The sequence below is a fragment of the Haliotis rufescens genome, unplaced genomic scaffold (assembly GCF_023055435.1).
Source record: "Haliotis rufescens isolate VD_foot unplaced genomic scaffold, xgHalRufe1.0.p SCAF_55, whole genome shotgun sequence".
NCBI classification, from domain to species: Eukaryota; Metazoa; Mollusca; class Gastropoda; order Lepetellida; family Haliotidae; genus Haliotis; species Haliotis rufescens.
The window spans coordinates 2,346,724-2,473,073 of NW_025964279.1; the positions used below are offsets into that span (position 1 = coordinate 2,346,724).

Below are 126,350 nucleotides of genomic sequence, written 5' to 3' on the forward strand. Positions count from 1 at the left end.
AGAGAAATCAGGTCATGCGGTCGTTTCATAACAATATAACAATTGTTTGCCAATCCTAGCTTGTTTAAATGTCAAACGAAGATAAATCAGTGGCACAAACAAATACGATATTCTGTTGTAGCAGTGTCATTAGCTAAAAGATTATTGGCCGAATGTAGCCTGTTTTTCAATATTTTCTTTTTAAAAGGACATCTGTTTATATGTGCAACGGTCTAAGCAACGTATTTGGGTTTAGGTAGAAGGTTAGCTTTCGCGTAATATTGGGTGGTGTGTTGAAACAAGGATTTGCCGTATCCACCTTCTGTTAACTCACCTAGGTTAAGAAATATTTTACTTCCACCTTTTGATAATTTACCTAGGGTTCAAAAGTTTACACCGTCATTGACTCATGGGATGCGACAGGTCCAATGTTCTGGAATTAGCTGTGCTGTGGATGTCTTAAAGCATATGTACCACAAACATGTGATGAGTCAGCAATTTTTCCAGAATTTAACACAAAAGCCAATTAATGCCCAAATGTCAAGACCGCCTCCGTGGTCTAGTGGTAGAGCGTCCGCCGGGAGAGCGGAAGGTCCGAGGTTCGATCCCCGGCCGCGTCATACCAAAAGACGTTTAAAGGTGGTACTTGTTGTTCCCCTGTCTGGCGTTCGGCATTAAGGGGTTAAAACAAGAACTGGTCGGCTCGGAGCCAGTATACTGTGCGGATGGCCCAGTCGTCTAAAGCGCCGCGATTCGCTGTGCAGAGTTGCGTTCCTTGGGCACGCCAGAAACCTATGATTGTTAGTTCGAATCCCGGTTCGCCCCGATTATGTTTCTAGGTTTGTCAGCACCATACCGAAGTGGTAAACGTCTGAGACCTGCATCACTTCGGACTTTTCTCCCACATTAAGCTGACACGCCGCGATATAACTGAAAAAATTTAAAAGCGGCGTTAAATCCAACTCACTCACTCACTCACTCACTCACTCACTCACTCTATCTTCGACTAAATACAGGTATCAACTCGAACCGGGAAGTGGCATTTCATGATGTCCGTAAAAAGATGGAATCCCAAACTACGATGTTTTCAGTGATTGTCAGTATTGACGTTTCCCTATGAAAGAATCTAATGAAAGAGACTAGAGTGAATAAATTCGTGATGTGACTGTGGCATTTCAAAGTGAACGACATTTTTTTTCATCCCGTCAATCCAAATTGGTCATTTTTTTATATTTTTTGAGTTTCCTACTAAAACATTTCTGAATAATCTGTGTTATTAGGTCCTTCAAACTATCCCTGACACGTTGGTTCAACTTCCATGAACAATGAAATCTGATTGAAGAATGCTGTACAACTGCTGTCAAAACGTGGATGTTTTTCCTCTCTTCAAGCCAGACTCATGAGCAGTTTTGAAATATCATCAATACGTTTAAAGCTCCAAACTTCAAGCAGTTAATGTTATTGCGGCACTCAATTCGAGGCAACAATGCTCGTTTTTTGGATCATTAAATGAAGATGTTATCTTAAATTACAACCCCAGTCAATTGAAAAAAAACGGTGTCTGGTTTAATGCTTCTACTCACGTCCTCAACATGAATAGAGCGTTGCGTTTTGACGTTTAAAAAGTATAAGAAGCGTCGCGATGTGAGGACCAATTTGTCTCTTGGCACACAAAACATTCGATTGACTCCGGGAGTCGTGTATCGTTAAAACCAGTAACGTAAAATTTGTCAAAATTGTCTCTCATGTTTGATTTTATGTTTCAACACAAACGTTGATTCCAATGGGGTTTTTCCCCCTTCCGAAAGGTTTAAACGTTGCAAGCGCCTAATGGTATTGTTTGGTTGTTGTTTTTTGTAGGGACTGGATTTTTACCAGCGATTTTTAACTTCCTACGCGAATTGGAAACTATAACGTTATCTAACTACTTCGTGTTGCCGACAAATCAAATTCTGAGAATATTGGATAAGGAAAGATGTGTCGTTCTCGTTCTCAAAATCATTTTTATCGCTTTTTATCTTAAGTGTCTGCATAAAGAGGCCTAAGATGTCAACGCATATGCACATGCATTTTCTATGGTAGACGTTGGAGTGCACACGAAATCCGACAGCGCAATTTGGGAGATTTATTTCTACAGGTCTGCACGTGACCCTGAGTGTTAAACCGACTCCGTGGTGGAGCGGATCAAGCATCTGTCTGTACAAGCAGACAGACACACGCACGCACGTACGCACGCAAGCACGCACGTACGCACGCACGCATGCTTACATACACACTACACACCACGCACGCACTACACATGCACTTCACACGAGGACATACACGAACCACACACGCTGCACACACAGCAGAGAGAGACACACTCACACACGCACGTGCATTTACGTCGCAATTTCAGTGAAATTTACTTGAACGCAAAGGTAAACACCATATTTGAAATATGAAGAACATATGATAATAAACGATGAACGAGTAGGGAATACTTCATTTAGAACATAAGCATGAGTATGTTGGACCATTTCACATCGCATCAATGATGACCGATAACGGATTGCAACGCTCTCGTGTCGCCAGGTGGACTAAAGCTATTCCAGGCATTGTTCAGATCGTGCTGTATCAATGACAGGTGTAGGATTGCAACGTTCTTGTGTCGACCAAGTGGACTAATTCTATTCTAAGCATTGTTTAGATTTGGGGATACTTGCTGAATGAACACGAAAGCTTACAAACTACCTTGCTCAATCAACCATGACATGACGAGGTGAGGTGAAAATGATTTTAGCGTGTCGTCCAAGATTATTGAACTTATATAGCGACGTGCATGCACGTGTATGTGTGTGTGGCTGCTTGTACTAGTCCGGACTGATGTCGATTTATAGTGCTAGCTCACTGAGATACCATGCCGCAGTTTCACATGAATACCCCACTCAGACACAGTATACTGACTCCGAGCCGACCAGTCCTTGTTTTAGCCCTTTAATGCTGGGCGCCAGACAGGGTAACAACAAGTACCATCTTTTAACGTCTTTTGGTATGATGCGGCTGGGGATCAAATCCCGGACCTTCCGCTCTCCGGGCGGACCCTCTACAACTAGACCACGGAGGCGGTCACAAAGAGATGTGACTGTATCTGACATATATTTTGTAGACGGTATCTTGATACTTGTTACGGAGAGTGGATGTATGGGTGTATACTGCTTTGAACAGTGCGTCAGTTATATCAATTCTAGGAAGTTTGATGTGGGTGTGAGTGAGTTTCCGTGATCCATTCGTATAATTTGCGTCATTGTTTTTCCTTTTGCGTCCAATGAATGCTTTTGCTTCGTGGATGGCTTTTCTGTTAAGCATATTTTGAAAGTACTTAATCATTGCAAGTTTGTTCATATTTCAAAGGTCAGTTCATACACCAATATGATATGATGTAATGTCCACAATAAAATATGTCACTTTGAGTTGGTCGAAGTGATGCAGGTCTAAGACGTTTACCACTTTGGCGAAACCCACGAGAACGGATGTGGTGCTGACGAACCTAGAAACATAATCAGTGTTAATTTGGCATTCAAACCAACTATAGGGGAAAGACAACTCTTTACGATGCGTTGGGGCATCTTTGACCACTGGGCAACTGGTGACCCGAGATTGTATTCAACAACCTGTAATTGACTGATGAGGTTAATCCAGCTAAGGCACTATTCAGTAAGCCTAGCGTGTGTTGGTGGTTTTGTAGAACAAAGTAAATATTTTCACAATATTTCAAAACGTTTTTGTCTTTTTTTAACTCTGAGCTGATTTTTGTCTACTTTCGACATGACCCTTTGAGACCTCGTACACGAATTGGTCGTTAGTGCACCCTGCTTCTAAAAAAGGTCAACTCATTGGAATAGGGTGCGATCTAGCTGATTGTGTGTCTCAACGATATGGAGCGTGGCTCATGCGGTCGAGCAGAGGCTGATCTTGTCCAATTTAGAGTGAGTGAGTGAGTTGGGTTTAACGCCGCTTTTAACAGTATTCCAGTTATATCGTGGCGTGTCAGCTTAATGTTGGAGGAAAGCCCGAAGTGATGCAGGTCTCAGACGTTTACCAGTTCGGCGAAACCCACGAGCACGGGTATGGGGCTGACAAACCTAGAAACATAATCGGGCGAACCGGGATTCGAACCCACAATCATAGGTTTCCGGCGTGCCCAAGGGACGTAACTCTGCACAGCAAATCCCGGCGCCTTAGACGACTGGGCCACCCGTGCCCCCGGTCCAATTTAGAGGCCGGTAATTAAGATACAGCTAGAATATTGACTCTGGGGTAAAACAACAATCATTCACTCGTTAGTACTATGATTTATTACCTACGAGGGCATTCATAAAAATCAAATGTGACCTCGGGTCATTTCACGTCACGAGACAACAGTGTATTGTTTCCGTCATCCGGACGGCATTCAAATCTTATTGTGACGTGAGGATGAAATGACGTCACACTAGAAACGACGTCATAGCTGAAGATTGTTGACGTAATTCGACAAATTGTGGTTCCGCTGCTGTTGCGACTTGCTGTCCTTACAGGTCAACACAACAATTCGTCTCTGTATGTAGACATCTTATTCGCTAATAAATAGAACATTATAGTCGTGTTCATGTCATACAATGTTTACGAAACGAGTGCCTATTTCATGTATTTCCCTCGCTTTCACTCGGGAAATACCGGAATTTAGACACTCGTGTCGTAAATATATACTGAACCGCAAAAGAAACGTCACCATGGATAGATATATGAGAAACCTTATTTGTCCAAACAGTGTAGACATACTTTGAGACATATTAAAACGATGAAATTTGGCAAAACTGATCATCAAGGTTGAAATTAAAGTGTCAAAGGTGTTCTTAAAGTGAAACACAACACTAGTCTCTGAGAAAATGGCATCACAAGTCAGTATCTCGTGTGTCCGCATGTGCATTTCAATTTGCACGGGACTCACGTGCATCGGGTTACCATGGCCGTTGCCGTGATGCGTTTGGGCGATCGGTTTTTTTGTAATCTACTTTTTTATCTTCAAATTTCATTTTTCCGGACAAGGTAATGTTAAATTTTAGAAAATTTGACAAAAATTACCCAGATATTTAAATGACAACTTTTCATGCAAAGTTACTTGGGGTGACGTTTCTTTTGCGGTTCAGTATAGTATGACATGAACATATCTATAATATCCTCTATCTTCTGTTTCTTGTTTCTTTCTTGTTCTTTAAATGTAAAATTTGCTCTAATCGCTTTACTGCTGTAATAGTTGTGACACACACTCCTTCACCCCAGAACTGTCTCACTCTTTCATCCCAGATTGTACAGGAGGCACGTTTGAATCATTAATTCCATTCTGATGAGCAATTCAGCCATGAATGATTCGTAACGCTAGACATGTTTGCAGTGATTAACTTGGTGGAGACTTTCACGATCAATGATGTCATATGAAGGAATGTGTCCGTGAATATGAAATCCGGTGGCAAAGCTGGGAATAATTTTTTTCTGTTCTGATTAATTTGTGTCCGTAACGCAAATATTAAGTCAAACATTTTTTTAAACAAGGTCCACCCCTTCCACATCCTGAAATTAAATGTAAACTGTCAAAATTAATGGTGAGTCTGATAAAGTCATAATTGAAGTTTAAAGGTTTGTTTGGGGGGATGATGGGGCGTGATTGGTCGGTACACAGTGAAACATCTTGAACCTGAGGTGAGGTGAGGCGAAATGGAGTTTAACGTCGGGTTCAAGATTATTTCACTTTTACTACACATTGGGTGTGTCTTGACCGAATCACCGGTAGATTCCAAGAAAACGTGTGCACAGCTGATTGCTGTTTCCGGCTTAGTTTATGAGAAAATACACAGGGTAATCTTAATCCCTGGATGTAAAACAATGCCTAGCAGGACAAAAAATACAATTTAAACGGCAAATCAACATGTCTGGTGACTTTTTATCTCAAATTTCGAATTTGTACTGACCAAGTTTCTCATCACCCGTTCGTTTACCGGACTTCGCTGAAGGGGTAGATCTGCGGTTTAATTTTTTCCTGTGCTTGATATTCGATTTTTTTGTCTGCAAAATACTGAATCCGCTAGAGGAGGGTGCGCATTATACATGGGTGCGCACTATACTCATGAAAATACGGTATGTCGGTTTTATAGTGTTAATCCGCTGTGGAACCATACCGCGGGTTAACATGTAAACCCCACTCAGACACAGTATACTGACTCCGAGCCGACCAGTCCCTTATGGACCCGTGAAGATCCGGGGTAGAATAGGTCTTCAGCAACCCATGCTTGCCGCAAAAGGCGACTTTGCTTGTCGTGAGAGTCGACTAACGGGATCGGGTGGTCAGGCTCGCTGACTTGGTTGATGCATGTCATCGATCCCAATTGCATGGATCGATGCTCATGATATTAATCACTGAATTGTCTGGTCCTGACTCGATTATTTACAGACCGCCGTCATATAGCTGGAATATTGCTGAGTGCGGCGTTAAACAACAAACCAATCAACCAACAGTCCCTTCTGGAGGCCGCCAGGTAGGGTCACAACAAGTTCACTCAGCTGTATTCCAGCTATATGACGGCGGTCCCAAGTCTGGACCAGACTGTCCAGTGACTGACATTATGAACATCAATCTACACAATTGAGATACGATGACATGCATCAACAAAGTCGGAGACTGACAACCCGATCCCTCTAGGCACCTCTTACGACAATCATGGGCAGCTGAAGACCAATTATGATTTATAAACTGGATCTTCACGAGTCTCTTTCAACGTCTTTTGGTATGACGCGGCCGGGGATCGAACCCCGACCATTATCCGCAGTTCGAGTGCTAATATTGTGTCGATAAGGATTCTACCGGAACCGTCAAATAATCATTGTTGAAATTAAAGCCACATATCGAGTTAAATAAGTTCGAGTTAACGAGGCTTCGTTGTATACATATGTCATATTTTCTTGATATTGGTGGTTATGTCGCACTTACATCAAAGGATGAAATGAAAAAGAATAACAACTTGTTTTTCGATCTGTCGATTTTCGATCTTACTCACATGTCCCGTTAAATAGTTTATATCAACCTCAGCAGTGCCAAGCTAACTGTATATCATTCGGCCCGTGAAGATCCGGGGTAGAATAGGTCTCCAGCAACCCATACTTGCCGTAAAAGGCGACAATGCTTGCCATAAGAGGCGACAAACGGGATCGGGTGGTCAGGCTCGCTGCCTTGGTTGATGCATGTCATCGATCCCAATTGCGTGGATCTATGCTCATGATGTAAATCACTGGATTGCCTGGTCCTGACTCGATTATTTGCAGACCGCCGTCAAAAAGCTGGAATATTGCTGAGTGTGGCATTAAATAACACCAAGCAAGCATATTATTCAGACATATCAACGCAACTGCAGCCTTAGTAGTACCGAACTCAGTGTACCACTCAACAATATCAACGTCCAATGTAAAATATCAACCTTGGCAAAACTAACCTGATTATGACGGCACCATCCTTCACATCACGCCATGATCGGCCTCTGAAATAATGTGAAACATTTATCACACCAGTTGTCAAAACAGACAGCTTGTGAAATATTCTGATTAAATAAAACACCAATTCAGTAAGAGTCGTTCAGGCTGCCTCCCATATTGGATTTGAGTCAGCAGCTTAGATAATTGATGGATAGTTTCTCATTCGGTCAAATTGTGTCTGGTGTTTAGATCTGATTTGTGCGATGTCGTTATTATGCCGTTCAGTGAGAGAGCTGTTTGGGGCAACTCATCGAGCTGTTGTGGCTGAGGTTGGACTCCTGCTGTGGCTGGACTCCTGCTGTGGCTGGACTTCTGCTGTGGTTGGACTCCTGCTGTGGTTGGACTCCTGCTGTGGTTGGACTCCTGTTGTGGTTGGACTCCTGCTGTGGCTGGACTTCTGTTGTGGTTGGACTCCTGCTGCGGTTGGACTCCTGCTGTGGCTCGACTCCTGCTGTGGCTGGACTCCTGCTGTGCTTGGACTCGAGCTGTGGCTGGACTCCTGCTGTGGCGGGACTCCTGCTGTGGCGGGACTCCTGCTGTTGCTGGACTCCTGCTGTACTTGGACTCGAGCTTTGGCTCGACTCCTGCTGTGTCTGGACTCCTGCTGTGGTTGGACTTCTGTTGTGGCTGGACTCCTGCTGTGTCTGGGCTCCTGCTGTGGTTGGACTTCTGCTGTTTCGGGACTCCCGCTGTGTCGGGACTCCTGCTGCGTCTGGCCTCATGTTGTGGTTGGACTCCTGATGTGGCTGGACTCCTGCTGTGGTTTGACTCGAGCTGTGTCTGGACTCCTGTTGTGTCTTGACTCCTGCTGTTGCTGGACTCCTGCTGTGGCTAGACTCCTGCTGAGGCTTGACTCCTGCTGTGGCTGGACTCCTGCTGTGGCGGGATTCCTGCTGTGGCTTGTCTCCTGCTGTGGTTAGACTCGAGCTGTGTCTGGACTCCTGTTGTGGTTGTACTCCTGCTGTGGTTGGACTCCTGTTGTGGTTGGACTCCTGCTGTGGTTGGACTCCTGCTGTGGCTGGACTCCTGCTGTGGCGGGATACCTGCTGAGGCTTGACTCCTGCTGTGGTTGGACTCCTGCTGTGGCTGGACTCCTGCTGTGGCGGGATTCCTGCTGTGGCTTGTCTCCTGCTGTGGTTAGACTCGAGCTGTGTCTGGACTCCTGTTGTGGTTGGACTCCTGCTGTGGTTGGACTCCTGTTGTGGTTGGACTCCTGCTGTGGTTGGACTCCTGCTGTGGCTTGACTCCTGCTGTGGTTGGACTTGAGCTGTGGCTGGACTCCTGCCGTGGTTGGACTTCTGCTGTGTCAGGACTTCTGCTGTGGCTGGACTCCTGCTGTGTCGGGACTCCTGCTGTGTCGGGACTCCTGCTGTGTCTGGACTCCTGCTGTGGCTGGACTCCTGATGTGTCTGGACTCCTGTTGTGGTTGGACTCCTGTTGTGGTTGGACTCCTGCTGTGGCTAGACTCCTGCTGTGGTTGGACTCCTGCTGTGGCTGGACTCCTGCTGTGGTTGGACCCGAGCTGTGGCTGGACTCCTCCTGTGGTTCGACTTCTACTGTGTCCGGGCTCCTGCTGTGGCTGGACTCCTGATGTGTCTGGACTCCTGTTGTGGTTTGACTCCTGCTGTGGCTGGACTCCTGCTGTGGCTGGACTCCTGCTGTGGCGGGACTCCTGCTGCTGCTGGACTCCTGCTGTGGCGGGACTCCTGCTGTGGCGGGACTCCTGCTGTGGCGGGACTCCTGCTGTTGCTGAACTCCTGCTTTGGCTGGACTCCTGCTTTGGCGGGACTCCTGCTGTGGCGGGACTCCTGCTGTTGCTGGACTCCTGCTGTGCCTCGACTCCTGCTGTGGCGGGACTCCTGCCGTGGCGGGACTCCTGCTGTGGCGGGACTCATGCTGTTGGTGGACTCCGTCTGTGGCGGGACTCCTGCTGTGGCGGGACTCCTGCTGTGGCGGGACTCCTGCCGTGGCGGGACTCCTGCTGTGGCGGGACTCCTGCTGTGGCGGGACTCCTGCTGTGGCGGGACTCCTGCTGTGCGGATTCAGGCAACAAACACTTACTTTTTATGCAGATTGTGTCAGTGATGGGTATTACCGGTGAGCCAGGACTTCCTTTCCCTTTTTCGCGGACTCCTGGTGTCATCATTGATTTTCAGTGACACATTCAGATATTTTTCACCACTGTCACTGTCACTGAACATTTTACGCCCAATGGAATGTGTTTCGCAGATAACCGAGACAGATTACTCTCTGGCGTTGACGTTTTATAGTATGGTGCCTCGCCGTTTTATATTGTGGCGACACAGGGTTTCCTTGAGATGCATACATCAAGACAAATGAACGGGATAGTTAGATATCTGATGACTTATTTCTTCCTGTTTTATCAAAAGTTCTGATGGCAAGTACGAAAGCGTGTATAAGTGAGTGATTGATCAAAAGTTTTATGTCGTAGTGGCCTTGTTTCAGTCACATAGCGTTTGGTCTAGATCTAACAACGCTTATAACAGTAACCACAGTCACTGGATTCTGGCATGCCCAAGGGAGGTAACTCTATATGGCGAATAACGGCGCCTCAGAAGACCAGGCCACCCGTGCCCCCATATAGCGACGAGAACACGTTTTGGACATCAAAACGCTTGTTATAGCATGTATATATATGCATGTAGATATAAGCATGAAATGTCAACGCCAGAGACTAATCAGATTCTAGTGGGCGTAGAAGGTAAAAGAGGTGACAGTCATATGAATAGGTCACTGACAATCAGTCATTAAAATCAGTGATGACACCAGGTGTTCACGAAAAGAATCAAAGTATCTTGTACACTTGATAGTTACTACGGCGATGTATTATCGACTAATAAGTTTAAATGGTAAACACCGAACAGTACAAAGACGTGATGAAGTGGGAATCTGGTGCTCGCTTTGTGACTTGGCTCATTGCGTACCATGCTACACCGATGGCTTGTGGCCTTATTAATTATTTCAGTCACTTGTTTGTCTGGCCCAGACGCGATTATGCACAGGCCACTGATACATGTATTCACTTGCAAACTGTTTTTGAAACGAGAAACGCCAGTTGCACTCGTGTGATCAGAATGCAAGAAAGTTTTTTTATAAAAATATTTATGTTAAAGTATTTTTTTCATTTGAAACACTTTTTTATCAATTCAGTTCTGTAACAAGTTTGGTTGAGGTCATATGGTATCTGATTTGACAAAGAAACACGTATTTTCATGATCGAAATATGGTCGTAAGTTGAAATTTCTCAAGATCAATACCGAGCGCTCTGCGTGAAGAGAGAGGTACCAAAATCGGAAAAAATCTTATTTTTATTACATTGGGTTCACAAACAGACAATCAAATGCTTTTTGTTCACATTGTGCAAATAGTAAACATCATTACGTCGTATGTTTACCAAATCATATGATTTTTACGGGTGTATAAGTCTTTAATATTACCCCTGTGATATTGAGTTTATGCATCGGCAATATTTCATCCACAAAGCGACCATGCGGTGTTATTACTACGTGTTCACAGCTACGTCACGTGTTCGTCAGTGGAAACTATAAATGATCCAACTTCCAACCAAACAAATAAGTCTCATACGGATGGCAAAGTGCCGTCGTGCCCTGTCTGTGCAGATCGTTTATATTGGCGATAACCTCTGGTTTCCCCGACACAGACTCGGGTATTTACAGGTTAGAAAATAGTTGTTATATTGCGGACATGGACGTGCACCATCTTGACTCCCAAACTGGAGGGAGAATGCTGAACATGGCTAAGGGGAGGTAACTCTTTCTGTGTTGCAAGTAGAGAAGCGAACAATCTTGGTAAAATCACCACTTTATATCTACAAAAGTCAAATCTCTCTGTAAAAGTAACAGAGATGAGTTTGGGTGCATTTTCAAATATAATTAACTCTCGGGGCAAATGCTGATGTGGCTACAAATAAACAATGGCGGTGTCCTTTAAATTTCCCAGATCAGAAAAGCAGGAACTTAGCATTTTCTTCTCTCAGAATTATTGTCCCACAGTTATGGTTAGGAAGCCACATTATCCCAAGATGACAATCCACAGCACCTAACAATTTAATAAATATACCAAATGCCTGTGTGGTGAGTGAGGGAGTTGAGTTTCAACAGCATTCCAGTTTTATCACGGCGTGTCAGCTTAATGTGTTAGGAAATCCCGAAGTGATGCAGGTCTCAGACGGTTACAACTTTGGTGAAACCCACGAGAACGGGAATGGTGCTGACAAACCTAGCAACGTCATCATGGGGAACCGGGATTTGAACCCAGGATCATAGGTTTCAGGCGTGCCCACGGGACAGCTAATTGCAGTGAGTTTTTTTACGAGTGAGCCACCCGTCCCCCCGTCTGTGAGGTGAACATGTATGCATGGATGCTTGGGTAATGTGGTACTAAGTCGTTCAGCATGGAAGGGGCGGTCGAGTAGCCTAGTAGTTAAAGCGTTCGCTCGTCACGCCGAAGACCCGGGTACATGGGTACAATGAGTGAAGCCCATTTCTGGTGTTCCCCGCAGTGATATTGCTGGAATGTTGCTAAAAGCAGCGTAAAACCATACTCACTCACTCACTCACTCACTCACTCACTCGTTCAGCATGGAGGGATAATGGCAGAGTCTCTTGAGAGTGTGTTAATGTTGTTTTATGCAGCAGTCAGCAAAATCCCATCCAGTTCATGGTGACCTAAACATAATCAAATCACTTGAATGTAACCGTGACCTTGTCAAGGTAGCGAGTTATTGTTACAGTAAAGTACGGTTATAACGAACTCAAAGGGACTACTAATTTTAGTTCGTTATAGCCGTAGTTCGTTATAAGCATATATACAGTATAACAACAGCAAATAGTCGGGACCACAAAAGTTCGTTATATCCGTCAGTTCGTTATAAGCATGTTCGTTATAACCGTAGTTTACTGTATTTGTTTGAAACCCGTAATAAACAACCAACCTTGTACCCATATCATATATGCAGCAGTTCTTCTGTAGTGTTCATATTAGTGACAAGACTTCAAATAGTGTTCATATATACAGCAGGAATTATGTAGTGTTCATATAAGTAGCAGGTCATCTTCTGTAGTGTTCATATATGCAGCAGTTCTTCTGTAGTGTTCATATTAGTGACAAGACTTCAAATAGTGTTCATATATACAGCAGGAATTATGTAGTGTTCATATAAGCAGCAGGTCATTTTCTGTAGTGTTTATATATGCAGCAGTTCTTCTGTAGTGTTCATATTAGTGACAAGACTTCAAATAGTGTTCATATATACAGCAGGAATTATGTAGTGTTCATATAAGTAGCAGGTCATCTTCTGTAGTGTTCATATATGCAGCAGTTCTTCTGTAGTGTTCATATTAGTGACAAGACTTCAAATAGTGTTCATATATACAGCAGGAATTATGTAGTGTTCATATAAGCAGCAGGTAATCTTCTGTAGTGTTTATATATGCAGCAAGTCTTCTTCTGTAGTGTTCATATAAGCAGCGAGTCTTCTGTTCATAATCATTTGAAAGGACCATTCGGGAACTGGACAACCCGAACCCACGGAGAACCATACCCAAGTGTTATTGTCGGTCTCGTACCCAAACAAATATTGGATAACCCGCACCCACTCGTACCTACTAATCTGGATGACTCGACCCAAATGTTGGATAACCCGCACCCACTCGTACCTAATCGACTGGATGACTCGACCCAAATGTTGGATAACCCGTACCCACTCGTACCTACTCAACTGGATGACTCGACCCAAATGTTGGATAACCCGTACCCACTCGTACCTACTCAACTGGATGACTCGACCCAAATGTTGGATAACCCGTACCCACTCGTACCTACTCAACTGGATGACTCGACCCAAATGTTGGATAACCCGCACCCACTCGTACCTACTCAACTTGATGACTCGACCCAAATGTTGCATAACCCGCACCCACTCGTACCTACTCAACTGGATGACTCGACCCAAATGTTGCATAACCCGCATCCACTCGTACCTACTCAACTGGATGACTCGACCCAAATGTTGCATAACCCGCACCCACTCGTACCTACTCAACTGGATGACTCGACCCAAATGTTGCATAACCCGCACCAACTCGTACCTACTCAACTGGATGACTCGACCCAAATGTTGGATAACCCGTACCCACTCGTACCTACTCAACTGGATGACTCGACCCAAATGTTGGATAACCCGTACCCACTCGAACCTACTCAACTGGATGACTCGACCCAAATGTTGGATAACCCGTACCCACTCGTACCTACTCAACTGGATGACTCGACCCAAATGTTGCAAAACCCGTACCCACTCGTACCTACTCAACTGGATGACTCGACCCAAATGTTGGATAACCCGTACCCACTCGTACCTACTCAACTGGATGACTCGACCCAAATGTTGGATAACCCGCACCCACTCGTACCTACTCAACTGGATGACTCGACCCAAATGTTGAATAACCCGTAACAGAGAGAGATGTCAGCTTACAGATTACAGCTATATGCTCTCTTGTGACGAGGCCACTTGAGTGAGTGAGTGAGTATGGTTTTACGCCGCTTTTAGCAATATTCCAGCAAATATCACAGCGGGGGACACCAGAAATGGGCTTCACACAGTGTACCCATATCGGGAATCGAACCCGGGTCTTCGGCGTGAAGAGCGAACGCTTTAACCACTAGGCTACCCGACCGCCCCTGAGGCCACTTGAGGACAAATCACAGACATTGATTGAGTGAAAAGGCTAATTGTTCATTCACCAATGAATGAAACTTATGAATGTTTGAAATGTAACATGAGAATTCTAGAACGGGTTTGCCATTTTCGTCGGATACGAATCTCCGTGGGTACGGATTGTCTAGTTTCCGGTCCATTCCTAGTGGGCTTGTTCAGTGATAATTTACACACAGATCAACGTTCAGCAAAAATAATTATGACAAACCAATAATATTTTCTTGTTTCGTTGGGGATCCAGAATTTAAGATGTCACATTAACATACTTCTTCCCTAGTAACCAGTGAAGATATATATATTTATAGAAATGTTTATCAGATGTTTTTCACATTTCCGGTCAATAATGAGAGTCTCTGCTTCACTGAACGTATTTATCATCAACCAATTTAATTAAATAAATGTATATATATATAAAACATCATCTGAATATGTGGCACAAAATAAGCACGGACAATTCTTCTATTTTCTATGGTTGGGGACAATTTAAAATATTTTGCAATGTTATTTAGCGGCAAGTCAGTATGTTCCAGAGTTATGCCCCTTACTTCCGTAATGGCTTTGTTCAGGCGCGAGGACAAGTTGCACAATTTTTGAAGTTTTCAGTGCTGCTGACATTACAATAGAAAGGTAGACTTCATTTAGTACAGGGATGGACTCATTTTATACTTTCAAACAAGTAACATAGGCTTGGTGTAGTTGACAGTTGGGCTAGAACGTAGTAAACATGACATAAGGATCTAGTATTGTGGCACAAGTCAACATAGAGAGCAAACAAGAAGAAACCTGTAAAGACGAGCTATTGAAAACGTATGAAATGTACGTCTCCGTACTTCATTTACACACATCAGGTTTCAGAGTTACCCTTGGGAGCCACCTGTCTGTTACTGTTATTATTCTGTTAGCCAAGGTAGGTTTGTGTAAATCCTACATTAACAAGCATGATTTTACAAGTAGCCTAGATCATGTTATGATGTAGGTGTAGCAGGGCGTGGAGTTATCCCACAGATGACGTCCTTCCCTTGTCAGCTTGCTGATGGGGTTAACCTCGGACAAGGCATGTGGACAAGGCGTCCGACCTCTGATCAGAAGGTCCATGGTTCGAATCCCATCACAGGACTCGGAAATTTTATGACCGCAACATAGGCTTGTATGAAATTGTGTTTCATTGGTACTGGTGCATGGGTTCCAGTAGTTTCTTTACTCTCAGGTTATTTCCTTACACGGATCATATAGATCTATATTTGTCAGTTTATCAGTTTTAGAGATATATAGTTACAAAAACATTGCATGAAATCATTAAGATTGGAGGTCACTTCCACATTGGCACGTTAGGTACTGGTCCCATTTTTGCTTATGGGTAATGCTACTAATATGTGTATCACATGGTATACTCTACTAAAAATGTAATTTATTGTCAGGTGCAAACAGAAATTCCGATCCTGTCCTTGAACTTGGTGAAAGCCTGGTTATGACAGAACCAAAGGGATAAAAAACTACCCGGTTGTGAAAGGGATACGAAAATACTGGGTCACGAATCTACCATGATACAAAAAGACCCATCATCAGTGAAGTAACATTATGACAGTCAAGACTTTGAGCATGTTGAGGCATATCATTTTATAGGGCCTAAGGCAACAAGGCAAATATGTTTTGAAGGGTCTGTTTTTAAATGATTGTAGTCATTAAGTTTTCTTTGGACAAAACATAGGCAGCTACTTCATTCGATCAGGCAATGCTCTACTTAAAGGACAGCAGTATACATATCTTCAGTTGACAATGTCATAACTTTGCTTCAGGATGCTTGGAATATAGGTATCATTGCTCCAACTGAGTCACTTGTTCATACAGGGCTTGATTTGATGCAGGTTTCATCATACCGAGTCGACATGGTGATTTAGTATATCCACCAAGGGCTACGTCATGTCGTCAAGAGGGCGCACCCGAGGTCGGCCTAGAAGGGGAGGTAACTCTTCAGAGTCTACGTCAGGAAGTGCCATGAGAAAACTGACACATGAGGGAGACGGTTTTGAAGCCTGGGTGAGGATACAGTACCCCTAGGGGCCTGTTGCACAATGTTATTGCCATGACTACACTGTGGGGATTCTGGGACAGAAGAGATGTGGTGCCGATTGAGGCGAACCTGGGATTAGAATCCATGATTTGTAGACCCTGGCAGGTCACAACTCTTTGTAGACAATTGGTGGATGTTGACCTCTTGGCCTCACGGCTTATAAAGTTTTCATCTTACTGAGCTCCAGATAACCTTTTGGTGTTGTGGGTATTTTACCCATGCATTTTAAAATCATTGGGTATCAGTAATTCTATCTGGGTATTCAAATTTCTGTTAGCCACTAGTTTTTACACATGTGGGTATTTAAGTCAAATATTTAACAACACTATTCATCTAGGCCCTGAAAACTGGTGTTGTGTGGGTTCGAAAGCTTTACAGGACTCAAAAATACCATGGTACTTCCACAAGAAAGTGTGATGGCAAATGATCATGATGTAACTGTCATCGTGGTGTTTGGCAAGGTTGATGGAATGCCCATTTATAATTTCAAAATAAGTTGCTGATTTGCTAATCGAATATGCAGGGTTACTTCACAATATTTTGATGATACGCACAAGTTTTATTTTTGTAGCGTATCTGTAATGTTTGTTGCGCATTTGATACGCTTGGATTATATTTTACTGCATGTTTCTGCATTTCTGATGCATATTTTACCATATACGCAGCTAATCTGGAGCTCTGATCTTAGGCTGTTAGCACAGTGTTGAGCCAGCCCGCTTCCGGAGGTATTACGTCCTCTGACCGAAGGTGGACTCTTTGATCCCAGCTGGAACTACATCCAGCCCAAGCTCTATACACACGGGGGCATAGGTGGCCCAGTCGTCTAAGGTGCCGCGATTCACTGTGCAGAGTTGTTTCCCTTGGGCACGCCAGAAACCTATGATTGTGGGTTCGAATCCCGGTTCGCCCCGATTATGTTTCTAGGTTTGTCAGCACCATACCCGTGCTCATGGGTTTCACCGAAGTGGTAAACGTCTGAGACCTGCATCACTTCGGGCTTTCCTCCCACATTAAGCTGACACGCCGTGATATAACTGGAATACTGTTAAAAGCGGTATCCAGTATCCCTTGGAACACAAATAGTATAAAAGGAGCTCTACCTACTTACAGTGTGATGAGAGCCCTCCAGCTTGAAACTAGTCACCAATACTTGACATTACTCATGGATCTTTGCCAAAACCCTATCCTTATCTATTATTCATAACTTAGTTTAGAATCTGCTGAGCCAAAAAGTCAGATTGAATTTAGATTTTGAATGTGTAACTGATTTTCAGTAATGAGAAGTCATTTTTAATGAGATCAGTATGGTAAAGAAAGCACCCCCTCTCATGGCTGTGCACACAAAACACAATAAAATACAGTAACCCTTGATCTTTAAAACTATATCAAATAAACAAACCCTTCTGATGATTTTTTAGGAGCTCATCTGAAAAAAACGTTTATAATTTGTTTGTTTTTTTGGACCTCTTACAAAGTAAAATTATATCTTGTAAACCAAGTGTTTAATGAGAGGGTCACTGTGTACAGAATTATACTGAATTAGCCCATGGCAAATGTTTGTTGTAGGGCGGCTACATGCAGGCCAAGATGCAAAAGCTTAATGACCAGTTCAACATGGCAGGGGGAACATCTGGCTCGGACATCTTTACTGGAATTCATGTCTATGTCAATGGTTATACAAGTAAGTTACACATACACTTGCATTAGGGCTGGGTCGGGTCACTCGGGTAGGGTCGGGTAATAGGGGTGTGGGTCCCCGGTTTAAAAGTGGACTCGACCCAGCCCTAACTTGCATCATACCAGATAACCGTCGGCCATGTTTATTTGATGCTTGTGTAGCAGGGCGTGGAGTCATCCCACAGATCCTGACCTTGTGAGCTTGCTGACGGGGTAAACCTTTTTGGTCTTGTGGACAAGGCGTCCGACCTCGGATCAGAAGGTCCGTGGTTTGAATCCCATCATGGGACTCGGAAACATAAAACATACTCTACAAACATAAGGAGACTGAATGGATTTTGTGGTCAGGCTAAGTGACTTGATTGACAGATTGTCATTGTATCCTGGGACATTGCTCATAATATCAATCTCTGGTTTGTCTGGGCAAAACTTACTTACAGTCCGCCGTAGTACAGCGGTAATATATTTTAGTGTAGCAAACAAATTTATGGCAAAAGTAAATTTGTCCTGTGAGAGAAATGCAAAGAGTGACAGGTGAAAAACTTTTGGTGCTGAATCTATGACCAGTCAGTTTGTATATAATGAAGCCTTGATTGATCAATGCAAAGAATTTGTTACTATGGTTAACTGTTGCTTTTGACATCTTGTGACAGAGCCACGTCTTGCTGATATTTATGTGCTTCTGTGACAGAGCCATCCTCCGATGAGCTGCGCCGTCTGCTGACCAGCCATGGAGGGACGTTCGAGCAGTACCTGTACCGGACGCGGGTCACTCACATCGTGGCCACCAACCTCCCAGACAGCAAGGTCAAGGAGCTGAAGGGGATGAAGGTCGTACGGCCTGAGTGGATCACTGAGAGGTAGGAAGCAGGGTTAAAGTGGTCCGACAGATGGAGTTGTGGAGGTGATGTGGATCACTGAGAGGTAGGGAGCAGGACTAAAGTGGTCAGACAGATGGAGTTGTGGAGGTGATGTGGAAGAGTGGATCACTGAGAGGTAGGAAGCAGGGTTAAAGTGGTCAGACAGGTGGAGTTGCGGAGGTGATGTGGATGAGTGGATCACTGAGAGGTAGGGATCAGGGTTAAAGTGGTCCGACAGATGGAGTTGTGGAGGTGATGTGGATCACTGAGAGGTAGGGAGCAGGGTTAAAGTGGTCAGACAGATGGAGTTGTGGAGGTGATGTGGAAGAGTGGATCACAGAGAGGTAGGGAGCAGGGTTAAAGTGGTCCGACAGATGGAGTTGTGGAGGTGATGTGGATGAGTGGATCACTGAGAGGTAGGGAGCAGGGTTAAAGTGGTCAGACAGATGGAGTTGTGGAGGTGGTGTGGATCACTGAGAGGTAGGGACCAGGGTTAAAGTGGTCAGACAGGTGGAGTTGTGGAGGTGATGTAGATGAGTGGATCACTGAGAGGTAGGAAGCAGGGTTAAAGTGGTCAGACAGATGGAGTTGTGGATCACTGAGAGGTAGGGAGCAGGGTTAAAGTGGTCAGACAGGTGGAGTTGTGGAGGTGATGTGGAAGAGTGGATCACTGAGAGGTAGGAAGCAGGGTTAAAGTGGTCAGACAGATGGAGTTGTGGAGGTGATGTGGATGAGTGGATCACTGAGAGGTAGGGAGCAGGGTTAAAGTGGTCAGACAGATGGAGTTGTGGAGGTGATGTGGATGAGTGGATCACTGAGAGGTAGGGAGCAGGGTTAAAGTGGTCAGACAGATGGAGTTGTGGAGGTGATGTGGATGAGTGGATCACTGAGAGGTAGGGAGCAGGGTTAAAGTGGTCAGACAGATGGAGTTGTGGAGGTGATGTGGATGAGTGGATCACTGAGAGGTAGGGAGCAGGGTTAAAGTGGTCAGACAGATGGGGTTGTGGAGGTGATGTGGATGAGTGGATCACTGAGAGGTAGGGAGCAGGACTAAAGTGGTCAGACAGATGGAGGTGATGTGGATGAGTGGATCACTGAGAGGTAGGGAGCAGGACTAAAGTGGTCAGACAGATGGAGTTGCGGAGGTGATGTGGATGAGTGGATCACTGAGAGGTAGGGAGCAGGACTAAATTGGTCAGACAGATGGAGTTGCGGAGGTGATGTGGATGAGTGGATCACTGAGAGGTAGGGAGCAGGACTAAATTGGTCAGACAGATGGAGTTGCGGAGGTGATGTGGATGAGTGGATCACTGAGAGGTAGGGAGCAGGACTAAAGTGGTCAGACAGATGGGGTTGTGGAGGTGATGTGGATGAGTGGATCACTGAGAGGTAGGGAGCAGGACTAAAGTGGTCAGACAGATGGGGTTGTGGAGGTGATGTGGATGAGTGGATCACAGAGAGGTAGGGAGCAGGACTAAAGTGGTCAGACAGGTGGGGTTGTGGAGGTGATGTGGATGAGCGGAAATAAAGTTTAAAGACAGAAAGTGAGTGAGTTGTGTTGCTGCTTTGAGTAGTATTCAGTTATATCACAGCATGTGCCCTGAGTGTGGGAACTGGACTTTTATAGTCAGTTAACTTTCTTGTCTTGGGAAAATGAGATGTGCTGACAGACTGTACTATTCAATTTAACTTCGAAATTTTACTGCATCTGCCATCTTGTTTTTTTTACTTATTGACTTTTGCCATTGACTTATTACATTTCTTGGTGTGAATAATGTCCAAACTGCACGAAATTGCTTAAAATGCAATCAAATGTTTAAAAAATTTCTGGGGGGGGCATGCCCCCAGACCCCCCTAGACGTTTCCTCTTTTTTCAGGAAAACCTGCTCACATCCCTGATTCATACATGTTTACTGACAATACTGGAACAAGTGACTAGTCATGTATTATTGAGTGGAGTGGGGGAGATTAAAGAGGGTCATGAAACAAAATGACCCAGTAAAAGGGGGTGGGGGTCGCCAAAATTTATTACAACTACATAAAATGGGGTCGGCAAAATATGTTATGGTTCTAAGACCAATTCCCCACCTTTAATAAACAGCCAGTCCCTTATGGAAACTTATTGCAGGGATAGAAATTATACAGAAAATAAGGATATCCTTTGAGATCAAAATTTAAAAGGTTTGAATTCTACTAACTGGACTAGCCTGGGGATGCCTTTCACTTCAGTCTAATAATTTAAGCCAAATTGTCTCCGAATAGAACATATTTCTTTCTGTCACTTTCATGGACTTCATTACAGTAAGGTCAGAGTGAACCAAAAGTGGTTTGGAATGGTGTGAGGTTGAGCGTAACAGCATGGGTATTGTTGAGGAAGATATAATCCTGCTCACTCTTTGATTCTTGTTATACTCAATCTCATTAAAATCAGATCTTAGTTCTCACTACCGCTAAACAAAGATCTGAGGACATCCCATTACGGGTCACGTCAAGCCTACCTTGCGCGAACTTTGGAATGACCAATCAGAAGGCAGCTTTCTCGTGCTTTAAGGCACAAATTTGAAATTGGCGACTACGCTTCGAAACATATTTTGACAAATTCTTGATTACAAATTTGAAACATGAACAAAACAAACATTCTGGAATGGCTAATAGATGGTCTAGATTGTAAGGATTCAGTCGTTAAACCAGTAACTATCGTTCGGAATACCCCATGTTAAAGTTTTCGAGATTGCATGATTAGAAATCACATTCCGACTGTCACTTTCATAATCTGGTAAGCGACACACTGATTGGTCAGATGAAAGGTCGTTCTGACGTGACCCCTTATGGGATGTCTTCAGATCTTTGTTCAGCGGTAGCGAGAACTAAGGTCTGATTTTAATGAGATTGTGTTATACTCAATTCCAGCGTGACAGCTGGCAAACTGCTTCCGTACACCAACTACCAGCTGTACACGGCACAGAGCAGATCACAACACGGCCTCACGTCCTTCACCAAGACCTCCATTCTCAGCCGATCATCAAGTGTATCCTCCACAGCCTCAGCAGCATCTATTGGCTGCACCAAGTTCAGTAACCATGGCAATATGTTAAATAAGCATGACCTTGACCCAATGTCGGATGAAGACAGTTCAGACGAAGATTTGGCCAACCTTCGAACGAAGGACATAGAAAATATGCATGACACCAGCAACGAGAATAGTCTGGACAATATTGATGAAGAAATATCCGGGAACAAGACGCACACTTCAGCAGGAAAATTAACAGGGTCTTATCATGACAAATTCACACACACGAAAATGGCCCGTGCAGGAGAATCTAATTTTCTGTCGGAATTTTATACTCATTCACGATTGCATCATATATCCACGTGGGGAGCTGAGTACCGCGCCTATGTGAACGAGCTGCAGAAACAGAGTGATGGGTCGTTTCCAGGGCGACAGAGGTTGCAGCAGTTTCACCAGGACAGTGTGTCCAGAACAGGGGGTGGTGACTTCACATCCGGCTCCTGCAGTGGGAAGCCACAGAAGATCATCATGCACGTGGACATGGACTGCTTCTTTGTGTCGGTCGGGCTCCTTGACAAGCCTGAACTCAGAGGTAAGGGTTTCATTTAAGAATTGCCTTCAGTATTTTTGTATTTATAGCAGGGGGCCCAGGTGGCCCAGTCGTCAGAGTTGCGTCCCTTGGTCATGTCAAAATGTCAGTCTAGTCGATCTCCATGTCAGCCCAGGAGGGGTTAATTTGTGTCAGATAAGCAATTTGCCATTTTGTCTGGAGTACTTTTCTCTGGCGAGTACTTTTTCTCTCCGTGGTCTAGGTAGAGTGTCTGCCCGGAGAGCGGAAGGTCCGGGGTTCGATCCCCGGCCGCGTCATACCAAAAGACATTAAAAGATGGTACTTGTTGTTACCCTGTCTGGCACTCGGCAGTAAGGGGTTAAAACAAGGACTGGTCAGCTCAGAGTCAGTATACTGTGTCTGAGTGGGTTATTCATGTTAAACTGCAGCATGGTATCTCAGTGAGCTAGCACTATCAATCGGCATCAGTCCGGACTAGTACAAGCAGCCACACACACACACACGTGCATGCACGTCGCTATATAAGTGCAATAATCTTGGACACGACGTTAAACCCAATTTCACCACACCTCACCTCACCTTTTCTCTGGCAAGTGTCTGCTTTGCTATCATTATATGTATGTGTATGTTATCCCCAGGTCTCCCAGTTGCCGTGACCCACTCCCGGGGGAAGGGGACAGCCAAGGAAACCCCAGGGTCAGACTTTGGCTTCGAGAAGAAGCAGTGGGAGCTGAAACGTCAACAAGGAGGGAAGAAAGGTCGAAGGTCCAATCATATCAGCAATGCAGGTGAATTTGCCGACTCGAGGTTGGACGAGGAAGAAGAAGAAGAAGAAGGGGACGACAATGATGGGAAGATGAGGGAAATTGACTTTCTCGTACCAAAGGGATCGACGGGGAAAGAGACGTTTCATTCTCTTGCTGAAATTGCTTCCTGTAGTTATGAAGCGAGAAGGGTGAGTTAGCTGTATTTGGTGTCACAGGGTTCCAATAATTCCTACATTTGTTATTTATTTTCGCTTACACTTGTGATTTGTCCAGATAATACTATATTTTGGCCTACCTTTTTGTAAATATCATCTTTTTTAATGTCAGATCTTTCCTGGAGTCTGTTCTTTAAAGGGCCATATGCATCATAATTGGATGCATGATAAAATATGGAAATATGCAAATGTCTATGAAAAAAGTAATGACTTTTTGACAAAACCGATGTTTTTCTTTGTTCATATTTAGTCTCAGAACTGAGCATTAATTAAATTTATGAGGGAGAGGTTATATTTTATTCCTCATTTGGTGTATCTAATTCTCTTTACCATTAGATTATGCATTGGTGGAGGTTGTTTTAATATACGTTAAGTAAACAAATTTTTATCCCCCCAGGATATTATGGGGGGGGGGAGTCATCACTGTCGGTCCATCCATCCTGTTTTTGTAACTTGAAAACCATGAAGGATTTTTCATCCAAACTGGTACATGTATTAACCAGGGCCTGAAGTGGTGCCTTTTGCTATTTGGGGGGCGGGGGCATTTATCGTCTTCTGATGACTCTTGTTTTTCTTTAACGCCACTTTGAATAGTACCACTGTTGTTTGATGTGCTGTCAACTTTATGTGGGAGGAGAGTTACTCAAAAGTGACTCAGGTTGTAGATGTTTACCACATTGTAGTGGATAGAACAAGAATCAGGAAGAATTAGTGGATCCTGACATAGCAAGGGAGGCTACTCTGCTTCCCATGCCCCAGATATACATAAAAGCTGTTGCTACATATGACTAATATTAGTAATAATAACCTTGTTCACTTTTTCTGTGAGGGGCGGTCGGGTAGCCTAGTGGTTAAAGCGTCCGCTCGTCACGCCGAAGACCCGGGTTCGATTCCCGACATGGGTACAATGTGTGAAGCCCATTTCTGGTGTCCCCCGCCGTGATATTGCTGGAATATTGCTAAAAGCGGCGTAAAACCATACTCACTCACTTTCTCTGTTACCATGGTTACAGGCTGGTGTGAAGAACGGGATGTTTATGGGGCCAGCCAAACAGTTGTGTCCCGATCTTGTGACAATCCCCTACAACTTCGACAAATACCAGGAGGTGTCTCGAGCTCTGTATGACACAGTAGCTAGGTAAGGCTCACATCATTGCAGCCTAATTTCATAGTCGTATGTGGCCAGTGGCACATTTTAGTTTATAAGGGGATGATCAGAGTATGTTCCAGTTGTCTGTAGATGCTATGGGGCGGTCGGGTAGCCTTGTGGTTAAAGATTTCGCTCGTAATGCCAAAGACCCAGGTTCGATTCGTGACATGGGTACAATGTGTGAAGCCCATTTCCTGTGTCCCCCGCCATGATACTGTAAATCGTGAAATTAATGCGTCTCCAAAAAAATGCGACCACTCGACCCTAGCCAAAAATGCGACTCAATATGAATGCGACACCCCCTCCTCTCAAGCATCAGTGGATTTCTATCTAAAGATGTCCTCAGTCAGGTTTAGAATCATCACCTTAATTCAACCATACATTAATCCAATAACACCAAATAGCACCACTTATTAGCGCTGAGTAAAGTACTTCCGCAAAAACAATACATGCGCGCTGGCTGACAGTATTGCTGGAATATTGCTAAAAGCAGCGTAAAACCATACTCACTCACTGTGGATGCTGAAGGGTTCCTTTAACAATGAGTCCATGTGACCCAACAGGCGATAGGGACCTTGTGGATGCTGGGAAACAGTTGTTCTCTGATGTCATTAAGAAATACATCTGATGTCAACTCACTTCCGTTAAAATGAACAATTTGGACAGACTGTAAAATAAATAATCTTATTTTTCTCTCACTAGTTTGTCTTGTAATAAAAACAATACTTCAAAACATCTCTACCTTTCATTCATCAGACATTGTATCTAAAAACTGCAATAATTATCTGAACAGTTATTATATCAAGTCTGACCATGGGACTTTTCAGAAAATGTGCCCAAATATTTTATTTGTGCATTTTGTATAACCGTGTTATGGGTTTTCTGACGCTTAAGAAACATTTGTAGTTTTCTCTCTAATCAACTGAACGACTGTAAGACATCTCATGCACTTATAAAGGTCAATTTTCTCCTAAAAACAAGCCATCCTCTGAGTATTTACAATGTCTGCGTGATGCTACAAACCTTTGTTATAGTACAGGCACTCGCAAAAAACATGGCCATCCCAAAAAGTATGACATCTGAAAATGTAGGATCCGACGATAATACAACATGGTTGTCAACTCCCACTCCAATTTAGTAAACTGTTACTGTCAAAATCATTTATTTCCATTCACAAACTGCCCCCAGTTTCACACACGACATTGAAGCTGTGAGCTGTGACGAGATGTTGGTGGACTGTACCGACCTCCTGGCCGTCACGGGCGGCACACCGGAGGAGTTTGCAACATTGCTGCGGAAGGAGATCTATGACAGGACAGGGTGTACTGCGTCGGCAGGCTTTAGTAAGGGTTTTACTGTTTATATCTTACCTCAGACCACAATTAGTTTCCGTCTTTGCTATCGACAGTGACATGACGGCCCACAACAGGCATGGGCTGTTCCCCTGTTGCATGCTGGCTAACCTGCCACTTGTCACTAAAAAAGCAAAATGTCAGCCTGGATACACTATCTGGATGTCATAGTAACCGCTGTCAACTAGGGCTGGGACAGGTAACTCGGGTACCCGGGTCGGGTGGGTACTGAGTAGGACCCTGGTACCCACCGGACTACCCGGACCCGTGGTTAATCACGTGATATATTGTTTAATGACAAAAATTATCTAGAACTCTATGGTTACACTACAAGTCACTAATGTTCGCATTTCTTTCTGACTATGCACCCATTCCTTCTAATTTTTCACATGGTTGAATAAAGATATAACTTAATTCAACTTCAGTGTCTAAATGACCAGATTGTTTAATACATGTATCCAAATGCGTTTTGCCAGGGCTATGCTAAAACTTTCCCAATCGGACATTTTGAGACATCTCCTGAGACCTACAGTGGGTACACGGGTAGGGTCGGGTAATAGAGGGGTGGGTACCTGGGTAGCAAATTTGGACTCATCCCAGCCCTACTGTCAACCATGGTCACCTGAAGCATCGAGCCAAAACACACATCAGCCTTGAATCTGGGCTCAACTCAAGGGAAGTCAAAACCATGTTCAGATTGTGTATCCAAAATATTTGCAACAAGTACAATGTCTAATCTGTCGTGTAAGCTATCACAAGTCACTCCAAAAAATTTGACACAGACCGGACAGCCCATTTAAACACAACCTCATTAAAATCAGATCTTAGTTAATCAGATCGCTACTGCTAAACAAAGATCTGAGGACATCCCATTAGGGGTCACGTCAAAACGACCTTTTATCCGACCAATCAAAGTGTTTCTTACCAGATCATAAAAGTGACAGTCAGAATGTGATTTCTAATCATGCAACCTCAAAATTTTTAACACGGGGTATTCTGAACGATAGTTACAGGCTTAACGATTCAATCCATACAATCTAGATCTATTAGCTATACCAGAATGTTCTTTTGTTCAGGTTTCAAATTTTTAATCGAGAATTTGTCAAAATATGTTTCGACGTGTAGTCGCCAATTTGAAATTAGTGCCGTAAAGCACGAGAAAGCTGCCTTCTGATTGGCTAATGTCGACTTCTTGTCAGTCATTCCATTGGTCGGTTAAAGATCGCGAAAAGGTCGGTGTGACGTGACACATAATGGGGTGTCTTCAGATCTTTGTTTAGCGGTAACGAGAACTAAGGTCTGATCTGAATGAGATTGATTTAAACAGGGCTATATATTCTCCTCATCTCCTTCCGGGGCATGATGAAACTTGGGGGGAACTGTGGTCTGAGGCCATCGGTGTCTGATGCTGGCATGGAAGTCGTATCTCTCAATGAACTTTTAATACACATTTGACTTTTTCTCCGCAACAAATGTAACATGGTTGTCAAAGTATTTGTCTTTGTGTTCTCAGGGGGGGACCCGTGAAGATCCGGGGTAGAAAAGGTCTTCAGCAACTCATGCATGCCGTAAAAGGCGACTATGCTTGTCGTAAAAGGCGACTAACACTTAGTTTTACATTACCAGTGCTACTTTGATTGCAGCATTAAAATACTTCTGAAATTGGACCTCTTAAAAAATCCAATTTTGGGGGGACAAAAAAAGACTTCTTGTCCTGTTTACTTGTCCTGTTTGGAATCCTGGATGTTGGTCAGCATGTTTGGATTGGGGACTGTGACATTGCTAAAAGCAGCGTAAAACCATACTCCCTCTCACTCATTATGACACCTTAAAAAGGAAGGATATAACTCTTACATATTTTTTATTCCAGGCAGGAATATTCTGCTGGCTCGTCTTGCCACGAGGTCAGCCAAACCAAATGGTCAGTTTTATTTGACCACAGATGCTGTTCCAGAATTCATCACTAAACAATCCATCCGAGACCTACCAGGTGTGTATGGTAACAGTAGCTGTGTAAACAATCAACAGAGTTTTGTAATAGAAGTTCAGAATGAACTTGATTGATAGGCATTATTTAGAAGTTGTCGGGTGACAAGGTAGACACAATGCTATGAATAACAACTTCATCAACACCAGAATGAAAGAGCACAAAACCCCCACCATTAAATCCATCTCGGACCATATCAGCAACTGTCCTAATCACAATATCAATTGGGACAACGTCCAAATCCTCTCCAACAATCTCCATGATTTCACTAAAAGAAAACTAACAGAAGCAGTCCACATTCGCCGCCACAAGCCATCAATCAACAGAGATCAAGGCTATTTCATCCCATCCGCCTACTTTGAACTCATAAAGCAATAATCACTAATCCTTCCGCCTATGTGTTCTCTGACAACGGTATAAGGATCTACATCGAAACGTCGCTTTTTACAGTATTAAAGAAGTTGTTATCCATAACATTGTGTCTACCTAGTTCAGAATGAAGTTGATACTCACATTTCTCAATTGGGAGACAAGCCTACATTGTTTTGAATTTCGAAGCATGTATTGTTGAATGTGTCGTCTAAATTTAGTTGAGAATCAAACACAAAAGCATTATTCTTTTTGTATAATTTGTAGCTTAATTTCCCACTGATTGGGATTGAGAAAGTGTTATGTCTCTACCGCTGAACCGTCATAGCTGTTATATAGTTTTCAGAGTTACCTACCCTTGTTTTGGGAAATGGAACCAAAGGACCTTATGGCATCAGTAACTGAGATGCCATGTGACGATAAAAGACAATGAGCTGGTTTTGGTTTGAAGTTCTTCCATAACCTGATATCTAGTAGAAAGAATAGCTCTTTTATGATTATTTCCTTTAGCAGTGATGTGATTGTTTCAGTCAAAGGCATGTTATTGTGATTTGAAACCTCTGATTGACCAATGATTACTATTCACATTTAATCACAAGAAAATGTCCCCTTTTTGAAAGAAAACAATGATGATATGTTTAACCCAATGCAAAATTGTCCAAAATCAAGGCAAAGCAGCAACATTTTATTATTTCAAGTATTTTTAAATACATAGAAAAAAATGTATGATTGATAAGGTCTTATGTCTTTTAGTTCGTTGGCATGTGAGACTCACCGACAAAAAACACCCTGAAATAAGACACAAATAATTGACCTTTGAGAATGTTATGTTTTTGCCCACAATGTTTTACAATGAGGTGAAATGGAAAAAACCATGAGATTTTATCACCACTGTTCGTAAGAAGTAGTGAATAATGTGTATAAATATCTTTATTCTCACAAAAAAACAATAAATTTTCTTTCATTATTGTTTTGCAACCATACTTGTTATGCTGTGACCTATGAGTTTGTTTTTCATTCATTAGTAGCAGTACTAACCTGGAAGTTAAATTTTTTTTTTTAATTCATATATTTTTTACCCCAACAATTTTGTAAACAAACAAGGAAGTAATATAAAACTAGAAACAATGTTTGATATGATTGACATGTGATCGAGGTGTTAACACCATGTTGGAGACATGGTGGAAATATGGGATCAGGAAATTAATTAAGGTAAATTTACGTGTCAAAGAAATATGATGCATGACAAGTTCTACTGGAAGAGTATATATACTTTGGAGTTGTTGTGTTTGCTTAAATGTTTCAGGTCCCGTGAAGATTCCGGGTTAGAATAGACCTTCAGCAACCCATGCTTGTCGTAAGAGGCGACTAATGGGATCGCGTGGTCTGGCTTGCTGACTTGTTGATGCATGTCATCATATCCCAATTTTGCCGATCGATGCTCATGATGTCAATCACTGGATTGTCTGGTCCAGATTTGATTATTTACAGATCACCATCATATAGCTGGAATATTGCTGAGTGTGGCGTTAAACAACAAACGAACAAACAAACAAGTAAATGTTTCAGGAACTCAGTCTAGAAGAACAATATATATGCTTTTTCTAATATTTTTATTAATTCCATTGTTTTGGCAGATCACTGAATCAAGTACAAAAAAAAAAATGCCTAAGCTTAGAGACGTGTATTGCTTTACGTTCTCAAGCACACAGTCAGAGTTTAGTCCTTTAGGTTTGCCACTATATATCTAGGAACACTCAAGTGTCACTTGAGTTGAGGTGGGCGTGACCAAAATGCAAAAGTCCTATCGGCAAAAAAATATTTCCTGATCCCTGTTTGCCCGACTCTGGAAATTGTGGGTTGGAATTCCAGCTTCCATGATCCTTGGTTTGTCAGCACCTAACACATACTTGGGAGTTTCACCAGATTGGTTAACCTAGGACCAATATCAGCATAGGCTTTCCTCCTACGATAACATGACACGCTGTCCTAGAACTGAAGTACTGTTCAAAGGGTCAGATGTCGGCCTGGTGGTTAAACAATGTGTGAAGCCCATTTCTAGTGTCCCCCGACGTGATATTGTTGGAATATTGCTAAAAGCGGCGTAAAACCATACTCACTCACTCACTTTACTCACTTGGTGGTTAAAGCATTATCTTGTCACGTCATTGACCAGGGTTCCTTTCCCACGGGGGTACAATGTTTGATGTCAATTTCTGACATCCCCCGTTGTAATATTGCTGGAATATTGCTAATATTGTAATAAGTGGCAAAAATCAGACTCACTCACTCACTCACTCACTCACTCACTCACTCACTCGCTGGAATATTGCTAATATTGTAATAAGTGGCAAAAACCAGACTCACTCACTCACTCACTCACTCACTCATTCACTCACTCACTCACTCACTCACTCACTCACTCACTCACTCACCCACCCACCCACTCACTCACTCACCCACCCACTCACTCACTCACTCACTCACTCACTCACTCACTCACTCACCCACCCACCCACTCACTCACTCACTCACTCACTCACTCTGTGATTCAGGTGTTGGGTACTCCATGACCAAGAAGCTCAACACCATGAGTGTGACCACGTGTGGGGATCTCCAGAAGCTGACGCTGGTGCTCCTTCAGAAGGAGTTCGGCCCCAAGACGGGACAGTCCCTGTACAAAAACTGTCGTGGACAGGACGACCGCCAGGTCAAGATGGAGAAGGAAAGGAAATCGGTGTCTGCGGAGATCAACTATGGAATCAGATTTCAGAGGGTGGGTTATAAGGTCATTTATTTGTGTAATAAAAAGAAGGTTCTGGATCGTGAATAGTTCTTTGAAGTGAAGACGGAGCACACAATTTCATAAATGAATGAGTTTTGTTCAGTATACTCATGAGTCACAACTGCTTTTTCATTTGGACCACACCCATTTGATTACTTGTTCACAGATCCACCTGTTACATTTGGACCATTTTCTCAACACGCAAAAACTTTTTGCTATTCCAAAACAGGAAATGATCATGTGCTGTAGGGGTGAAACCATTCATCGGTGCACCGATGCATCGTGAGTTTTCATGTGACGATACGATACGTGATACGTTTTTATCTGTATCGATACAAGACGATACACTTGCTAAAAGAAATTAATTACGACTCGTTAGTCAAATATCACGAAATGTGCTGTAATTTGGGTTTGATGTTCACTTCTGAAAATAGCCGCTATGAACATTTGTCTTCAGCTAGCTTTACCTTTTGAACCTGCTCTGAAATATTTGACGTAAATATTCATATCGCGGTACGTATCATATTATGACCTGTGTATCGTGATACATATTGTATCGTGACCTTGATGTAACGTTTCACTCCTAATGTCCTGTAACCATTTATCTAAATTACCATTTATTTAAATGTAGAAATTTTGACTGTTTGATCTCACTCAATCACTTCAGCAACCCATGCTTGTCGTAAAAGGCAACTATGCTTGTTGTAAGAGGCAACTAAAGGAATCGGGTGGTCAGGCTCGCTGACTTGATTGATTCATGTCATTACATCCCAATCCCATCGTATCCCAATTGTGTAGATCAAGGCTCATGATTTTAATCACGGATTGACTGGCCCAGACTCAAATATTTAAAAAACGCCGTCATAATGCTGGAATATTGTGGCTTTAAGCAATAAGCAAACACTTCTGCACACACTTGATGTGAGTGAGTGAATTTCATAGCAACACTTGACACAAAAATACATTCTCGAAAAATTAATTACATTTTTTTTAATTTCATTTTTCGAAAATTTGGTGTTAGGAGATCCATAATTTTATTTTTAAAGTAATAAAAATATGTTTTTTCCTTTTTGAACTCATCGGTATTTTCGATTTCTTTTTGCTGACAGCATTCATGATTAATTAATGCCTTTTGACAGGGGTCTGAGGTGGAGAAGTTCCTGTGTGACCTGTCGGAGGAGGTGGCGACACGCCTCAAGAACATCAACATGAGGGGCAAGACGATCACGCTGAAGCTGATGATAAGGCGAGGGGATGCTCCCAAGGAAACGGCCAAGTTCATGGGTAGGCATTGACTACAGACTGAGAGTAGCTGGAATCACTCATCGTGATTCTGCAATACACATGGCAGGCAAGCCTTAGTTAATGTTATTGTTGTCGTCCTCCTTCTCCTTGTCATTGCTGTCATTGCTGTCATCATCGTCATTGATATTTTGTGGTAGCAGATGTAGTATAATTTTGAATATTTTCCAGCAACAGTAGTAGCTGTAGATGGGATAGTATCATAGTGATCATCATCATCATTTCTAACATATTATTATTATTATTATTATTATTATCATCATCATCATCATCATCATCATCATTATTATCATCATCATTATTATCATCATTATTATTATTATTATCATTATTATTGTTGTTGTTGTTGTTGAAGAGGGGAAAGAGGTACTCCCACTGTTTATGATGATGTTATTGCTGTCAGGAGTCAGCTTTGTTGCAGGGAAACATGGTACCCCAAAAGAGGGAGTTTGGTTAAACTCTGATGAAGCAAGAGACAATGACACTTTACAATGGACTGTTGAGAGTCTGCCCAAACCATATCATGTACTTGTGTGTTCGTTTGTCTTAGGTCATGGAATATGTACCAATGTATCCAAGTCCTCCAGCCTCCCGATGGCGACGGATGACGGGAAGGTTATCGCCAAAGAATGCATCGCAATGATGCGAGCCCTGAAAGCTCCCCCTGCCGACCTGAGAGGGGTAAGTATAAATAGCACTGCTTACTTAGTTCCAATGGCCATCTTCAGACCGGGTGTACCAGTGTATGGTCAAAATAACGACAACATTGAGGCGTTCACTTATTTCCTCTGTCAGACCCGTGAAGATTCCGGGGTAGAATAGGTCTTCAGCAACCCATGCTTGCTGTAAAAGGTGACTATGCTTGTCGGAAAAGGCGACTAACGGGATCGGGTGGTCAGGCTCGCTGACTTGGTTGATGCATATCATTGATCCCAATTGCGTGGATCGATGCTCATGATATTAATCACTGGATTGTCTGGTCCAGACTCGATTATTTACAGAGCGCCGTCATATAGCTGGAATATTGCTGAGTGCAGCGTTAAACAACAAACCAACCAACAAACCAACCTACTCTGTCAACTTCATGGGGTTTGTACTCCAAGCTTGTCATAAGAGCTGACTTAAAGGTGGGCTGGGATGTGTGACCTGGGCCCTTTCCCACAAAGTGTTAAAGTATAGAATTATCTTAGTGCTAAAATTGCCATCAGAGTCGGTTCCTGGCTTATGTTGTGTCATTGTTAGCTCGAAAACCAAAGGGAGAATGGGAGAAAAAGCTATGCATGATCGCTGTTGCTGTATTAAAAAGGCCCATTGCTTGTCATAAAAGGTGACCAGAAGGATTGAGTGGTAAGAATCGTTGACGTGGGACATTGCTCATGATATCAATCACTGGTTTGTCTGTCCAGCCTCATATTCCCAGGCCACAAACCATACTCACTCACTCATTGATTGTGCGTGTGTTGTAGATCGGAATACAGACTCACAGGCTAGAGAATACCACGTTGGGAGGGTGCTTAATAGGGTCAGGCAATCAGAGCATCCTCAGCTTCGCAGTCCCCAGAAACAGATCCATAACTCCAAGTGCAGCCTCTCCGAGCAGGGTTGTTGTCCCTCCCAAACAAGATGACCATAGTTCGGGGTTGAAGCAGGCAACGGAGTCTATCAATTTGTCAGATGAAGATATGACTACATACGTATCCGATGATGCGGAGGAGATGGACGATGATGGTGTTGGAGATGAAGGCAATGCTATTGTCTTTTGTTCTGGCAGTCTGCCAATACTGGAAGAACTTAGTCGGTGAGTGAGTGATGCTTAAGAGTGTTTGCTATCAATTTATTCAACATGCTGATTATTGATAGTAATGTGATAGAATCGGTTTGGTTTGTACACATGAAGATCCAGGTTAGAATAGATCTTCAGCAACCCATGCTTGTCTTAAGAGGCGACTAAGGGGATCAGGTGGTCAGGCTCACTGGCTTGGTTGATGTCAATCACTGGATTGTATGGTCCTGACTTGACTATTTGCAGACCGCCACCATAGAGCTGGAATTATGCTGAGAGGACGGCTAACTTCAAATAAACATTATTTTGTTCATTGACCACCACTCCAAATGAAACCAAATAAGCAAATTACCAACTTTTGTTCTCATCACAGTTTTATTTGCCTGAGAACATTAGTTTATGTGAAGAACATTATGTCCAAAATGGAGCTGTTTTATCTGGTGTATATTTATCTACATTGTTTAAAAACCTCTGTTCATATTTTCCTTACAAACCGGATGTTGAGTCAGAGTTGCTTTCCTTATATTTGTTACCTTATTTCTTCCCATCAGTATAATATCATCCTAGACAAGCTACAGCTTTATGTGTTTTTCAGATTTGCAGAAATTCTGTTCCAGAAGTTTAATTTGGAACCAACAATTGTTAGACAGAAGATTCAAATTTTATGTTATCTGAGCATCACATACTCAATTTCATTTGCAAATCTGCATCTGAAAACTTTCAGGTGGTCATCGGCATTGTATAGTTAAAGGGACAGGATGTCAAGTGTTCTGAAGCTTTGTTGATAACCCCCGTGCTTACATTGCTCTTCTTGCCTTATTCCGTTTCTGATCCAGTGACCACACTGCAGGTGTATGCATTTAAGCCATAAAAATCTAGAAGATACCCGGACTTTAAATTCTATTGAATTCTATTTTTCAAAGACCCGTGAAGATTCCGGGGTAGAATAGGTCTTCAGCAACTCATGCTTGCCGTAAAAGGCGACTATGCTTGTCGTAAAAGGCGACTAACGGGATTGGGTGGTCAGGTCATCCATCCCAAATGCGTTGATTGATGCTCATGATATCAATCACTGGATTGTCTGATCCAGACTCGATTATTTACAGACCGCCGTCATATAGCTGGAATATTGCTGAGTGCGGCGTTAAACAACAAACCTACCAACCAACCTATTTATCAAAAGAATTTAGGCATCAGTTTGAAGCACACAATTAACAGTTTATTTTGTATTGATTTTCAGTAGAAAGACGGCGAAGAGGACGCCACCGCCTCTCCCCTATCTGCCAGACTTCGGATCGCCCGGGACACCTGTCAGGAAGCAGACGGTGGAATCTCACAACGAGGCTCACGACTACTTCCCTTCTCCCTCACAGGTACATGAGGGTTGACGGGTGGCCCAGTCGTCTAAGGCGCCGCAATTCGCTGTGCAGAGTTGCATCCCTTGGGCATGCTAGAAACCTATGATTGTGGGTTCGAATCCCGGTTCGCCCTGATTAGGTTTCTAGGTTTGTCAGCACCATACCCGTGCTCGTGGGTTTCACCGAAGTGGTAAACGTCCGAGACCTGCATCACTTCGGGCTTTCCTCCCACATTAAGCTGACACGCCGTGATATAACTGGAATACTGTTAAAAGCGGCGTTAAACCCAACTCACTCACTCACAGGTACGTGACTAGTGACTTGGGCGTGACATCCCTCTGTACAGGACTCGTGGCATGTCAGGGTGGTGTGGGAGGAAGCACCCCATAGATGTCTACCACTTTGGCTAAGGGAGGGTGATGACATGTCAAAGATCATAATCAGCGGGACTCTTGGATTTGAACCTGAAATCTGTGAATTGTGGAGGCACCTTGACCCAATGGGCCACCCATTACCTTGTGCAACACACATGGGTGTAGCAGGTGTGACTATTTCAGGTGTAGCAGGTGTAACACATTCTGATTACTGGAACATGTTCAGGTGTAGCAGGTGTAACACATTCTGATTACCAGAACAAGTTTACGTGTGGCAGGTGTACCTGACTCTGATTACGGGAACAAGTTCAGGTGTAGCAGGTGTGAAACATTCTGATTCCTGAAACAAGTTTACGTGTGGCAGGTGTACCTGACTCTGATTACTAGAACAAATTCAGGTGTAGCAGGTGTGAAACATTCTGATTACTGAAACAAGTTTACATGTGGCAGGTGTACCTGGCTCTGATTACGGGAACAAGTTCAGGTGTAGCAGGTGTAACACATTCTGATTACCAGAACTGGAAGTTCAGGTGTATTGGGTCAGTCAACACAGCATCAGTTGACAACCCTACAATATCACCTGTTCCTGTAGACATTAAGAAAGGATACCAATGTGTGAAGTTGCATAATTTCAGATTGACCCTGAAGTGTTGAAGGAGCTGCCCCCAGATATACGGGCACAGATTGAGAAGGACATGGGCACGAAGAGGGCACAGGCCAAGGTCAGCAGTGTCCCAGCCAATCAGGGGGCAGATGAAGTTCCAGGCTGTTCTCATTGGCCATCTCAGGAAGCAGCAGTGACCAATGAGGATGAGGCACCCTACTCGCCAGAGGCAGGTCCTTCCACTGTTGAAACAGAAGGTGGAAGCAGCGTGGAAGCCCTACCCTCCTTCTCTCAGGTACTTCATTTTGAGGCAGTGGGGTAGCCTAGTCCGTTACCTTGATGACCTGGGTTCATAACCCTACAGTGGTACATCAATCAACGAAATTGGAATATGATAACATGCAACAACCAAGGCAGCGAGCCTGACCACCTGATCCCGTAAGAGGCGACTAACGGGATCTGGTGGTCAGGCTCACTGACTTGGTTGATGCATGTCATCGATCCCAATTGCGTGGATCGATGCTCATGATATTAATCACTGGATTGTCTGGTCCAGACGTGATTATTTACTGCTGAGTGCGGCGTTAAACAACAAACCAACCAACCAACCATATTGATATTGGTGAACTTTGGTTTTCTATTTTAACACAAACTTTCACTCTGTCACAGTTGGACATGAGTTGTCTTAACGCTCTCCCTGAAGACCTGCAGAAGGAAATCCGTGACGAGTACCTTCGTCAGGGCCAACATTCTGCAGAGCCAGCCGAGGACGACCAACCCCCTCTCATGCAGCTTCAGCAGGCCAAGTCCCCGGCCAAGGGGAGAGAGTCACCTCGAAAGTCGCCCAGTAAATCACCGGGGCGAAGCAGGAAAACCAGTCCTGTCTTCAAAGTTCCCAAAGGACGCGCAGTAGGTCGTAAGACGAAGAAACTGAGTCCGAAGAAGCTAGAATTCAGAATACAGCCGAAGATCACAACAAACTATGCAGTGAGGGTTAGTGAGGACAAAAATATATTGTCATGAGAACCATATTTTAATAATGACCAGGATTTTTCCCTTGTTTTTTCTCAATAGGCAATTCAAACTTTTCAAAGGAAAGATTTTTCTTCTGTTAAAATCCAGTCAATATTGATATTCACAAAACTGAGAAAATATTGAGATTTTTTAACAGACAGAACCAGAATTTGTTATTGAATAAAATGCATCTTGTTGCATGTTTTAATACCCAAAAAATATTAATGATGGAATTATTTTTACACTTTACTGGGTATATAAGATTTGTTCATGTCACTAAAATCACTGTTAAAAGTCATTTTGTTTCAAATGCAGCAGTACGCCACTATTTGACTGATCTATTAATGACACTAAAATATAACCAGTTGTTTTTTAAATGAAAAGCTGTGCTTAGAAATTGTGAAGGATTGTTTCTCAGAGACCCCAAACCCAGAGAGTGGAAGCATTGATAGGATAAGTAACACAAAGATGGCATTTTTAATGAAAATAAGAAGAGTTTTTCACCAAAATAACATTCTAATAAGAGCCCCCTATTTCTAATTTTGAGAGCACCCTAGGCGCTTGTTACGTCAAATACGGTATTCATATATTTCTGAAACATGACCTGAGGCACTCTACGGAATGGTTAACAGGACATTAGCAGTTGGAGTTGTACACTAGCAGTATGGGTGCTGTATATGACATGTTGTAGAACTTAGCAAAGAGCCTACCAGAGTCACCACAGGCCATGCCCACGCCCACGCCCACGCCTGCCCCTCCCCCGACGGAACCTGATCCTGCGGTACAGGAGGAGCAGGTGAACCTTTGTGGAGCTGTTAGCATGGAAGAGGTCAAGCACCTGCTGGTGGAGTGGCTTGAGGCGTGTCCAGGTAAACAGGAGAAGTGGACTGATGAATGGGTGGACTGACAGATGGATGGACTGATGGATGGTCTGACGAATGAATGGACTTTTGGGTGGACTGACGAATGAATGGACTGACATATGAATGGAAGGACTGATGGGTGGACTGACGAATGAATGGACTGATGGGTGGACTGACGAATGAATGGACTGACAGATTGGTGGACTGATGAGTGGACTAATGGGTGTACTGACGAATGAATGGACTGATGATTGGGTGGACTGATGGATGGATAGAGTGATGGGTGGACTGATGAATAAATGGAGTGATCGGTGGACTGATGAATGAATGGACTGATGGGTGGACTGACAGATGGATGGAGTGATGGGTGGACTGATGGATGGATGTAGTGATGGGTGGACTGATTGGTGGACTGGTGAATGAATGGGCTGATTGTTGGACAGACAAATGAATGGACTGATGGGTGGACTGACGTATGAATGGACTGACAGATTGGTGGACTGACAAGTGGACTAATGGGTGTACTGATGAATGAATCGACTGATGGACTGATGGGTGGATGGATGAATGAATGGACTAACGAATGAATGGACTGATGGATGGACTGATGAATGAATGGACTGATGGATGGATGGACTGATGGGTGGATGGATGAATGAATGGACTGACGAATGAATGGATGGACTGATGAATGAATTGACTGATGGATGGACAAATGATTGGACTGACAGGTAGATGGACTGATGGGTGGACTGATGGATGAATGGTGGATGACACCTGGATGGACTGATGGGTGGACTGATGGATGAATGGTGGATGACACCTGGATGGACTGATGGGTGGACTGACGAATGAATGGTGGACTGACACCTGGATGGACTGATGGACTGACCAGTCGGTGGACAGATTGACTGACGAATGATTGCAGTGACAGATGGATTGGTAGATTAGTGAAATGATCCATGGGTCCACTGACATATGGATGGGTGGGTAGATTGATTGATGGATTAACAGACAGATGGATGGACATACTGGATTGATTGATAGGTAGACATGCGGCATGTGAAGGTCAGATTATTTGGATCAGTGGATTGAAGGATTTGTTGGTGAAATACCTTGATAAGAGGGAGACCTTAAGTTGTTGTTTTTTCGGATTCCGGGGGATTAAAAAATATGCGGGCATTTTCTCTTTCAAAGATACACAAGTATGAAGACATTAGGAAGTTTAGTTGGGGTCAGTTTGCATGGTTGTCACCGCAACTCAATCATGATACTGGTTTGTCAGCACCATGCCCCTGATCGTTAGTTTCATCAACGTAAACGTCCATGAACTTCATCACATGGTCCTTGATCCCAAATTAAGCCTGAAGCCATGATGTAACTGATAGACTGTACAAAGTAACATTAAACTCCCCCTCTCCCATTGCAAACTGACAAGCCAAGATGAATGAATGGACTGACGAATGAATGGACTGATTGGTCAACGGATGAATGAATGGACTGACGAATGAATGGACTGATTGGTCAACTGATGAATGAATGGACTGACGAATGAATGGACTGATTGGTCAACTGATGAATGAATGGACTGATTGGTCAACTGATGAATGAATGGACTGACGAATGAATGGACTGATTGGTCAACTGATGAATGAATGGACTGACGAATGAATGGACTGATTGGTCAACTGATGAATGAATGGACTGACAGGTGGATGGAGTGATGGGTGGACTGACGAATGAATGGTGGACTGACACCTGGATGGATTGATGGACTGGCAAGCCAAGATATACCTGAAATAATGTTAAAAGTGATGTTTAATTCAAAACATCAACGTCAGGGAATCAGGTTTTCCTCCCACAAGCTGATATGACATTCTTCTCAAACTGGCATTATATACAACCCACTCACCCACAGTTTGTTTGTCAGATGTCGAGAGCATTTCTGAATAGGCTGGCATTTCCTTTTTCATGATATTCAGAAATAGAAACATCATAATGGCTATTGTGGATGTCAGGGTACGAAATGGTTCTTGTAATTCAGTAGGTTGTATTTCATACGATATTATGTGTACAAGTCACTGTTGGAGGTGTGTGGTGTACACTGATGGAGATGTGACGTGTACACTGTTGGAGGTGTGTTGTGTACACTGATGGAGGTGTCACTGTGTGGTGTACAAGTTAGGGCTGGGACGGGTTACTCGGGGCGGTTGGGCCCTGAGTAGGACCCGGGTACCCACAGGACTACCCGGACCCGTGCTTAGTCACGTGATATATATTGTTTAATGACAAAACTTATCTAAAACTCTATGGTTACACTATAAGTCACTAATGTTCCCATTTCTTTCTGACAATGCACCCATTCCTTCTAACTTTTATATGTTTGAATAAGGATAAAACTGCATGCATTAAACTTCAGTGTATGCATGAGCGGATCGTTTTACACGTTCATCTATATACATTTTGCCAGGGCTATGGTCAAACTTTTCCAAATCGGACAGTTTGTACCTATCTCTAAATATCTACAGCGAGTACCTGGGTAGGGTCGGGTAATAGGGTGGTAGGTACCCGGGTAGTAAATTTGGACCCGTCCCAGCCCTAGTACAAGTAACTGATGGTGTGTGTGTGTGTTGCAGAGCCCCAGGAGGAAGACATCAGTGTGATGCTGGAGTACCTGGGTCAGCTTGTCCTGGACCATAACCTGGAACGGGTCGACCTGGTCCTCAAGTTCCTTAACAGGTCAGTGAGTCGGGAATGTGTTACATTTGACAATTAGCCTCTTGACCCTGTCACTCAAACGACATGATTCACCAATCAGCAAGTTGGAAGTTCTACAGAATACACAATTCTGTCTGACTACTTCATGCCTATTGGGGGGCACGGGTGGCCCAGTCGTCTAAGGCGCCGCGATTCGCTGTGTAGAGTTGCATCCCTTGGGCATGCCAGAAACCTATGATTGTTGGTTCGAATCCCGGTTCGCCCCGATTATGTTTCTAGGTTTGTCAGCACCATACCGTGCTCGTGGGTTTCACCGAAGTGGTAAACGTCTGAGACCTGCATCACTTCGGGCTTTCCTCCCACATTAAGCTGACACGCTGTGATGTAACTTGAATACTTTTAAAAGCGGCGTTAAACCCAACTCACTCACTCACTCATGCCTATTGATTGGATCATCTAATAAAGGTGAGCTTCTGTACCTAACTTTAAGTACTTTAAATTATGTTCTGATTTCTGTTTCAGGAAAATCAGGAAGCTTGCCAACAAACATTGGCGTGAATCATTCAAGAGCATTCTCACAAGCACACAGGAAGTGATCAAATCCGTCCATGGATGTCTGCTCAATGTTGATTGGCTGCTTGCCAGATGATACTATACTAATAATAATCTATTTGTATAGCGCCTAGTTCCAGCCAGGCTTCTCACAGGCCCTTTACATTATTACCCGGGTCAAAGGATCAGTCTGCAATCCGATTACATTCTCAGCTCCCTTGGGAGTATATGACCCAAGCTGCCTGTGTGACACTTGAAAGTTACCATTTACAGCTGGGTAGACAGGCATATTTTCAAACAAAGTCACTTGTCTGAGGAGGCACCATATGTGCTACATGTGCTTCGGTGGGGGGAGGGGGGGGGGCAGGAAACTCTCAGGAATCAAGATGCTGAGCATGGTCACTCATCCAACGACCGCGACCAATGTTGCTTAATTGATTTGTGACCTGTGCACTGTAAAGAGGTCCACCTGCCACCATATACTTATTGACTGATTGTGATAACAAGTCTTTTAACTGGATGGTGAAAAAGGCTTCACTGAAGCTGATTGGTCAACAAACATAGACGGAATATGCAGGACGTATCTCATGATGTTTTCATGAACTACCAAATTGATTGTAGAGTTTTAGAATGGCCTGAAAGCACCATTATATTGTATATACAGTGAAGTATATTTATTGTCAGTATGAAATACTGCAAATGTGACAGTTGTATTACAAATACAGGACAAATTTCTGTATTCAATTTCTGTAATTACTGTAAATCTTGAAATTATTTTTTTGCCAAATTAATACGAATGCTTGTGTGACCCTGACCCATAATGCGACCTCCCCCCCCACCCCACCCCACCCCACCCCACCCCGATCTCCAGTGGATTGATAAATATGTATATATATATCCTTACCTTAATCCAAATCAAACAGCAAATAGCACCGCTTGTTGTTGATTGTCATTTTGGAGACAAATGCCAAATTTAGTGAAACGAGCAAAGACCACTTGCATTTTTTGCATTTAATTCACTCTCGTGTTAATATCAAGATTTACAGTCTTGATTACATAAATACACATATATACATATGTATATCATGTGATCACTGCTAGTCTGGTTAGACTTGCAAAGGAGCACCACCTGTAGTAAGCAGATGGACACAACTTGACCAAGGTCCAAGGTAGTAAAAATACCGTATTCGACGTAATAAGCGCCCCGCTCTAATCAGCGCCCACAGCGATATTTGCTAATATATTGGCCAGTGAACAATCCTAATTAGCACCCCTTCCGATTGATCAAGGTACACAAGACATATTTATTCGCGTATAATACACACTCGTGTGTTATATGCACACTTAATTATGGGCAATTAAATTCTGGAAAAATATATCTGTCGTACATAAACAATTCAGGCTGTCAGCATAAACCACAGAATTTATCATTTAACTCGTTTCTTTCACTAAAATAATACTCTAATGAGAGCCCCCTATTTCTAATTTTGAGAGCGGCCTGGGCGCTTATTGCGTCGAATATGGTAGTTGAGAATACAACTGATGAGTTGTCTATTGTGTAACGTGTGAAAATGGTTCTCAGTATGAAATCTTCACTTCACTTCAATATTTTTACTCTGTTCCAGAGGTGCGTGTGCTCATAAACTCTGAGAATTGTTTTTGTGGTCTTCTATTTTCTTAGTGCTGTATCACTGTTGAATGCTTATATGATGGAAAATATAGACACCTAAAAGATGGGTGGGGGAGGGGGAGGATCTATAGGAAGAATTATTTCAATTCTTTGAATATCCTTCTGATAAAATTAAGTGAGTGAGTGAGTGAGTTGGGTTTAACGCTGCTTTTAACAGTATTCCAGTTATATCGCGGCCTGTCAGCTTAATGTGGGAGGAAAGCCCAAAGTGATGCAGGTCTCAGACGTTTACTACTTCGGTGAAACCCACGAGCACAGGTATGGTGCTGACAAACCTAGAAACACAATCGGGGCGAACCGGGATTCGAACTCACAATCATAGGTTTCTGGCATCCCCAAGGGACGCAACTCTGCACAGCGAATCGCGGCGCCTTAGACGACTGGGCCACCTGTGCCCCCGATAAAATTAAGCTTCAGCAAGAGGGTTTTATTCAACAGCAATGTGATTAAATCACTTCTTTTTACCCCATTTCGCGTCCATTCCCCTCTTAGTGAAGATATAAGGATACCCTCCTGCACTTTCATTTCAGCTCATCATTATTGAGGCTTCTAAATTATTGGTACGAGTAAGTAATGCATTCAGACAAGCATCCCTGAAATCTGTAACTTGAAAACATAATCGAAACCCAAAAATGGAAATAAAATGAAGAGAGGTGTTTCATACACCCTGGCATTTATGAGACATATCAGTATCAACAATCAAGCACTCTGTGATATTGAGTGAGTGAGTGAGTGAGTGAGTTGGGTTTTAACGCCGCTTTTAACAATATTCCCGTTGTATCACGGCATGTCAGCTTGTGAAAGCCGAAGTGATGCAGGCGAACCGGGATTCGAACTCACAATCATAGGTTTCTGGCGTGCCCAAGGGATGCAACTCTGCACAGCGAATCACGGCGCCTTTGACAACTTGGCCACGCGTGCCCCACTCTGTGATATTGTGACTATAGATCATATGTAATATTCTTGTAATATTGTTTGGAACATACACCAATTTTTGTTTCATATTTAACAATTATTCCAGGCGGATACTCTGGAAATCAGTGTAAACAACAATAGACGAACACCTTGATGTCAGCTACATCAGTGGGTAGACAGTCTAGTATACCAGCCTGTCGGACTTGTATAGCATCTCTTGTGGTTGCCTGGTCGAGTAATATTTTTTTAATCTGTCATCCAACAGTTGAAACAAATCCTGTGAGATCTGACCAGGTACCGACAATACGTACATGTCCTCCTCCCCCTTGTCACTGAAAGTGAAAGTGAATGACTGTAACTGATCGTAGGCCATTTATGTCCCCCATGTCAGCTTAATGTCATCTTCCCGAGGCAAGAGAGTTAACTGACTTTAAAAGTCCAGTTTCCATCCTTGCCAAACTAGGTTGGAATTACTGGACCTGATCGGAGTGCCACCAGTGGCTATTTCCAGTTTTATCCCTTTGAAAGCCTCTCCTATGGACCAATCAGATTCCACCTCTTGTACCACTTGCGTTTGCTTCACACAAAATGGTGGCGCCCGGTCAGGACGATCTGATCGATAATCAAGATATATATTGTGATAAAACGGGTCTTACATCGCGAAATGCATCAAATCACGTGAGCACCTTGATTAAAATCATGAAAAGATTTGGAAAATATCTACTGACAACAAGTTGGCAGTGCACATGCTTTGCAAATCCTGCAATCGCCCGAAATCTGCATGACAGTTAACGAACCGGGTTTCGATTTCGGTGCACGATTTTGATTGGACTATGCATAGACTCGTTAGTCCAGCCAAAATGTAACTCCATAATACCAGCCTAGTTCGGCAAGGGTGGAAACTGGACTTTTGTAGTCAGTTAACTCTCTTGCCTCGGGAAGATAGCTTAATGTGGGAGGAAAGGGATAAAGGTCTTGGCCACTATAATGAAAACCTGGAGTACAGCTATCCTTGTAATATACCAAGGCCAAGGATTATAATGAAGAGAAATCATGGCTTCGAGCCCACGATCATAGAATCCTGGATCACCAAGGGATGCAACCTCAACAATGTATTTCAGTGACTCAGCAACCCTAGTCCCAACATACCCGTGAACATGAATATAGAATACTTGGAGGTGTTTTCGGGTATTTTTGTAAATATTCTTCAAGTTCATTTCAAAACGATCCTGGCCCGTCACACATGACTAGTGTGGTTCCGAATACTGACAATCCTGTATACACAGGACTGCAAGTATACAATGTCTAAATGAAGCTGAGATTCAGAGTATAGTCCCAGACTGAAAAATCTCAAAATGGCATAAAACTTTGTGTCATAGTTTTGTGATTTGTTCATGCACTGGTTTCATCCTCCACGTGGGGGCACGGGTGGCCCAGTCGTCTAAGGCGCCGCGATTCGCTGTGCAGAGTTGCGTCCCTTGGGCACGCCAGAAACCTATGATTGTGGGTTCGAATCCCGGTTCGCCCCAATTATGTTTCTAGGTTTGTCAGCACCATACCCGTGCTCGTGGGTTTCACCGAAGTGGTAAACGTCTGAGACCTGCATCACTTCGGGCTTTCCTCCCACATTAAGCTGACACGCCGCGATATAACTGGAATATTGTTAAAAGCGGCGTTAAACCAAACTCACTCACTCACTCACTCACTCATCCTCCACGTCAATACAGAGTGTTCTGTTTGGCTAGAATATTTCTAACAATGATATAAAACCGTACTCACATTTTCATTACATTGTATTTTGGGAATAGATGAAAACTGAACACCATTGTTAATGACGAAAAGCACATTTATTACGTTTCAATGTTTCAGCCTACATTTCTAGCATTCTAGTGACATGCGATGCCTTTGTCGAGATAAATGCAAGTGAAAGCAAACCAAAAATAACATAATGACTGTGACATTTTATGGTGCTATATTTGCACAGTTTTGAGTAAAATGTCTGGAAACAAGTCCACACTTGGAAAACACATGGACCTTGGAGGTGTCAACCAGGGAGGTACAATGCATGTCTCCCATAAACTACCTGTCATTAATCCATTTATTCAAAAGTATCCAAGACATCATTAATTGTTGGTCTCCCTGTAGGATCAACTGCCAGCATTCTACCCACAATGCCTCTGACACTGTCCGACACTGTTGCTTTCACTGCAGTTTCAATCTCGTCATCACTGCACAGGGCCAGGGGTCGCTCCCCTCCTGTAGACTTGACCGCAGGACAAAGTGTTTTCTTTTCCAGTCGCATAGAAAACAATGCAAAAACCACCACACCGAGACTGAACACATCACCTGGACTTGAATACAGCCCCTCTTTGTACTCGGGAGCCCAAAATAAAGTCAGTCCACACGGTCCACTAACAAACGCATCGAGAGGCTGGTTTCCTGCGAAAGCGGTGGACAAAAGGTCCTTAGAGCAACTGCACTTGGATAAATTAAAGTCCGAGAGTTTGAACACTGGTTTGTTTCCATGTGACAGGGTTAGCAGAATATTTTGAGGTTTGACATTTCCGTGCACGACGTTGTGTTTGTGCAGATGCTGAAGGCCATGAGCGACGTCCTTCATTGCTCGTGTAATTGCAACGTCGTCCATTTTCTCGCTAACTGCAAAGTCATTCAGATTCCCAGGCTCACAAAAGTCAAGAACGACATATATGTTGTCGTTTTCGGTGAAGTGGTCAATAAATGTCACCAGATGCTCATGGCGCGGGAGATTTTCGTGAGCTTCTAATTCAGTGTCCACAGCTGAAGTGTCAGTAGACTTTTGAATTTGTATTTCTTTCAAAGCAAAAGGATCCCTAAAGTTTGTCACTTTGTGAGTTTTACCAAAAGCTCCATTACCAAGGGTTTCGAATATTCGATATTTCCCACCTATCTTCATTTTGAAGAAAACGTTTCTGCCAAGAACCCGGAAATAAAGTCTTAGCAGCTAGTTATGGGTTACCTCCCTTCATAGTCACTCGTACAGAATATTGAATCTGGATAATCGAAAATTTGAGATGGGGCACGTTTTGGGTTCGAATATTTTTGGGGATATTCAGGAAAATTATTTATTGCAAACACGTTTATAGTAACAACTTGAACTAATTATCAAAGTATAGGGAGGAGGAGACATATAGGTTTTTTATGAGTAAAAACACATTTTTATATGTGATAGTTCTATATCTCCAGAAAACAGTGAATATGGATGCATTGTTGCACACCTCGAGACCCGTGAAGATCCAGGTAAGAATAAGTCTTCAGTAACCCATGCTTGCGGTTAAAGGCGTCCATGCTTGTCGTAAGAGGCGACTGGTCGATAATGTCAGCGTATACCCAATTGTGTGGATCGATGATTACGATGTCAATCACAGGATTGTCTGGTCCAGACTCGGTTATTTACAGGCCGCCGTCATATAGCTGGAATATTGCTGAGTGCGGCGTAAAACAACAAACAAACAAACCAATCCTTCCTGTATATATACTCGTCAACCATACTCTGTAGATCACTTGCTTGATAACGGTGTTAGAACCTACACCGAAACGTCGCTCCTAATTGTAATAAAGAAGTTGTTCATCCCTATATCTTATCCTTACTTTCTGTATAAATAGGAAAAACAAACACTATTTTACATTTTACAAACTTTAACAACATTCACACGATATCCTACTATCAAACATAGATTCTAACATAATGTGAACAACGTTCAACTCACATCATACGGTACATGTAGATGGACTGCTGAGTACATTTACTGGTTTCTCTGTGGAAAGTGTGATTATTACAAGTTTGAAATGAATCTCCTTGTAGAGCGAATCAGTTATAGATGTCAGTCTTCATTATCCTGTTTAATGAAAAATACTCTTGTGAGAGAGTTTGGTTTTACGCCGCTTTTAGCAATATTCTAGCAATATCACGACGGGGGACACCAGAAATGGGCTTCACACATTGTACCCATGTGGGGAATCGAACCCGGGCCTTCGGCGTGACGAGCGAACGCTTTAACCACTAGGCTACCCCTGCACAGAACACCTATCAATGTAATCACCTTATTTCACAGGACATGCAAAGCACAACAATCAATGCATGGATACTTACCCGACAATAGAACAATCACTGACCCGTCTCCGCCCTTTGTCTAGATTATATAATGTGTTACACAGTCTAAACTCGGTGGCGGACGTGAAACCACAGTCGCTCTCAAGCAGTCAAAATGTCAAGTAGTTTTACTCAGCAATTCGAGGAAAAGAGGCAGTTCGAATTTTTGGAGATTGGCGTACTACTGCATATTCAGAAAACCAGAAACGTGCTTTTGAGGACCAAGATAAAAAGGTCCGTTATTGAAAATGAAGAGCTGTTTAACGTATGTAAGGGACAATAGAGGTAATTAATTACAACTGAAACAAATTCAATCATTGAAAATGGTCATGAATTGGATGCTTGTCATAAATGCCAGATCATACACAAGAAAACTGTGAATTCAATTTGTGAAAGGACTTATTCCAGAACTACACCCTGTCTGGTCTAAAATTGGAATTGATCTTATCGGCATTAAAGAAATAAGTCGTTCGTTATATTGCACAAATCTGTTAGAAGGATAAGATATCACAGTGAAATTTGTCCGAACAATATTTCAATATGCAATCATGACGTGATCTTGAAACAATTTTGTGGGATGAGATTTGAGACGAATAAAATATCCAGGTGAAAAGAAAACTGTCCTGAGGATACAGTATCCCTGGATAATTACAGATAGGGACACCATGTGACATATTGTGGTTACAGTTGGTAAATGAATGAATCACTGTGATGAATATAGATGTTTATATCTTTCATTTGGAGATAAATAGTAATGTTGGGTCTACTCAATGAGCATATATGTATCTAATGTAAAGACATAACTATTGTAATAGCGTAAATCTTGGCAGGTTGTAATATGTTGTGTGTGTCGCCGGATTTATTAGTTGCCAAGAGTTATCTCATAACGTGTGCCGCCGAAATCATTTATTGCTGCATTTATAGTATATAAAGTAACAGCGTTTGAATATTATATTGTGCCATGCTATGCAACGTAATGAAATGCGACTTCATGTCACGCCATTGTCGAGGGAAGACATTCTTTCTTCCTCGACACATCAATTCATGTTGATGTAATTTATATATTTTTACAGGTAATAAATCCTTTTATACCTCATCCGCACCGCCTCAGTTCCCTCGATTACATCGTTGGCAGAACCCGCGACATGTGGGTGGAAATCCACGCAAATATAACATTGTTACGTGCGAATGGGATGTGTATGTTGGTTGGATGGCTTGTTGTTTAACGCCGCACTCAACAATATTCCAGCTATATGACGGCGGTCTGTAAATAATCGAGTCTGGACCAGACAATCCAGTGATTGATATCATGAGCATCGATCCACGCAATTGGGATCGTGGACATCCATCAACCAAGTCAGCGAGCCTGACCACCCGATCCCCTTAGTCGCCTTTTACGACAAGCATTAGTCACCTTTTACGGCAAGCATGGGTTGCTGAAGACCTATTCTACCCCGGATGTATGGGATATGTAAGTGCTTGCAGTGACGTATGATCATGTGATAACATGTATGTGTATTTACTGAACAGATCCTTGCAGAACTGCATAAGTGACTGTTGTAAACCAAGGTCTACACATCTGGTAGGCGTTTCATATTACATGTAGACATGTTTGTGTTTTAATGTGCATATATTGACCAGTGATCCCATGGAGGTCATGATAGAAGTTGTACATCCATTCTATATATAGAATTAAATGTGCAGAATTGCGTCACTTGGGCACGCCAGAAACCCGTGATCATGATCTCGTTCTTTGACGATTCGGGGGAAAGACTTCCGCCCGTATCCCCCTCAAAATATGTATAATCATAAAAGGATTTAGCGGCAATACATTCATATATAACTTTGGAAGGGGATACGGGCGGAAGTCTTTCCCCCCCCCCCACCCCCCCACCCCCCCCCCCCACCCCCCCCCCCCACCCCCCCCCCCCCCCCCCCCCCCCCACCCCCCCCGACTCATCAAAGAACGAGATGCACGGACCAAAGGCCAGGGAAGGGAGTGCGAGTCACGCAGTGCTTTCACAGGAACATGGAGTTAATTCTTGCTTATCTTTTTAAATACGGTTGTCAAGACAATATTGTTTAAATACCTTAAGTGCTAAGATTCTTTGAATGTTATACATGGTTTAAATCGGTTAGACCACTCGAGTTCCGATGTTCAATGTTTAAAATGGTCAGTTAAACACCGCGAGGGCACATTAGCCAAACAAAGTATTTGTACGCCTGTGCAAGTTATTAGATTCGTGCCTTATTCGTTCTCGTATTGATTATCTGCGGAGCGGTACTATTTATTAGGTAACTTCGATGTGAAAACTTTATATGATCTTCATCGTTTCCCTATTCATATTCTTAATGTGAATGCCCAGCAAAACAACCCTAAACGAACCTCTATATCACATCAAGGGACGTCACTCTATCCAGGGGAAGCAACTCTACGCATTCCGAACCGCATTTCCATGTGACTTTCATCAGATCTGTCAAGTGTCCTCACGCAATGGAAATGTTAGCCTCGCGAGTCTTGTGCGGAAGATGCTTCCAGCCATTGTCCAAGAGCTGCTCATTTTTCAAGTCTATGACAAATTCTTGTCCGACATGCCCACCCATGAGAACGGGTCTTGTGTCGGTAAGGCGACCAATGTTGAAGTTCCGTACAAACTCACTCGAGCACCTATTTTCGTCCTTGAGGAAGGATGGTTTTTGGTTGTTGCATAATCCTAACAACTGCTTCTTTGGTTGGCATATATTTACATGTTCTCTCATTGGTAGCAATATTCGAATGCCTTATTCGTTGCGTCAAAAGCCTTGCGTCCTGTCGGGTTTTGCGTGACATTTCTGAAGTTGTTGTAGCGCATGTAAAATATAACCTAGGCTGTCTGTGAACTCTTCACGAAAATAATTGGTGGCCATGAAGCAAGTCATAGGTCCATGTAGACGAACGCAGACGAGTTGAGAATATTCCGTTCATTCCTCCTCGGCCTTTGGCCTCTTCTGCGAATTTATTATAGTTCCATGGTCCTGTGAGCAAATGTATTTCAAGTTATGACCTGCTGGGATGACACTTCAGTGTTGCACCGGTGCTGGCACTGATCACAACATAGAAGTCATGTTTTCTCTTTCTTACTTCTTTCCTGCATATATAATCGTAGGATATGCCAGTTCTGACAGATATCTCTTACTGAGATAGATTTGGAAGCTCGAACAATAGGACAGTAATCAAAATAAGCGCTTGCTCATAGGCCTGTGGCAGGGAAATATAGTGTCAGGCCGGTAGTTTTAAATTTGTATGGGTCATTAAGCCTGTAGTAAAGTAACATGTCCATTTATGTGTCACATAAGCTGCAGGGTATTTTTAAACAAGGGCCTGAAGAGCTTGTCAGGGCCCGCAGCTTCTAAAGTACGTGGGTCCTGACCGCAGCCAGATGATGTTTTAAAACAACCAATAATCCCCTCCACTCATCATCACTTCTGAATGATCCTGTTGTCCAGCTAAACTACTCATTAAACTGAAATACACAGACAAATCAAATCCTGGAGTATCAAATACGCAACAAAAACTATAAACACGCAATTAGATAAAATCATTGCGTATGTTACAACTGTTAGATAAACTGATTGCATATCAGCCGATTGCGAAATTCACTTTCCAACAGCAACATTTGGGAAAAGATTGCGCGACAAACAATTTGATAGATGCTAATTGAAAAGCACATAGTGCCTCAACATGTACATGTTGTATGATACAACTTGTATCTAAACCGATTGAACAGTCGCTGATTGGTGATTAAAAAACATAGCTCTTTTCTTACAATGCTAGTTTTTACAAACAAAAATGGCTTCCCGGAGTGGGAGCCTCAAGCAGACTGGGATGGGTATACTTCTTTTCAGATATTTTTAATTTTACAAGGATTGTTACCAAAAGGGTTTTAAGTTAAAATACCCAATCTTAAGGTCGGTAAAAAAAATGTGAATACCCCTGGGTGATATACCCAAATAACTAGAGCTCTAAATGATGCTACACTGAAATAACTTAGAAAATTCCTGTTGAGATGGTTCATTTTTTAAATGGGGGCTCAAGTGTCCCAAGACACTGTAATTTGATGTGTAGAGTTGCATCCCTTAGCCATTCCAGATTCTGCTGACCCAATGAGTAAGACATCATGTCTGTTACCATGGTTACAGAACATTACAGGCAAAACAATGTCTGGCAGTAATGTATTTCACAAAACAGACTGTCAAATTCTGAACAGTGAACAGTTTTATTCATTTTGGCTTCAGTATGGACTTGTTAAAACTATAACTAGCATTCTATAGAAACATGCAATGTATCTACAAATGGTGTTGTTTTTTTTAAATATTTTGATATGCCAGATGGCAACAAATTGTCAGATATGTTGCAAATATGTCAACTTGAAAATCTGAAACTGCCTCAAGGCACTAGTCCTATAGTCCTTGCCAAACTACCCAATGGTAAAGATATCATAAGGACTAGTAGCAAATTGCCATTTGTAAGGGTTTTGCTATATGTTATCATTATAAGGACTAGTGGACGAAAACTGTTAGTTTCTAACGCTGCTGCCTGTCACATTGTGAGGTATTGACTTGCATCCTTTTTTTACAGGGACACAGACTGATCAGATTCATTTAATTTTGGTCCTTTTGAGGGCCATACTGCAAACAAGTTTCTCCAAAGTTCTCAGCATCAATGGATTTTTAGTTTTCTCCCTACAAGTTGATACACCTTGACAGAACAGCAATATTGTTCAAATTGTTTTGAATACAGTAAAATATGGTTACAACAAGCACTGATATGATGTACTTATAGCTATAAATGTTTTCATTCATGCTACATATCTAAACACCGTTCCTTGTACATTGTTTTCAGTTTCGACCAAGATTTTCCGCCATGTCCACATTGAGCATCCCCAGTCGCCAAATGTCCGTCCTCATTCCACAAACAACACATCTCACCAGAAGCTCATCACAAGCTGCCTGGCACCGGCTAATGTCTTCAGGAACACCGAAAGCTGCCCCTAAGAAAAAGCAGGGGGTCAGTATCAGGTTAAACCAAATGAATCACATGCATCCTTGATCAACCAGTGCTCCTCTGTACTGTTATTATAAAAACACTTGACCCATTTGCCACCATAGCTTCGTTTCTGAAGGGGTGGTCGGGTAGCCTAGTGGTTAAAGCGTTCACTTGTCACACCGAAGACCTGGGTTCGATTCCTGACACTTACCACAGTTTCTCACCCATATGAACTGTAAATCAATGACCAATCAAATTGAATCATCTGAACACGATTTCGATATTGATCAACATTCAAAATCCGGTCTCATATGTGCAAGCCCATATGTGTAATCAAATATAAAAACTGCATAGAGCTAGTGAGACGGAGTGAGTGAGTGAGTGAGTGAGTGAGTATGGTTTTACGCCGCTTTTAGCAATATTCCAGCAATATCACAGCGGGGGGGCACCAGAAATGGGCTTCACACATTGTACCCGGGTCTTCGGCATGACGAGGGAACGCTTAAACCACTAGGCTACCCGACCGCCCCTAGTGAGACGGAACTCATGCTATGAGTCATTCCCAGTTTATTTGATCACCACTTGCTTGATTTATGGAAGAAGAGAGTAATTTGATTGGAGGCTATTTTTAGTGTTTCTTTGAAACGGGGCATCAGTGGCGAAGGGGTCTGGGACATTTATCAGAATGGATCTGGTTGGTTGGTTTGTTGTTTTACGCCACACTCAGCAATATTCCAATTATATGACAGTGGTCTGTAAATAATCGAGTCTGGACCAGACATTCCAGTGATTGACATCATGAACATCGATCCGTGCAATAAGGATCGATGACATGCATCAACCAAGTCAGCGAGGCTGACCACCCGATCCCGTTAGTCGCCTCTGACAACAAGCATAGTCACCTTTCATGGCAAGCATGGGTTGCTGAAGACCTATTCTAACCCGGATCTTCACAGGTCTTATCATAATGGAATGGAGATACACTGTATAATCAAAGATGTTTTACAAGTTGATGCATGATGATTTGCACCTCAGCAGAAACACTTGTGGGCAGATAAGCTTATAACATCTTGAACTGCACAGTATTGCTGGTGTACAAGGCCAAACCTTCTGGCCAGTTCTTCCAATGTATTGCAAATGTTGAGTGTGTCCAGGTGTATTGGGTAAACAAAATATAACAAGATTTGTTATTATTTGTATCATTTAACCTAAACTCTACACAGAAATTTATTCGCAAGTGGTTTCCCTTCAAAATTTATTTACAAAATGGCAGAAACGCAGAAGTGATTTGTTTTCTCGCATTATCTCCCCTGTATCCAAGACAACAAAATGGTGGCACCTGACCATGCTGAGTAATATTTACTTGTCTTCAGTGTGTAGAAAATATGCATGTTAATCACTTCAGCTCCCAATATACCGCATTATGTATTGCAATACGGATACCTGTATCTCAATATATTGCAATACAGTCTTTTGGCAATACCTAGCCCGTATATCTTCGCACTATGGCTTCCAAATTGTACTCTGGAATGGCGTCAAGCTGGCCATTGTGATGTTCCTCCAGATGAGACAATCCTGTGGGAATTCCTGGTCAGAATAGGTCCCAGAAACCTATGCTGGTGGTGAGGAGTGTCCAAATGTATCAGGTGTTCAGGGTTGGGGACTTTATTGATTGCGTGTCATCGTCCCCCGATGGCGTGGATTGTTGTCACAATATCGATCACTGGATTGTCAGACTCAATTAATTACAGGACACCATCATATAGCTGGAATATGTCAGCGGTGTTAAACAACAAACTGGTAAACAAATAATATCAGACAAATTATCAACCTCACCTACCTTCACAATCTTTAATGGACCGCTCCACTACAGTAATGTATGCATAACTGTATGATATGTCCTGTTCCAGCCTGTGTCATGGAAGGGTCTACTGATAGCTGCAGGGTTGGGAGGTGTCATGTTGCTGGGAGTACAGTATGTGAAGAGAGAGAAGGAACTGGGTAGGTTGACCAAGAACTTTCCATTCCCCATTGTTAAAATGACCAAAGTGCAGTCGGGTAGTTTTGTGGTTAAAGCGTTCGCTCATCACACCGAAGGCCTGGGTTCAATCCCATACGTGGGGGTACTTGGTCGGCTTGGAGTCTGTGTCTGTGTTAACACTATGAAACTGGTACAAGTCTTGGCAAGTACAAGCATACACACACACAAGCATACACGCACACAAGCATACACGCACACAAGCATACACGCACACACGCTCACAAGCATACACGCTCACAAGCATACACGCACACAAGCATACATGTTCACAAGCATACACACACACAAGCACACAAGCATACACGCACACAAGCATACACGCACACAAGCATACACGCTCACAAGCATACACGCTCACAAGCATACACACGCACAAGCATACACACGCGCATACACTCACACACACACACATCACTATGTGAGTTAAATATTCTTATACACAATGTTAATTTTCATTTCTTTACATTTTGCCTCACCTGTGTGAGCTGGCTGAGTGTGCAACATTTCTGCCCCTTTGGTGTGGAATGAATTGTGCACATTCACCACTGGTCAGAAAAAATGCCAAAAGCAACTGCAACTGCAACTGCAATATTCCAGCAACATCACTGCTGGGGACCAGAAATGGGCTTCACACATTGTACCCGTGCAGGGAATTGTACCCAGGCCTTCGGTGTGACGAGCGAAGGCTTATTCACTAGGTTACCCCACTGTGGGGAATCAAACCCCGGTATTTGGTATGATGAGTGAACGCTTTAACCACTAGATAACCCCACCGCCCCTGATCCAGAATACAAACATGAGAGCTTGAAAACTCTTGACTGAGGAGCAAAACAACATTCATTCACTTCTGTTGTTTTCTTAGCATTTAATATCTGCTGATCAATTAACATGATTAATGGGTTTGAAATCCAAGATTTGTATCTGCTGTGCAGAGTTGACTCCCTTATCCATGCCAGGATCTGCTGCTCACTGATCGAAATTCTAGATTTGTCTTATTATGGTCCTCAGTAGAATTGTATGGCTAGGGCAAAACACAAAGCCAAGATCCAATGCGTAAATATCATGATACAGAAAGAATGACACAAGCTGATCACAGAAGTTTATTGAAACACATTTTTTGGTGATAAAGACAGAAATATTATGCTTACATTGAAATCTCCTGTGTACAGCCGTAATCATGGTAATGTATGTAACATTCTGATGACCGTCTAACATATTGTTATGTACCGTATTCGATGTAATAAGCGTCCTGGGCGCTCTCAAAATTAGAAACAGGGGGCTCTTCTTAGAATATTATTTTGGTGAAAAAAACAGAGTTGGAAGATAAATTTCGTGGTTTATGCTGACAGCCTGAAATGTTTATGTACGACAGATATATTTTTCCAGAATTTAATTCCCCATAATTAACGGTGCATATAACACGCGGGTGCGTATTATACGCGAATAAATAAGTCTTGTGTACATTGATCAATTGGAAGGGGTGCTAATTGGGATTGTTCACTCGCCAATATATTAGCAAATATCGCAGTGGGCGCTTATTAGAGCGGGGGTTATTACGTCGAATACGGTATTATGTCTCATCAATGTACCAGTGAATCATCCCACCTACAGTATAAGTCCAAGTAACCCATTTGTAGTGGTCCCGATGAAAACATCGTATGTTTTCATGCGATGATACGATACAGGAGAACATTTTTCCTGTATCCATAACAAACGCTATACTTGCTATTTTAAAAAAAGCCACTACAAACATGTGTCAACAGCTTGCCTTTCCCTTTGGACCTGCTCTGAACTTTTTATAGTCAAGGAGTTTCCATTAGATTTGTCGAAAATATGCATATCGTGATACAGATCGTATCATGACCTTTGTATCGTGATACTATTGTTTCATGACCTTCCTTTATCGTTTCACGCCTTGTGGTCATATGCACAGGTCACGAATCAGGTGAAGATTGGTGACCACATTCAGTCCTGCCCCACACAGAATCACATGTCAGGGCACGGTTGGACCAGTCATCTAAGGCGCCGCAATTCACTGTGCAGAGTTGCATCCCTTGGGCACGCCAGAAACCTATGATAGTGGGGTCGAATCCCGGTTCGCCCCGATTATGTTTCTAGGTTTGTCAGCACCATACCCGTGCTCGCGGGTTTCACCGAAGTGGTAAACGTCTGAGACCTGCATCACTTCGGGCTTTCCTCCCACATTAAGCTGACACGCCGCGATATGACTGGAATACTGTTTAAAGTGGCGTTAAACCAAACTCACTCACTCAGAATCACATGTGGTATCTTCAGGAAAATGACCTTGTTCAAAATGGGCCTGACCTGTCCAGGCGGATGAGATGGTGGTGTGAATGCAAAATTGCTAATACCGCAATTGATGTAATAAGCACCCAGGGCGTTCTCTAAATTAGAAATAGGGGGGGCTCTTATTAGAAAAATATTTTGGTGGAAAAAGCTGTGCGTATTATACGTGAATAAATAAGTCTTGTTTACATTGATCAATCGGAAGGGGATTGGATTGTTCTCAAGCCAATATATTAGCATATATCGCCATGGGTATTTATTACGTCAAATACGGTATGCATTTTACTTGATAGCAATTTTGACAATACCAGATGGCTTGGATCGCTGCTCATCCTATCGACCACTGGTTTGCTTGGCTTGGACAGGCTTCTGTTATGAAAATATATTGCAAGTGATTTCGTGGCATTAACCAGAATGTTTTTCAGCTTCGGGCCACGCCTACTGACATATGACTGATACTGTGTAATAATAGAAGGGTCTGGGCTCGTGTTATTGTGCTGAATAATGTCACCAATTTCATACTGTGACAGTCGCTATATGGCTGAAATAATGCCGATGTAACATTCAATTTTAACTCACTCACTCATACTGTATTTATACTGTATATATATTTATTAATATTTATTAATAGGAAATGATTTCGATATGTTTTTGCTTTCATGTAGTTATCCCCAGGTTTTTACGTTTATATGTTCATGAACACCAATATTAAAGTTTTTAAACAGCCTGAAAGTTACAGATTACATGGTAAATTGAAACTCACTGTTCCAGAAATCGCAAAGGAGCGCAGCAGGTCCCTGGGTAAAGCTTCTCTGGGTGGGCCATGGCAACTGGTAGACCACAATGGTCAAGTCAAGTCCAGCAAGGACTTTCACGGTCAGTGGGTGCTGCTGTACTTCGGTTTCACCCACTGCCCAGACATCTGCCCTGACGAGATCGAGAAGATGATCAAAGTCGTGGACTTGATAGGTGAGAGAAACTGTTGACTATTTTTTTTTTTTTTTTTTTTTTTCTTTAACTATTTTTATTTCATTTTTCTGATTGTGGCTTTAAGCACAAATTGATTGATCTGTACAGCGAAATGTGAAATTTCTTTGGGTACGCATCATTCACTCAATGAGTTGTAGCTTTGCTCTATCAGTAAGTAAAATGTGTTTGTCATAATTTGGGAACAGTGTGATTACTTTGTAACTTTCATTGCCATTGTAGATGCAACACCTTCCAAGCCGAACCTTCAACCCCTCTTCATCACAGTTGACCCCGAGCGTGACACAGTGAAGGCAATCCGGGAATACTGCCTAGGTGGGTAATAACATTCTGTAAGTAGTAGGCCGCCTCCGTGGCCTAGAGGTAGAGCATCCGCCCGGAGAGCGGAAGGTCCGGGCTTCGATCCCCGGCAGCGCCATACCAAAAGACGTTAAAAGATGGTACTTGTTGTTACCCTGTCTGGCGCTCAGCATTAAGGGCCTTAAACAAGGACAGGTCGGCTCGGAGTCAGTATACTGTGTCTGAGTGGGGTATTCATGTTAATCTGCGGCATGGTATCTCAGTGAGCTAGCACTATAAATCGGCATCAGTTCGGACTAGTACAAGCAGCCGCACAAACACACACACACACGTACATGCACGTCCTATATAAGTGCAATAATCTTGGACGCGACGTTAAACCCCATTTCACCTCACCTGTAAGTAGTAGATGGGGATTCCTGGTTAGAATAGGCCCCCATCAACCTTGGCTGGTCACAAGAAGCGACTCAAATGATGATTTCAACAAAGTGCTATAATCATGATTTGTCCAGAATCATCATTATCAAACTCTTATTTTCTGTAAAATATGCCCATGTCAAAACATTTCTCCAATGAAGATTGTCCATTAGAGAGAAACAATCAGCAATATTTGAACCAAGTGAAAACCAGTATTTTATCATCTTCCTGAGGCAAGGGAGTTAACTGGGCTGGAATTCCTGGGCTCAATTGTAGTGCCACCATTGGTTATTACGAGTTGTGTCCCTTCTAAGCCTCTCCCATGGACCAATCAGATTCGACCTCTCGTATCACTTGCATTTGTTTCAAACAAAATGGCGGCGCCCAGTCAAAACGATCTGATCGATAATCAAGATATAAATTGTGATAAAACGGGTCTTACATCTCGAAGTGCATCAAATCACGTGAGCACCTTGATTAAAAACATGAAAAGACTTGGAAAATATCTGTTGACAACGAGTTGTCGGTACACATGCTTTGCAAATCCTGTAATCGACCTAAATCTGCACAACAGTTTACTGACCAGATTTCGATTTTGTTGCGCGATTTTTATTGGACTATGCATAGACTCGTTAGTCTAGCCTAAACATACCTCCATAATACCAGCCTAGTTCGGCAAGGGTGGAAAGTGGACTTTTATAGTCAGTTAACTCCCTTGCCTCGGGAAGATGTCGTTATTGCTACTTCTATTCTTTTTAAACCCCCAGCTTATGATGTGGGGGGAATATAGTCAACACTTCATCTGTCTGTCCCTCTGTCAGTCATCATTTTGTTTCCGGAGCACAACTCGAAAAATGTTCCATATTTGTTAACAAAAATTGGAAGATATATCAAACATATCCTGAAGTGGTGCCCTTTGCTATTTACAGACTTTTGGCAATTTTATTGTTTTCGATTTCCATGCAAACAATATTCTATATCTTTGATACTAGAAGATTTAACAAACCAGGCATGCCTTTATGAAATGATTTTGTCTCAAAACAATCTATTGAACAAGTATTAGAAAAAATTTGATTTGAACCAAATATTCAATGAATAAAGATTTTAACTGCGAATACATCAGCATCTGTTTACTATACAAATGGAGCATTTTTTTTATTTTTTATGTTAGAAGGGGATGTAGATGGGGGATCCAGTATCTCCCTACATCTACCTATTTGTAGTCGAGCAGGGCAATTTATACTTCGAATACGGTACTTGATGACATACGTATTGTTTCACTTCAGAATTTTCCCCAAAACTGCTTGGGCTGACTGGAAGTAGAGAGCAGGTGGACCAGGCGACGCGGGCATATCGGGTGTACTACAGTTCCGGGCCTCGTGATGAGGACAATGATTATATCGTAAGTTACTGGGTGGAGGTCTCATCTCAAGACCACAAAATGCATATCGAGGTGCTTTTCAAAACATTTCCTTAATAAAGGTAAATAAGGTTTTAACAAGGAAACGACAAAATTCGTACAAATGGAATTACTCCCATAAAGTTGCTTTGATCTGTAAAAAAAATCTTTATAAGTAAACAGTGCACTTTTTTACTGTAGGATTTTGTTGTATAAGCGACTGGTTTTTTTTGCGTCCCCTGCACAACTGATAAACTGGCTGCAATACATACTCAAGTGGGGGCGGTCGGGTAACCTAGTGGTTTAAGCGTTCGCTCATCACGCTAAAGACCCGGGTTCAATTCCCGACATGGGTACAATGTGTGAAGCCCATTTCTGGTGTCCCCCACTGTGATATTGCTGGAATATTGCTAAAAGTTGCGTAACACTCACTCACTCACATACTTAAGTGGAAAAGTAGAACAAACTGACATTAAATTGTGACTGTCCTGGGCAAAGTACATTTACACTTCAATATTGCCGTAATAATCATCTCATAATGATTACCATGTTAAAGTAATCTTGATCATTTTCCAAACTAACTGATTTTGTACCCGGCCAAAACATATTCATCTTCCCACTTTTGTCCTATTTTGGCATAATTACAAAACATCAACACATTTTCTACATTCTAAGTTGGCCAATCAAATCCCTCACTCCATGCAGATTGAAAATTAAAAATTTTTCTTGGTATGCTTAAAATTCTAGTGCAATTTGTGCTGGATGTTTCAGGTTGACCACACCATCATCATGTACCTGGTTAACCCTGACGGAGACTTCGTCGACTACTACGGCCAGAACAAGAAGTTTGACGAGATTTCAACTAGTATCAAATTGCATATGGAGAAATTTTCTTATCTGAAAAATTAGACCATACACTGAAATATTTGAAATACTGTAGCTGCTTTCCATATCTGATATACTTCGAAGCATTTTATCTCAATTGTCTTTTTCTCAATTTTTGTGACCATGGAGCAGTTTTGACTTAACGTATTTGACGTAATAAGCGCCTAGGACGCTCTCAAATTTAGAAATAGGGGGCTCTTATTAGAATATAATTTTGGTGAGAAAAAAAAGTTGAAAGATTGTAAATTTCGTAGTTTATGCTGACAGCCTGAAATGATACAAAAGAAAAGTATGTGCGTATCATACACGACAGATATATTTTCCAGAATTTAATTGCCCATAATTAAGGGTGCATATAACACACGAGTGCGTATTATACATGAATGAATAAGTCTTGTGTACATTGATCAATTGGAAGGGGTGCTAATTGGGATTGTTCACTTGCTGATATGTTAACAAATATCGCCGTGGGCACTTATTTGAGCGGGGCGCTTATATATTTGATAGCAAAGACACTTGGGTGAATATTGCCGTGGGCGCTTATTACGTCAAATACGGTAATACACCTTCACCTTTGCTGATATGATTCTCAATGTCACTACACTGGGGCGATGTTGTAGCTCTGTGGTTAAAGCATTAGCTCATCCAGGGTACCATGAGGCTGGCCCATTCATGGTATTCAAAAGTAGCTGAAATATTGCTAAAAGTATCATAAAACACAATTCACTCACAAGCTGATGGAGGTTTTGATCTTGTTTAGGTACGGAAGCTGTATGACTGTTGTTTTGTTGCATAGGAATCTTTGGCCTCCCCAATAGAGTGTGGCTGTTTTAACATTGCGGGAGACCCACACCATGCGTCACTCTTTCCAGATTCGGGATAGAGTAGGATTATTTGGTACAGACCGCTGTGGCGTTAAACATACTTTCTAAGTTATCTAGACAAGACAATTATGGTTCACAAGTTTTCCATCAATACTGGCAAGATAAATTCATTGTAGATGTATCACGATGGGTACATGCATCTGTATTCAATAAATTGTGTGTGTAATTGTTGCTGTGTTGTTCTGTTTCTGGAGTCCGGAAGGAGGAAGAAAACCTGTTGACGATCCAGTTGTACAATCAGGCAAACAGAACACGAGTATAAATAATTTGAATATTTTAATATCACATAATATCACATCATTTGTTTTTGCTAGCTTTTGCGGGTCTTTCATGATCTTATGGCATTATCAGATCCACCACTCACTCGGGTTTTTAGTTTTCTCAACCAAGTCATGTATATGGGCAACATCCAAACACATTTGGTTTTTTTGCTAGCTGTTAATTGCTTTTGCGGGTCTTTCATGATCATGATGATCTTGTGGCATTATCGGATCCACCACTCACTCGTGTTTTTAGTTTTCTCAACCAAGTCATGTATATTGGCAACATCCAAACTCATCACTGGTTTAGAAAAACTATGTTGCCAGTTTTTCCATGGACCATCCACCAAAATATAACTTCATGATACATTTACACATCTCAATTTAAAGAAACTTATCAGTCAAAACCAGTTTCTAATATACATGATCTGTCTGTCTACTTACTTGCACAGTTCTTCTGATGAATTAATAATCATTTCATTTTTCTCTTGGATGAATTACTAAAGAGACAAGTGTCTGTAGTCATTAAAATGAAGTATTCGGAGAAAGTTATCGATGAAGGGAAATTTACTGATTCAGGTTCTGTGAATGTAAAGATTTCATAGTCACTCTACAATACAGAACCAATCTCTTCCAAATGAGTGAGTGAGTTGGGTTTAACGCTGCTTTTAACAGTATTCCAGTTATATCGCGGCATGTCAACTTAATGTGGGAGGAAAGCCAGAAGTGATGCAGGTATTAGACGTTTACCACTTCGGTGAAACCCACGAGCACGGGTATGGTGCTGACAAACCTAGAAACATCATCAGGGCGATCCGGGATTTGAACCCACAATCATAGGTTTCTGGCGTGCCCAAGGGACGCAACTCTGCACAGCGAATGGCGACGACTGGCCACCCGTGGCCCCCTCTCACAAATGAAAGAGGGAGATCAGATTCATTCCATGTTATGTCCTTATGCTGTTGGAATATCTCTCTACATGTTTGTTGTTTAACGCAGCACGCAGCAATATTCCAGCGGTCTGTAACTAATCGAGTCTGGACATCATGAGCATCGATCCACACAATTGTGATACAAAACTTTCTGAAGTCTGTAAACTGCAACATAGCTTCAAAGTCTGTTTGTTGAGGGTTGTTGGTTGGTTGGTTTGTTGTTTTACGCTGCACTCAGCAATTTTCCTGCTATATGACGGCGGTCTGTAAATCCAGACAATCCAGTGATTGATATCATGAGCAGTCACTTTGGCAAAACCCATGAGCACAGGGATGGTGCTGATAAAACTAGAAACATAATTGGGGCAAACTGGGATTCAAACCCACAATCATGTGGTTCTGGTAAACCCAAGGGATGCCACTCCACACTGGGCCACCAATTCCCCCCTGTCGAGAAAACTAACACCCTATTGTTCATGGTGATACAAATGTTTCTCAACAGCCATTGTGATCTATCTTACTCAAGAAATCCTCCTTTCATAATATTACCTCTTCACGAGGCAAGGGAGTAAACTAATTATGAAAGTCCAGTTTCCACCCTTAGGCTGGAATTTCAGAGTTATACTTTGGCTGTACTAACTAGTCCATGCATTGTCCAATCAAATTTGCGTTTCAAATCGACATCTGGTTTGTAAAGAACACAGCAACTGCCATGCTGATTTCAGTCAGATGCAGGTTTTGCAAAGCATGTGTACCATCAACTGGGTGTCGATATATATTTTTCTAATCTTTTCACGTCAACAAAATTCCATCCAAGTTTGGCAAAGGTGGAAACTTTTGTAGTCAGTAAACTCCTTTGCCTTGGTAAGATGTAATATCCTGTTTCTATTCTATTCTAATTCTGGTTATGCATCAAATCTGAAGTCACTATGAAGTGCATCCTTCAAATCAGAGCTTAGCTTTGGCCGTTTCTGGGAGAGGTCCTTTCCATTCTTCACCTAAAATGCAGACAAAGAAAACAATAGATTAGCAAATTCATGGAAAACCACCATTACACCACTGTCAATTGTATTCCAGCTCATTAAGATTACACCACAAGGTGTTATCTTGACGTTCTCAGAGGCTGAAATTCCCGATCCATAAATATAACTAATTTTATGAGTGAGTTCAGGTCACATCGGCAATATTTCATCCATATCTTGAACTAATTTTATGGCTTTACAGAAGAAACATGTATTCACTTAATACAAGACCAATAAAAAGAAAGAACAGGTTTTAATGCCTCGTTTTATATTATTGCATTAAATGCAATCTCAAAAGATCTTGGAACAACTAAACGATTTTTCCCAATTTGCCTGCCAGGGGCACTTGATTGATCCCTGCACTACCTTTATTGCACCAAAACGACAACAGTTTTCCAGGCTATCAAGATTGGACCACGCCTATATTACACCACCCATACTACCGCCTGAGTGAGTGAGTGAGTATGTTTTTACGCCGATTTTAGCAATATTCCAGCAATATTACGGCAAGGGACACCAGAAATGGGCTTCACACATTGAACCCATGTCGGGAATCGAACCCGGGTCTTCGGCGTGACGAGCGAACTCTTTAACCACTAGGCTACCCGACCGCCCCCTCTACCGCCTGTGAAGATCAGAGTTAGAATTGGTCTTCAGCAACCCATGCTTGTCTTAAGAGGCGCCAAGCAGGAACTTGTGTTCAGGCTCGCTGACTTGGTTGATACATGTCATCATATCCTAATTGTGAAGATTGATGCTCATGATGCCAATCACTGGATTGTCTGGTCCAGACTCAATTATTTAGTCTGACATCATATAGCTGGAATATTGCTGAGTGCGGTGTTAAACAACAAACGAACAAAACCTAAATTACACCACCATCAACAATATTCCTACTCATCAAGATTGGACCACCTTATCCTCATAGAAGTTGGATGTAATGACAATTGGTATTTGGGGACATATCCTGGCAACATCCCAACAAGAAGATAAGCACGAAAATAAGCAAGGTGACTGGGGACGTATCCTGGCCCGGATTATTAACAAGGAGACCAACAAGACCGGGGACATATCCTATCCTGGAGCCCCCACAGGGACACACCCAAGTGTTACTGGTGACCCTGCAGGTCTGGCGCCCCCCACATGGAGACAAGCACCTATCCTGGCCCCGCATCTCCACAGGGAGTCAAGCACCTATCCTGGCTTAGCATCTCCATAGGGAAACAGACCACCTCTGTGGTCTTGTGGTAGAGCATCCGCCAGGAGAGCAGAAAGTCCGGGGCTCGATCCCCGACCGCTTCATACCAAGAGACGTTAAAAGATGGTACTTGTTGTTACCCTGTCTGGTGCTCGGTATTAAGGGACTAAAACAAGGACTGGTCGGCTCGGAGTCAGTATACTGTGTCTGAGTGGGGTATTCATGTTAAACTGCGGCATGGTATCTCAGTGACCTAGCACTATAAATCGGCATCAGTCCGGACTAGTACAAGCAGCCACACACACACGTGCATGCACGTGGCTATATAAGTGCAATAATCTTGGACGCGACGTTAAACCCAATTTCACCTCACCTCACCAAAGGGAAACAAGCAAGTGGTCCTGGGAACCTATCCTGGCCTGAAGCCCCAACAGGGACACAAGCAAGGAGTACTGGGAACCTATCCTAGCCTGAAGCCCCAACAGGGACACAAGCAAGGAGTACTGGGGACCTATCCTGGCCTGAAGCCCCAACAGGGACACAAGCAAGGAGTACTGGGGACCTATCCTGTGCTGGAGCCCCAACAGGGACACAAGCAAGGAGTACTGGGGACCTATCCTGGCCTGAAGCCCCAACAGGGACACAAGCAAGGAGTACTGGGAACCTATCCTGGCCTGAAACCCCAACAGGGACACAAGCAAGGAGTACTGGGGACCTATCCTGGCCTGAAGCCCTAACAGGGACACAAGCAAGGAGTACTGGGGACATATCCTGTGCTGGAGCCCCAACAGGGACACAAGCAAGGAGTACTGGGGACCTATCCTGGCCTGAAGCCCCAACAGGGACACAAGCAAGGAGTACTGGGGACCTATCCTGGCCTGAAGCCCCAACAGGGACACAAGCAAGGAGTACTGGGGACCTATCCTGTGCTAGAGCCCCAACAGGGACACAAGCAAGGAGTACTGGGACCTATCCTGGCCTAAAGCCCCAACAGGGACACATGCAAGGAGTACTGGGAACCTATCCTGTGCTGGAGCCCCAACAGGGACACAAGCAAGGAGTACTGGGGACCTATCCTGTGCTGGAGCCCCAACAGGGACACAAGCAAGGAGTACTGGGTACCTATCCTGGCCTGAAAACCTAACAGGGACACAAGCAAGGGGTACTGGGGATCTATTCTGGCCTGAAGCCCAAACAGGGACACAAGCAAGGAGTACTGGGGACCTATCCTGGCCTCAAGCCCTAACAGGGACACAAGCAAGGAGTACTGGGGACCTATCCTGTGCTGGAGCCCCAACAGGGACACAAGCAAGGATTACTGGGGACATATCCTGTGCTGGAGCCCCAACAGGGACACAAGCAAGGAGTACTGGGGACCTATCCTGGCCTGAAGCCCCAACAGGGACACAAGCAAGGAGTACTGGGGACATATCCTGTACTGAAGCCCCAACAGGGACACAAGCAAGGAGTACTGGGGACCTATCCTGGCCTGAAGCCCCAACAGGGACACAAGCAAGGAGTACTGGGGACCTATCCTGGCCTCAAGCCCCAACAGGGACACAAGCAAGGAGTACTGGGGACATATCCTGTACTGAAGCCCCAACAGGGACACAAGCAAGGAGTACTGGGGACCTATCCTGGCCTGAAGCCCCAACAGGGACACAAGCAAGGAGTACTGGGGACCTATCCTGGCCTGAAGCCCCAAAAGGGGCAAAAGCAAGGAGTACTGGGGACCTATCCTGGCCTGAAGCCCCAACAGGGACACAAGCAAGGAGTACTGGGGACCTATCCTGGCCTCAAGCCCCAACAGGGACACAAGCAAGGAGTACTGGGGACCTATCCTGGCCTGAAGCCCCAACAGGGACACAAGCAAGGAGTACTGGGGACATATCCTGTGCTGGAGCCCCAACAGGGACACAAGCAAGGAGTACTGGGGACCTATCCTGGCCTGAAGCCCCAACAGGGACACAAGCAAGGAGTACTGGGGACCTATCCTGGCCTCAAGCCCCAACAGGGACACAAGCAAGGAGTACTGGGGACCTATCCTGGCCTGAAGCCCCAACAGGGACACAAGCAAGGAGTACTGGGGACCTATCCTGGCCTGAAGCCCCAACAGGGACACAAGCAAGGAGTACTGGGGACCTATCCTGGCCTGAAGCCCCAACAGGGACACAAGCAAGGAGTACTGGGGACCTATCCTGTGCTGGAGCCCCAACAGGGACACAAGCAAGGAGTACTGGGGACCTATCCTGTGCTGGAGCCCCAACAGGGACACAAGCAAGGAGTACTGGGGACCTATCCTGGCCTGAAGCCCCAACAGGGACACAAGCAAGGAGTACTGGGGACCTATCCTGGCCTGAAGCCCCAACAGGGACACAAGCAAGGAGTACTGGGGACCTATCCTGGCCTGAAGCCCCAAAAGGGGCAAAAGCAAGGAGTACTGGGGACCTATCCTGGCCTGAAGCCCCAACAGGGACACAAGCAAGGAGTACTGGGGACCTATCCTGGCCTGAAGCCCCAACAGGGACACAAGCAAGGAGTACTGGGGACCTATCCTGGCCTGAAGCCCCAACAGGGACACAAGCAAGGAGTACTGGGGACATATCCTGTGCTGGAGCCCCAACAGGGACACAAGCAAGGAGTACTGGGGACCTATCCTGGCCTGAAGCCCCAACAGGGACACAAGCAAGGAGTACTGGGGACCTATCCTGGCCTCAAGCCCCAACAGGGACACAAGCAAGGAGTACTGGGGACCTATCCTGGCCTGAAGCCCCAACAGGGACACAAGCAAGGAGTACTGGGGACCTATCCTGGCCTGAAGCCCCAACAGGGACACAAGCAAGGAGTACTGGGGACCTATCCTGGCCTGAAGCCCCAACAGGGACACAAGCAAGGAGTACTGGGGACCTATCCTGTGCTGGAGCCCCAACAGGGACACAAGCAAGGAGTACTGGGGACCTATCCTGTGCTGGAGCCCCAACAGGGACACAAGCAAGGAGTACTGGGGACCTATCCTGGCCTGAAGCCCCAACAGGGACACAAGCAAGGAGTACTGGGGACCTATCCTGTGCTGGAGCCCCAACAGGGACACAAGCAAGGAGTACTGGGGACCTATCCTGGCCTGAAGCCCCAACAGGGACACAAGCAAGGAGTACTGGGGACCTATCCTGGCCTGAAGCCCTAACAGGGACACAAGCAAGGAGTACTGGGGACCTATCCTGGCCTGAAGCCCCAACAGGGACACAAGCAAGGAGTACTGGGGACCTATCCTGTGCTGGAGCCCCAACAGGGACACAAGCAAGGAGTACTGGGGACCTATCCTGTGCTGGAGCCCCAACAGGGACACAAGCAAGGAGTACTGGGGACCTATCCTGTGCTGGAGCCCCAACAGGGACACAAGCAAGGAGTACTGGGGACCTTTCCTGGCCTGAAGCCCGAGGTGAGGTGAGATGAAATTGGGTTAAAATAGCAATGTGCGTGCACGTGTGTGTGTGGCTGCTTGTACTAGTCCGGACTGATGCCAGTTTATAGTGAAAGCTCACTGAAACACCATGCTGCAGTTTAACATGGATACCCCCCTCACAGTATACTGACATCGACCAGTCTTTGTTTTAGCCCCTTAATGCTGAGCATCAAACAGGGTAACAACAAGTACCATCTTTTAACGTCTTTAGGTATGACGCGGCCCCGGACGTTCCACTCTCTGGGAGGGCGCTCTACCACTAGACCACGGAAGCGGTCCCACAATCCCCAGAGGAAAACAAGGAAGCAGTTCTGAACTTTCCTGGCCTGGAGCCCTACTGGGAGATAAGGACGACCAAGAGTGAGTGAGTGAATGTTGTACGGTGCAAGCAGCAATATTCCAGCTATAACACAGCAGCTCCCTTTAAAAACGAAGTCTTGCCATGGCAAACAAGTGGTTGATAGCATGAGCAAGCAATACATGCCATTTCAGTATGATTGCGCAAGGTCAGCCAGATCACACAGTGTAACAAGTCAATAGTTTTAATCACCTCTAACAAGCAAGAGGCTTTTTGGTTTGTTGTTTAACGCCGCACTCAGCAATATTCCAGCTATATGACAGCGGTCTGTAAATAATCGAGTCTGGACCAGACAATCCAGTGATTGATATCATGAGCATCGATCCAAGCAATTGGGATCGATGACATGCATCAACCAAGTCAGCGAGCCTGACCACCCGATTCTGTTAGTTGCCTTTTACGACAAGCAGAGTCACATTTTAGGGCAAGCATGGGTTGCTGAAGACCTATTCTACCCCCGGAGTCTTCACGGGTCACAAGCAAGAGGCACTATTCAACCCTGGAATCACCATGGTGATGTCCCATAAATCACAACAACTTTCCTTACCTAACAATCTTGCAAGAATGTCGAAACGATCTGATCCAAAGATAAGTTCTGGTCCTGATTCCACATGAGCAACAATAATTGGTGCACCAAATGCCTGTAAAAGCAATGAAACAGACAATGATACCAATGTCTTCTTCAAAATCTGGAATTTTTTATTTACATATGAACCCATATGAACTGTTCAAAGAAGAATAGTTTTTTAAGGTCTACAGTTGGATCAGAATTATACGAAAACCAAAATGCCTAAAAATCTAACGTAACATGATTGATTCAAACGAATACAGTTATCAAATGTACATCTAGAGCCTCATAACTGATACCAGAAGGAATATCTGCTAATCTTTCATCAGAAAATAACTGCTGTAGTATGTTAGAGCAGAATGAGTGAGTGAGTTGGGGTTAACGCCGCTTTTAACAGTATTCCAGTTATATCGCGGCGTGTCAGCTTGATGTGGGAGGAAAGTGATGCAGGTCTCAGATGTTTACGACTTCGGTGAAACCCAAGAGCACGGGTATGGTGCTGACAAACCTAGAAACATAATCGGGGTGAACCGGGATTCGAACCCACAATCATAGGTTTCTGGTGTGCCCAAGAGACGCAACTCTGCACAGCGAATTGCGGCCCCTTAGACGACTGGGCCACCCGTGCCCCCTGTTAGAGCTGAAACTTACCATATGGTCCAGTGCTTCCTGTGTGGTCTCTTTCAGCTTATCTTTGACCTCTTGGTTCTTGATCCGACCCAATGCATCTTTGATTACTGCATCACTAAGACCAGCCTTCTTCCCTGCCTGAAATACCAGCATGGGTAACAATGGTAACCATTATATGTTATGAACTGTGTTGGCCTAAAAGCAATGCCAAAAACAACTGCATAAGTGAGAGGGTATGGTTTTACGCTGCTTTTAGCAATATTTCAGCAATATCACAGCGGGGGACACCAGAAATGGGCTTCACACATTGTACCCATGCAGGGAATTGTACCCGGTCCTTCGGTGTGACAAGCGAAGGCTTTAACCATAAGGCTACCCCACCGCCCCAACAACTGCATAAAACATACTTTATCAAACTTCAATTCCTTTTGGAGACAATTAATCCTCTTTCACTTGGAATCATAAAAATACAAATGTATTTCTGACTTGCAGTCTATTTTCTTTGTTTAATTCATATCACCACATTTCAACTAACAATTTACCAGTTATGTGACAAGAAAAGCTTGTACCAAATCACCTGGATTTGTACTTTTGCCACTAAACTAAGGTTGTCGGGACTGATATTCAAATATTTTCTGCATAAGTACCAAGGACTAAAACTTGCACCAAACCTTAACCATGTTAATGATTTGAACAAAATATGACGTCATCATAAGGAGAAACATACACACCAAAGTTCAGCTCTCAGGGGTCTGGATATTTCAGAGAAGGTTACAGAACTATATACACATGTTAAGAGAACTTAAAGCATGGTTAAAACAAGGCTAACATTACTTTTCTTTTTACAAAAAATGGAACATGTTTTGAATCCCCTCCCCACAACTAACCCCCACTCTTACAATAAATTACAAGTCCCTAAATATTGTTCAAAAGAAAAAATTTAATTTGTAAAAATTACTAAGATGCCATTTACTCTCACCACCCTATAAACCAGTGTGATAATTTTGGTGATCCCCAACTTTCGTTGTCATTTTTCATGACACCATCCCCCACTCCCCAAGATGTTGTATTAGACTGTGTAATGTAGATCAATAACGTCATGTGCAAATGTTGATTTTGTTTTATTACCTCCAAAAAACTATCTGGCTGTGTGATATCTTCATCCTGAAAGACAAAACAAAACAAAATGTGAATGATTCAACATAGTTTGAAAAAACAGAAACCAGAATACCTTCCATAGCTTCAACTTGAGTCACATTTGATGCTGAATATAGGCATGCAATCAAATAATGAGTGTGAGTGAGCTTTTAACAGTATTCCAGTTACATCACAGCGTGTCAGCTTAATGTGGGAGGAAAGCCCGAAGTGATGCAGGTCTCAGACGTTTACCACTTCGGTGAAACCCACGAGCACGGGTATGATGCTGACAAACCTAGAAACATAATCGGGGCGAACTGGGATTCGAACCTACAATCATAGGTTTCTGGCGTGCCCAAGGGACGCAACTCTGCACAGTGAATCGCGGCGCCTTAGACGACTGGGCCACCCGTGCCCCCTGGCTACATTTGAACCAAATACACAACCAGACAGCATGTGATTGCAGGCATCAAAGCGTGAGAGAAAACTGTAGGCGTTATTGACAGGAGAGATTGTGATGGTGACATCATGAAGCAATAATAGCAAAACAGGTGCAGGGTATTTATTCGTAGAGAATGAAGATAAAACACCCTGGATGATAGAGGATGTTTTCTGTTCATGCACTTTGTTTAAAGGACAAATGACATTCCCTAGTTGGCCCACTTGCACAAAGTCTTAGCGCTAAGATGATCGTAACTCCCATACTTTAACATAGGCTTACAAAAGTTGTAGCGCTAAGATCGCTTTGTGCAAGTGGACCAGGTGTCTTTGCCCAATTCTCAAGGGTGAAAAAGACTTCAGAGTTAGATACCACTGGTAATATCCAACTAATACACAACTCATTTCAGACCAGTGAAAAAACAACTAGTCCCCCTTGATTCCTACTTACATCGGATTAACAGACTAGTGAAAATTACAACACTCTGATAAAATTAAAAGCTGTGGGTGGACTCATTATCTCTTCAGAGTGAATAACTGTTGAATGTCACAATCGTTATATGGAAGTGGCGACTGTTCTAAGCTTGCCTATAGTCAGTTGCAGCAAATGACTGACGCACTTGTAAAATGCTGGGTTCTGTTTTGGCCAGATTGTAAGAAAAAGTGTTATTTAGAGTTACTTCCCTTGGTTGTTGACAAACACAGGACAGATTTATCGTTCGAGAACTTTTGTGAAGTGACAGCTTCTAAAACCTTGCTGTTTCTATAAAAGGGTGAGTGAGTGAGTGAGTGAGTGAGTGAGTGAGTGAGTGAGTGAGTGAGTGAGTGAGTGAGTGAGTGAGTGAGTGAGTGAGTGAGTGAGTGAGTGAGTGGGTGGGTGGGTTGGTGAGTGAGTAAGTGAGTGAGGGTTTATGCCGCTTTTAACAATATTCCAGCAATATCACGGCAGGAGACACAAGAAATGGGCTTCGCACATTGTTCCCATGTTGGGAATTGAACCTGGGTCTTGGGTGTGACCAGCAAATGCTTTAACCACTAGGCTACCCTACCGCCCCCACAATCCATTAATTCACAAGGGCAGATAATGCAGCATTTCAATAGAGTTATTCTCAAATTGTATAGCTAAAAGATTGTTAAACCAAAAGCCCATCCTTTAGATGATTACTGATGGGAATGTCTATTAAAAAGGCAATACATATCGCAACATATTGTGACTTCCAATACGCATCCCTACTATTCATCATCAAGAAGGGAAAAAACAATGTATCATAAATTCATAATTTGTGTATCTGGGAAATTGTGAATTCATGAGGCATATCCCTCAATGAAACCTGCAACATTCAACATTAATTTAAGAACATTTGTCAGTGAGTAAAAGCAGTTTATGGCCGCAACAATAAAGCAATATCACGACAAAGAAGATGAGCGACACGCAATTGTCCAAAGACTATCAGCTGACCCTGCTCCATATTCTCATCCAGAGTTCGCGGGACAGAGCTTCTGTCTTGTCGGGCTGTTGCATGTCAACGGCTGTCACAAAGCGCATCGCCTGGAGAGATCCCTTCACCAGCACTGCCTCCACAAAATTCTGAAACAGTACAAAGAACAATGCCAAGTTTGTTTTTTTGTTGTTGTTTTGTTTTTGTTTTTTTGTTGATGTTTTGTTTGTTTGTTGTTGTTGTTGTTGGTGGGTTGTTGTTTTTTTGGGGGGGTCAAAACAGCCACAGAAGAAAGTGGACACAACCCACAGTCAAAAGGGCCACAAAAAAGTCATAATGGCCACAACAAAAAAGTCAAAGCGGCCACACAGACAAATAAAGTCTTCAGTATCACAAAAAAACAATAAAAGGATTCCTTATTATGGAACAAAGTCTACGCATGTTTTCACAACAGATTGGTACACTGATAAGTGGTTTGGTTTGTTGTTGTTTAATGCTGCACCCAGCAATATTTCAGCTATATGACGGCAGTCTGTAAATAATCGAGTCTGGGCCAGACAATCCAGTGATTGATATCATGAACATCGATCCACGAAATTGGGATATGATGACATGCATCAACCAGGTCAGCGAGCCTGACCACCCGATCCGTTAGTCGCCTCTTACGACAAGCATGGGTTGCTGAAGACCTATTCTAACCCGGATCTTCAAGGTCTCTTGGTGAATGTGGAAGAGTCCTTCCCCATATATGACTAGGGCAGTGAAATATTGGTGAAAATTATTAATCTTAATCAAAGTAGGTTTATCATTATCGTATCAATGTTATCAGATGCGGTTATTCTTGGATGTTTATGTGTTGATTGGCTCACCCATATAAAATATTTTCTTTTTTCAGTTCGGTTTTGGATTTGTATTGTACAATGTCAGCCTGTATCTTTATAAAGAACATCAAGTTGAACATGTCACATAACTTGTACAGCTGTGTTCTTAAATATCCACAAAATGTAAACCCAAGCAAGTTTGCGTCTATAAATTATACTGAGCTCCAGATAAGCTTTTGGTGTTGTGGGTATTTTACCCATGCATTTTAAAATCATTGGGTATCAGTAATTCTATCTGGGTATTCAAATTTCTGTTACCCACTAGTATTTACACATGAGGGTATTTAAGTTAAATATTTAAAAACACTATTCATCTAGTCCCTGCAAACTGGTGTCGTGTGGGTTCGAGAGCTTTATAGGACTCAAAAATACCACGATACAACATGAACAAAGACACCACAACTTCAATTTAATAAACAACATTTTGACTCCAAAATATTTTGGATGCTCACATACTTTTCACACCCACACAAAGATTCATTACCTGATAAAACAATAATCTGATAATACCCTATCTAAATATAATTCACTTATTCAAGAATATTTTGGCATTCAATCAAGTTACCTACAGCAGGCTGATTGAGAGGAATGTTCATGAATTCCCGCAACCTCTTCAAATCCTTGCTCATGTAAGCTGCTTTGTTGGGTACAGAGGCGGGGGGCTTGTTTCCTGAAAAAAGACTTTCCGTTAACACTATGTGACTGCCATCATACGAGACCCATGAAGATCCGGGGTAGAATAGGTCTCCAGGAACCCATGGTTGCCGTAAAAAGGCGACTATGCTTGTCGTAAAAGGCGACTAACGGGATCGGGTGGTCAGGCTCGCTGACTTGGTTGATGCATGTCATCGATCCCAATTGCGTGGATCGATGTTCATGATGTAAATCACTGGATTGTCTGGTCCAGACTTGATTATTTACAGACCGCCGTCTTATAGCTGGAATATTGCTGGGTGCGGCATAAAACAACAAACCAAAAACCAAACCAAAGCCATTATACGAAAGCCTATTGGGATCAAACTGTTGCTATTTTTTTTTTTTTAAACCTCATAATTACCCAAGTTGTAATTATGAGCTCTTTAACCCTCTTGGTGCCATATATGGTCCTGAGAAAATGCCCTTTTTAAACTGTGAATTTATGAGTGCACAAAGTCAAAATTATAACCATCATCACCCCAATCATCTTGCAACTCATACTTTATACAATGCTACTGATTGCGAAATATGGAGAGATTAGTAAAGTGGATACCGCACTTCTCGGCCTTTCTCTGCCATGTTTGAACACCAAGCGAATGACGACAAATTTTGATTATGCACCCATGTCACATAAATATTTTCAGACAAAATCCTTGTTTATAAGAAATAATATGACCAGAGTGGTCAGAAAGACATGTTTCTCACAACTGTATACTTATTCACGAAAATAGATTTCTGTTTACTCCTTTACGTTTCAACAATTTTAATTGAATCTACATGTACTTACTCTTGGGTGGTATTACGTTAGTATAATCTTGTTAATTATTAAGAAATAATAATGATGCCCGAAATTGAGTGATGTCAATTTGAGCATTGTTAGGGCTGCACAGCGATCTTTCACATTTTGTCCTTTGAAAATGTATGATCTCAATTACCCCGAAATTGTTTTTATCACTAATATAAGAGCACGGTCACTGAAACATACATGGACGTAATCAGGATTTTTTCAAGATATAGATTCCAAACTGTCATTCGAATTGTAACATAATCTTTGAAACAGTCTGCGCATGAATTAATCATGATCACTTCCGTCAATTTTGTTTTGATGTCAAAAACACTCACAATTTCATCATGATTGTTTATTGGTAAAAATAACACACGGAAAATTCTCAGTGAATGTGTACTTCAACATACATGTCATATGTCTATCACTGTTAGGACATGTACTTGCCAATGATATGAATTATTGGACATTTAGATTTCAAACAAGGGCGCTTACTTGACTTTGCTTGCCATATTCGGGTGCTTCCATATTACGATTAATGTAGAAAAGTAGGAAACTTATAATACCAGCACTTTTATCGATGGCTAGGCAGTGCATAGATCTTTTGGATTTGGTGACTTTAGATACTGATGGAAAGACAATCAACTCGAGTTGCATGTTATACAATTTGGTTACACTGTGTGAAGAAATGTAACATAACACTTTTGAGTGAGTATGGTTTTACGCCGCTTTTAGCAATATTCCAGCAATATCATGGCGGGGGACACCAGAAATGGGCTTCACACATTGAAACCCATGTCGGGAATCGAACCCGGGTCTTCGGCGTGACGAGCGAACGCTTTAACCACAAGGCTACCCGACCGCCCCGTAACACTTTTGATACAATGTATACGTTTTTGAAACAGCAACGTCATCACAGTGCGGTACTGAGCGGTATGCAGGCTGACTGACGTCCAGGCACCATGAGGGTTAAAGTTTGTTTTTGTTTTTTTAACGGGAACGGTCTGGTCATTTATTATGGGAGTGTAGGAGGGGGCCATGCTTATGAAAAAATGTTAAAAAATTAAATGTTAAATAATTGGGCAGTGGTGGGGAAATGTTACAGAAAAGGGGAGGGGGTATGACCAGTTCCTTCCATGACACTTGACAGTGCACAAATATTTATCATAATTATCCTGCAGCGATAATTAGTTTAGTAAGAATATACAAAACTATATCAAAAATAGTTTGATCAGAGATAAGAGATTTGTGGCATGCTGTTATTTGTACAATAATCATATGTCAATGACATCATGTAACCTGTTGTCTAGAATCTTTTCAGTGCCTGTCAACAGCTGGTCAAAATGATCTTGTGTACTTTTTCAAGAGTTTTCCATTGACCGTAACTTTTCAAGAATTCATCGTTCTAAGCATAGAGTAACGGAAAGTAACCATCATATATAGATTAATCATACCTTTGTTCTTGAACAAGCAGATCACAATCCCTTGACAGCTTGTTATTTATCCATAGTCTTGTGAATTTGTGGTCAGAACTAAGTGACATGTTTCGATGACGCCCACCATTTTAACTTTGAGACCGCCAGTTTGGGTCGCTATGAAGTTACTAATTTATGCTCAAAATTAGTATTTAGCACTATAAAGTTGATTTAATCAACCGTATTATGTACGGAGGACACCATAACCGCTTTTGGTGCTATGGTTTCCTTGATCTATCTGCTGAATTTATATCCTGCCCGTACCATTTTGGAGGAGGGAAATCAGAGAACTCGCCAAAGACGTTTATGTTAACTGAACGACCACATGCCGAAGACGAGAATTTAAAATCAACAAACTCAAGTCTGCTTTGTGCTTACATGTATGTGACAGCTTCGAACGAAAGGCAAGGCCACCATCAGAATAGGAACAGACAACCGTGATCTACTCACAGCGTTTTACACTAGAGATCAATAGGGGACGCCGAGCGCCAGACAGAGCAACAACAAGTACCATCTTTTAACGTCTTTTGGTATGACACGGCCGGGGATCGAACCCCGGACCTTCCGCTCTCCGGGCGGACGCTCTACCACTAGACCACGGAGGCGGTCATAGGCAGTTTGGCAGGGTAAATAGGTTTTAACAGGGAGTCTATATACATTTAATATATTCCCTCAGTTTGCACTGTAATTAATGCCAGAGAATGGCCTGTTAACTTTGTGGACGAGGTGCGGGGATCTGCAGGCTGACAATATACGTAAAGTAACACAATACGTGGCAGTCTGACAGTGAGGGTTAAAGATAGTACGCTTTCTGTGAGTCGAGACTTGACCCTCGGACGGTGGCTAGGCTGTCAACTAAATATTTCTGAAAGATGGTCAGCTACTCGGAACGTATATTAACAGAGCTGCCAAAGAAATGTTATCAATAATTATATACATATATATAATTATCTCAAAATAAATATCCATACTGATAATCCCAATAGATATGTGTACCCAACTCACACACATGAATCCTAAAGAGGGGCAGGTCAACCGAAATAGCAAAGGCAGAAGGCGACCTCTTAAACACCTAAAACAACTGGGTCATTCTGACTTGGGCAGTCTAAGGGTTAGTTTCAATCCAAAGGCGGTGGTAATGCTGGGTTTTACAAAATAACTATCAATAACTATTTTTTGCACCTATATTTAGCATTTTAATTGTCTTGACAATTTAAAATAACTAACAATAACAAATTGTAACTTGGCATCTCAGAGAGTGAGTGAGTGAGTGAGTTGGGTTTAACGCCGCTTTTAACAGTATTCCAGTTATATCGCGGTGTGTCAGCTTAATGTGGGAGAAAAGCCCGAAGTGATGCAGGTCTTAGACGTTTACCACTTCGGTGAAACCCACGAGCACGGGTATGGTGCTGACAAACCTTGAAACATAATTGGGGCGAACCGGGATTCGAACCCACAATCATAGGTTTCTGGCGTGCCCAAGGGACGCAACTCTGCACAGCGAATCGCGGCGCCTTAGACGACTGGGCCACCCGTGCCCCAGGCATCTCGGAGAACAAAGAGACAAAAATAACATATTCACAACCTGAGCCTTGCATTACTCCTCCAAGAAAGAATGGTCGTAACTGCAGATTTATGTTCCATGATCCACTAGCTCTGTATCGACACAGCACCTGCAAATGAAACAGTGCATGGCCCTGTTACCTCACATTTAGTCTGTGCATGTTATTATAGTTATTGCAGATCCAAAAAAATAACTGGAACTATTCAAATCCCAAATGGGTATGTGAGTACTACCGTATTCATCATAATAAGCGCTCTGATTAACGCCATTTGCTAATATATTGGCACGTTAACAATCCCAATTGGCACCCCTTCTGATCAATGTACACAAGACTTATTTATTTGTGTTATATGCATCCTTAATTATGAGAAATTAAATTCTGGACAAATATATCATATATAAACAGTTCAGCATAAACCAACGAAATTTACGATCTTTCAACTCTGTTGTTTTTCACCAAAATAATATTCTGATAAGAGACCCCTATTTCTAATTTTGAGGGCGCCCTGGGCGCTTATTATGTCGAATACGGTAATTAGGGCTAGAATAAGTCCAAATCATCGACCCGACACTGTAGGTCTGTAGAGCTGGGTACAAAATGTCCAATTGGGAAATTTTTACTGGAGCCCTGGCAAAAACTATTAAGACACACCTACATAACAATCTCATCATGCATACACTGAAGTTGACTGAAGCTTTATTTTTACTCATACAAATACAAGTTATAAGGAATGTGTGCACAGTCGGAAAGAAACGCGAACATAGGTGACTTGTTGTGCAATCATGGAGTTTTAATGTTATTTTCTTTAAACATTATAACATATGTGACAAACCTGGGGCTGGGACGAGTACAAATTTTCAACACGGGTATTTGACCCTGAAACAATGCTTACATTTAGAAAGAAAGGCAAACATAAGCGACTTTTATTGTTATTGTATGTAAACTATATATCACATGACTAACCATATGCATGTGTCCAGGTAGTCCAGTGGGTATGCAGGTCCTACTCCAGACCCAGCCAGCCTGCCTGAGTGCCCAAGTTACACATCCCAGCCCAAGTACTAATTGTTGGAAGATGCATCGTACATTTGTCAGTGTTTACAGAGACAAAACTTTTCAATTTACCATACTTAAATATATCTTGGAAAAGATTTCTGCCCATAACCCCTTCTTCAATTTTAACCCTAAAATTTAAATATTTGTAACTTTTGCTTGTCCCACATCATATGATAAATGATTTTTAATACTTCAAGCCAGGGGTTATATATTAATATTTTTTTTAAAAAGGGTTACTTGCTTAAGTTTTGCCAATATCTTTTTTGATATTTGTTCGTTTCACAACCAGACCTGTTTATGTTCTACAGTGATTTTACATGTGCTTCTTACTGAGGCAAGTGATCAAAGTGTAAAGTTCATTCTTTCTGTCACTTGCTCGTGAACTGGTCAGAGGCTTCCTTGGTGTACTCAGTGTCATTTCTATGTACGGTATCCCCCCAAACAAACCAAATTCTATATATTAATCTGACATATTTGTACCTCAAATGCAAACCATGAATATGGAGAAACAACATCATAAAACAACTCGACTCTCTTCTTTGCCGACATTTTACGTGAATGTCTCTCGCAAAGCTCCTCACAGCGTTTAGTAGCTGAAACCAAGCTCCTCACAGCGATAGTACGTTCGCGGAGCTCTCTATACTATAGAGACAAGGTGAAGGTCACTTCAGTGAGGACCTTCGAGTAACTTTGAACCTAACGTCATTCCATCAGTTTCGTGCTGATGTTCGGGGCAAGTATACCACTCGGTCAAGTATATACAACCGTATTCATCAGAGCATTCATTGCGGGTCGCATCTTAGCAGGTGAATGAGTATGGTTTTACGCCGCTTTTAGCAATATTCCAGCAATATCACGGCGGGGGACAGCAGAAAATTAGCCAGTAATTGATAAGCTAAAACTTATGAACCACGAAGAACCCCAACCCACCGATGGCTACGGCACTGCATGGCTAATCATGATTCTCTATATTTTCAGAAAAGTCCATGATAAACATTTCTTGAAAAGTCAAGCAACTTTATGTAAACATGGAATGTCTCAAGTTGCAGACACCATGGAAGGGCCTCTTGATAAAATCTTGTATCAGAAAGCAATGGCTTATTATCCAAAGGTGCTTCCATCACGCATCACCAGTGCCACACAAGAAACAGTGTCATCTCAGTAATCATGGTAACAGGACAATAGCTACAAACCTTTCCCAGAAAGGCAGATATGTATGGCAGGCGTCACCAGGACAAGAAGTAGGACCTTGTATACTTCGCCAAGAAAATAACAGAAGGCATATCTGCAGAAAGTATTTTAGTACAACTTCTAAAAAATTGGAAGTAACATTAGACACTGTATTCTCAGAAAATAACAAGAAACGAGTACAAGATCATCTCTTGGGGTTTAGGCCCTCCAGTGTGTCAAGGTCACAGACGGGTCACTCCGCAGTGCTTGTGCCTCTGTGTACAGTCAATGGAGAACCTTCCTTCCTGTTTACCCTCAGGTCAAACTCTCTACGCACTCACAGAGGTCAAGTCAGGTAGGTAGTGAAAACATAAATGTCCCAAGCATGTATTTGTTTTTGTTTCCATGAACATAAAGTCCAGTTAGGCTACCTACGTCCACCAACTGACTATCTGTTATTGATTGGCTGATAACAGAGTGCATTATTGCACTGATCGTTGTAACTGTCATTTTGTGCCGTCTACAGTTTTTGTATGTTAATGATTAATTACCCCGGTAACCAGTCTGTAAAGTTATGTTTGTTGACTTACTTAGTTATGAGAATTGACTGTAGGTATAACATAAAAAATGTTGAGCACACTTTGAGTAAATCCGCGGATTTCCTCAGTGTAGACAGCTGTTTCCAGGTTTTAATGCTCCATAAAAGTATTGAAGTCAGTTCTTAAATATACAGACAAAGAAGTAGAGGTTGAAGTGAAGTATGTCCCATCAATCAGAATTCATAAAATGTAGAGTCACTGGACTATCTAAGGCAGTTAGATAAAGAAAGTTTGCATCATGCTCTAGATGATGAAGAAGAATGTTTTTGGCAGTGCTTCAGATACAGTATGTTGATGTGTTTTAGTTTTCCAGGTGGCAAGATGGATGACACTGACAGGGACGTCGTCCATACTGCGCTGCGGGAAACATGGGAGGAACTTGGCATTACCATGGAAACTGTAGATGTATGGGGAGCCATGATGGATCTTCCAAGCAGGGTAGCTACTGAGGATTACATGGCTTGTGTTTAGTCTGCAGCTTGACGAGAACCATCTTTGACTTTAGCCACGAGTCAAGTCAAGTACACTTTCTTTTGCTCCGATAATATCAGATAGTCCGTATACTAAGACTAACGTTTACAGAAATAATGCAGATACAGGTTTGTAACTCAAAACTTTAGTTATTCAGATATCAGAAAAGTTTGGATTTAGTAAACACAATGTGACCTTATTTTTAAAACAATTATCATGATTATGTCAATACTCACTACTGAGTTATCATTGTTAAATCTGTTGTTAGTATCATTCTAAAATGAATAGACAGTTGCCATAGCTATATCAGTAGTGTGTACAGTGGGGTAGGCCAATGGTTAATGTGCTTGCTTGTCATACCAAAGACTTGGGTTCAATTTCCCACACAGGTACAATGTATAAAGCCCATTTCTGGTGTCCTCCGCCATGATATTGCTGGAATATTTCTAAAACGGCGAAAATCATTACAGTTATCGCAATAATAGTGAGTTATCATTGTATCGGTAGTGTGTGATAGTTATATAAATAATAGTGAGTTATCATTTTCAAATCAAGAGTGAGTTATGGTCAGTTTAGTACTGAGTTATAGCTGTACATAGTGAGTTGTAATATTGGAGATAGGTCTTCAGCAACCCATGCTTGCCGTAAAAGGCAATTGTGCGACTAACAGGATCGGGTGGTCAGGCTCCCTGACTTGGTTGATACATTTCAGCGATCCCAATTGCGTGGATCGATGCTCATGATGTCAATCACTGGATTGTCTGGTCCAGACTCGATTATTTTACAGACCGCCGTCATATAACTGGAATATTGCTGAGTGCGGCGTAAAACAACAAACCAAAAAGCCTCTTGCTTGTTAGAGGTGATTAAAACTGTGCAGCGTTAAACAACAAACAAACAAAAAATGTAATATTGGTAGCCAGTTATTGTTGCGCACATGTTTCCATGGTACAAAATGAATTGCAGGTGTCTGCAGCAGGAATGTGACTCATGTATGTGATCAACATTTAGGCAGAAATGAGGGGGACCACAGTGTCTCTTGTTCACTTTGTTTACCAGTTGCTTGGATTGAATGTAGTCATTTCTGGAGACATACAAAGTGGTTGTGCCCAGTTGCCTCCCTTATTTGTACCAGGATCCACCAATCATGGTACGAATCCCAGATTAGCCCTGAATACATTCCTTGATCACTCCATGTATTTCCTTTGGTGATGTAACAAGTTTCTGTTTATCATTCATTCAACTGTCAGAATACAAATAAATTCTAAGTACATCGTTATTACCTCTCTTCAGGAGAACAGAGTGACGCCAGTGATCGGTCATTGTGGTGAGGTGGACGTCGAGGGGCTCACTCTCAGTGAGGATGAGGTGAGTGTCACACTTGTGATGGTACATGCAGCTGCAGGTGCAACAGATGCAATATTTGATATTTAGATGCAAAGGATTTAATTTCTGCAACTGTTGAAACAACAAACAACAGAAGTATTTCTTATAAGGATAAAACTGAAAAAGTCATCTTGCTATCACCTGCACACTAATGTACATCAATACTTGAAAACTGGTCGTTCAACCATTGCATGTGCAAACCATCAATGACACACAGTTCCATTTTGCAAATTTAACTTTAAAATCTATAAAATGGGCAGGAGACAAATCATTATTGTTACTTAACAGTTCAGGTAAGAATAATTTCTATATGAGCTTCCAATATGATGAAGGAGCATGTATGCTTCGTTTCCCTCAAGTACACAGGGAAACTCCTGTTAGAAGAATGTCACCATGGGAATTCTGGGATAAAGTACGGTGAGGTGAGGTGAGGTGAGGTGAAATTGTTTAACGTCGCGTCCAAGATTATTGCACTTATATAGCGACGTGCATGTGCGTGTGTTTGTGTTGCTGCTTGTACTAGTCCGGACTGATGCCGATTTATAGTGCTAGCCCACTGAGATACCATGCCGCAGTTTAACATGAATACCCCACTCAGACACAGTATACTGACTCCGAGCCGACCAGTCCTTGTTTTAGCCCCTTAATGCCGAGCGCCAGACAGGGTAACAACAAGTACCATCTTTTAACGTCTTTTGGTATGATGCGGCTGGGGATCGAACCCCGGACCTTCCGCTCTCCGGGCGGACGCTCTACCACTAGACCACGGAGGCGGTCTAAAGTACCGGTACCGTGTCATACACAGCAATAACATGGATGAAGCTGTCAGGCTCGGTCACTTGTAATCCTACCCCATTGCTCATTTTATCATGCTCTTGTGTTTTACTGGTCCTGAGTGTAGTCTTGAACAACAAACTGTCATTAATCATGTTAATATCTTTGTGTAATTTAGGGAAATTACTCCACGACGATGATTTGTGTATGTGGACCCCTGTAGGTTTTGATTGTTTGTTTGTTGTTTATCGCTGCAATCAGCAATATTCCGGCTATGTTACAGCAGTCTGTCAATAATCGAGTTTGGATCAGACAGTCAAATGATTGATGTCATGAGCATCGATCTACGCAATTGGGATACAATGACATGCATCAACCAAGTCAGCGAGCTTGACCACCCGACCCCGTTAGTCACCTCTTACAACAAGCATAATCGTCTTTTACAGCAAGCATGGGTTGCTGAAGACCTATTCTATTCCAGGCAAGAATAGGTCCCCAGCAGCCTATGCTGTTTGTAATGAAGACTTTATAGATTGGATGCACAGGCTCATTTACTTGGTGGGGCACGGGTGGCCCAGTCGTCTAAGGCGCCGCGATTCGCTGTGCAGAGTTGCGTCCCTTTGGCACGCCAGAAACCTATGATTGTGGGTTCGAATCCCGGTTCACCCCGATTATGTTTCTAGGTTTGTCAGCACCATACTCATGCTCGTGGGTTTCACCGAAGTGGTAAACCTCTAAGACCTGCATCACTTCGGGCTTTCCTCCCACATTAAGCCGACACGCCGCGATATAACTGGAATACTGTTAAAAGCGGCGTTAAACCAAACTCACTCACTCACTCACTTACTTGGTTGTTTGTGTGTCATCATACATCAGCAACATGAGACTGCTCATAATATCAATCACTAGATTATCTGGTCCAGACATTTTTCATTTACAGGCCACCATCATACAGCTGGAATATTGCTGAGTGTGGCATTAAACAAGAAAAATGTTAATAAAAAAAACGTGGAAACTTGGAATGGAACAGTCCTTGTTAAAGAGGTTACACTGTAGATATTCTTTCACATCTTCATTTCAGGTGGAGTTGGTGTTCACACGCACAGTGAAATCACTGTGTGATCCCAAAAACAACGGCCAGACCCAGTTTCGAACCAGTCCCGGCTACACCCTGCCCGTGTTTCTTGGTGGAGAACACAGAATCTGGGGACTGACATCGATGGTGCTCTTCCAGGCTCTGACCATCATCGCCCCAGGACTGTACCGTCACAAGCTCAGACATCGGTCTTGATGAATTTTCTGTTTAGGCTATTTATATTTTAACCTGTTTTGTTTTTTTATCAATATATGCTATACTATTTATTGATACAGACTATATTAATTGATTAATCAATTATCATTCAACATGCCCCTATATTCCTAAAAACATCACTGTGCAGAGTTGCGTCCCTTGGGCATGCCAGAAACCTATGATTGTGGGTTCGAATCCCTGTTCGCCATGATTATGTTTCTGGGTTTATCAGCACCATATCCGTGCTCGTGGGTTTCACTGAAGAGGTAAACGTCTGAGACCTGCATCACTTTGGGCTTTCCTACCACATTAAGCTGACTCGCCGTGATATAACTGGAATACTGCTCAAAGTTAAACCCAACTTACTCACTCCTAAATACAAGTTCTCTGATAAGTTCATAAAGTCCAGGAGGCAGGATTTAAAAAATCAAATCTTGAATTGGGTAAACGATGACATGCATCAAACAAGTCAGCAAGCCTCTTATGACAAGACCTAAAGACGTTAAAAGATGGTACTTGTTGTTACCCTGTCTGGCGCTCGGCATTAAGGGGCTAAAACAAGGACTGTCGGCTCCTAGTCAGTATACTGTGTCTGAGTGGGGTATTCATGTTAAACTGCGGCATGGTATCTCAGTGAGCTAGCACTATAAATCGGCATCAGTCCGGACTAGTACAAGCAGCCACACACACACACACACGTACATGCACGTCGCTACATAAGTGCAATAATCTTGGACGCGACGTTAAAAAAACCCATTTCACCTCACCTTATGACAAGCCTCTTAAGACAAGCATAGTCGCCTCTTGCGGCAAGCATGGGGTTGCTGAAGATTTATTCTACCCCGGATCTTCACAGGTCCAATCTCAGGAAGAGACATGCTTGGATTTCCACTGAATTAATACACTTACAACTGCTGTTGTTTTTCCTTGTATTTTATTACCATTGCATGTTTATGCATGACATAAAGCGGTTTCAGGTGAAAACAATTTTGGAATACTGTTGCGAATGATACTGTATTATGGTGAATGACATATATATTATATATTTATGAATCATATTTATATCTAATATAGATAATTATAGGTATTGTTAAATGTGATGAAGGCTTGTTACATGCTGTATGCTTTTATCCTGGGGATGTAATGAATAAACAATGGTAAACACAAATAAACATGTTTGTGTTGTTGGGCTTCTGTACCAAGAGACTGTCTCCGTGGTCTTGTGGTAGAGCGTCCGCCTGGAGAGCGGAAGGTCCGGGGTTCGATCCCCGGCCGCGTCATACCAAAAGACGTTAAAATATGGTACTTGTTGTTACCCTGTCTGGCGCTCGGCATTAAGGGGCTTAAAGCAAGGACTTGTCGGCTCGGAGTCAGTATACTGTGTCTGAGTGGGGTATTCATGTTAAACTGCGGCATGGTATCTCAGTGGGCTAGCATTTTTAATCGGCATCAGTCCGGACTAGTACAAGCAGCCACACACACACACGTGCATGCACGTCGCTATATAAGTGCAGTAATCTTGGATGCGACGTTAAACCCAATTTCACCTCACCTCACCTGTAGCAAGAACTGTGAATGATCTCATCTATGCTTGTGCTCAATACCATAGCTCACAAAATGAAGCTAGTCAGTCAAGCTACTTAGATTTTATTTTCACTTGCCTAAAGAAAAGAAAGTAGCCTGTTGCTTTTATACTATTATTTTGCTATAACTCATTAACTTGATACATATTCATTAAGGCACATATACAGACATTCAACAATGTACCGTATTAGTTTGTTTGTTGTTTAACGCCACACTCAGCAATAATCCAGCTAAATGACGGTGGTCTGTAAATAATCGAGTCTGGACCAGACAATCCAGTGATTGACATCATAAGCAACGATCCACACAATTGGGATATGATGACATGCATCGACCAAGTCAGCAAGCCTGACCAACCGATCCCATTAGTCGCCCCTTATGTATTTTGAAATATGTTTCTGAATATACATTGATAACAATGCGTAAGAGAGTATGTCATGAGTTTCAAAGTAATATTTCAATGGAATGTTTTGTGGGTTCTGTAAGGAAACATAACATGACAAATAGAACTCCAGGTTTTCATTATAGTGGCAGGCGGTCGGGTAGCCTAGTGGTTAAAGCGTCCGCTCGTCACACCGAAGACCCAGGTTCGATTCCTGACATGGGTACAATGTGTGAAGCCCATTTCTTGTGTCCCCCGCCGTGATATTGCTGGAATATTGCTAAAAGCGGCGTAAAACCAAACTCACTCATACAGGGACCCAAAAGTCTCCCTGACTTCAGGACCACCTCCACGGTCTAGTGGTACAGCGTCTGCCCGAAAGGTCCAGGGCTGGATCCCCGGTCGCGACATACCAAAAGACGTGCAAACTGCACACTCACTGCAAGCATTGTGCAAATGATGATGATGTCATTTCTGCTGTGGAGGACTTGTTGCACCACAAGAAGGATGTCTTCTACACGGGTGATATCCAGGCACTCCAGCATCGTTGGCGGAAGTGTGTGGACCTCGGAGGTCTAACTCATCAACGCAGTCGATCTTAGTTACGCTCACTTTCCAGCCAGCCCTCAAATTCAGTGCCTTTGTATGGCTCGATGATCACTTAAAGAATTGACGTTCTATTTTATTTAGTTTAATGGATTATGATTCATCACAGAGTAACATCTTAACTCTTTTAATCGGATTTTACAAAACGTATTACCGTCTACACGTGTCAACATACGTTTGAAAGTCAGTGTCAAGAAGCTACTTGTGAACTTCACATCAAACAGTTACTTTTCTTCACTTTGTGTAGTTTCATCAACATCTTCATTCCCTGGAGACAAGAGTTTCCTATTTTGCCATGATGTTAATCTACACACACCACACTAGTCCACCCTTCAGACACCAACACTCAAAACCACCTTTCTGACACCAACACCCTAAACCACCTTTATGACACCCCAACACCCCAAACCACCCTTATGACACCCCACCTTATGACACCAACAACCCCCCACCCTTCTGACACCAACACCACCCCAATGACACCCCACCACCCACCATATGGCACCAACACCCCAAACCACCCTTATGACACCCCCACCCACCCTTCAGACACCAACACCCCAAACCACCCTTATGACACCCCCACCCTTATGACACCAACACCCAAAACCACCCTCATGACACCCCACCACCCACCACCCACCATGACACCAACCACCCCACCACACGCCATATGACACCAACACCCCAAACCACCCTCATGACACTCACGACCACCCTTCAGACACCAACACCCAAAACCACCCTAATGACCCCACACTACCCACCATATGACACCAACACCCCAAACCACCCTCATGACACCCCACCATCCACCATATGACACCAATACCCCAAACCACCCCAATGACATCCCACCATCCACCATATGACACCAACACCCCAAACCACCCACATGATCCCCCACTACCTACCATATGACACCAACACCCCAAATCACCCTTATGACAACCCCACCCCCCCACCCCCACCCACCTTATTACCCCAACACACCAATGACACCCCACCACCCACCTCATGACACCAACACCCCAAAACACCCTTATGACACCCCACCACCCACCTCATGACACCAACACCCCAACACACCAATGACACCCCACCACCCACCTCATGACACCAACACCCCAAAACACCCTTATGACACCCCACCACCCACCTCATGACACCAACAACCCAAAACACCCTTATGACACCCCACCACCCACCTCATGACACCAACAACCCAAAACACCCTTATGACACCCCACCACCCACCTCATGACACCAACAACCCAAAACACCCTTATGACACCCCCACCCACCTCATGACACCAACACCCCAAAACACCCTTATGACACCCCACCACCCACCTCATGACACCAACACCCCAAAACACCCTTATGACACCCCACCACCCACCTCATGACACCAACACCCCAAAACACCCTTATGACACCCCCACCCACCTCATGACACCAACAACCCAAAACACCCTTATGACACCCCACCACCCACCTCATGACACCAACACCCCAAAACACCCTTATGACACCCCACCACCCACCTCATGACACCAACAACCCAAAACACCCTTATGACACCCCCACCCACCTCATGACACCAACACCCCAAAACACCCTTATGACACCCCACCACCCACCTCATGACACCAACACCCCAAAACACCCTTATGACACCCCACCACCCACCTCATGACACCAACAACCCAAAACACCCTTATGACACCCCACCACCCACCTCATGACACCAACACCCCAAAACACCCTTATGACACCCCACCACCCACCTCATGACACCAACAACCCAAAACACCCTTATGACACCCCACCCACCTCATGACACCAACACCCCAAAACACCCTTATGACACCCCACCACCCACCTCATGACACCAACACCCCAAAACACCCTTATGACACCCCACCACCCACCTCATGACACCAACACCCCAAAACACCCTTATGACACCCCACCACCCACCTCATGACACCAACACCCCAAAACACCCTTATGACACCCCCACCCACCTCATGACACCAACAACCCAAAACACCCTTATGACACCCCACCACCCACCTCATGACACCAACAACCCAAAACACCCTTATGACAACCCCACCCACCTCATGACACCAACAACCCAAAACACCCTTATGACACCCCACCACCCACCTCATGACACCAACAACCCAAAACACCCTTATGACACCCCCACCCACCTCATGACACCAACAACCCAAAACACCCTTATGACACCCCACCACCCACCTCATGACACCAACAACCCAAAACACCCTTATGACACCCCCCACCCACCTCATGACACCAACAACCAAAAACACCCTTATGACACCCCACCACCCACCTCATGACACCAACACCCCAAAACACCCTTATGACACCCCACCACCCACCTCATGACACCAACAACCAAAAACACCCTTATGACACCCCCACCCACCTCATGACACCAACAACCCAAAACACCCTTATGACACCCCACCACCCACCTCATGACACCAACACCCCAAAACACCCTTATGACACCCCACCACCCACCTCATGACACCAACACCCCAAAACACCCTTATGACACCCCCCACCCACCTCATGACACCAACACCCCAAAACACCCTTATGACACCCCCCACCCACCTCATGACACCAACAACCCAAAACACCCTTATGACACCCCCACCCACCTCATGACACCAACAACCCAAAACACCCTTATGACAACCCCACCCACCTCATGACACCAACACCCCAAAACACCCTTATGACACCCCCACCCACCTCATGACACCAACAACCCAAAACACCCTTATGACACCCCCACCCACCTCATGACACCAACAACCCAAAACACCCTTATGACAACCCCACCCACCTCATGACACCAACAACCAAAAACACCCTTATGACACCCCCACCCACCTCATGACACCAACAACCCAAAACACCCTTATGACACCCCCCACCCACCTCATGACACCAACAACCAAAAACACCCTTATGACACCCCACCACCCACCTCATGACACCAACAACCAAAAACACCCTTATGACACCCCCACCCATCTCATGACACCAACAACCAAAAACACCCTTATGACACCCCCACCCATCTCATGACACCAACAACCAAAAACACCCTTATGACACCCCCCACCCACCTCATGACACCAACAACCAAAAACACCCTTATGACACCCCCACCCATCTCATGACACCAACAACCAAAAACACCCTTATGACACCCCCCACCCATCTCATGACACCAACAACCAAAAACACCCTTATGACAACCCCACCCACCTCATGACACCAACAACCAAAAACACCCTTATGACACCCCCCACCCACCTCATGACACCAACAACCAAAAACACCCTTATGACACCCCCACCCACCTCATGACACCAACAACCCAAAACACCCTTATGACACCCCACCACCCACCTCATGACACCAACACCCCAAAACACCTTTATGACACCCCCGCCACCAATCCTTATGACCCCAACACGTTTTGATTTCATTACACAATTTTGATTGGTCCATGCATAGACTCGTTAGTCCAGCCAAAATGTAACTCCATTATTCCAGCTAAGTTTGGCAAGGGTGGTAACTGGACTTTCATGGGGTAACTCCCTTGCATCAGGAAGTTGTCTTCAAGAGGCCAAAGTTGGGAGTTCATGTATATATAGTCAGCTTGATTTGGGAGGAATAGTCTCAGATGTTAACCCCTTTGGTGAAACCCACAGGTCCTGACAAACCTAGACCTGAGCAAATCTTCAAACCCAAGATCATAGGTTTCTGTTTTGCCTAATCTAAGGGAGGTAACTGTGCACAGAGACTGCCTTAGAAGATGAGGTGAGGTGAAATGGGGTTTAACGTCGCGTCCAAGACTATTGCACTTATATAGCGACGTGCATGTACGTGTGTGTGTTTGTGTGGCTGCTTGTACTAGTCCGGACTGATGCCAATTTATAGTGCTAGCTCACTGAGATACCATGTCGCAGTTTTAACATGAATAGCCCACTCAGACACAGTATGCTGACTCCGAGCCGACCAGTCCTTGTTTTAGCCCCTTAATGCCGAGCGCAAGACAGGGTAACAACAAGTACCATCTTTTAACGTCTTTGGGTATGATCGAACCCAAGACCTTCCGCTCTTCAGGCGGACGCTCTACCACTCGACCACGGAGGCGGTTCCTTAGAAGATGAAGCTACCTGTGCTTCCCACAATACTGCTGACTCCAACTCACTCTAAACTTACCTGGTGATTGTTGGCATGCTCAGAGCAGGGTATGAAACTCCCAAAAATTTCAGCCAGACCACAGGACTGGCTAGCAGAAATACTTGCCAGCCCTGACCAAAACCTGCCTGCCCACTATAATCATATGTTTCTCAGGATAAGCTAAAGGGGTTTCTTTTGGGTTACATTTTATCATTCATCTTTACATGTGAATTAATGCTTATCATCGGGAAATATTTTGAATATTTTCACATATGAAATATAACCCGACCGTCGGGCAGGGGGATTTGAAAATCTGGCAGCCCGAGTTGAAATCAACCCGTCTCGGACGGTCGGGCAGGCAGGTATTTCGAACACGTCTTTTATTTATAGCAGGTCCAGATGTTTACAAAATCTGCCTTTTTCAACAAATGACAAAAACAGTTCTATTTCTTAAATTTTTAATGTAGGATGTATAAAACCCCTTGAACCCCCCAGTGATCCTGCTGCCACGAATTTATCTTACCGACATGGCCTCAGACCACAATTAATTTCCTTCTTTGCTATCTACAGTGACATGTTACTGTGGTCTGAGGCCACATGTTTTTATTTCACATTGTAAAAGAATTAAAACAAATTCAAAATTGATAGAAAACAGCTGTTCGACTGAGCTGAGGTTAACTTGTGCTATGTCACGTGACTTTCACAGACTCGGAAAAAGCTTGCACTTTTTTCATCGAAGCAGGTGGCTCTCAGAAATCCAGCCTGTCTTGCTCGTGGTGGGGTGTAAGGGATTTATTCACCCGCTGAAAAATATATTTCCCTCAAGGCGGGATACATAGTATTTTATCAAGATCATGTGAACCAATCAGATCTCATCATTCTGACACGTGAATATGACAAAGTAACTCAAAGGTCTTGGTGTATGTTACAGTTTCCTATATTTTCTACCTCTCATAGTAGATCTCTACAAACCAATGTAGGCCAATGGACACCACATGTGGTTGTGTAATGAAGATATACTCATGTCATGAGAATGGTTGCCACATTGAAACACTAACACACAGATGATGCTTCGCAAGTATTTCAGTTGTCATAACAGTGACAACCATTGCCAGCATGACTTTACCCGCACACAATGTCCTCTGGATGTCAAGGCAGTGTTCAAAATTCAGCTTGTAGGTCAAGGGTCCTTGTTTCAACTCAAAGATAAAATGTTATGATTTAGTTTTTCAGGATAAAAATACCACACAAACCTCAAGGACCACAGGGCCTCCTTAGTTTCAAACACTATCAAGGTATTCAATGTCTCATCATGCTACAAGAAATATCCTGCTGTATCCACAACACATCAGATATCTGCATATCAAAGCAGGGTTCATGGTATCAAACATATCGACAGGTACAAATGAAGGTATCCCTCTGTGAGTAGGTGTACCTTTAAATTATCACAAAAACTTACTTACAGTGGAATCTGTCAAAATCGAAATCCGATTTATCCAGATTTGTCAATAACAGGCGCATTTGTGTTCCAGAATATAATATAAAAAGAAAATGATTTCATTTACCCTTATCTGTATATTCTATTCTTTATCTTCTGTTATAAACTTACTTATCCGAACCTCCATCTAAACTGGACTTAACTTTCGGTCCATCAGAAGTCAGATTCCACTGTAAATGTTAATAATCTTTCAAATTCAAATTCTGTTGAGACGTTTGCATTTATGTGCAAGAAATATCACAATGTTTTCTTTAAACAATAAAATATTGATATGATAGACAACAATTTGTTTATACCATATGTTTAAAATGATTTACTCACAATGTAATGTAAAAAATATATTGAAATGATCGACAAATTGATTTGTTAATACAATATGTTTAAAAACACTGACTCACAATAAGGGATGTCGCGATTCACCGATTGTACCAATGCATCGGTAGATAATTCTCACAATACGATACAAGATACACGTTAATTTTTATTGATATGAAATTTTATTGATAACGGTATCTATCTGTTCGCTTATTGATTGATATTTCTTTTCCAATTGAAATGTCATCATATTTTCTGAACTGGACACATACGGAAACTTGTTAGCGTGTGACACTTGTTATAATAAACAGAATCAACCTTTCAGTATTATGATTTTACAAAATAATCTACTGATTGTGATTAGAACGCGTAATTGTGAATGTGATATGGAATTAAAAAGCTTGCTTCTAAATTTACGCATAATGGATGGTATTGCTGTATCGAGTTACCTATCATATCTTGACCTCAAAATCGAGAGTACCGCGAGGTACCTGTATCGTGACACCCTACTTACAATGCAAAAGCAACGAGACTGTTCTTGGCCTTTGGTTGTTGGTAGAGAAAACTGCTGCTCCTAACACTAACTACTGCCTTCGTGAGTGAGTGAGTGAGTATGGTTTTACGCCGCTTTTAGCAATATTCCAGCAATATCACAGCGGGGGACACAAGAAATGAACTCACACATTGTACCCATCCGTGTCTTCGACGCGGCGAGCCCACGCTTTAACCACTAGGCTACCCGACCGCCCCCTTCTGCCTTAGAAATCCTTAGGTAGAGCCCTAGAGGATATCAAGTGTGAGTGAGTGAGTTGGGGGATCAGATGAATTTTTAACCTTGCTCGAATATGTTATTAAATGGAAAGTACCGTATTCGACTTAATTAGCGCCACACTCTAACAAGCGCCCACTGTGATATTTGCTAATATACTGGCTAGTGAACAATCCGAATTAGCACCCCTTCCGATTGATAAATGTACAGAAGACTTATTTATTCGTGTATAATACACACTCATGTGTTATATGCATCCTTAATTATGGGCAAATAAATTCTGGAAAATATATCTGTCATTTATGATATGCACATACTTTTATTTTGTATCATTTCGGGCTGTCAGGATAAACTACGAAATTTTCAATCTTTCAACTTTTTTTTCTCAACAAAATTATATTCTAATAAGAGCCCCCTATTTCCAATTTTGAGAGCGCTTATTACGTTGAATATGGTATGTAAGTTGGGATTTCATGAATATTATAAACAGTTTGTTAATAAATTTGGATTTCAAAACAAATGATCAGTCAGTTACATCAGTAAATAAATTTTGTTCTGCACTGTACACAACATATTTTTTTCACACCTATAAAAATACTCCCAAGGTTAGTGATCAGAAAGCTGTAAACAGAAATTCAACAGTATTGAAAGACTTGTCAGTTGCAATGAAACTTTGATAGTCTGGACATGTAAGGCACTCACCATGAAAACCAATCATTTGAACTCTTTAACATTGAATTGTCAATCAGGATACCTGTTGATCAAGGTAAATTCAATAGAAAAGTCACAGTCTGGATTAACAAGGCTTTACTGTGTATCTGAAGTATAGTAAAAAATGATTTATGTTGAAGAAACTTATCTTTATATTAGGGACTGGTGATTAGTGAGTGAGTGAGTTGGATTTAACACCGCTTTTAACAGTATTCCAGTTATATCACGGCGTGATAGCTTAATGTGGGAGGAAAGCCTGAAGTGATGCAGGTCTTAGACGTTTACCACTTCAGTGAAACCCACGAGCACGGGTATGGTGCTGACAAACCTAGAAACATTATCGGGGCGAACCGGGATTCGAACCCACAATCATAGTTTTCTGGCGTGTCCAAGGGAGGCATCTCTGCACTGCGAATCACGGTGCCTTAGACAACTGGGCAGCCCGTGCCCCTGACTGGTCGTTAAATGTACAAGGGGACTGAGTGAGTGAGGATGGTTTTACGCCACTTTTAGCAATATTTCAGCAATATCACGCCGGGGGTCACCAGAAATGGGCTTCACACATTGTACCCATGCCGGGAATCGAACCCAGGTCTTCGGCGTGACGAGCGAACGCTTTAACCACTAGGCTACCCGACCGCCCCAATTGTACAAGTGGGCAAGACACGGCATAAGAGGGGGATCACCAAAAGTTATCAACTTCATATAATGGGGATATGCTGGAACTGATGACACTTATATTTTTTAAAACATAAATATCATAAATTTGAACATTATTTCATTATTTAGGGACTGGTAGTTTATTATACGAAGGGTAGTGGTGGTGTGTATGTCGTCTGGAAAAAAATCATTCATGTATTGTGGGAGGGAGGTGAAGAAATGTTACATGTATTTGGGAGATGAAATGATTTATACATAAAGAGAAGGGGTGGGTGGGGGATGGGGAAGGAGAGAGAAGTGTCAACAAAATATGAAACAGTCAAAAGACTGAACCCACCAGCCCGCCCACCACTTAAATATAATTATTTCATTATTCAGAGCATTCACATCAGTTTATAAGACCAAGTCAGTACAATTACAAATGAAACTTTGGAGAAAATCAGATATATATATATATATAAATTGTGTCTAGTTTGTGAAATGTTTGTGCATAATTGAAAAATTGACATCATACAGGAAGCTTGTCTAAGATCAATAAATCTGAAAAGTACTGACAGTTAGTGGTGTAACGATACGGCGATACAGTATTGTATCCCGATGCACAGCCCACGATACGATGCATCCATTTGGAAAGCATGTATCGCGATACATACGATATTTTCATAACACAGTTTTACTTATGAGTTTTGATGTTTTTCCCCCATGGAAAGACATGACGGTGCACGTAACACCGGAAATACCATGTCAACAAATCCATACTGAAGTTCGCAAATTATTCACGTAATTACACTGTCTAAAAAGTGTTCTTTGTATATCTGGACTTATGTTTGTAACTTATTTCATTAATTTTATTCAAAATTCCATTTAATATTGTTTTAATTAATTTCGGCGAAATCGTGTGTGAAGCGATCGGAAGATCGCACAACTCACCGTTATTAACAGCAGCCACGGTCAGATTACCGCTATTGACGCCTTGAAACAAACTTTAGTTGACAGAGAATGGATACATATATCATAAAAGCCATACTTTGATTCGTTTAAAGTCATATTTGTTTTTGTTGGACGATTCTATGTCAACACGTAATTCTCGCGATCGCGCGATCACGTGCACGGGAGCCTTGACGGTGACTGGTCAGACTGGTTCCATGTAAAAAATAATACCCGGCAATAGCGATCAGCTGCTTCCCTTAGGGTTATTATTATTTTAAATATGTTTAGTAAAAGCTGCATCTAAATTAAGAAGATATTGGAATATATTATTCCTGATAAAAAAATAGTTTCAGAAACAACTTTTGCCGATCCTTGCATTAAAATCCTGTAAAGTTATATCATTGGGTGTGTCTTGACCGAATCACCGGTAGATTCCAAGAAAACGTGTGTACAGCTGATTGCTGTGTCCGGCTTAGTTTACGAGAAAATACACAAGGTAATCTTAATCCCTGGATATAAAACAATGCCTAGCTGAACAAAAAATACAATTTAAACGGTAAATCGACATGTCTGGTGATTTTTTATCTCAAATTTCGAATTTGTACTGACGAAGTTTCTCATCACCCGTTCGTTTGCCGGACTTCGCTGAAAGGGTACGGTGTCATTTTTTTCTGCGCATAATATTCAAATTTCTTTTTTTCCCAAAATATTGAACCCGCTAGAGGGGTGCGCATTATACATGGGTGCGCACTATACTCAAGAAAATACGGTACTTTTAATACGTTTAACAATTTCAAAGCCAGTTTGTTGTTTCAGTAAAACATACTGTATTGCTGACAATTTGCTATAACAGTAAATAAACATTCACCTTATATCTTCTTCAACTGTACTTGTCACATCTTTTAGAGAGCAGAAAGACATCAACTTGACTTAGCTTGTACCAATAAACACTGTTACACCTTTACTGACAGTAAAGAAAATAACCACCGTCAATACTTAACAGGTGTGTACGTACACATTTTGTTCCTCCATCACCTGTGAATACATACAACCAATGTCCGAGTGACACAACTCACTGTACCAGTGGTACACGTGACATGTCTCTGTCCTTGTCCAGTTCCACCAGGCCATAAGCAGGCCCATCCAGCAGGGCCTGAGCTTCTTCTTTGTCATCATTGTGTTCAACATCAGAACCAGTGCCAATATCTTGAGCTGGGATAGGCACTTTGCGTCCTGTTTCTTCAGGGTCTGGCACTCCTTCCCTTGGCAGGTTCAAGCTTGTTGCCTCTGAGGTCAAAGGATCCCACCCCAAAAAGTGATCTGAAACATAAAGTTATCAATATGCAGTAATAAATAAATGACAAATGACCTTCACAGTGACCTTGACATTTTATGTTAGTCTCTCACGGTCTTTTAAATATTTTTTTGCTCCACCCTAAGGATGACATGTAACAAGTTTCATTGGCCTACAGTACATCATTCTGGGTGGTAAACAATTCAGGCTATGACCTTGTGAATGACCTTCAGATACGTACCAAGGTGTCACTTTCATAGGGCTACAAAGGAGATATACTTCATTTGATATCCAAGCACAGCATGGTTTAAAAACGGAGTGTGGCAATCGGGCTGCTTAATTAGCTGTAAACCCCAACTCACTCACTTACCCACTAACCCGCTCACTCACTCATTCATCCACCCACTCAAAGCTCATCCTCCTGAGGCAAAGGCGTTAACTGTCTATACAAGTCCAGTTTCCACCTTTGCCGAACTTGGTTGGAATTTTCGAAAATAGAGTTTTGATGGTCTAATGAGTCTAAGCATAGTCGTGTTTCATAAACAACATGGCAACTGCCGTGCAGATTTCAGTTGATTGCAGGATTTGCAAAGAATGTGTACTGTGAACTGGCCATCAACAGATATTTTCCAAATCTTTACATGTTACAAATTTAGGTGCTGACGTGATTTGATGTGTTTCGTAGGGTAAGACGCATTTCATTACAATACAGATCTTGATTATCGATCAGATCATCTTGACTGGGTGCTGCCATTTTGTTTGAAACAAATGCAAGTGATAGGAGAGGTAGAATCTGATTGGTCAATAGGAGGGACATAGAAGGGACGTCACTTGTAATAGGCACTGGTGGCGCTACAATTGAGCCCCGAAATTCCAGCCTGTCTAAGAGTGGGAACTGGCCTTTTATAGTCAGTTAACGCCCTTGTCTAAAGAAAAAGATGCCCACCTGCACACTCACTCACACACTCACACAGTCACCAACCCACTCACAATTAACCCACTCACTCACCAGTATTGTCACCTCCACTGTCCAGTGAATCAGGCTGTCCCCCAAGGGGTCTGATGGACGGATCATCAGTTCCAGTCGGGGTGCGTCTCCCTGAGATGGAACTCCCAGTTGAACCATTTGGTCCGTTTTCAGCATCTTCATGAGCACTGGGACTGGCACTGGGGATGCCATTTGGTGTGGCATCGGGGATTCCATTTGGCCTGGCACCAGGGATGCCATTTGGTCTGGCATCTGGGATTCCATTTGGACTGGCACCAGGGATTCCATTTGGACTGGCACCAGGGATGCCATTTGGACTGGCACCAGGGATGCCATTTGGACTGGCACCGGGGATTCCATTTGGACTGGCACTTGGGATTTCATTTGGACTGGCACTGGGGATTCCATTTGGCCTGGCACCGGGGATGCCATTTGGACTGACCCTAGGGATGCCATTTGGCCTGGCACCAGCAATTCCATTTGGCTGATGACCACTAACTCCATGAGATGAATCCCCTGGCAAGTTGAATAGAATTACATTAAAATTACCCGCTGAAATTGTCTGGATTAACAAAATCTGAATAAATGGATCAATGTTATTGAGTAATGTCACTGAAATATATGTCTGCAGATTTCAAAGGAAGGTGGGTTTCCTGATTAATGATTTCGAGGGGCGAACAAAAAGGTTTGACTGTAATCCAATTAGCACAAACAAAAATGGTACATGTATATCAGTTCATCGCCTGTTGTTATGGATTAAAAATCGCCATGGCAATAATCTCTCTTCCCCCATCAGCCAATAAAAAAAGATTGCTTACTCTGACATAAATGTTTAGCCACTGAAGACAGTGCCAAAAGACTCCACACTGTAGATATCGCTGTAATGAAATTGCATCACAATGCTATGTAGACCATTGTGACATCACTGGTTACCATGATGTCACAATCAAATGACATCACTAATGGCTCTGCTATTGAAGCTGTTAGCAGTACTTTTTACACTGAGGACACTGCTAATTACTGTCTACAAACTGAAAAAGCATGGAATTTTTTCACTTTTATAAACTCATGTTGATATATTTGATATCAAAAGACACTTGGGTGAGATTCTCGATATGATGTGTCCTACCTTTTTAGGTCAGAATTCTTGTATTTACGGAGCAAGAGTGAGTTTCACAAAACCAGTATGCCACACATGCGAGTGTAATAATTTCTATATTACCCATTACTTTTAAATCCTTTTGAGCTCCCTTTAGAAAAATACACTGATCATGACCACCGTCTTAGAAAACCACAATTGTCAAATGACGTCAACAATCTTCAGCTATGACCTCATTTCAAGTGTGACATCATTCAGACATTACTTAACAATAAGATTCAAATGACGTCAACAATGCTGTCCGATATGACATAAACAAGACACTGTACACATGAAGTGTTATTTGTACAAGTGCACATACAATTTTTATGAACTCAGTTATTTCTAACCCTATGGGTAATTAATGTTGTTTCTGGCTCGTGAAGATCCGGGGTGGAATAGGTCTTCAGCAACCCATGCTTGCCGTAAAAAGCATCTATGCTTGTCGTAAGAGGTGACTAACGGGATTGGGTGGTCAGGCTCGCTGACATGGTTGACGCATGTCATCGATCCCAATTGGGTGGATCGATGCTCATGATATCAATCACTAGATTGTCTGGTCCAGTCTCAATATTTACAGACCGCTGTCATATAGCTGGAATATTGCTGAGTGTTGCGTTAAACAACAAAAAAACAAACAACAAACAAACAAATCTTACCTTCTAGGAGACATGTGTAGGGAGGAGGATGATCAGGGGATTCTGCATTAAAAAAACAAAGAATATTAAAATATCGGTTTCCAGGGCGGGTAATTGGAGATCCCAGAACCACGGGAATGGTTCCAGGGGCGAGTGTAGGTTTACAGAAATGCAAGCCCTGGAAATATAGAGGATGATACAAATACATACCTAGGTCCTGTGTCCTGATCTGTGAGTTCTGAACTGCAGTACTGTGACAGCAAGCAATGTTACATGGATGTGCTTGACCTGCAACAACACATGAACATGATGTAGCTTTTCCATTGCAATAAAATGACCCAGTCAGAGAACAACAGAGAATGTGAACCATTTAGAACCAGGGCCCCGTTCCACAAAGCGATATTAGCGCTAAGATGATCGTAACTCCCATACTTTAAACATAGGCTTACGAAGATCGTAGCGCTAAGATCGGCTTGTGGAATGGGGCCCAGGGCCCTGTTCCACAAAGCAATCTTAGGGCTAAGTTGATTGTAACTCACTAAGTATGCGATCTTAAAGCCGCCCATTCCACAAAGCAATCTTACTAAGAGAGTTAAGATCAAAATGCTAAGTTGCTCCGGACCAACTTAGGATTGCTAAAATCAATCTTAAATATTGTACCATAACAACAAAGATGGCGACTTTTATTATGGTGTGCAAGGAAATACGTTGTCTGCTAAACATGACCAAGGGAGGCCACTCCAAGGGAAAATTTCGTATCTTTATGGCTGAAGATTCCAATCTTTGTTAAGATCGGCTACTTAAGAACTTGTAAAGTTACAATCGCCCTAAGATCGCTTTGTGGAACGGTTGTAAACTTTAGCTAAGACAATTTTAGAATCGACGTAAGTCGCTAAGATTGATTGTAGTTACGATCACTTTGTGGAACGGGGCCCAGGACAATAGAATATGCTACATTTTATCTTATTTTCAACAATATCCCACCATGAGACCCCTTAAAATAAATTTGGGCTTCAGCACTCTCTACTCTTCCCAAGGCTAGGGAGTTCACTGACTTTAAAAGTCCAGCTTCCACCTTTGCTGAACAGTGAGGAAATTTCCCGAGTTCTGTCCCTCCTATTGACCAATCAGATTCCACCTATCATATCACTTGCGACCCGTAAAGATCAAGGCTAGAATAGGTATTCAACAACCCATGCTTGCCATAAAAGGCGACTGACGGGATCAGGTGGTCAGGCTCGCTGACTTGGTTGATGCATGTCATCGTATCCGAATTGCGTAGATCGATGCTCAAGATGTCAATCACTGGATTGTCTAGTCCAGACCTGATTATTTACCGACCACTGTCATATACTGGAATATTGCTGAGAGCGGCGTTAAACAACTAACAAAGCATTTGCTTCAAACAAAATGGTGGCTGCCAGTGAAGACAATCTGATCAATTATCAAGATCACTATTGTAATTAAACGTACTTCGTGAAGTGCATCAAATCACATGAGCACCTTGATCAAAAACATGAAAAGATGTGGGAAAAAAAGTGTTGATGCTAAATTGATGGCATACATGCTTTGTAAATCCTGCAATCAACTGAAATCTGCACAGCGGTTTATGAACAGGATGACGATTTTGAGTCACGAGACTCGTTTGTCCAGCCAAATACATCTCCATAATTCTACCCTAGTTCGGCAAGGGTGGAAAATGGACTTTCATAGTCAGTTAACTCCCCTTACTTGGGAAGATGGGTTTTAAGGGCATGCTTGGGAGTCCTGTGCAGAAGATGTTCCCAGTACCATAAGTGTGCTGGGTACTTTGAAAGTTGACAAAGGGGTGTTTATTAAAACTATTGCCAAGTTAAATCTATAGTCAGGGATCGAGCAGTATTTGATAAAAGTTACTGGGCAATTATATACCCTATCTTGGTCTTGTTAGGGGACAATTATAAAGATTACTTTCAGAGTGGTCTAGAAGTTGTTTGGGGGAAATATAAAATTAAACCTGGTCAATGGATCTGGGGTCACTCATTTTCATTCTCATCTCCCTTGGGGGTATATTCTACTGGTACAGTGGTCACCGAGGACCCCCACAGTCCCCAAGACTCCAATTTTATAGACAAAGGTAATTCCCTGATCAATTTAAATTTAAATTTAAATTTAATTTAAAATATTAAATTAGTCACAGATGTTATTTGGATTTAAACTTGGATAATTCATGAAAAAGTTTTCAGTAAATTTAAGAAATATTAAAAATCTGAATATTTTTTACATTTGTATACTTTTCCTGGATTACTCTTTCATGCATTTACTGCTTACTTTTGACAGAAACAAAGCTGTGTGAGGTCCAGCTGATGAGAAAAAGTTGTTCCAAACTGATGTGAAGCAGGACCCAAGCACAGAACCCACCTGACCCCATGACACCATGCAAATGTCACATGGAGGAGTAATGCAGGATAAGTTAAAAAATAATGTGTTTCAGCAATAAGCGAAGATGACAACATGGACAAAGCTTACCTCTGCAACAACAACACCACCATGCCAACAGAGCCATGACTAAAAGGAATACCGAGATGATGACTAAAATCCAAATCTTGTTATCATGCCAGAATCTATATAGACGAAAAAAGAGCGGAATAAATTTCTAATACTGGATTTAATATAAATTCATAAAATAGTGTAAGAAGTAGGTAATATTTTGGGTTTTTTTTAACCTATGCACATTGTAGTTTGGTGAATGATATATGTAGCTGCCATAAAATTTCTGAGTCCCGTGATGGGATTCAAACCACGGACCTTCTGATCAGAGGTCGGACGCCTTGTCCACATGACCAAAGAGGTTAACCCCGTCAGCAAGCTGACAAGGTAAGGATGTCATCTGTGGGCTGACTCCACGCCCTGCAACATACTCCCCCGTCAACAGAAGGCACGTCCCGGGCCGCATTGTAGGGTACTGAGGCTTATTTTGCTCAAATGTAATATGAACGTGCTCAGCCCCACATTGGGCGCCAATGTAGCGGCCATAAAATTTCCGCGTCCCGTGATGGGATTGGAACCACGGACCTTCTGATCAGAGGTCGGATGCCTTGTCCACATGACCAAAGAGGTTAACCCCATCAGCAGGCTGACATGGTAAGGATGTCATCTGTGGGATGACTCCATGCCCTGCTATATATACATGATAAAACACACTTGCTTGTCAAACATCACAGAGGCACGTGCCGAAATAGGATTTTTGCTTGCGATTTCATAATATAAGTTGTAGCAGGATCATGAAGGATACATGGGGTTGTATGCGTCCTGCATTAGGTTTTATACCACTCAGACATCCACATGCAGTCTGCCTTGCTCATGGCGGGGTATAAGAGATTTATTGACCTGATGAGAAATTTATTCCCATCCAAGGACGGTTGCACTGTCTTTATCAAGATCAAGTGGACTAATCAGATCTCTTCATACGGACATGGAGGTAAGATAATGTGTTATATCCAACACACTAGTACGTAGATATAAACATTACAGAAGCCAGTTTTACTCTGCGCAGTACTTGAGTTATGGGGTTTGCTGTGCAGAATTCTGTCTCTGTTTGAGAACTGAAACAGCATGTGACGTCACACTCGGAAATGATTTTAAGCATGATTAAAAAACACACAGAACCATCGACGTACTGTCCACCAAAACAATAGAACTCCGCACAGTGAAGCCGGGAACCCAAGCACTGCGCAGAGTAAACTGGCTTCAATCTTGTTGTTGATGGAGGCAAATTGATGAGAAAGCTTGTGTGTTTTACTTTTGGCTGAATTATAAAACTACAATCTCATTAAAATGAGATCTTATTTTTCGCTACTGCTAAACAAAGATCTGAGGACATCCCATTACAGGTTACGTCAGAACAACCTTTCGCAAACTTTGACCGACCAATGACATGACTGACAAGAAATTGACATAAGCAATCAGAAGGCAGCTTTCTCGAGCTTTACGACACAAGTTTCAAACTGGCGACTACTCTTCGAAACATATTTTGACGTATTCTCAATTAAAAAAATTAAAACTGATAAGAAGAACATTCTGGAATGGCTTATAGATGGCCTAGATTGTATGGATGTAATCATAAAACCTGTAACGGTTGTTCCAAATACCCCGTGTTATATATTTCCTGGTTGCATAAGAAAACCCATTCCGACACTCACTTTTATGATCTGGTAAGCAACGCTCTGATTGGTTGGCTGAAAGGTCGTTCTGACGTGACCCTTAATGGCATGTCCTCAGATCTTTGTTTAGCGACAGTGAGAACTAAGATCTGATTTTAATGAGATTGTATAAAACTATCAATGGCCAGCTTGCTTAGATTACAAGCAGGTGTTTATCAAAGTCATGAAATGTTCCACTTTCATTGAGAGAATATCCTAAAACTTGAAAAACTATTTCAATTTTCGTGTCTATCCTCCATTTATAAACCTCCGGTGACATCATCCTATTGTTCTTCAGTCGGGTTAAATCTCATAAACAGGGGCGTTGTAATGTCCCTGGTCTTATATTATATCCCCGGGATTTTATAGGATATTCAAGTCATATCTGCTATATAATGTGTTATAATATCCCAGGGATTTTATATAATGTCCTGGGTATTTTATTAATATAACTTCCTTTCAGATTGTAACATGTAATGAAATGTAAAATCAAATGACAAATATTTTCTTTAAATTCCCGAGGATCGAACACGCAACCTTCATATCTGTAGCCCAGTGAGTGTACCACGAGGCTACAGAGGTGTTGATAAGCCTCACTGCTTTTTAGGATGTCCTTTTCAAGATCCGTACGCCAGCAACAGATATTTTACGCCCGTTTCCTAAGGTTCATGGTAAGTATGTTCAAAACATAAAAATGTTGATAAATGTTGTTTAAAGTTTCTTTTTTCGGTTTATAAGTAAGATAAAACACTTCCCCTCAGGTTGTTATGATATTTAAAACCCTTTCCCTCGGAAAATCCCTCGGGATGCAGGTTTTAAATATCATAACAACCCTCGGACGTGTTTTATCCTATACATCCTGTCATTCAAAGTCCAACTGAGTGCAAGCAAAACCGTCACTTTGATGTGTAGAGCTATATTGTCATGCACCTCATTGTCCCATTTTTAGTAGCATATCTATATTAATTATGCAAAACAATATGTAAGGCACACCTCAAAGCATGCATAAAGCCTGTATCTGTTCTTATTTCAGAATAAGTGTGTTTGTTTACAAACAAGATAACGAGTCGAGTCACGTGACAAGCCGACACCTGCAGTGTGGTCACTGGAGCAGAAATGCAATGAGGCGAGCAAAGCCAAGTGAGTTCAGGGGTTATTGACTACTGTCCTGTCCCCCTAAAGTTGATCGTGAACTCACCCTTGATGAGGAGAGCCAGAACTGTATTCAGGTGTAGAGTCAGTGACGGGTGAGATGAAAAAAAAAGATACAGAAAGTTAAATGTAACAAATGTTATATTTGGGATTACACTTTCTCAGTGAAGTACAAATTCTTGTATCCACACTCTCAGAGTGAGGCATCAAAATGCAGGCCATTGGTTCAATTCCTGTCCATGTAATACGAAAAGATGTTACAAGATAGCATTGGACAGGTCAGCTTGTAACTGGTATACTGTGTCTGTGTGGGTTATCCATGTTAAACTGCAAGATGCTTACAACAATGCGTCTCTCTGTCCCCCTCTCTCTCTCTCTCTCTCACTGGGCAACCCACTCACTCATTCTCTCTCCTCTTTCTCTCTCTCTCTCTCTCTCTCCATTTAGTAAGTCATAAATAAATGTAAACAGCAATTCATCAGGATTAGCATTTTATAAATAACGGCAATTAAGTGTTTCAAGGCAGATAGATGGCATGGCTCCAGGGTAATTAGCCTTTAGAATTAAATGTTCATTCAGACAATGGTTGTTGTAAATCGGTCGCTATGACAGCAACATCAAAACCTAAGACATTTTTACAAGAATGCCTTCAGTTGATTTGTGGATTTGGTAGAAACTCACCTTGTTGATGGGGTTGATGGGGTTGTGGGTTCAAATGAAACACAAGGACCGTAGTCGGTGCTGGGATTGTGGAACCCGGGGCTGCATGCAACACACGTCCCTGCATGAAGGAAAATAAACTTAAGAAAAATTGGAGTGAAGTGGATGGAACAGGGGACTGTTGGAGAGTAACATGATGCACGTGGAGTTCATGCTGTGTAGACCCGTGAGGATCCGGGGTAGAAGGTCTTCAGCAACCCATGCTTGCCGTAAAAGCGCCAATGCTTGTAGTAAGAGGCGACTAACGGGATCATGTGGTCAGGCTCGCTGACATGCTTGATGCTTGTCATCGTATCCCAATTGTGTGGGTTGATGCTCATGATGTCAATCACTGGATTGTCTGGTCCAGACTGGATTATTTACAGACTGCTGTCATATAGCTGGAATAATGTGAGTGCGGCATTACAAAACACACAAGCAAAACATGATGGTATTTGTCTATAAAAGTGAAAGGTCAAAGTCAAGAGGAAAAAGCTGCAATGTTTTTTGGATGAGGTGAAAATGCTTTTCTCGTCTCTGAAACCTTTAATGTTAATTTTATATTTTTGTTTGTGCAGTGATCAACAAAGCCTTTCACTTATTATTAACATTAATGTCTACACAACGGATGTATATATTTGTCACCTACGTAAGGTTTTTCCCTTTATTTCCGGGTGTCATTTATCATTCAGAATCGTCCATGAACGATCACATTTCTTCTTTGTATCGATTTACTATTTTCTATCCCAGAATGCAATATTTTTTTCTACATAGCATGCTCAGTACTATGGATGTGATGTCATTTTGTTTATCAATATTTACAACAAGAGCCTAAATGTGGTTCAGCATGTTTCCATTGTTCTCTCAGCTGTCATTACGACCCTCCATCCATCCCCATCTCCACCAAGGGGCTGGTCGGAAGGGGCTTTGCAAGTCAATCATTCTGTAAACTATCATTATATGGCTTGCGGCCTCCAAAGTATTTTCATTTTCACTCATACCTGCCATCTTCCCGAGGCAAGAGAGTTAACTGACTTTAAAAGTCCAGTTTGAACCCTAGGCTGGAATTACTGGGCTTGATCGTAGCACCACCAGTGGCTATTACGAGTTATGTCCCTTCTAAGCCTCTCCTATGGACCAATCAGATTCCACCTCTCGTATCACTTGCATTTGCTTCACACAAACCGCACACAAAATGGCGTCGCCCGGTCAGTTAGATCTGATCGACAATGAAGATCTATATTCTGATAAAACTTACATCGCGAAATGCATCAAATCACGTGAGCACCTTGATTAAAAACATGAAAAGATTTGGAAAATATCTGCTGACAACGAGTTGGCGGTGAACATGCTTTGCAAATCCTGCAATCGACCAAAATCTGTACAACAGTGTACGAACGGATTTCGATTTCGGTGCGCGATTTTGATTGGACTATGCATAGACTCGTCCAGCCAAAATGTAACTCCATAATACTACCTTAGTTCGGCAAGGGTGGAAACAGGACGTTTATAGACAGTTAACTCTCTTGCCTCGGGAAGATGATACCTGCAGGGTATCATCCTTTCTACATATTTTCATTTTCACTCATACCCACAGGGTATCACCCTTTCTACATATTTTCATTTTCACTCATACCCACAGGGTATCACCCTTTCTACATATTTTCATTTTCACTCATACCTGCAGGGTGTCACCCTTTCTACATATTTTCATTTTCACTCATACACGCAGGGTGTCACCCTTTCTACATATTTTCATTTTCACTCATACACGCAGGGTGTCACCCTTTCTACATATTTTCATTTTCACTCATACACGCAGGGTGTCACCCTTTCTTCATATTTTCATTTTCACTCATACACACAGGGTATCACCCTTTCTACATATTTTCATTTTCACTCATACACGCAGGGTGTCACCCTTTCTACATATTTTCATTTTCACTCATACCTGCAGGGTGTCACCCTTTCTACATATTTTCATTTTCACTCATACACGCAGGGTGTCACCCTTTCTACATATTTTCATTTTCACTCATACACGCAGGGTGTCACCCTTTCTACATATTTTCATTTTCACTCATACACGCAGGGTGTCACCCTTTCTACATATTTTCATTTTCACTCATACACGCAGGGTGTCACCCTTCCACATATTTTCATTTTCACTCATACACGCAGGGTGTCACCCTTTCCACATATTTTCATTTTCACTCATACACGCAGGGTGTCACCCTTTCCACATATTTTCATTTTCACTCATACACGCAGGGTGTCACCCTTTCCACATATTTTCATTTTCACTCATACACGCAGGGTGTCACCCTTCCTCATATTTTCATTTTCACTCATACACGCAGGGTGTCACCCTTTCTACATATTTTCATTTTCACTCATACACGCAGGGTGTCACCCTTTCTACATATTTTCATTTTCACTCATACACACAGGGTGTCACCCTTTCTACATATTTTCATTTTCACTCATACCCGCAGGGTGTCACCCTTTCTACATATTTTCATTTTCACTCATACACGCAGGGTGTCACCCTTTCTACATATTTTCATTTTCACTCATACACGCAGGGTGTCACCCTTTCTATATATTTTCATTTTCACTCATACACGCAGGGTGTCACCCTTTCTACATATTTTCATTTTCACTCATACACGCAGGGTGTCACCCTTTCTATATATTTTCATTTTCACTCATACACGCAGGGTGTCACCCTTTCTACATATTTTCATTTTCACTCATACACGCAGGGTGTCACCCTTTCTATATATTTTCATTTTCACTCATACACGCAGGTAGTCACCCTTTCTATATATTTTCATTTTCACTCATACACGCAGGGTGTCACCCTTTCTACATATTTTCATTTTCACTCATACACGCAGGGTGTCACCCTTTCTACTGACCAGCGGGGTCTCTAAATTACATTGCCCGCAGGGCAACCTTTCTTTTCTGGAATAACCTTTTTAGATCTACCCGCAGGGTTCTAAATCATTTTCAGATATATTTCAAATTTACTTATGCAACCCGCAGGGCTGCCTTTTTAAACTACTTACCAGCAGGGTAAGTTACCTTTCCAACACCGAGTCAGCCCCCAAATTTTATGCCATGTCTTGTATATAATAATCATAAACATTTGATCTTACTCAATTGTTTTTGTTGTCACTGCACAAACTCAGTAACCCTTACTCAGCCTAAATACAGTTTTACTTGCCATTTTTCAGTTCCTTGTCTATGCCACAAGTATTTGGATGTTTATTACATTCCAAGCCTGATTTGCCAGTGTAGCCATTCGCTTCATTGCAGACACAGGAAAGCTGACACGTCTTGTTGTTAAAATAAGTGACCTTCACCTTGGTCTCTGAAACACAAGTAAATACTGCAGGAATGAGCCATGATTTCAATAAGTCAAAGACAATTATTTCTATGAATTGTCTTTCATATCTGGAGTTGTGCTTGCTGTTATAAGAGGAAAATCTTTATTGGTATAAATCAGTTAAATGTTGATGGTCTGCCTTGAGAAAAGTAAATTCAGTCAATATTGCAACAGAGTGGCAGGTGAGAGAATATCTTGAAGGGGCACACTGTTTAAGGAAATTGCTACTCCTTGCAAGTTTAATTCAAGTTGACAGATGAAATGTTGAAAATGTTAATAATAATAATAATAATAATAATAATATAAAAAAAATATTGCACTATATTTCCACACCCCATAGAGGCATGCTCAAAGCGCTACACTATTATTACCCCGGTCAATGGATCAGTGTGCACTAAACAATCATTCTCAGCTCCCCGGGAAGTATACAACCCAAGCAGCCTGTGGGGCACTAGAAGGTTAGCAACCACATTGCCATCTCATCCTACCGGGTACCCATTCACTGCTTGGTGAGCAGAGCCACATTTGGAACAAAGCCAGCCACCTGCTCAAGGCGACACAACCTGTTACATGTGCTTCAGTGTGGGGCAGGACCGAAGCCATCTCCTCACCCAGCAGACTGTTTTAGGAGAATGGAAAACCATACCTTTCCCATTTTCTGGACAAAGTGGGAGGTGGCACTTGACGAGGTATTCCGTGGTCGTGAAGTCACACTGGTACAGGTTCTCCTTGCACTGGCTGCATTTCATGGGGCCATACTTGTGGTCACATTCCTCTGTTATCTCATGTCCTGAGGACAAAACTCGTTATTTTATCAAAATGGTTCTTGTTTCTGAAGAAGACTGTCTTTCTGAAGAAAGGGTGTGAATGTCATGACAGTAGAGGTCATTGGGTTGCTCAGAACGTAGAGGTCATTGGGTTGATCAGATAGTAGAGGTCATTGGGTTGATCAGATAGTAGAGATCATTGGGTTGATCAGATAGTAGTAGAGGTCATTGGGTTGATCAGATAGTAGAGGTCATTGGGTTGATCAGATAGTAGTAGAGGCCATTGGGTTGATCAGATAGTAGAGGTCATTGGGTTGATCAGATAGTAGAGATCATTGGGTTGATCAGATAGTAGTAGAGGTCATTGGGTTGCTCAGATAGTAGAGGCCATTGGGTTGATCAGATAGTAGAGGTCATTGAGTTGATCAGATAGTAGAGGTCATTGGGTTGATCAGATAGTAGAGGTCATTGGGTTGCTCAGATAGTAGAGGCCATTGGGTTGATCAGATAGTAGAGGTCATTGAGTTGATCAGATAGTAGAGGTCATTGGGTTGCTCAGATAGTAGAGGTCATTGGGTTGATCAGAAAGTAGAGGTCATTGGGTTGATCAGATAGTAGAGGTCATTGGGTTGATCAGATAGTAGTAGAGGTCATTGGGTTGCTCAGATAGTAGAGGCCATTGGGTTGATCAGATAGTAGAGGTCATTGAGTTGATCAGATAGTAGAGGTCATTGGGTTGCTCAGATAGTAGAGGTCATTGGGTTGATCAGATAGTAGAGGTCATTGGGTTGATCAGATAGTAGAGGTCATTGGATTGCTCTGATTGTAGAGATCATTGGGTTGATCAGATAGTAGTAGAGGTCATTGGGTTGATCAGATAGTAGAGGTCATTGGGTTGTTTACAGAGCACATATTTAAGGTCAATGTGTTTACAGAGCAAATAGTTGAGGTCAATGTGTTTACAGAGCAAATAGTTGAGGTCAATGTGTTGATCAAATACTTGAGGTCAATGTGTTGTTTACAGAGCAAATAGTTGAGGTCAATGTGTTGTTTACAGAGCAGATAGTAGAGATCAATGTGTTGATCAAATAGTTGAGGTCAATGTGTTTACAGAGCAAATAGTAGAGGTTAATGTGTTGTTTACTGAGCAATTAGAAGAGGTCAATGTGTAAACAAGAGTTTGCCACTAACGTGGCTATATCCCCCGCCCCTGTTGCAGAATTTATGACATAATTGAATCTAAACAAACCCTAACCTTTTTCAACCGAGGTGGAACTTGTCATGGAAATGGTAAAAAAAAAGATGAGTTTGGAACCATGTCCATCTTGTTGCCATGGAAACTTAAAAAATAAATATTTCTAAAATTTCTCAATAGCAAAAGGCACCAGTTCAGCATGTACCTGACAGACCTGCAAAGTTTGATGAAAAAATATTGAATGGTTTATGAGTTATGCTCCAGAAACGAACCCTACCCTCACAGAACCTAAGTCCATCTTGTTGCCATGGAAACGTATAAAATAAATATTTCTAAAATTTCTCAATAGCAAAAGGCACCAGTTCAGCATGTACCTGGCAGACCTGCAAAGTTTGATGCAAAAATATTGAACGGTTTATGAGTTGTGCTCCGTAAACGAACCCTACCCTCACGGACCTAAGTCCATCTTGTTGCCATGGAAACGTAAAAAATAAAAATTTCTAAAATTTCTCAATAGCAAAAGGCACCAGTTCAGCATGTACCTGACAGACCTGTAAAGTTTCATGAAAATATATTGAACGGTTTATGAGTTATGTTCCGGGAAACAAAGCGTGACGGACGGACGGACGGACGGACGGACGGATGGAGCCCGTTTCTATATCCCCCGCCAACTTTGTTGGGCGGGGGATAAAAAAGGGCGGTGGGGTAGCCTAGTGGTTACAAAGTTGGCTCGTCACACTGATGACCCGGGTTCGATTCCCCACATGGGTACAATGTGTGAAGCCCATTTTCCCGTGTCCCCCGCCTTGATATTGCTGGAATATTGCTAAAAGCGGCGTATAATCACTCACTTACAGAGCAAATAGTTGAGGTCAATGTGCTTATAGAGCAAAAAGTTCAGGTCAATGTGCTTACAGAGCAAATAGTTGAGGGAATGTAACAATCAATTGACGCATTTTGTCCAATCCTGGGGGAGTGCCAGTGCAGCAATACTAAGTGCATCTTCCTGAGGCAAGGGAGTTAACTGACTTTACAAGTCCAGTTTCCACCCTTGCTGAACTACGCTGGAATTTCTGAGCTCGATCGTCGTGCCACCACTGGCTACTATGAGTTATGTCCCTTCTTGGTCCGCCCTACTGACCAATCAGATTCCACCTCTCATATCGCTTGCATTTGCTTCAACAAAATGGTGGCGCCCAGTCAAGACGATCTGATCGATAATAAATATCTTTATTGTAATAAAATGGGGTTTGTCGTGCGAAGTGCATCATATAACTTGAGCACCTTGATTAAAAACATGAAAAGATGAGGAAAATATCCGTGGATGCCCAGTTGACAGTACACATGCTCTGAAAATCCTGCAATTGAAAGAATTCGGCATGGCAGTTGCCATGTTGTTTATGAACCGGATGTCTATATCATTAAAGTATTTTGATTGGACTTTGCATAGACTCGTTAGTCCAGCAAAAATATAACTCTATAATTCCAAGTAAGGTCAGCAAGTGTGGAAACTGAACTTTTTTTTGTCAGCTAACTCCCTTGCCTCGGGAAGATGTACTTAGTGTCCTGGCAAAAAGAGAAACAGGGACAGGACATCGACAGCTCTGAAGCTTTGTTTGTAAACATAAGCCGATATCCCTAGAGCATTCTCAGCTCTGCTTGGCTTATTCCGTGAGAGGCATATCTGCTCCATTGACCACACCGAGGGTGTAGGCGTATCACGTAACCAGACTTTTTCTTGTTTGTAAACAAAAGTTTGTAAACTTTTTCTGAAATAAGAACAGACAGATCCAATGCAAGCCTTTCGATGTGCTTTACATACTGTTTGGCATAATTATGTAGATCTGCTACAACTGAGGGGCGGTTGGGTAGCCTAGTGGTTAAAGCGTTCGCTCGTCACGCCAAAGACCCGGGTTTGATTCCCGATATGGGTACAATGTGTGAAGCCCATTTCTGGTGTCACCCGCCGTGATATTGCTGGAATATTGCTTAAAGCGGCGTTAAATCATACTCACTCACTAACTAAAATTAGATATAAGGGGCGCTTATTCATAGAATTTCAATTTGGTGAGAGAGAAAAAACAGATTTGAAAGATCGCAAATTTTGTGGTTTGGCGAACACAGAAAACGATCACTCTCAGTATTTTACCTCTTTTAGATATGATATGTGAGAACTTAATGTTTAAACATTTTACCTGGGGGACATGGATTTTTTTTTGTGTAGACAGCACATTCAGTTTTGGTGCCATTGGGTAGGATGACGGTCTTGAATTGGGAGGGTTCCTGTAAACAAGGACAATAAGCAGAATGAGTAAATGAATAAGCAGAATCATGAGTAAAAGAATAAATCTCATTTACCCCATCCCGAGCAATACAGACTGCATGTGGATTTCTGAGAGAAGGAATAAATCCCTTATACCCCGCTTCCAAGCAAAAAGATGCACGCTTTTTCCGGTTCAATGAAAGTCGTATGACATAACACAAGTTAACCTCAGATCAATCAAACAGCTGTTTTCTTTCAATTTTGAATTTGTGTTAATTCTTTTACAATGTCACATTAAAACATGTCAGTAAGATAAATTTATTGTAGCAGGGGTACATGGGGATTTATTCTGTCTCTCAGAAATCCATGTGAAGCTTGTATTGCTCGTGGCATTGGGTTTTATACTACTCCAGCTCGTGGTATAAAACCAAACGCGAGATGCATAAATCCCCATGTACCCCTCGTGATCCTGCTACAACTTATATACTCATGTTAAGTACACATATCATACTTGTAGTCTTTCCCTTGAATTAATATGGACCTTTTTTCAATTATATGAGATGAAATCAGGATAGCCGGTGCCATAAGTGCCATACTCTAGTGTTGGGAGGGGGCATGGATGGCCCAGTCGTCTAAGGCGTCCCTTGGGCCACCAGAAACCTATGATTGTTGGTTCGAATCCTGGTTCGCACCGATTATGTTTCTAGGTTTGTCAGCACCATACCCGTGCTCGTGGGTTTCACCGAAGTGGTAAACGTCTGAGACCTGCATCACTTCGGGCTTTCCTCCCACATTAAGATGACACGCCGTGATATAACTGGAATACTGTTAAAGGGTGGCGTGAAACCCAACTCACTCACTCACTCACTCTAGTGTTTGGATACTCTACCAGCTGTGTGCTTTACAGACAATGGTAGACAGGATTCGTCTTAAAGAGAGTCAAAACTAAACATTGTGTGTTTCGATCTTGGATGAGATTGCAATTGCATGTCAAAGCCATCTTACAAGCATGCTAAGATTGGTTTGTCCAAGTAGAATAAGACTTATATATGGTGATATTAAGTTGATTGTATGTACCAAAGACCGACATAACTACAGTTACTCGGTGCAAGAGGACGCAGAAGAAGGAAGACCCAATCACTTCTGTACTTACACCAAGAGCTCGGGCTGAGGAAGTAGAAATGGAGAAGAAGATGAGGAGAAAAGGAAGCAGGATGATCCCCTTTCCTCCCATGTTTCATGCTAGCGTCTTAGGTATCTAGAACGTCCATTGAAATCCATTTCTGAAAAAGAAAATATTTGCACGTCTCAGAGGCCGATCTAGAATTCGCCCCCGACAACCCTTACACCACGCACAACCCACCCCATACACACCACATCCCATCCCATCATGTGCCCATACATCGAACATACACATACACAAACACATACACCCAGAGTGACAAAAGACGATGCTCCAATGGAGACTCACCTCGATAGTTTTCACAAACGAGTTAGATTTACAGTATTTTACAACCACCTGCAGATATAGCCGAGACAGCTTGCCTCGACATGGCATGGCCGCAGGACCCCATCGCGGCTCTCATCAACAAGAAGCTCAGGTCAAAGTAAATCTACACTGATTCACATGGATTCAGTTTCACCTGAGCCTCTTGGTGACAGGTGCTGACCCTGAGGTTTAGACATGATGCGGCGTGGGTTTTGCGTTCTTCTGCGACATGCCCCGTAATCACTGATAATCTAGACTTGTGCTAGCTATTCTTGAGTTGTGACTGCATGTCAACTGATTGTACACGATTTCACGCAGTAATCCGAAGAAGCAAAACACAAACTCACCCATGTTCCAAAATGGTGGCTTAACTTCGGTCGCGTCAGTGTACGGCCGCACCTACCGTAATTATAGAAATGATGTGGCATTTAATATAATGTTGACATTTTCAAATGAAATATTAGGCTGCGGTGTGTTTGCATTGTGCATACGTAAAAATAAAATGGATAGCTCATGGGTAACATTTGTGGCCGTGTTGCATTGTTTTGCGGTAACACGGTAATTAGCCTTAAGGTTTATTTATAGAATTGGGATTTTCCCGTATAAAGCATTAAATATAAATTCATTGAGCTCGGGTAGTTCCGGTACGGATTTCAGTATTGACGTTAAACATGATTTTTACCGTTTTCTAAATAATGCAAGAAAACAATTGATTATTATTTTTATAGTCTATAATTTTGCATACAGTACTACTTTTTCATTCGTGACAAGCCGAATGTAGACTTTTTTGTAGGTTACGGAAACATGCGAGTGGTGACGAAGGGGACCTTTTCTGAAGGTGTCAATCGGTTGAAGTCGTTGGGGAAAACCCCATCTAATTTTAGCCCGTGTACGACCCTGACGAACCAGCTTTGACCATGGAAGACCCAAATTAAATTTGGTTTACCAAGAGGCCAGACACCAATATCTATATATATAACCTATCTAAATTTTAGGCATAAATAAGTTTTTAATTTTAGGCATAAATGGGTTTTCTTTCAACAGCTTCAAAAGCCTAATGTTCACATTTTTCAACCATCTCGAAGTTATGTCGAATCCGGATGTGCATGACTCAACCCCCAAAAGTATTAGAATCTGTACTTTTCAAAGAAAGTGTTCTCCCGATATAACATTTGTTACATCTCAAAATTCTAAGAAACGCGACATAGTTATTAGAGAAGTACGTGTTGTTAATTATAAAATAATATTTTCAAAATATATCATTTAAATCTGAAGGAACGAAATGTACGTTATATTTCTGCCCAAAAGACCTTTCAGCAAATATTTGCTTGACGTAGAGTTGTGTGTTTCGTCTTTTTAATAGTTGGAGCATTTGCCAATTCTTTGAATGCCCATTTCTGGTGTCCCCCGCCGTGATATTGCTGGAATATTGCTAAAAGCGGCGTAAAACCATACTCACTCACTCATTAAAGGTTACATTTTATGCGTTTTATTTCAGGTACTGCCCTTTTTATGCTTGGTTAACGCTGGTTATGTCAGTTGGAATCTAATCTACCCTGGTTACCTAAACTGTTGTGTCCTAAGTTGACTCAAGTTTTAATAATCAAGGACAAGGAACATCACGCAAACACCGTTGTGTCTTGGCTTGGCCCAAGGTGAAGGTAAGAGCGAGTGACCGGTGTCCTGGGATGTTAATGCACTTTACAAGTATGAAAAAGTGAATGAGTGGGTGAGTATGGTTTTACACCGCTTTTTTGCAGTATTCCAGCAGTATCACGTCAAAATTTGTTTGGGGGACATGAATAGAATATAATAATCTGTTGTACAACAACTTACTCCGATCCGCTGTTGCAGTTCTTTGCAAACGATTCCTTCTGGTAAGTGTTCATCTTTTGGTGAGCGGTGGGGCAGTCTTGTGGTTAAAGCGTTCGCTCATCACGGAGAAGCCCACGGGATCGATTCCCACATGGGTACAATGTGTGAAGCCCATTTCTGGTGTCCCCAGCAGTGATATTGCTGGAATATTGCTAAAAGCTGTGTAACACCATACTCACTCACTCATCTACAGGTCAACGTATACCTTACAAAAACTTAGGGATAAAGAATATTTGTATGACATTGTGTGCCCATTCTTCACTTCAAAACAATGCCGCCCTAAATATTCATGATCTCCAACTTTTTCAGTTTATATGTCTCCCTTCGTCCTGCACGTCCCAAATTTCTGGGAAGTTTGTTAGAGACAAGATGTTTGTTGTAAGTTTCCAGCTTTCATACAGCTGTTCATAAATATTCAAGTCTGAACATGACAATCCAGTGATTGACATCATGAGCATCGATCTACGCCATCTCCATCCGTCTCATCAGTAACTTTGCACATATATTCTCTTGCTCATGAACGTTTTGAGTTCCAATTAAAATACTCAATGCTAAAAATATCCTCACGGATTCTGTGATTCAAACCAATGTGATCATAAGTTACTGGCACACCAAAGGGACACAACTCTGCATAGCGAATGTTGGGGTCTTTGACGACACTTTCCCAAGGCTGGTATGATGAGACAAAGCGCTGTCTACTGAAATGATATACTACTCAAAAGAAGTAAACGAAAACCATTAATTATAAGCTTTGTGATGCAATGCCCACCACCCATGACAGATTAATTAGTCAAAGATCGTGTTCTTTAACTTCTTTTGAGTAGTATATATACATCCATGATATCAATGTTAATTTCGTAATGAAGAAAGTTTAATAAAACTGTCATCCTTATGTTAAGTGAAATATATTCTATGAATATAATTTTACATCCGTTATTTTGAAATTCCCATGTTTTATGTGCCTGTCTGTTGTTTAACACCACATTCAGCAATATTCTAGTTATGATGGCGGCCTGTAAATAATCGAGTCTGGACCAGACAACCCAGTGGTTGATATGAGCAACAATCCCTACCGCAGGGATTTTTTGGCGCACCATCAACTGAGACACCGAACTTGACCATCCTTCGATTGAGTCGCCTCCACTGCAAGCATAGGTTGCTGGGGACCTATCTAACCTTGAACCCTCACAGTGGGATGAGGGAGAGATCGAGTCTGTAAGGCACCTCTTACAAACAGCATAGGTAGATGAGGGTTCCCAAATTAAGACTCTGCTTGCTATTAGAACTGGGGTGTTGGGGACACTCTATGCCCCGAGTGGTACAGGGTTATATATTGCAAAGGGTTATATCGAACTGGGTTATTCCGCACTGGGTTATATCACACTGAGTTATGTTGCACAGGGTTATATCTCACATGGTTATATCGTTCAGGGTCATATCGATAAGACAGGTGAGGTGAGGTGAAATGGGGTTTAACGTCGCATCCAAGATTATTGCACTTATAGCGACGTGCATGTAGTGTGTGTGTTTGTGTGGCTGCTTGTACTAGTCCGGACTGATGCCAATTTATAGTGCTAGCTCACTGAGATACCATGCCGCCGATTAACATGAAAACCCCACTCAGACACAGTATACTGACTCCGAGCCGACCAGTCCTTGTTTTAGCCCCTTAAAGCCAAGCGCCAGACAGGGTAACAACAAGTACTATCTTTTAACGTCTTTTGGTATGGCACGGTCGGGGATCGAACCCCGGACCTTCCACTCTCCGGGCGGACGCTCTACCACTAGACCACGGAGGCGGTCCAGGTCCATCGATAAGACAGGATGGCAGAACCATAATAGTTCCAACTGGCTAAAATGAGTGAATAATTTGTGTTAAACACAGCTTTAAACAGCATTCTCGTTTTAACATGGCTTGTCAGCTTGATGTGGGAGGAAAGCCCCAATTGATGCAGGTGTCAGATTTTCACCACTTTGGTGAACCCACAAGCATGGGTATGGTGCTGACAAACATAATCTGACAGACGACTGGGCCACCCTGCCCACTACTGAAATGAGATTATTCACTCAATCACACACAAAAAAACATGGAAAACATTATTTTTTCCAAAAAATTTATTTGTTGTACAAAGAGGTTAACATTATGAAGTATGATCTTTGTTATATTCTTATGACAGACATGATGTACATATATATTAATGCTATTTACACTTGCAAGCACATAAAAAACACTGGTTAACTTTTGCAAAGCATCCTTTTGGAATACGTTTGTTTTGGTTGTTAAACACCGCACTCAACAATATTCCAGCTATGACGGCAGTCTGTAAATAATCGAGACAATCCAGTGATAGACATCATGAACATAAAATACATGTACTATACTACCCTCAACAAGAAGTCTCATACATCAGCCTACACACATTGTACAGACAGGAAGTCACACTTTGATCATACAACATGTATCAACCAATGTGAGTTACTTCAAAATAATTATCCCATGCATTTAGCACCAGGCTGAAGTAGGAATTTCACTGACACTAAATAACTGAGGTTGCAGTTTAATGCTATTTTAAATGGTATTTCAGGTATATCACCACATGTCAGCTTGATGTGGGAAGAGGGCCCCAGGTGTCTTTCACCGTGATGCTGACAAACCTAGAAACATACTATCAGTGTGAGTGAGTTTAACGTGGCTTTTAACATTATTCCAGTTATATCACGATGCGTCAGCTTAATGTGGGAGGAAAGCCCGAAGTGATGCAGGCCTAAGACGTTTACCACCCACGAGCACGGGTATGGTGCTGACAAACTTAGAAACATTATTGGGGCGAACCAGGATTCGAACCCACAATCATAGGTTTCTGGCGTGCCAAAGGGACGCAATTCTGCACAGCGAATTGAGGCGCCTTAGACGACTGGGCCACCCGTGCCCCCAGAAACATATTATCAAGGATGACCAGGACTTCAACCCACGATCAGCGGTTTCTGGTTCTGAAGAACACAGCTCTGCACAGTGAGATGAAGCATCTTATATGACAGGGCCACTTTGCCTGCCATAAACATATGAAGAGTAAATAATTCATCACAAATATCTGAAAAGCACGATTATTTCATTCTGACAACTGCAACCTATTTTTCCAACCAACCAAAATGGACTTTTCCCCAGAAACATCTCTAAATGAAGACATAAGAACAGTGTGGACAGAAATAAAGCCAAATTAACCAGTACAGTAAAAGGAGGTCAGATCTTAAATAATCTTAGAATAAAATGCCATTCCGAAACACCATCAATAACTGGCCTTACACCAGTTTGCACCCCAGATGATCATGATGAAAAATGGACAAATCATGATCTCTGGTTTCAATGGCAAGGACATGCATGTATTACCATGAAGGTTATTGAGGTTACATTATTGCAATATCTAATGTTCCATTATATGGAGTTGTTTCAGATTTTTTTAAAGCGCTCTGCAACAAACATCTTTCCTTTTTTTATCTCTCCCCCCCCCCCCCCCCCCCATATAATGACGGGGGGATATGATGAACTTAGGAAATTTGAGGGTAGTGCTCTTGTCCAGACCATATCTCCCGAACCATACAACTTAGCTTCTCAAAAGTTTTTACACCTGTCAAGCAGGTATGTAGTGGTGCCTTTGCTATTAACAGATTTTTTCTTTTTTTCAATTTAAATTGAAAATTGATGAACTTAGGGTAATGTCCTCGTCTGGAGCATATCATCTAAACCATGCAACAGAGATTCACCAAACTTTATGCACATATCAATCATGTTCACTAGTAGTGCAGTTTGTTATTTATAGATTTTAATCTTTTTAATTTGTAGCCCCTGACATATAATTCTAAGGTGTACTATTTACCGATATCATATACTTTGTGTCATATATCATATACGGGTCATTCTAAAAAAAAGTGAGTTTTTTAGTCCGAGTTGAATAACAATTAAAATATTTATTTTAGATATGTTGAAACACAAGTGTTTTTCGTAGAACATACCATGGTGTCTGAAAGTTAAGTTTCAGTATTTCTTATTAGGTATTTTATTTTAATTAAAACTGCTTAATTGCGGTTAAATTGAGCTGAAGGGTGTGTCCGTAACCCTATGTTTGCACATCAACATTGTTTAATGTTGCTAAAAATAAAAAATATTATGTAAATAATGTTTGTATATTGTACATTACCTTTCTAACTCATGATATAAAATTATCTTTTGAAGATACACTCTTTTATTTATATTGGTTTTTGGTAAGAAACACTTGTACATAAAAAAGTGTCTGTCCTGTTACCAGGATGGATCAAAACTGAAAAATAAATAATCCTTCAAGATTCCCATAATTCAAAATAACAGAAATACAGCTTACTTCCTGTGCTATCATGGCAGCAGTGTCCTTCAAGTGAGTGAAGACTTTGGATAATTCTGCTTGACAGGGAAGTTTATTCCTATCATGAATACTCTTTTCTTATGTCTGTGCTGTTACTGCTCATTTTTGCCAAAACAAATATTTTTTTCTAAAACCATTTTTTCAGAATATTAGAAAATATGAACTGTTCACAATGCCATGTGGTCTCAACATTTCAAGGGAGGTCTCATTAAAAAAAACTGTAATTAATGTCAATTTGTCTATGCTGTTACTGTCTGTGCTGTTACCTTCAAACATGTAACAGGACAGACATTCCGTGGTAACAGCACAGACTTATCATCATCTTAAACTGTCTTTCCTTGTTTCACCAATCAATAATATAATTACCATAATAACTCAAATAATTCCTTTTAAAATAACACAGACATTCAAAAGGCTATAGTTGTACAAATCTTCCAAGCTGAATAAAAACAAGTTGCTCAAGACTTAAAAGTAACAGCAGAGACAAATATTGGTAACAGCACAGACATTTGGTCAGCTTTATCTAACTATTCTTGTCCAATCACTCAATATTCAAATTTTATGAAACATTAAGACATATGTTTTCAAATTTATCACAGTTTAGAAGAAAACATACACATAAAAATAGACTACTTTGTTGAAGATAGTTATCTGATGAAAAAGTAACAGCACAGACATTCCGTGGTAACAGCACAGATTTATCATCAGCTTAAACTGTCTTTCCTAGTACGACTCGTATAACCAATCAATAATATAATTACCATAATAACACAAATAATTCTTTTGAAATAACACAGGCATTCAAGAGGCTATGGCTGAACAAATCTTCCATGCTAAATAAAAAATATTGGTTAAGACTTAAAAGTAACAGCACAGACATTTGGTCATCTTTATCTAACGTTTCTTATCCAATCACTAAATATTCTAATTTTATGAAACATTCAGAGATATGTTTTCAAATTTATCACAGTTTAGAAGAAAACATATATACATAAAAAAATAGACTACTTTGTTGAAGATAGTTATCTGATGAAAAAACAACAGAAGGGTGGAGAAGACAGGTGGTGTGGTGGAAAAGGGTGAGGTTGTGAAAAGTGTGGAGAGGACAGATGGTGTGGTGGAGAAGGGTGAGGTTGAGAAAAAGGTGGAGAAGACAGGTGGTGTGGTGGAGAAGGGTGAGGTTGAGAAAAGGGTGGAGAGGACAGGTGGTGTGGTGGAGAAGGGTGAGGTTGAGAAAAGTGTGGAGAGGACAGGTGGTGTGTTGGAGAAGGGTGAGGTTGAGAAAAATGAGAGTGACATTTTACTATCCGTTCCAGATGATACAGAAGAGTGTCTTGGAAAATGTGTGGTTGTGTTATATGATGGTTTTCCATATCCTGGATACATAGATGTTTCTACCTATGATATATATGTGGAATGCATGCACAAGCCTGGCAAAAAATGGGATCAAAAATGATTCTTCTGGCCAAGACTCCTGCTGGACAAATGCTGGTACAAGCACGAGGACATTATTACCATCATTCCTGAATGAAAGAAGATTGAAAGCACTGCTTCCCACTTCAGTGTTGAAAACATTTACTGGGAAGCTATTACCGATATGATAAAACAGAAACAATAAACAACCTGTGGTTTCTGGGTGAATGAAAGGCACCATTTAATTCTGGCACTAATCAAATAATCATAGATCTATACAAGTGAATTGTACTTTTAAGGAACTATAATTCACCTTTTCAGACCGTTTATTTGAGTATTTGCGAATACAATTGCAAAAGAATACAGCTTCAACAGGAAATCTTCTGACAAGTTTGTTTTTCTCCAGATTATGTTGATGTTTGACATGGATAAAGTTGGTTATTGTGTTGTTGCTTCATGACAAAAACTGTCACATGACTATTTAGTGTAAGTTTAAATCAATTTAAATTCTTTGTAATTCTAGGGATTAACTCAAAATGCAAAAGTTATTGTCTTTGGCGTTACTTCCGTCTGTGCTGTTACCTACCAGTATCCTACATTCAGATTACATAGAAGAACATTCAGTTAATAACATCCATATGATCAGATACTGTTAATTAAGCAAAACATTTTCTTATTTGTCAGAGTTCAAAACTTTGAACTTCTGAACAGGATAGTTGACTGCAAACATAAGTTTGTCCGTCCTGTTACTTTCAATGGTCCGTCCTGTTACCGACCGGTTTCTATAGTTCAGATTACATACAAGAATATTCAGTTAATTACACCTTATATGTTCAGGTGTAATCAATTGCACATACTTTTTTCGTATTTGTCAGATATTTCAAAATCTTGAAACTCCTGAACATTATAGTTATCTGCAATCAAAGCCGATTGTCCGTCCTGTTACTTTCAATTGTCCGTCCTGTTACTACGTTGTCTGTCCTGTTACCAGCACTTAAAATAGAAATATACTGATTATTTATTTTTATTTTTCAGAAGAACATATTTGAATTCAAACATATATCATCTAATGAAGTATATGTGTCAAATATATGATGCAATAATCAGGGTATGTTTGTCATATTGGATTTGAATGAATTCAAATGTTTTCATTTGACTCAAATGCTGGACAAATCTGTCCATAAAATAATGTATCCAATCTCTTTTTAATTGTACTCATTGAAATATTAAACAATACATTTAAAAACAAGAACTGACATGATTTGTGTTGAACTTTGAAAAATATTGTTACAGAAAATATAATTGTTAAAATGGTAACAGGACAGACATATTTTTCCTATTCAGTGTTAATTAATTATCATAATTAGGACATCATTGATTATTAAGGTGTCATTTTGCTTAACATTATTATTCAGAAGTTACTTTGTGTACTGAGTCAATAAAAAAGGAATTTTACAAAAGACAATTTTGATGTTTTTGCTTTGTTGAAATTCTGACATTTTTTGAGAATGACCCATACATGTACTGT

At 42.2% G+C, this 126,350-nt stretch overlaps 6 protein-coding genes across 12 annotated transcripts; 3 read left to right on the plus strand and 3 right to left on the minus strand.

Annotated features, from left to right (window-relative positions):
- Nucleotides 1–14,823: 14,823 nt before the first annotated feature.
- On the plus strand, nucleotides 14,824–42,031 carry LOC124144914 (DNA repair protein REV1-like). Of its 2 annotated transcripts, XM_046514534.2 has the most exons (20): nucleotides 14,831–14,911; nucleotides 15,703–15,849; nucleotides 16,150–16,321; nucleotides 17,922–18,036; nucleotides 18,724–18,892; nucleotides 21,803–22,494; nucleotides 23,112–23,428; nucleotides 24,469–24,593; nucleotides 25,794–25,948; nucleotides 27,828–27,947; nucleotides 30,869–31,089; nucleotides 32,238–32,382; nucleotides 32,951–33,081; nucleotides 33,867–34,198; nucleotides 35,424–35,556; nucleotides 36,551–36,814; nucleotides 37,189–37,512; nucleotides 38,225–38,402; nucleotides 41,033–41,135; nucleotides 41,637–42,031. In XM_046514534.2, exons 3-20 carry the CDS (start codon nucleotides 16,205–16,207, stop codon nucleotides 41,761–41,763), a joined length of 3,768 nt encoding a protein of 1,255 aa, XP_046370490.2. In that variant the 5' UTR covers nucleotides 14,831–14,911; nucleotides 15,703–15,849; nucleotides 16,150–16,204; the 3' UTR covers nucleotides 41,764–42,031. The 2 variants fall into 2 exon arrangements, with proteins under 2 accessions (XP_046370491.2, XP_046370490.2); XM_046514535.2 differs by lacking the exon at nucleotides 15,703–15,849 and having other exon boundaries at nucleotides 14,824–14,911.
- Nucleotides 42,032–46,369: 4,338 nt separating this feature from the next.
- Nucleotides 46,370–47,206, minus strand: LOC124144916 (serine/threonine-protein kinase PDIK1L-like). Its single transcript, XM_046514537.2, has one exon. The coding sequence runs from the start codon at nucleotides 47,204–47,206 to the stop codon at nucleotides 46,370–46,372; it is 837 nt and encodes a 278-aa protein (XP_046370493.2).
- A 3,616-nt stretch (nucleotides 47,207–50,822) lies between these two features.
- Nucleotides 50,823–62,024, plus strand: LOC124144915 (protein SCO1 homolog, mitochondrial-like). The gene is made up of 7 exons (XM_048385186.1): nucleotides 50,823–51,026; nucleotides 53,286–53,450; nucleotides 55,340–55,430; nucleotides 58,549–58,746; nucleotides 58,987–59,079; nucleotides 60,768–60,883; nucleotides 61,652–62,024. The coding sequence occupies exons 1-7, from the start codon at nucleotides 50,898–50,900 to the stop codon at nucleotides 61,787–61,789; spliced, it is 930 nt and encodes a 309-aa protein (XP_048241143.1). The 5' UTR covers nucleotides 50,823–50,897; the 3' UTR covers nucleotides 61,790–62,024.
- Nucleotides 62,025–64,119: 2,095 nt separating this feature from the next.
- Nucleotides 64,120–81,164, minus strand: LOC124144917 (glutathione S-transferase kappa 1-like). 2 transcript variants are annotated; one of them, XM_048385179.1, is made up of 9 exons: nucleotides 81,032–81,126; nucleotides 80,459–80,556; nucleotides 79,516–79,603; nucleotides 75,545–75,645; nucleotides 74,115–74,243; nucleotides 72,209–72,244; nucleotides 71,102–71,218; nucleotides 70,430–70,523; nucleotides 64,120–64,839 (listed from the first exon to the last, which is right to left on the minus strand). In XM_048385179.1, exons 2-9 carry the CDS (start codon nucleotides 80,465–80,467, stop codon nucleotides 64,790–64,792), a joined length of 624 nt encoding a protein of 207 aa, XP_048241136.1. In that variant the 5' UTR covers nucleotides 80,468–80,556; nucleotides 81,032–81,126; the 3' UTR covers nucleotides 64,120–64,789. The 2 variants fall into 2 exon arrangements, with proteins under 2 accessions (XP_048241136.1, XP_046370494.2); XM_046514538.2 differs by lacking the exon at nucleotides 80,459–80,556 and having other exon boundaries at nucleotides 81,032–81,164.
- Nucleotides 81,153–86,467, plus strand: LOC124144918 (mitochondrial coenzyme A diphosphatase NUDT8-like). 4 transcript variants are annotated; one of them, XM_048385177.1, is made up of 5 exons: nucleotides 81,153–81,284; nucleotides 81,530–82,076; nucleotides 82,626–82,758; nucleotides 84,085–84,159; nucleotides 86,033–86,464. In XM_048385177.1, exons 2-5 carry the CDS (start codon nucleotides 81,580–81,582, stop codon nucleotides 86,240–86,242), a joined length of 915 nt encoding a protein of 304 aa, XP_048241134.1. In that variant the 5' UTR covers nucleotides 81,153–81,284; nucleotides 81,530–81,579; the 3' UTR covers nucleotides 86,243–86,464. The 4 variants fall into 4 exon arrangements, with proteins under 4 accessions (XP_048241134.1, XP_048241135.1, XP_048241133.1 ...); XM_048385178.1 differs by having other exon boundaries at nucleotides 81,205–81,357; XM_048385176.1 differs by having other exon boundaries at nucleotides 81,205–82,076.
- Nucleotides 86,468–98,621: 12,154 nt separating this feature from the next.
- On the minus strand, nucleotides 98,622–117,520 carry LOC124144919. 2 transcript variants are annotated; one of them, XM_048385189.1, is made up of 12 exons: nucleotides 117,485–117,520; nucleotides 116,802–116,931; nucleotides 115,581–115,668; nucleotides 112,070–112,213; nucleotides 111,262–111,408; nucleotides 108,015–108,114; nucleotides 107,380–107,400; nucleotides 104,509–104,603; nucleotides 102,211–102,288; nucleotides 102,022–102,063; nucleotides 100,246–100,740; nucleotides 98,622–99,262 (listed from the first exon to the last, which is right to left on the minus strand). In XM_048385189.1, exons 2-12 carry the CDS (start codon nucleotides 116,880–116,882, stop codon nucleotides 99,015–99,017), a joined length of 1,539 nt encoding a protein of 512 aa, XP_048241146.1. In that variant the 5' UTR covers nucleotides 116,883–116,931; nucleotides 117,485–117,520; the 3' UTR covers nucleotides 98,622–99,014. The 2 variants fall into 2 exon arrangements, with proteins under 2 accessions (XP_048241146.1, XP_048241147.1); XM_048385190.1 differs by lacking the exons at nucleotides 102,022–102,063; nucleotides 102,211–102,288.
- Nucleotides 117,521–126,350: the final 8,830 nt, after the last annotated feature.

Excerpts from the sequence above, each read along its gene's own strand:
- LOC124144914 (XM_046514535.2), top strand. The coding sequence starts at position 16,205 with ATGTCGTCAAGAGGGCGCACCCGAGGTCGGCCTAGAAGGGGAGGTAAC. Across the intron at positions 36,815-37,188 it reads CCCTACCCTCCTTCTCTCAG|TTGGACATGAGTTGTCTTAA; the intron begins GTACTTCATTTT and ends ACTCTGTCACAG. Across the intron at positions 37,513-38,224 it reads CAACAAACTATGCAGTGAGG|AACTTAGCAAAGAGCCTACC; the intron begins GTTAGTGAGGAC and ends GACATGTTGTAG.
- LOC124144916 (XM_046514537.2), bottom strand. The coding sequence starts at position 47,206 with ATGAAGATAGGTGGGAAATATCGAATATTCGAAACCCTTGGTAATGGA.
- LOC124144915 (XM_048385186.1), top strand. The coding sequence starts at position 50,898 with ATGGAAATGTTAGCCTCGCGAGTCTTGTGCGGAAGATGCTTCCAGCCA. Across the intron at positions 59,080-60,767 it reads AATCCGGGAATACTGCCTAG|AATTTTCCCCAAAACTGCTT; the intron begins GTGGGTAATAAC and ends GTTTCACTTCAG. Across the intron at positions 60,884-61,651 it reads ATGAGGACAATGATTATATC|GTTGACCACACCATCATCAT; the intron begins GTAAGTTACTGG and ends TGGATGTTTCAG.
- LOC124144917 (XM_046514538.2), bottom strand. The coding sequence starts at position 81,100 with ATGTCGGCAAAGAAGAGAGTCGAGTTGTTTTATGATGTTGTTTCTCCA. Across the intron at positions 74,244-75,544 it reads TTCCTCTCAATCAGCCTGCT|AATTTTGTGGAGGCAGTGCT; the intron begins GTAGGTAACTTG and ends GTACTGTTTCAG. Across the intron at positions 64,840-70,429 it reads CATTCTTGCAAGATTGTTAG|GTGAAGAATGGAAAGGACCT; the intron begins GTAAGGAAAGTT and ends TCTGCATTTTAG.
- LOC124144918 (XM_048385177.1), top strand. The coding sequence starts at position 81,580 with ATGGAATGTCTCAAGTTGCAGACACCATGGAAGGGCCTCTTGATAAAA. Across the intron at positions 82,077-82,625 it reads ACTCACAGAGGTCAAGTCAG|TTTTCCAGGTGGCAAGATGG; the intron begins GTAGGTAGTGAA and ends GATGTGTTTTAG. Across the intron at positions 84,160-86,032 it reads TCACTCTCAGTGAGGATGAG|GTGGAGTTGGTGTTCACACG; the intron begins GTGAGTGTCACA and ends TCTTCATTTCAG.
- LOC124144919 (XM_048385189.1), bottom strand. The coding sequence starts at position 116,882 with ATGGGAGGAAAGGGGATCATCCTGCTTCCTTTTCTCCTCATCTTCTTC. Across the intron at positions 115,669-116,801 it reads CCTCAGCCCGAGCTCTTGGT|GAACCCTCCCAATTCAAGAC; the intron begins GTAAGTACAGAA and ends CCTTGTTTACAG. Across the intron at positions 107,401-108,014 it reads CCATCAACCCCATCAACAAG|TTCTGGCTCTCCTCATCAAG; the intron begins GTGAGTTTCTAC and ends ACCTGAATACAG.